This window comes from Phaseolus vulgaris, chromosome 4, assembly GCF_000499845.2.
Source record: "Phaseolus vulgaris cultivar G19833 chromosome 4, P. vulgaris v2.0, whole genome shotgun sequence".
NCBI lineage: Eukaryota > Viridiplantae > Streptophyta > Magnoliopsida > Fabales > Fabaceae > Phaseolus > Phaseolus vulgaris.
Window position 1 is genome coordinate 47,022,647 of NC_023756.2, and position 144,179 is coordinate 47,166,825.

General features: G+C 35.3%; 8 protein-coding genes across 8 annotated transcripts in view; 1 reads left to right on the top strand and 7 right to left on the bottom strand.

The window, feature by feature from the left end:
* LOC137838100 (transcription factor bHLH68-like) overlaps positions 1-139 on the bottom strand; it is a 1,266-nt gene extending 1,127 nt beyond the window's left edge. Inside the window, exon 1 of the mRNA XM_068647330.1 lies at positions 1-139. This exon is cut by the window's left edge and continues 531 nt beyond it. The gene's annotated coding sequence lies outside the window, so the exon portion shown is untranslated.
* Positions 140-24,998: 24,859 nt separating this feature from the next.
* LOC137838103 (auxin-responsive protein IAA27) lies at positions 24,999-28,348 on the top strand. The gene is made up of 5 exons (XM_068647333.1): positions 24,999-25,956; positions 26,634-26,857; positions 27,219-27,360; positions 27,529-27,590; positions 28,013-28,348. The coding sequence occupies exons 1-5, from the start codon at positions 25,499-25,501 to the stop codon at positions 28,048-28,050; spliced, it is 924 nt and encodes a 307-aa protein (XP_068503434.1). The 5' UTR covers positions 24,999-25,498; the 3' UTR covers positions 28,051-28,348.
* A 4,134-nt stretch (positions 28,349-32,482) lies between these two features.
* On the bottom strand, positions 32,483-34,309 carry LOC137838104 (uncharacterized). Its single transcript, XM_068647334.1, has 2 exons — positions 34,178-34,309; positions 32,483-33,825 (listed from the first exon to the last, which is right to left on the bottom strand). The coding sequence occupies exon 2, from the start codon at positions 33,801-33,803 to the stop codon at positions 32,868-32,870; it is 936 nt and encodes a 311-aa protein (XP_068503435.1). The 5' UTR covers positions 33,804-33,825; positions 34,178-34,309; the 3' UTR covers positions 32,483-32,867.
* A 999-nt stretch (positions 34,310-35,308) lies between these two features.
* LOC137838105 (uncharacterized) lies at positions 35,309-38,170 on the bottom strand. Its single transcript, XM_068647335.1, has 2 exons — positions 38,096-38,170; positions 35,309-36,529 (listed from the first exon to the last, which is right to left on the bottom strand). The coding sequence occupies exon 2, from the start codon at positions 36,525-36,527 to the stop codon at positions 35,634-35,636; it is 894 nt and encodes a 297-aa protein (XP_068503436.1). The 5' UTR covers positions 36,528-36,529; positions 38,096-38,170; the 3' UTR covers positions 35,309-35,633.
* Positions 38,171-40,494: 2,324 nt separating this feature from the next.
* LOC137838106 (uncharacterized) lies at positions 40,495-43,045 on the bottom strand. Its single transcript, XM_068647336.1, has 2 exons — positions 42,982-43,045; positions 40,495-41,634 (listed from the first exon to the last, which is right to left on the bottom strand). The coding sequence occupies exon 2, from the start codon at positions 41,630-41,632 to the stop codon at positions 40,739-40,741; it is 894 nt and encodes a 297-aa protein (XP_068503437.1). The 5' UTR covers positions 41,633-41,634; positions 42,982-43,045; the 3' UTR covers positions 40,495-40,738.
* A 2,040-nt stretch (positions 43,046-45,085) lies between these two features.
* LOC137838101 (uncharacterized) lies at positions 45,086-46,383 on the bottom strand. The gene has a single exon (XM_068647331.1). The coding sequence runs from the start codon at positions 46,232-46,234 to the stop codon at positions 45,260-45,262; it is 975 nt and encodes a 324-aa protein (XP_068503432.1). The 5' UTR covers positions 46,235-46,383; the 3' UTR covers positions 45,086-45,259.
* Positions 46,384-70,984: 24,601 nt separating this feature from the next.
* Positions 70,985-83,597, bottom strand: LOC137838102 (uncharacterized). Its single transcript, XM_068647332.1, has 3 exons — positions 83,428-83,597; positions 82,601-83,063; positions 70,985-71,534 (listed from the first exon to the last, which is right to left on the bottom strand). The coding sequence occupies exons 1-3, from the start codon at positions 83,440-83,442 to the stop codon at positions 71,086-71,088; spliced, it is 927 nt and encodes a 308-aa protein (XP_068503433.1). The 5' UTR covers positions 83,443-83,597; the 3' UTR covers positions 70,985-71,085.
* Positions 83,598-121,425: 37,828 nt separating this feature from the next.
* Positions 121,426-123,216, bottom strand: LOC137838914 (uncharacterized). The gene has a single exon (XM_068648122.1). It carries the CDS (start codon positions 123,214-123,216, stop codon positions 121,426-121,428), a length of 1,791 nt encoding a protein of 596 aa, XP_068504223.1.
* Positions 123,217-144,179: the final 20,963 nt, after the last annotated feature.

Genomic DNA, 144,179 nt, shown 5'->3' on the forward strand with positions numbered 1-144,179 from the left:
CTTTTCTTTCCTTTGCTTTTGCTTTATCTTAAAGTGGGACAGAAAAAGGTGGTAGGAATTCCCATAATTATAAAATTGCAAATATACTGCATAATCACTCTAGAGAACATTTTTCCCCTATCATATCTACCAACGTGGCGCACTAGAAAGGCCTAAAACAGTACTCATTAAATAAACACATTTTTACATCAACTCAAAGATTAAAGATTAATTTCTCTATAGTTCTATACATATTTCAGAGTGTATGCTTGCTCCAAAAGTTTTTTCTTTCTTTCTACTTTCCACATGCCATTCAAAACGTGATGTATCTCTCTGAGGTTGTTGACCTGCTTTTCAATTTAGTTCCATATCAAATACCTCTCGACTTTCATCAATGATATTTTCAGGCTCATCAGTTTTTTTGGTTGATGGAGGGTACAAAACATAACTACTGTTCTGCATGATTCCTTTGTTATAGGCTAGGTGATATACTCGAGAAAGGGTAATCATTCATTAATAACCCTTATTTTTTTATATAATCACATTCACAATTATATATATCTTTAAAGGTTTTCAAATTATCAATGAAATTATTATATGGTTCAAACTAAGGTTTTGGATTTATTGAAGTTTTTATCAACAAATAATAATGAATATATGTGAATCACTTTAAAGGTGATTCAACATTTATATAGAGCACACAATTTTTAACTTTTTTCTCTCGACACGTCTCTTATATCCAAAAAAATACATCATGACATCATTCTCATACAGATCAAAGGGTCAATACACCAATCAGAGAAGGAGAAAAACGCAGCTTGAGACTTGGATGTAACTCAAGACTAAGTCTTTAAGTTGAACCAAAGCAAACACTTCCAATACATCTATTACAACCCCCATTAAATATTACTCTGTTTCTATGCTTTCAAATCTCGTTGACAACTGTGATTCAAATCACTCCCCAAACCTCATTTACCCAAGCAGACACATTACACATCCTAAACTAAGAGAAATTTAGTCTGCTCTTAATTGCATAAGTTCACCTTATATAAAGTTTTTGTTGTACAAAAGTTCGTTCTAAAATATACATTATTTACTAAAATTTTAATTATAAATTTTTGAAAAATCAATCTAATTTCAGTGATTTAAAAAGAATACACCAGTAAAAGAAACCCAGAAAAATAAGTTGAATAATATGAAGATAATAGTATTTGGACAAGACAATGGTTCGAATCGATGAAAGTGTATTACATAGAGGAGGAACAGCTTGAACTGACATCACACACACCAAAGAGGTCAATGTCTAGGGCATGCCATTGCTCATGTTTGTTTCTCCAAGAATTTAGTTCCCAGTTTCCATCAATTTTAAACTGTCACCTAAAACTTTTACACATTCTTTTTGGGTATCCCAATAAATCTCCTTCCCAAATGAGCTAAAGTAAAATCCACCAAACATCATTATAACTTTATAAGATGTTTTTATATTTAATATAGTAACATTTCATTTTTTATTTATTTCAAAATTTATTTAATTATCTTCTAATTATTGTTTAAATTTCATATCTGCTATTCTTTACTTTTAAATTATTGATGTTTTATAAATTTAAAGTGTCATTCATTAACTTTGTTAGTTATACAATTACTTGAACAACCAAGATCACAATCTAAATCTGATAGTGATAGTTATTTATATATGTGTTGTATATTTTATCGTAACGTCTTAGCTACGTTCCTGGAAAGTTCAACTTAAATACAGATGAAATGAATGTGTTAAAAACTTCTTATTCTTATTTGGATATTAAAAAAAGTGAGATAGAAAGTCATGTGTATAGATTTTTCCTTCGTCATTGTTGAATATTTGGTAGAATTTTCTAGCATTGAATTTACTCGTTTTTTATTAGTAAAAATAAATGAATAAATAAGAAGTATTTTAAGAATAGTTCAATCTTTATACAAACGATTAATCTAAGTATTTTTTTCCTCAATCTTCGTTACACAGACAAAAATACCTTACACCTTACCTCTTATACAAATATTTATAAGATAAACCATTAAAATTAACCATTAAAACGTATCTATCAGCTAGACCTCTTAATAATTTTTTACAGACATCATGCAAACTAGTAACTCAAGACACAAAAAAATAGGTAAAACATATCCCGCATGCTTTGGATTTTACTTAAGACCAAACCTTCAACTGCGCAAAAGTAAAAATTTCATTATGATTTATCCTGCTATTTTTAAAAATCTTCTTATTCCTGTATTTTCACAATTCTTCTACAACTGTTTTCTACCCAACCCAAATCTAATTATCAATTTCATTGACACTACTCAATTTGAAATTTAAAAAAAAAAAAAAAAAAATTTAACTTTCAATGATCGGTCAATACCAACTTCATTCACTCGTAGTACATAGACCACACAATAAGCAAAGAAATATCCAAAAAAACACACATGCCTGCGACTTCTAGTTTCAATGAACATTCCTAATCAGATACAACAAAAAAAAAAGAGATGAATAATGAACAAAAACCAATGGTGGAATTATTCCTTTGGCATGAGAAGTGAATTACAATAGTATTATTGTGGAGTTCAATATTAATTCCACAGGCAAACATTCCCTCGTGCCGCATTTTGATGTCGCAAAGAAACAAAAAAACCCTTAATTTTCGAGCTAATTTAGAGTGTGGTGACAGAGATTATGGGGAAGAAGTTATAAATTATAGGTTTTTGTGTATTGATATTGATATTGAGAATTGAGATATAGGAAGTGTCAAAAAAGGAAGGAAGAAAAGAAAGGTAGAATAGCTGAGAAGGGTTTAATGTTCATATCTTTGTCGGAAGCTGTGTGTCTTTTGTACCCACATTTTCTTATTTTATTTTCCTTCTTTGTCTTCACCTTCTTTGTCATATATTCCTCTTCTCCTTTCATTTCCTATTCATCTTTGATTTCCACTTCAACTATGCCCAATCAATCAATTTCTTAACCTTTGTTTATGATCTAATTTTTCTAAGAATTTTCTCTCTTTATGTGAACCATGCATGCTGCCTCTCTTGTGTCTACATTTCTTAGTTAAAAATAGTGAAAAAATATACATAATTAGTTAAGATTCTATTATTTTTAGATAATTTTTTTCATAGTTACTTAGACTTCTTTAATGATTATAATACAATAAAATATAATAATTCATTGTTTGAAATACCAACAGATTCATTTTTTTTTATTTTTTTAACAGCAAAAAATAAATAAAATAATATAGAATACTTGAAGGTACTCCAACCCTATTACAAAGAGAGAGAGGGTCCAATAGAGAGGGTTTCCAACCAAACCTACAAAATCTAAGAGAACAACCTATTCTTATGTCCAAAAACTAACATCAACAAAAAAGTTTCTCCAAGACCTGCTCTAGTAATAACTTCACGAAGAATCAGATATACTTTAACTATTGCACATTCTTATACAAAATATATATATTTCATAGTACAAATAACACAAACTACAAAAAAATATGTATACAAAATACAATATATATTAAGATCATATATATGTTTAAAGTTCTAAAAAACCTATTTGTTCCACTTAATTTATACAAATGAATAATGTTTAATTTCTTTATCTTACTACTATCATCATTTTAATTAGTGTAACATTTGGTATTTATTATTATTATTGATATTGATCATTATCATTATCATTTTTGTCAATACTATTGTCACCATCTACCACAATTATTGTTATTAAAATTATTATGAACAATTATTGTTATTAAAATTATTATGCATGAATAAAGTATTGTGTAGGTTTTTAGCAAATATTGTGTAATATGTCTTCTGTAGTTTTTGTTTTTTCACGGTTGGGATGGTAAGTTTTGGTGACTCTTTTATATCAAGTTTAAAACTTTTTTTTATATACGGATTCGATTATCTCTTAAATGGTCTAATTTATTTGATTCATTATTTATCTATTGTCGATTAAAATGTAGAGTTAACCCTTGACCTTTGTTTTAAAGAAGTGAGGTTTATGATGATTTTTTTTTATTATGTGAGTGTTGTTTGAGTTTCTATCTCATGACCGAGTTTAATAAATATTGTTTCAATTATAGTAAATTCCTATAAATTGGATCACACTTTATTTCCATTTCTTCTTCTTAAATCTTACATTTTAAAATTTAGTGAGATATTTGTTAAAATTGATTTTCTACTTCTCTTTATAGTTCTAAATTTTAATGTTTATGGTTAACATACATTACAATTTAAATCAATTTGATTGGTCTGATTGTGAATAGTAACGCATTTGTAATTTGATCATTGACTCATAAAGTTATACAGTAATTTTTTAAATAAATAATATTGGAGTTGTAAGCTATGAAGGTAGGCGTTGGGTGAAGGAGTTGTGACTGAAAAACTATTTTACTTTTGTATAGCATTACATGCACGGTCTTTAAAATAAAACAATTTAAAATATAGTTGCTGTTATACATCTGTCAGAACGACGCTATTTGATTTTTATTTTTCTTATTTTCTTTTATCAAGCCAATGTTATATAATTAATCTTACGACGATAAAGTTTACACTAATAATATAGTATATATTAATAGTATTAGTTGTTGATTTTTGATTAGAATTAAGAAATATATGCAAATATTAAAAAAAATTATTAAATAAAAATTAATTAGTCATTATATTGATTAAATCAGATACTATTTTAGAAACTAAAAATTTATTGATAAGTAGTTTTTATTAATAATAAAATTTATAAATTAGTTTTTAAATTAATATTTAATTAACTATCAAGTTTTATCTATAGAATAATATCTAATTTAGTTAATATAGTAATTAATTGTTTTTTTTTATCTCTAAAATTGATTTATATTTAATGATCTTATGACTTTTTTACCGTGAAAAGTCACTTTCTAATGCTCAAATTAGAGTTTGTTACATAGTGCACTAGTGCAGAAAAGGTGAAAAATGACCGTCATTTTAACTTTAAAACAACGAATTTCTAACAGTTGTTTTTCAGTGTGTAGTCTATTCTCTTCAAGCAAAGAAGACGGCTATTTAACTTTTGTGTTACATTCAGTCTAAAACTTGGACTATGGTAAAAAATGTCATTTTATTCCCTTCAATTAATAACATTTAAAAAAATGACAGTTATTCATGTTTTGAATGAGAAAAAACACGGTGCCCTAATCTTAGTAACGGTGATGGTGAAGAGCAGCGGCAGCAAACAACAATGATGGTGAACGGCAGCAGCAGCGACGACTAGCAGCAGCAAAGAACCAATAAAGACATAGAAAACAACAAATGAAGACAGTGGTGGTGGAAGACAATGAAAACCTTCACCAACAATGGAGGAAAGAAACAAAAAAAGAAACAAATAAGCAATGGTGAGTGAGTGAAAGAAACTTACACAATGACAAAGAGCTCGAAGATGAAAAAGAAGAAGAAGCAGAGAGAGCACGAAGCAAAGAAGAAAGACAAAGAAAATACGAAAACAAAGTGACGCGCTACGAATTAGGATAATAAAATGACTGTAAAACGATGGCTTTAAGGTAAATCCATCGTTTTAAACCAAAGCGCTTGGTATACAAAAAAGACCAAACGCTTTGGTATAAAACGATGCTTTAACTCATAGTCGCCGCTTTATACTCGCTTTAATTTCGAAAATGATACCGCACTTTGATGGACAACGTTTGTCAATAGAAACGTTGTGAATATATTGTCGTAAATGAGTCTTTTTGCACTAATAATAAATACATACCTTGACATAGATTGATCAGCCTATTTATAAGAACAAATTAAACCATTATCTATTGCTTCCTCTAATATTCCTTTTACTCTTAGGTGTCGTGTAGTTCAACTAGTACTCTCGAATAATGAATACAAAGTGAGAACCTCCTTTTCCCCCAAAATTGGGAATTAAAAAATAAAACACTTCTTCATTGGATTCCTCTTATGACATGGATTAGAATGAAGTTAAAAAAAATCTCATTATTATTCCCCTTGATGTCCCAAGAAGGCTTATTTACCAACTAAACAAACATGGCTTTTCATGCCACAAAAGCTAGACATAGCCCTCTTCCTAGTTCCCTTTCATAATTTAAAGGACAACCCTAGCATCATTCCTCCCCTTTCTCAAGGGGGCACCAAAAAGAAAAGCTATAAATGGAAATCAATTTGGTTATCTTCTTAGGTAAGAAACAAAAGAAAAGCACGCCTGTGTTCCTGCTTTCACTTCATTTTTTCTTGTGATTTCCTAATATGAGATCCACTACTGATCGATATCTAGCTGCTTTAACTTTTCATGGCTCAAATTTTGAACCAGCTAAAGTTAATTAATCAGGCTTAACATAATGAACATTACATAAACTCAGGTAGTTGATATACACAGCATGCATTAGATTAGTTTAGAAATCATTATCTGAAACTTGATTAACAGTTATAAAAGTGCATAATGTTTGTTTTATCCATTTATGCCTTTGTCTGCATGCACACTTTTTCTTTTTATTTCCGAACAAAGTTCCTACGCCAGTTGCATTGATGATTAAAAGTTGACCAGTTTAAAAAGCTAAGCTTTTCTTTACTTTGGATTCAGTTTTTTGCACGCATGTTTGTTTTCTAATTTACACGTATTTTCTTACTAGCTAATTGAGTGTGACAAGAAGGATAACCCATTATTTGTTTATGAGACATGAAGCAATCAATCTTTATCTTTTCTGCTAATAGCAGTAGATGGGTTCAAAATAGTGTGGCAAGTCTCCTTTCATAGATTAGAAAATAAGAGTGTATATGTAAATGCTAGAATAGCTTGTGAAATTTTTTGAAGTGTTTCATTTTCTTTATAAGAGAAAAGTATCTCGTTTTATTTTCGTATAAGAAAATCATGAAATAAAAATCAATTTTAGAGAAAAAAATAATTAGTTGTTATAGTGATTAAATTAAAGATATTTTAGAGACTAAAAAAATAGTTTTTATAATTGATAAATAATTTTTAAATTTGTATCTAATTAACTACTAAAGTTTTGACAACCAACTTTAGAATCTAAATAATTGGTAGCTAATTATATACCAATTAAAAACTATTTATCAATAATTAAAACTAATTTAGATACCAATAATTTTGTAGTCTTCAAGATAATATGTAATTTAGTCAATATAACAACTAATTACTTTTTATATCTAAGATTGATTTTTATTTAATGATTTTCTAGTAGTAAAATGGTATGAATGTAAATAAATGATCTCCAAAACAAGAACAAAATATCTTATAATTCATATTATTTCATGTTCGATATAACACAATTAAATAAAGGAACATGTTGAAAGGAGGTGTCTAATCTTTTATACTTTTATATATATTTTTTTTTGTAATAAATAATAAATAAATATGAATCACTTAAGGGACGACACAACCCTTATACAAGAAATAAATAAAAATATAAGACCAGAAACCTCACCTCAATCATCTTAAACTCTCAACAAAAGCTATCAACTATTTTTATCCAATAGATATCCGCCCTTAACAAGAGTATAACAACATATTAAAAACCCAAAATCATAAAGGTGTAAAGTAACCACCAATCATTACCCTTTTAAAATTGAAAAACCTACTTAATTATGTTTGTATTAAATTTTTAAAAGATTATACGTGTAATTTTAATATTTTTATTGTTTCTTAAACTAACAGCTTAAGGCAGTAGATGATAAAAAAAAATGGAATTATGGTTGTTTTAAAGTCTTTGTATTATTTACTAGTGTTCTTACAAGGTTAGTAACACCTTGCAAAACCATTATTATTTTCATGTTTGTGTGGAGGTTATAAATATATATATATATATATATATATATATATATATATATATATATATTCTCTAACAAATCTCTTCATAAGTAACGAGGATTAGGTACTAAAGTTCAGGTGAAATCAAATGACATCATCCTAGAATTTTTGGTGGTGTGAAAAGGCTTAACAACATAAAAAACTTTATGGAAGGGACAATAATATCAAAGTACTTAAATATGCTTTTATCAATGCTGTTTATTACGTAAAATAATGTTTTATGGGAGGGGAAATATCAACGTCTACTTTATTTTTGTTGTGGAATTTAAGTGATGGGAAGAAAAAGATAAGAATAAGAAGAAATTTTGATGGAAGAGAAAATATAATAAAGAATGAAACACCATAACATAACAGTTGATATCTCTATCAGAAGACCAAAAATCGAACAGAAATTGTCACAGGTTGTTTAGGAAAATGATAGTTTTGCAACATGAACATGAACATGAGCTTTTGACGAAGCTATTATTATTGTTTGTTGGGTATGCGTGCACGCATTTCAAGGCTTCAATCAGTCTTATCCAGATATGGTTTTTGTTTTATTTTATGTGCCAATCATTCCCCACCTATACCAATTTGCTAGGCTACAATTTCATTAACATCAATTTGCATAATTAAGTTTCACTAACCAATATAAACATTGGGGTCAAATATGTTTCCAAAATGTACTCCAAGTATACATCATCGCTACTCCATGATATCGCCAAATTGAGTATATATATTGGGAAACAAGAAGTATTATCAAATAACAATTTTATATAATTAATGTAAGACGATAGATACAAATTAAAAGCAAAACAAAAAAAGCACACATATTTCTCGTATTTTTAGGAATTTCCTTCCATAAAAACCACCCAATAAAGTACTTACTTTTTAATTATCTTTAAATAAGTCTTAGGATCCATACACTACTGGGCATAAAAAGGTTCTTGAAAGATACTTTTAAATATTTAAATCTCGAGTTTCGATGTGGCCTTACAACACATGGTAACGACCTTAAGGCCACGACTTGTTACCGAAGTCAGCCACTAACCTAGACAAGCTATAAAGGAGGGTTGCAAAATTCATGCAGTTACAAGAGTTGTGTGGGTTTAGAAACAATGCTCGAGCTAAGATGGTCTTGGACAAGAAAGAGGCCGAGAAGTTAAGCGGACATCAAAGCGGTACAAAGAGAAAATTAGGGGACAAAAAGAGACAAATTGCAAAGGAGGAGGCTGAGAAGGTACAATGCAAAGGTAAAATCGAGAGTCTTTAATCGAGATGATCTTATTTGATGGATGCCCTATGTTGCAAGGAAAAAAATGAAGGGAAGCCCAATGAAATTTATATTTTCAGAAATCTTAGAGTCAGGTATCAATATTCGAATCAAGCATCAACTGAGATGTTCTCAACCAGTGTGGACCAACATGCTCGAAGACTTGCATCAACCAAGATGCAAAAATCAAACATCAACCTAGATATTTTCAACATGGACCTGAATGTTCTCCACATCAACCTAAATTTACATCAATCATAATATCAATACAAAAATATCAACCTAAATGTTCTCAATCGGCCTGAACATTTTCTCCATAAACCAATATACACTCGATCGACTACAAATATCAAAACAAAACATCAATCTAAATATTCTCATAAAAAAGTGAAATTATACAAGGATTTGTACATTCACTTGAACCAGTAATGTGGAATGATTGCATGAAATTTCAAAGAAGGATCATGTCAATAAATGAATTCTCAAAGTGATCTAACCACTTAACAAACAATTTCACTTAAAAAATAATTTTAATATTAAAAAGTTTGATGTGAGGCTAGAAAGTGAGAAAATGAGCCCCTTTCAATTATTTTAATCACATTAAAAAATTATATATACTTTCCGGCCTCTGGGCTTGCAATAAAAAAAGAAAAAGTTGTATTAGTTTCCAAATTATATATAAGAAGACAAAATTAACAGATATTATATTCTACCAAATATGATGATATCATATGTGAAGAATGTAGGAATTATATATAAACAAAGACGTGAAAATCAAATTTTCCCACTGAAAACGATTGTTAGGTTTTGTTTATTATTCACTTAGATATTTCCCTTTTTCTTGTCTCCCTTTCTATATTTTTAAGTGAATATTTAAATTTAGCAATCTGATTAAATATACAGGTTTAGTTATAATTTTGATCCTATATTTTACAAAATCTGTGATTTAGTTCTTTATTTTTTTAATTATCTGTTATTTTAGTGTCTAATTTTCTTTTAACCTAATTTTAATCTTTTAATTCTTAATTGTATGTGACTTTTATTTAATTTTCAATTTTAAAATTAATATGTTGAATTATTAAGTCTGTAACAGGCACACGATAATTCTTCACTCGCAATTTCACTTACATTTTTTCACACACAAAATATATAATAATCTTGTTGATTCTTACAAGTTAGCATGCACACAATTTCCTCAACTTTCACTCACACCCAAAGCCACTTTACCCTGTGCATCATTGCATAAACCAAAATCTTAGATTTTCAGTAGAGATGGCAATTTCATCCAGGTTCAATGGATACATATACAAAAGAATATCTGTAAATAAAGATGATTCTCGAAGTAAAGTTTACTAGTAAAATTTTCATCCATGTGTGGAAGGATGGATTCTTATATTATTTTATAATATACTTAATACAATAGATTCTAAATTATTTTATAATATTATTAGAAGAACTGAATTTTAGATGATAAAGTCTTGCTAAAATAGACTATAAATTATTCTAATATAAAAAGTAGACTTTAAATTTAGTTCATGTATCGGTATGGACAAAGAGGGGCTTAGATAGTACCTGAAACTGAACGTATAATTGCTGACGTGTTGATTGCCACCTCACCCCTCTTTTTAAGTCACGTCTTTTAATTGTTGATGCTCGGTCGGAGAGTGACATGAAAAAGATACTCTAACGATCAAGTAAATACTCTGTGTAAAGAGTGTATATTGATAATTGGTAAAAACATACCTTACACCTCCGTAGAGAGTTTTATTTATAGTGTTGGTTATGTATCCTTACTATTCATTGTAATTTGAGGTGTTATTTAATTCGGTCGGTTGGTCACCAAACATGAGACCGACTCGTCCGGTACTGACCGGTACAGCTCAATCTTATAAAATTGGCTCACAAGATAATGTTTGCACTCAACCTTATAAAATCGATTCACAAGATAATATTTACACTAAACCTTATAAAATTGGTTCATAAGGTGAAGTTTGTAATGGTAAATTATTATATATACTCAACGGAAGATTTTCAATAAATATTTGGTTAAATATAAAAAAATGAAAATGATAAACAAAAGTATAGAAAAATTAAATTAAATTAAAACAAATATATCTATCCTATTCTATGCTCTTGCACCAAACCTAAGTAGCTATTTTATTTGATCTTCTCTCATCCACACTATTGGTAGTTTTACTTAGAGAGGTTTGGGAGTGAAAAAAGAAGTGATTATGAGAAAGCATGGGAGGGTTTGTGGTCCCTAAAGAGGGGACTATAGTCCTTAAAAGAGTTGTATACAAACACAACTCTTTTCCATTTGAGCTTTTCATTTCTGACACTGATTTCATTCAAATGTTTCTCTCTCTCTCTCTCTCTCTCTTTCTCTCTCTTTCTCTATCTTCTTCCTATTACTAGAGTAGTGGGCCCCACCATGCCCCACTTTTCCCTCCCTTTCTATAAAGCAAAAAAGCCTCACCGACCCCTCTCCCTCTAAAATCAACAATGGACCCACTTTCTAATTATTTCACATTCTTCTTTCATTTTTTACTCATCAAACTATCTTTTCTTTTATAATAATACTATGTCATTATTATGTCATTCTTATCTCATATATCACACCACATTTTCTTACCATTTTATTTATATATTTTAATTATTAATACTATTATTATTATTATTCTCATTATTTACCATCAAGATCCATCTGAAAAACAAAAGTTGATAGCTCAAACCAAGATTATAGTTTACACACATGGATAATGAATTAATTAAGATTTATTTTCGAGTAACATGTTTAACAAAATTGTTGTTGGGAATGTCTGTATATAAGTTTTAATCAGAAACACGATTTGAAAACATATATATTACTGATTTTTTTTTATTTGTTCAATCAAATCATAGTTATCGAACTATAATCTAAACTCATTATAAGTTTATATTTTTTTTATTTGATATTAAATAAAATATGCACTAAATTAGTTTATTTGGTTGAGAGAACGAAGAGGTATCTGTTCAACATATAGCTGCAAATGAGACGTGTTAGCATTTAGAATAATAATGCAAGCAATATATATATATATATATATATATATATATATATATATATTATTTATTTAGTATAGTTCAACATATATTTATTTGTTGGTAAGTTTGGCAAAGCTCTCATTGAAAAAGACACTAATTTTGTTATCTTTTAAAATTAAGGTAAAAATATTTTCGGGCTGATAAAAAAAGTTAAATTTTAATTCAGTTAAGGTTCATCTAAAAGTTTTGAAGAATGTACAAATTCAGTTTAATTACACATTTTTATCATTAATTTATTGTTATTTTAAGAATTTTATTATTTTATTATTTCATTTTTATATTTTCTATATTTTTAAATTATCAAATGTTTTATTAATTCATCAGTATCAAAAAATTATCACGCTATTATATCTACGGGTTCCTAAAATTTATGAAAATGAAAAAAATGTAAAAAAAAAAATATAGATCACTGATGATAAAATATATGTGATATTAAATTTTCTTGCAAGTTTTCGAAACCTTTCTCTACTTCCATGTTTGATGAAATAACATGGGAAATTTGATCTTAATTAGCTTCTAGCGCTTGAACCGTGTTCTGTTTAACAGAAATTATTAACGCCATTTTTAATTAAATAGGTGTATTAATTAATTAATTAATTAATTAAAAGATAAAGTCAATAGGGTATTGACCTAATTGATCAAATTGAATAGCTTTACCAAAAGTAGTCTCAAAAAAAAAAAAAAATGTTGAAGATTGTTGCTTAACATATATTTTATAATTTTTAGTTGATATTTGCCAGATTTTAAATGAAGTAATATTCTAGTAGTAAAAACTCAATTTTCAAAATTTTTACAAACTAGTTTTCTATATTATATGTTTACAACTGGTTTTTTTTTTCTTCTTCCATGTAAAAACAACAATTATGGACATGATATAACCCATTTATTAAGAAATAAACTTCAAAATTAATTTAATCTTATAAATTAGTTAATAAGATGATGTTTACATCCACTTATATACTATGAAATCTCATTATCCCTAGTTCATGTGAGATCTTCAATACGTCGAGACTTGCCAACTTGTGTATATGGGTGATCCAATAACAGACGACTTGATAAGTCCAACTACTCTCGTAGGATAAACTCTAAATGGATATAATATTATATTAAGAAGTGAACTTTAAGTCTAACTCAACCTTACAAAATCAGGTCACAAGATAAGGTTTGACACCCACTTATATACTATAAAATGTTTTTATCTTTAGTTAATGTAAAATCCGCAACCTAGTTTGAGAATGAGTGAGATTAAAAAAAATATGGATAGAAAAATTTCCTAGATGAAGATGATAAGATTGGAAAAGTGTTGGATGTTGAATTGTAGTGTAAAGTGATGATAAGAGTGTTTACAAATGGATTGTGGTGAGTTGCTTGGTGCGTACACATCTTAATTGGGAAGTAACAAAACGTGAAATTGTTTATGCTCCCCACTTTAACATAGAAAAAGAAGATTCAGCATTGAGTGTGGTATTATTTATCTTAACCAAACACACCCTAATCATAATATCAATCATTTCTTCGTGTCACGGATTTTTGTTTTGACTTATTCCAACAATATTACGTTTGTCACGGCCACTTGAGGACTTTTCTTGACTTCAAAAGTGCTTCCCTTTCAAATTCCTTTTTATACTCTAACCCTACTTATACCATCTTATTAATAATTTTCAACTCTACTCACTAACGGTTACCAATTTTTTCTTACTTATATAAAAAAATATCACTAATGCTTCATTATTTCATATATCAAAACCAAGTTTAGTTCTTCTTCTAAAGTACCAAATTAAAAATTGAGAGTTGGTAGTGAAGTTTTTTTTTTTCTTCAATAGAGTATACCTTTTGTTATATAGTTTTATTAGGTTAAAAAGTTTATAAATAATCAATTCTCGAAAGAAAGTATTTACTTAATATTTATATTTTTTTTTAATTAATATGGAGATGGAGGAATCTTCTATAAGTGAATATCTATTTATTTTTTTAACAATAATTCAAAAATAAGGAATTTTAAAAATTAAGAACAATCTTTCACATCTTAGAAAGAAATATTTTTCGTGTTTATAGTAAAATTTATGGTTTAGGGTTTAAAAATGAAATACGAGAGAGATATGAGATAATACTGGAATATAATTGAGATTTGAGAGTTTTCTCTTTATCTACGTTGGAATCTTAAAAAAAATACTAAAATGATTTATTCCAATGAATTATAAATAAATGAGTTAAATATGTTTTTTGTTTTTATATTATAACACAAAATTGGTTTTCCTTCCTGATCCAAAATTTAGACCATCTAGATACTTGTAGTATGAAAATGATAAGAATGAACAATTGTGTATGTGAAATGATTGTAATTTTCAAAGATTGTTACTTTTTTAAAAAAAATTGTTATTGTCTTGACTATATACTCATGCTCACTTTAAATATTTCCAATGGGTTCATGAAATGTAACCTCAAATTGAACTAATTTCACATATAAAATGATCTATTACAATCATTTTCATATTACAAACACCTCAATGATTTAAAGTTTAAATTAGATACGAAAATCAATTTCGTGTTATAATACAGGAATGAAAAGAATATTTAACCCTAATTAAATTTATATTAAATATCAAAACTCATTTTTATCCCAAAATTTTGATGAGAATATAAAAGATAAAATCCTTCTACTTTAATTTTCATTCGATATAAGACTTCTAATTCATATACTTAAATATTTAATTTATTTTTTCTTAAAAAATCCAACGAAAACATAAAGTTAGGTTTAGTCGGTGATGTTAAAGTTTTGTTTAACGAATTTAAAAGTCTTAAATTTACACCAGGGTTCTTTATTGAAACTATGATTCTCATGTACTTTTATTTTTATTATTATGTAATTATGTGGAGAGAAAAAGATCAACAAAAGTTCATCACTACTATTAAACCAACAATAGTTTTAATATTGTGAATTAAATTAAAGTGTGATTTAATAGAACAAGGAAAACACATTTGGAAGAAAAAAAATTGTTCTAACTACAAAGTTATAAAAGAGTGTATTTAGGGATTAATGAAATTAAAGAAACTGTGCTTACAAAAGGTGTCATAATTAATTGAAGGAACAACATGCATGTGAGCATTTTATATCTTCTTAACACTGTGCTCAGTTGAATTAATTACTTTTCCTTTACTTATCAAAATAGCTTTTAAGATAAAAGTACTTAAATAAGAAATAGTAACAAAATTTAAAATTTACTTTTCTCCATGGTTCAACTAAAGTTCTAGTCATGAGTAACATCTAAAGTCCTTTTTATTTGTTTTTTCTTTTCTGATCGGTATCTGAATCTCTTGATTTGTATTATTCGATTAAAAGTAAGTGATTTTTTTTATGTTGGTGTGACTTTATTTGTTTTAGTAAGAAGTTAGTAACAAACTTTTGAAAGAAAAAATTATTCATTTCGAAACGATTTTGTACATGGATTGTATCACTTAAAGTGATTCTTTTTTATTTATTTTTTATTACTGATAAAAGAAAATTGCAAATGCTTGCCCTAGCTACTATACACTAAAATCATATATAATTTTACCCTTTTGCATAAGCTTAACAAATCAATGTATGTTTTATGGGGTCTTGCAAATCAATAAAATTGAAAGTTAATTTTTGTTATAAAAGAGATATGTATGAAATATTAGTAACAAGTAAACTAAAGTTGTACGGTATGAAATCTCATCAAGCCCAACTCTATTTTGGATTCTTCAGGTTTTGATATTAGGTTTTTACTTTCTGCACTCAATCAATTCGAACTTGCACCTGTCAATTTTTGAAATTTCAGAATTGTCCTTGCATGTTTCAGTGTATTCTAGAATTAGAATTCTGGTATTGAGAAATACATTATTGGAAAAGGAAATCCACAATACTTTGTTTTGTGTTCAAGAAATAAAATTACATAATAGAATTGAAAAACCAAAATCTCATTTAAAAAAAAAAATCCAAAATACAAATAATACGTGATTTCATAAACAAAGTCCAAAATATGTTTCATAAAGATTATCACAAAAAGTTGTTCTGAAAAGTCTACTCTATTCTAGATGTACCGGTTGAACCCCGGACGATCGAAGACATGAATTAATAATATAATACAATAAATATGTGGTAAAGAAGCAGTTATAATTGGCGTTAAATGGGTCAAAGACGCACTTCGAATACATTTCCGTGATATCAGGAAACCACTACACACAACCTGAGGACCACTACACACGTCTTGGTGAACTGGTTATCTGGCTCACACTAATGGAGGTCTAAGTCAACCTATAAACAAGACTTCGGAAGGGAGAAAAAGGACGTTTTTGATATCCTAAGAGAACAGAGATAACACTAGCACTAACTTGAGCGTCAGAGTGCAATCGCAGGTACCCCTCCGACCGACGGAGCACGCGCGTAAGAGAGGAAGAGCTTTGAAGAATTCAGAGACTATCAACACAACATCGAATTGTGTATCGAGTAGATCAACATTACTCAGGCTCCGACATCCACACAGGTACACTATAAAACTAAATCCAGAATACATTTAAATCTGCATTCCCTATCCCTATTTAAAAACTAAAAAGAATATTTTTGTCATTTCATAGTGCAGGTTTGAATTTGATTGGGTACAAAAAGAAAAACCCTTATATTAATGAGCCCAGGTATATTCTCTCAAAAGCCCAAGTTAAGTGGCTTAGGTTTCGGTCCATAATCGTCTCTAACAATATCCGTTTCTTTCAATAGTTGTTCGACCAGAGGTAATTAATTTATATTCTTAATATTATATACTACTTTAACCAATAATTTAATATGAAATCATGAAAAGTTAGTATTTAAAAATTGTAAACTAATATAAATGACAAAAGTATATATTCTGTAAGATAAACTGAATAATATTTGAAGAATAATTAATAATATAAAATATTTTTGAAGTAAGCACTTTTATTAAACATAAAATCGAGATCTATGGAGACATGTTTCTCTCGATAAATAACCTAATTAGTAATATGACTATTTTCTTGATATATAAACGATTTAGCCAACTTATAATAGCAATTTACATGCATACATTAGTTTGACAATTTTAAAATATAAAAAATATTTCTCTTTTAAGAGTTTTAAATGTAAAAAATGTATCATAAATCATAATTTTTTATATAAATTATCCTCATGGAAAAAAAATATTTGGTAGATCACAAGACACTTGATAATGGTTTTATTTACTGGCAGCATTGGGTTGGGCCTTAGTTGGAAATTTTGTTGCAGAACAAATTATAACTCAATTATATGATTTGAACTATTATGTTTTTAAGTAAAAAGAAAGGCAATTGCTTCCTGTACCATATCACTGCACCCAATCATAGAAGAAAAAACGAAAATACCTTTAAAAAAATGGGGTACATATAAAATTACATTCTAGACCTCTTTTTATGGAACACAATAATCTCTTACAGATAAATTTTTTCAGAATGTATTATTTTCAATTTCATATTTTTTTATCCAGAATGAGATTTTGATTTTTTTCCAGATTTTTATATCCAGAACACAAAAATCTCTTCCAGATTTATTTTTCTGGAATGCATTAGTTTCAATTCCGGATTTTCATTTCCAGAATAAAGTGTATTTTCAGAATTTTTGAAATTATGTTGGGTGCAGGTTCAAAAGTGTTGGGTGGAGGGAGCATTTGCCTAAAAGAAATTATAATTTGACTATTAATTATACATTTTTTATTATTAAGATTCTAACGTTGTTGCTCCAAATGAAGATATTTTTAAGCTATTGCTATTTGCAGCATATTTTTTATTTGTAACACTGCCTTTACCCTATTAAAAAAAATTCTTACCCTTTTTATTAACCTCCTCAGTAGGATTTCGATATGAATTAAAAATTTATATTAAGTAAAAGTAAATAAGAAAGTTCAATAATACATATAATATATATATATATATATATATATATATATATATATATATATATATATATATTAAGGCAGAATCATATCCATTAAACAAAAGATAAACATTAGTGTTTTTTGTTCTCTCTCTGCAGAATAAAAATTAATAAACTATTTCTATATTATTTTTATCAAAAATAAAATATATGAATTAAGGTACTCTAACTCTTGTATAAAAAACAAAGAACAAAATAGACAGTCTGATTATTTTTTGCACTATAACAGTACAAAACAGTAAGAAAAACAAAAGGTACACACAGTAGCTTGACCATACGTCTTACTTCAGTGCATCTTTTTGACTATTTCCTTACTTTGATCCCTAACCATCCCTAGCATTTGTATGAGAAAACTAGTTGTGACCATATTAAACACAAAGAAAATTAGGAATAATTTATGGATTCCTAGCATTTTTATGTCTGATAAGTTCAGTAAATCAGTTAAACAAAATCCTTATACACCTTGTTTCATAAGTTTTAATAAGAATGCAAGTTGTGCAAAGGTTAAGGTATTAAGATATTCTGTCTGCTTTTCTTATTCTGATTGGTGTCTTGCTCCTTTGGTTTATCTTTTCTCGATTTAACTTGTTTGTGTCAGTGTTAGTTTGGTGGAATTTGGTTTGTAGTAGTTTGGAAGGTTTTGTGTTGTTTAATTGTTTTGGTTTCTGGTATAAGAGTTAGATCATCACTCAAGTGGTTCTTATGTATATAATAAGCATATTTTCCAAGGTGGAGTGATAGACCATTAAAAAATGTTCACCTTGGCTCAATTAAAGGTTTGGTCTTGGATAACATCTAAATCTGGTTCTACTTGTTTTACTTATTCTGAGTGGTGTATTGATCCTATGGTTTATATGTTGTCAATTAAGTGAGATTATGCAAAGTTTATCTCTTTTGATTAGGGTGTTTTTTACTTTAAGGATATAAGGATTAGGTAGGCTGGAAGGGGTTTTGTGAAAATGTTGTGTCATGAATATGTATAAGGGTTGAACCACCCTTAAGTGGTTCATATTAATTTATTTTTTATTGTCGATAAAAAACATGTATATATTATTTATTGTTGATAAAAAAAAATAAAACAATTTAGGTTGAAAGTTCAAAGGAGAGAAGCAATTGTCACCTTCTCAGGGATTTAGAGTTAAGGACCACATAACGTCAAAGAACAAAACAAGGGACTCCAACCACTCACTAACTCCATAAAAACGTGTGATATTAGGTAAATGCTGAACTTGGCCTTCATTTATTTGGTAGGATGGGGCCACAAGGGATTGCCATTGGACATGATCCAACCTAAATTCAAGCACTTCTTTTAGTCACTCTTTTGTTAGCATATAATCTAGCACAACCTCAAATTTTGTTGCAATAGAAATATATATTCTTTTGCCACAACATCAATGTTGCTAAAAAAAAGTCACTTTAGAATATCTTTATTCCTGTACTGCACCAAGAAAGAGTTGGAGGATAAGCATTTGATATGATTAATAATGTGATATGATAAAAAGAAAAAGAGATGAAAGATCTGAGTATTTGTTTAGATTTTCTAAATATTATATCAGGTTACAGTTTCTTTGCATAAGATGAGATACTACAAGTCGCATTAGTTCTTACTGTAATGAAAGTTTTATTTCTAGAAAGCAAGAGCCAAAACTTATAACTATGAGTCTTCTAATAGTAGACTTTTTTTTTATTAAGATTAAAATATTTGAAGTCAGTATATATGATAATAGTAAACTATTTTGAAGTCTCCTTAGTATATGTTAAGATTTTGTTTTGAATCTCGTCAAATGTATCATCAGCGAGTTTCTTATTTTTTATGGGTGTCTTGAACTCCTAGTATGTATGTAATAAATTAATAGTTGTTGATAAGACGACGTTATATCTTTGAATTTTAAGTCGATTTTTAACGAGTTGTGATAAGGTAGTCAGTTAGAATTTTTTTTTTCTTAAAGTATATGTCTTCTTTGTTCTGTAAAAGGGTTGAACCACCCTAAAGTGGATCATATTTAATATATCTTTTCTTGGTGATAAAAAAATGAAAATCTAACAACTTTTCTATACAAAACCAAACAATACAAGGTAGGGATTCTTGTCGATTCCATGATACACACACAAGAGAAAACTAGATGTGTTACTTTGATTACAGAACCATATTCCACTTTTCCTTAACAATCATAATGACACAGTCACACATACATATGATAATCACTGTTCCTGAAAAAAAAAACATATATATGATATCATATATGGGTCCATACAGTAACGTTGCAGCAGCACCTGAAAAAAAGCATCCCTTAGATTTCAGCTGCATGCTACAATATATAGAATTGTGGTGATCCTTAAGTTCCAAGTTAAATCATAGTGCATGGAGTGAGGTGCAGTGCAGAGGCATGAGTAGTGTCAATAATTTATCTTTGATGCTAAGGGGCCCCTCAAACTCAAATGGTTGAAATTGAAATGCAAGTTGGAATGCATTAAAACCCTGCAGGCTTTTTTGCAGTATCCACTACATAGAGTGTGCTAGCTAGATGACAAGGTTCAAGGCTTGCCTTACATGAAGGATGACAAGACCCTCCTCAGAGAAAAAGGTGCATGAATAGGAGTTCCATTCAGCACAAACAAGACCTTCCTCATCAGTTAGTGCTGTTCTTCGAATATTATTGCTTTGAAAATTTGTAGTAACTTTGCATTCTTTCCCTACGCCACATGATGATGAAATTGGAAGAACACCAAGTCATGAAATGATAATTTCAGAATAGAATCAATCAAAACGTTTCTATGCATATCAGTTCAAAAATATTAATCATAAGTGATGATGGTGCCAACATATGCTTAAATTTTGAAACTCTATAGTATATTATATAATTGATATGATTGCCTCACACTACATATCAAAGTTTCTAGGTATAATCAGTAATAATACATTGAAAACTTTTAGTATACACTATTATTTATGATATGAAAAAAAATTTCATAAAAAAAAAACTGAAATTTTGGATAAATAGATGAGTAGTAAAGTGATACAAGTTGTTAATATATCACTTCTCAAGTATAATAACTATGATGAATGGTCCTTACTACAGCAATTAATTTCCAAAGCAGAAGAGATCTTAATTGATATAGTTGTTCCCTTTTGAACGTTATGCATGGTTTCATCAAGTTCTGCAACAGGGTTTGATGGCTGTTGGTAATGGTCATGTAGTTCTAGTAGTAGCTTTTATGGAGTTTTACTATAAACTCAATGTCTCTTTCACATTACTTTTGTAGGGTTAGATTTATCTCTAGATTTATGTGGTCGTACTAGACGATTTGCACACACACATATTTTTTATGAGTAGAAATTATTTTGAATTTTTATTTCTCTTCTTTCCTACCTCTTATATCTCAAAAGCAATGCACAACCACAAATTTCAGGGACTAGAATGGTTTTTGAGTAAGGAGAATCTTGTAGAAGAAACTGAAATATGTGTGTGAGATGTTGAGAGTGGGGTATTATTCATACATTACTATATTTTATGATAATCCATATAAGGCTAAGTATAAAAATATATAATTATAAAAAAGAAAGAGGTTGGGATTGGAGTGGTTGTTTAATATAATGGTAGATGGGGTCAAGGAAGTGATGCTTTAAAGATTCATGCTGTCTCCTATCCCTTACCCAAAGTCTCTCCTGCGATTATGACAATCATTTCCCTATCTTCTACTTATACATCATTTAAGTCCTTGTTTGGAACTTCATTTTTTTACTTTTCTTTCTTCCACTTTGCATTTTGTGTATGTTCATTGTTACTTTAAAAATAAAATAAAAAATACTCCACTTACAATATAAAAAGTTTGGAAATAGGTGATAAGATGATTAAGGTGAATATGCTACGTGAATTTTTAGAAGAGCAATATTGGAGGGGTGTGTGTTAAACATAGTATGATTCAATGTTTTGTGCAATTTTAAATTGTAATGCAATGAAAATTCCATTTAAATATTTGGGAATGTTAGTTGGGGTGTCACAAAAGAGGTATATTATGGGAGGCGTGTTGGAGAAAATAAGGAACATATTAGACAGATGGAAATGTGGTAAGTTTATGTTTATGACAGATAGGTTATGTTTAATTAAATCAGTTTTGTCATCTCTCTATTTTACTTGTCTTTATATAAAATGCCGAAAATGGTGACTCTCTATTCTACTTGTTTTTATATAAAATGCCAAAAATGGTGATGAAAGAGATAGTGAAATTACAAAGAAAATTCTTATGGAACTGAGGTTCAGAGGGTAGAAAAATTGTTTGGCTCTCATGGAAAAAAGTTTGTGAATCAATAAAAATAGGAAAACTTAGTATTATAGATATAAGACTATTAAATGTTGTTCTCTTAAGAAAATGGATTTGACATTTAAATACGGATAACTGTGGCCTCTGAAAAAAGATCTTAGAGTCAAATTACAGAGGTTGGAGAAGTTTAAAGGTTCAAGAAAAAAAAATTCACTTTTAGTAGAGGGACTTAAAAAAATGTTAATAATTAAATTTTTAAATAATTAAGATGCAAAATATAACCTAATCATCATTGTTATACCATCCATAATAAAGTGAAATGGAGGGAGTAACATATAATAAAAAAAAGTGAGAGTAAGTTCTTCTTATCCATTTTAAAAGGATGGTTTAACTATATAGCAAAAGTGCAATGGCAATTGGCAAAGACAACCCACCATCAAAATTTGATAGTAATAGAAGAGAAGACAAAATCACAACAAAACTTGATAATAAGTAAACGCCATTTTGAATAAGAAAGTAGAATCTAGTGGAGTGTCCATCATAATTTATGAAACTTAAGAATTTTCACAAGTGGGACCCATGTGGGTTCTACTTGGAATTCTCTTCTTTTGCATTGTCAATTTGTCATCATTCTCATCATTGGTTATTAGTTTATTGCCTCCAAAAAGATCCTTTTAAATTTCTAATTTACATAATACCCATTTCATTAAAATTCAAATATTTTTAATTATTGGTTTGGTTTTTAAATATACTTAAAAAATATTGTTTTTTAATTTTATTCTATAAATAAAATTCTTTATCTATATATACATATACATATTAAAAAGTTGTGGAACAAATGAGAAAGAATTTGATATTTTAAGAAAATGTTCATGTTGAGATTAGTTGTTGGTAAAGTTAATTTTATATTAATATGATTATAGAAATATAAAAAATACAAATAAATGAGATAAAATTATATATATATAGTTAAATAAAGACTATTTTTTAAAACGGGTATTTAAAACCAATTCAAATGAAAACGTGTTGATACATATGGTTATTTATATATTGTATCAAGACCTCGTACAAAGCAATAGAAAGAATTTGGTTTATACTTATTTTATTTCAAAGTTATTTTTATTTTGTTTTAAAAAATTATTTTTAAAAGTCTTTAGATTTGATTAATATTTTCAAATATATCTTAAAAGTTATGTGTTATGTCACCTCGTGCCTCCCCTCCATTTACTATACGAATCACACAAGTTTTTATAATAATAGCTATTTTTTTTTACAAAACTGTCATTTTAAAATTATTTTGAATGTATTTATAGTAAGTACGTATTCAACTATAAGATACCAAGAAGCGAATATTACTACAAAAATAATAAGGATTTCTTAATTTTTAAAATAATAAATATTTAAAATGAAAAAAACGTAGTGAAGCATACAATACTTTTTTTATAAGATAAAAAATTAATCAAAGTTACGTATAAAGCAAGAATTTCTCCACCATTTTTTTTATATAAAATTTAATTTTTCTTTATGGTTTATAATTTTTTGAGCCACATTGAAAATTTGGCTTTTTGGAAGACACTGTTCGTCCCATCATTTTCCTGCCATTCCTTGCCTTCCTTTTTGAAGCCTCAGATGTCTTTCGCCCAAACGATGCCTCCACTGCATCTAATCTTTTGGCCCACATTCAACAAAACATAACATTCTTTTAATATAAATTACTCTAACTTTTAATTCTTTTACTTTTTATTTCTTACAATTTCTTTATTTCTAGAACTTATTTTATTTTATAAATACAATAAAGTGAATTTTAAGCCTAACATAATCCCATAAAATCGGCTCATGAGGTACAATGAAATGTCCTAATCTATAGTGGAAGTGAGATCTCTAACACACCTCTCACGCTGAGACTGACAACTCGTTGGTGGGATAACATATTATGGATGGTCACTCGATAGTGGGTGCCCTGATAAATTCAACAAACAATCGCTAGGATAGACTCGAAATGACTCTGATACCATATTAAGAAGTGAATTTTAAGTCTAATTCAATCCCACTGACTCAAGAGATGAAATTTGCACCCACTTATATACAATGAAATGTTTTTATTTTATTTTATAAATACAATACACTTAAATTTATTTTAGATAAAAGTAACAATAGATGCTATCATGATAAATTTTGAATAATTACAACAAAACTCTTCTACTTGTTAGACATTATACAAACTCTATTCTATTTTTATATGATACTTTTAAGACAATGTTAAAATAATAGAAATAACACAAATTGAATATTAATTAATTAATTTATTTATATTTGACTCATCTTTATCATTAAAGAAATTTTCTTTATGCCTGAACTTGAACCTATAGAAAAATAAGGAGAGATATTTGTGAGAATATTTTCTAAAGTAGCATTCTTTATATAGTTTATTTATATTATTTTAAGAATAACCATGTTATTTGATGAGTGATTGAAAATTTAAAAATTGAATTCTAAGTTATTTAAATTCGAGTACTGTTTGATTATAAATATTAATTGTGTGTTAGTCTTCTTTTTTGAGTATGATAAGATAGTGATATAAATTGCTACAATTAAATAAATTATCCAAAACTAAAGAATGATGAACAGAATAATTTCTTGTAAAACCATGAGTGACAATGAAATTGATTTGCAAAAGGAATAATGAAACGAGTAAAGTATGCCAGGGACTTTCTGGGCTTTGTCGGAGTGGTCTCCCACAAAAAGATTCACACGAATTATAGAAAACAGAAAAAGCACATTCTTCAAAGGATTTTTTTTTTTCTTGCAAAATTTAATTTTTTTTGAAGAATAAAGCAAACAGCTATACACAGTTCCATATTCTCTTTTGTATAGTAAATGCAATCACAGTCTCTCATTCTCCCTGGTCCTCCAATTTTATCTTTTTCTTTTTTTGTTACACCACATACAACTCCATTACTATCAGTTTATACAGCAGAATGCATAGAGTTTTTATATAGAAAGCCTCAGAAAATCTTTTGTTTCCACTGTTAAATTCTGATTATTCAGTCTCAGTTTCTGTTTCCATCTCCCTCTCTATTGATTCTTTTCCATATTTGAGGATAACTGAAACTGTAGTAGTTGTGTGAGCTGGAGTTTGATGTCTGTGCCACTGGAACAAGGCTATGTAGGCTTATCAGAGGTTCCTGCAATGGAAGGTTCTGACAAGTTTTCCCAGAGGACTAGTGGTGGCTTGAACCTCAAGGCTACTGAGCTGAGGCTTGGTTTACCAGGTTCCGAGTCACCTGAGAGAGATGGGGGTGTGGAAGAAAGGAATGTGCACCCTTTAGGCATGGTGAAGAATTTGGTGTCTGGGGCCAAGAGGGGTTTCTCAGACACCATTGATGGGGGTTCTGGGAAGTGGCTTCTCTCTGGGAATGGTGGATCTGAGGTGGGGTTGGGAAAAGATTGTGGCTTGTTCTCACCAAGGGGTGTTGGTGCTAGTGCTGGCAAGGCTGAGTCTACCAACCAACAAACATCTGTTGTTAAAGATAAAGTTCCTCTGCCTCCAAAACCATTGAATGAGAAGAAACCTCAGATATCTGCTCCTGCTGCAAAGTAGCACCATCTTCCTTTAGCATCATCACATAATATATGTATACTTGTATTCAATATGTTTTCTTTGTCAAAATATTTGTTCACTTTGTGTGCTGTCCTGTTTATGGTTTTCTCAGTTATGTGTGTGCATATTTAGAAAATGTTGGAATCAAGAAGAAAATGGGATAATTCAAAGACAGTAAATGATTTATTTTTTTTAACTTTGAAAAAAATTATTTGGTTGAATTTTAAATTGAGAAGAAGGGAGAATAAAGTCTATCAAGGCGAGGTTTTTGAGTTCATTAACTCTTCTTGTTGCTAATTATGTGATCATGTTACTCTCTAGTGTTATAGAAGCTGTTAACTCTTTTCTATGTAATTTAGGGGGTATTCCTTGTATGTTAATCATGATCTAGGTTATTTTGGTTGTTCTGTAAATTTTCTTCTTCATCTGGGTTATCAATTGTTTGCTTTTCTGTATGACTTTCTACTGAACTCCTGGGATTATTCAGTGTCCTATAACCAATGGTTCAATTTTCATGGTGAAACTTTATTGTTTTTTTCTGCCCTGTGTTCTTATTTGTTATGCATTTCCCTTAGAAAGCTTAGTGATTGGGTTCCTTTTGTTTTGAAGTTATGATCTCTGATCTCTGCATAGATGATTATCTCAACTGGGGCTATTCTGTTTCTTGAATCAGGGAACAGGTTGTGGGATGGCCACCAATCCGATCTTTCAGGAAGAACTCAATGGCCACTCAGCTTCCAAAGAAAGATGATGATGCAGAAGCCAAATCTGGAGGCCTTTATGTGAAAGTTAGCATGGATGGTGCTCCATACTTGAGGAAAGTGGATCTCAAAATCTTTGGAACTTACATGGAACTGTCTTCAGCCCTGGAAAAGATGTTTACTTGTTTTACAATCAGTGAGTTCTGTTTTTCTTTACTAGCAATTTACAATCAAAGTTGTTGTTACCTTCTTACTATAAAATTAAGCATAGCTTTGAAATTTCAATATTCTCTGGTTATACCAATCATTCTCTTGATTTGATTTTGATGAGAGAAGTATAAAGAGTTTATCATGATCAGAACTGGCACCCTTTTAGATCTATGTGGATGACTAAATCAGGATCCTAAGTCTTCCAATGTCACAGGCTCAGGCTGGTTGGTTCCATGAGCTGGGGGAATATTTACGGGAGTGCTATGAATAGGTCAAATAATTCTTTACCAATAAAATGCTTTGTATGTTTCAGATTCTGATACTGTTTTCACCAATGACAAGTGCAGGTCAATGTGGTTCTCATGGAGTTTCTGGTCGAGATAAGCTGAGTGAAAGTAGATTGATGGATCTCCTTCATGGTTCAGAATATGTTCTCACCTATGAAGACAAGGATGGTGATTGGATGCTAGTTGGTGATGTTCCATGGGAGTGAGTGCATATTATGTCTCTGTTATGCATTATTCTGATTCCATTTCCATTTTGGTGTTAATGAGTCAAACTATGATTTTTTACAAAGACATTTATTTTATCATCTTAATAATATCAGAATCAACAAAGGAGAATAAGAGAAATGATGTTGTTGTTGTTGCTTTTTAGGATGTTCACTGACTCATGCAAGAGACTGAGGATAATGAAGAGTTCTGAAGCAATTGGACTAGGTGAGACTGACACATACATCTATGTGCTTTCTTTTATATCTTGTCGTAGCATTGATAAACTCATCACTCATGATATAACTCCATTGCATAATGCTACAAAATGATATCCACAACACTTAAAAGAGCCAACAAGTGTGTGAAGCCACTGAATTGCAAGCGAGTTTACACAAATCAGAAGATAACTCTTTTGGTATGAAAATGAGTGAGGAGTATTGATGTGTAAATCATTCTAGCTGCAAAACTTTGACTCCATTATCATCTTACCATATTTTCTTAAAATGATGGAAATGTCCATCATCCCTTGAAGGTTTTATACTTTCAATATGAATCAGAGTTCACACTTCAGCATTTTCTTTTGTTCTTAAATAAATCATCAAACCAAATTTACAGTGTACTTACCTACCTAAGTTTGATTCCTGCAGCACCAAGAGCCATGGAAAAATGCAAAAGTCGCAACTAGAAGCAATATGGTACTGATACAGAAGAGATGGAGTATTATTATTATTACCTTTAAACACATCATACAAGAGTCTAAAGGCAAGTGCAGGGCACAAGCTGAGGCTTCTCTTGCTTGAATATGTAAAATCCTACATAAGGGATCAATATATGTTTTGTTGTAGACATTTCTTAGGCTTGTTTACCCTCACTTCTCTTCAATCACTGCACTGTGGACTTCATATGACTGAAGCTGCCTTAGTAAGTAAATTTTGTAACTCAAGTCTCTAATGTTTAATATTGGTGAGCATTTTAACTTTCAAGTCATGCATGAAAAACAAAATAACACCTTAACTTCAATACATTTGAAAGGAATGTATTAAAAGATAGACAGTGATTTGGGTGATTCATGATAATGCTCCTTTAGAAGTTTTTCTTGTTAATGTTATAAAGCAGATGTAGATTAATGACAGCATTTCAAGATTCAGAAGAAATAGTTTAATACTTTTTCTAAAATGTAATATTATGGTAATAGATACTTTCAATACACACTCGTAGCTTAAATAATATCTCAAATTTGAGTGTTATAATTAAAAACTCGTGCCAAAAGCCAATGAATATTTTGTTTTTGTACTTTAAGAATGTCAGGAACATTCCTTGAAACTAATAATGAAGACATCATTTGAGTGCATTGGTGTATTGGCACAGAGCTTTTATATACTTACCTATACTTGTATTTTTTTTCTCACATTCTCACATTATATTTCATATCATGCTTCTCTTCAATACAACAACCAACAAATAAAAAAAGAAAAAAGAAAAAATATATGTATTTCCTTATGATCTTCAAATATTAACACTCAAAACCAATTGAAAATTATAATTTTTAAATTAAGAAAAATACTGGGTATTATTTAACACTAAGATATGGTTAAGGCAGTAGCATGCGAACCTTTTTACTATTGAAAAGCATTTGATTCATTGATTCCTCTTCCTTATTACACAAAACACAACCTTGAGTCAACACATTCCTAATTTTAAGGTTATCTTTTGTGGACAACATGTTCCTAAGACACCTCTAAATAGAGATAATCATCTTAAGAGGTAACTTCGTATTCAAAGTGACAGTGTGGTTCCTATCTTAATCCATGTAAGATATCATGTGTTGATGATAGTGCTAAGTGTTGTGATTAGTTGCTTTATTATACTAAAAATATATCTTTAGTATTTCATTTGGTGGACTTGCATTAGTTTTTGGATTGGGTCACATGGTTGGCTGCTGAAGGTGAAATTGATGAATTTTGGGCCTTATGTAAGATTGATTGAGAGCCAAGTATGGAATCCACATTTGGCAATTGCTTCCTGCACCCAACACAATTTCAAAAATTTCAAAAATACCATTTATTCTGGAAATGAAAATCTGGAATTGAAAATAATGCATTCCAAAAATACCATTTATTTTTCATTCTTATATTGAAACACCTTTTAACAATTTGTTTTTTTTATTCTTATCATCAAACACCTTATCACAAAGAAATATCATAAACTAAGTTTTTTTTTATCAGCAATAAACAATGAATAAATGTGAGTCACTTTAAGGGTGACCCAACCCTTATACGAAACATACGACCTTTAACCTTGTGCACAACACACACCCCGCCAACTCCTAAATACTTAAATAAATCCGAAAAGAACCGCCTACAACCCTCACTCTTATACCCAAACAAGGCATCAAAACATCATCTCCATACAGACCAAATGATCAACACACCAATCAGAGAAGGAAAAGATTGCATCCCGCGACTTGGAAGTAACCCAAGCCCATGCCTTTAGTTGCACCAACGTGAATACTTCCAATACGTCTATTACACCCCCTCTAAATATTACTTTGTTTCTATGTTTCCAGATTTCGTTGACGACCGCGATCCAAATCACTCCCCAAATCTCATTTACCGAAACAGACACGTTACTCAACCTAAACTGAGAGAAATTAAGCAGTGGAACATTATGAAACACACCTTGCACGCCCAACCAAGCCCAACAAAGGTTCCACACTCGCCACGCAAAACTACACTAAAAGAATAGACGAGTGTTAGATTCCTCCTCCACCCCGCAAAGACTACACACAGAATTTACCACCGTGATCCCACGTTTTTCCAAGTTAGCCTTAGTAGCCAACTTATTTTCCAACACCCTCCACGCCGTAACATGTGCAGAAGGTACAACCTTACACTTCCAGAACTTCATAAACTCCCCCTCTCTCTCCCCTACTCAGCCCCCCCTTAGACGGAGATATCCAGTTTTAACCGAATAGCCTACCTCCTCCCCTTCCTTCCACTCCCAGCTATCTTCCTTCTCCAAATTCAAGCTCACACCCTGAACTTCCTGAGACAGTAGACACACTAAATTCTTTTCCCACTCAAAAAGATTCCTTCTCCAACCAAACTTCCAAACCCAAACATTGTTGTTCCAAGCCCCTACCTCTGCCACCGTGGAAGCTTTTGAGACACTAAGTGAAAACAGCCTCGGGAAAACACTTTTCAACGCCCCCTACCCACCCAATTGTCTTCCCAGAACATAACTTCCTTCCCATTACCCACCTTCCAAGCCACGACATCTTCAAAATTCTGACCCCACCCTTCTAAGCTCCACACCTCCCTTAAATCTTTCCACCATAGGGAATCTGAACTTCCTCCCCTTCCCTCTCTCAAATTTCTCCAATCCCCGTACTTGGAATCAATTACCTCCTTCCACAAACCACCCTTATTCGACCTCAGACGCAAAATCCATTTACCGAGTAAAGCCGAGTTGAAAATCCTTAAGTCAATGACGCCGAGCCCTCCATCCTCCCGTGCTTCACACACCTTTTTCCAAGAAGCCCACGCTACCTTTCTTCCATCAGAGCCCTAGCCCCACATGAAATTCCTTTGAATACTCACTATCTCGTTTGCCACCCCAACAGGCATTTTGAAAAGAGATAGGTAAAACAAAGGGATAAAAGAGAGAACTGACTTGATCAGGCAAATTCGCCCTGCCATAGACAATAGCCTGCCTTTCCAACTACTCAGTCTTCTTTTCACTCTATCTATCACCCCAGCCCAAAACTCCTTTTTCTTATGACACCCTCCTATCGGCAAACCCAAATAAACTAAAGGAATTGTCATCACCTCGCAATTAAGAATTGTCACAAAACGCTGAATCGATATTTGCTTTACCCCCACACCTCCTAACTTGCTCTTCATAAAATTCACCTTAAGCCCAGATGCAAGTTCAAAACAATTCAGAGCCTCCTTAATATTGAAAATGCTTTTGACATTAGCTTCACAAAAGAAAACAGTATCATCAACATACTATAACATGTTAACCTTCACCTTCTCTCTGCCAATCTCCAGACTATCTATCATCTTCCTCTCAGTTGCCATTCTAGACACGCCTGCCAAGCCTTCTGCCGCAATAAAAAACAAAAAAGGGGCTAACGGGTCACCTTGTCGAAGTCCTTTTTTTGGGAAGAACTCCTTAGACGAACTACCATTCACTAGCACAGACACAGAAGCAGACTCCAAACACCCTTTTATCCAACGAATCCATTTACCACAAAAACCGAGTCTTTCTAACATATAATAGATGAACTCCCATCTCACTGAGTCATACGCCTTTTCAAAATCGGCTTTGAAGAAAACACAACTTTTCTTCCTTCTCTTTATCTCATCCAGAACTTCATTGGCGACTAACACACCATCCAACAAACCCCTCCCCTGAAGAAAAGCAGACTTCCTAACATCGATGACTTTACCAATCACCTTTTTTAGACGCTGCGACAGAGCCTTCGAAATAATTTTGTATAGACATCCGACCAATGAGATAGGTCTAAACTCCCTAAGCCGCAGAGGATTTTCACATTTAGGGATCAAGCATAAGAATGACGCATTTGAACCCCGAGGCCATTTTCCGAAGGATTCGAAATCCTTTACTGCAACCATAATATCTGCTTTGATGAGATCCCAACAAAACTTTATAAATCCATATTAAAGCCGTTTGGACCAGGACTCTTCGAGCTATCACAACTCCACATCGCTTCCTTAATTTCCTTTTTAGTAAAATCTCCAATCAACATCTGATTATCCTCCACGAAAATGGAATTAAAACAAGCGTTGTCCATCCTAACCGGCAACTCTTCATTTCCAACAAACCTGGCTTCGAAGAAATCTCTGACCTTAACCTTAACCTCATCCTTATCCTCACTCCACCGACCGTTTTCAAAAATCATAACGTAAGTAGGTACCAATTAATAATTAATGAAAAAAATTTAACAGAAAAATAAAGAATAGGTTAATTAAGTGGACAGATATTTGTAAGAAAAAAGGGATTAAACCATTTTGATAACTAAAACATGTAACTCTAAACCTTAAACTCCAAATCTTATATAAAAGGAATATGAGTAGGTAGGGTTTGGAACATTATGAAAACAGAAAAATCTTATGATCTTCAATAATGCTTAGTCGGTGCAGCATCCTAACACAATTTTTACCTATTATTCATATAGGTGCTTCAATAAAATCCTATGTGTAAAAATGGTGAAATAGGCCAGCTTAAAGGATTGGACACATCCTCTTCTTTCATGCTGTACATGTTAGTTACACATGCAATTATATTTTTGCATATTTGGAAGACTTCCATGGCTGAATGCTGGTTTGGAGCATGCATCAGAAGTAGTGAAGAAATGATTATATGATGTAGCAACAATGTTGGCTGCATTCTCTACTGATATAGTTTGGTGCCTTTTCTTTTCTGCATAATTAGGCAATGTTGAAAAATGAGATAGTTTCCTCTACCTTTTCTCTTTTATCTTCTTTGCAATCCAAAGAAATTCCTAATGATGTTAACAGTTTCTGCATGAATTATATTACCGTTGCCATCCCCATTGAACTCTCCTCTATTTGTTACGTTTCGTTGGGTTCCATGAGATGATGGTGTTGGAGGAGTAGCGTCGCTGTCTTCACTCTCAGATCGCAATCTACGCTGGCATTGGATATTCTTGCAATGAGGGCATGAAGAAAGCTTCCACGTCCCTGTTCGAATCACTTCTTCAATCATGAAAACTAATGCAGAAGAAGGGTGTTCCACGGGGCCTTCTACGCTGAAATCTAATCCCCCATTACGCTCTCCAATCTCCACCACAACTGAAAAACCTATATCTCCACCACAATTTCTACCACTACCACTATTCACGTAATAATGTGCTACGGTTACCATGTAGGTTTGTTCTTCATTGTTGATTCTTATTTTCTTCTTCTCAGTAACCAAAAGACCCATCCTAGTTCCAGACCCATATGCCCAATAGTACGTTTCTACCTCGCCCCTCCGTGACCGTGATTCACCATATTGTTTTTTTTTGGCTTCCCTGAAGATAGTATCAATCACCTCATATGGTTTGTGAAGAAAAGCATTCTTTTTCTTTTCTTTCCCTACGAATACGTAAAGCGTTGCACATTGAGGACGAAGAAGTGTTGAATGTTGCCCTATATTTGGGTAAAGATCGCTGACAGAGATCGATATGCTCTCACTACCTGAATTTCTATCGGTGGTTCTGGATATGGAAAGTGTACAACTCATTCCGTCTACCTTGTACTTGAGCTCCCAGTCTTGTATCTTTTCTTCATCGTTTGTTATTTCTTCATGTTTTGTGACGGTAATGGTAGCGGCATTGTCGAGTTTAACATGGTAAGAACAATACTTTCCATTCCCCAGAAGACGAAGGCCGCTAGGACTATTCCCCATTTCTACGCACCAATTTCCAGATCTATCAAAACATAATTATAAATCCATATCAATAACATTCACTTCTCTTCCAACATACCAAGTTTCTTAAAGATACCAAGTTTCTTAAACATATCAGGTTTCTTAAAGATACCAACATAATCTCCATCTTTTAGAAGATGAAAAGTTGTCAGAACTATTTCCCATGTGTATTTATATATATGTGTTTGGTGAGTAGTAGAATATGTAGTAGACCATGCAACATCCATGAGTGAAGTAGGAAACAAAATGTATGCAGATAAAGATGTAGAAAAACAAATGCTGTAAGACCAGCAAACAAAGAATCATCCCAAAACTGGAAAGATCAACCTAACAAGACATAAATCCAACCATACCTGCACGTGCAATTCGACCACCTTAATAGGTTTTTTCGATAATTCCGATGAAGGTGAAGACGAAAAATTTGGTGGTGCAGTTCATTGCTGTGTGCTTGGAAAGAATATAAATAGATAGATCATAGATTCTTACCACGGTAACATCAAGGGAAGCGTTAATCTTCCGCACAATAATTTATATGGCATCTAATTCTTGTTCCAATATATTATCATTCTTCTCTATCTTTCCAACATAATTCACATCATGCTCTTGCACTTTACTTTTGTTCGATTCTTTCAGCCATTTTTTTCTTCTATACTTGTGAGATTTACAAAGTTTTTAGTTTTATAAAGTTAAAATAGATTTAAAAATCAATTCTTAAGTAATATTATAATTATTTAAATTAATAATAAATTTTTTTATTATAAAAGAAAGAATAAATAAATGTAAACCACTTTAGAGGTGATTCAGCCCTTATATAAGAAAAAATTTTCAAAAAATCTTTCTAAGAAAAACAACCTAAGATTCCCACCAGCAGCAACGAGCAACCCACCACATAAGGAAAAAACCAACACAAAAACAATAATGAATTTTATTCATACAAACTAAATGATCAATACACCAATCAGAATAAGAAAAGCGAGCTGATGGTATTTTTGAAGCGACTCAAGACCAAATCTTTAATTGAATGAAAGTAAACATTTATGAAAAACACTATCTAACATCTCTCTACCTTTCAAAAAAATTGATTGACTTTCATTAATAATTGAGGGTAAAACCTTCTTAATTTTACAAGATAACATTTTTAAAATAATCTTGTATAATGCCCGAACTAATGATATTGGTCTATACTGGTCAAGCTTTAAATGATCATGCACCTTAGGTATTAGAGTAATGAATGACGCGTTACACCCTTTAGGAATACTTCCCGTGACTTGAAAGTACCTCACTGCTTTTACAATATCCTCTCTTAGTACTTTCCAACTACTTTTTATGAAGTTAAATTTGAACCCATCTGATTGAGGACTTTTTGAGCCATCACACTCCTATATTACATCCCTTATTTATTTCTTTGAAAAATCCGATATAAGTTAATCTTATCCTCCTGGGATATTGATTTAAACTCCACTTCTTCAAGTCTAACCCGAAAATTTGAAATACAAATTTGTATTATGAATTATACCATATGTACAAATCTTTATATCTGGATTACACAATCTAAAATGGATATATTCAAAATATATTCTATTGTATTACTATACATATTTCTGATTTATTTGAATCATTCCTCTTCGTCACACTAAACTCAATCTCCGCGAAAAGGGTGTGAAAATACGATTGTGCTTATTACATTGATGGTTTTAGTGAAGAAAAAAGCACAGAAAATTGTATATCTGCTGTCAGAAACAGCTTGCATTATCAAACCAGATGAAGAAAGTTGTTAACAAGCACAAATTGAAGTTGCTACACTGTAACTCATTTCCACCATTTATTGAAGTTAATTTTATTTGCTTGAATGATACTACCATTACCATCCCCATTGAACCGTCCCATATTTGCTGCATTTTGTGAGCCTCCGTAACGCGGTGGTGGTGGTGGTGGTGGAAGAGTGGTGTCGTTGCCTTCACTCTCAGATAACCATCTACTCTGCGATTGGATATTCTTGCAATGAGGACATGCAGAAAGCTTCCACGTCCCTGTTCGAATGACTTCTTGAATCATGTAAAGTAATGCAGAAGAAGGGTGTTCCACAGGGCCATCTACGCTAAAATCTAATACTCCATTATGCACTCCGATCTTCACCACAACTGAAAAACCTATATCTCCACCACGATTTCTACCACTACTACTATTCACGTAATAATGTGCTACGGTTGCCACGTACACTTGTTCTTCATCGCTTTTCTTCTTCTTCTTCTCAGTAACCAAAAGACCCATCCTAGTTCCACACCCATATGCCCAATACTCCGTTTCTACTTCGCCCCTCCGTGATACACCATATTGTTTGGTTTTCCCTTCCGTAGAGAAAATATCAAACACCTCCAATGGAATGCAAAGAAAACCGTCGCTTTTTCTTTCTTTCTTTACGGATACGTAAATCGTTGCACATCGAGGACTAACAAGGGTTGTATATTTCTGTATATTTAGGTAAAAATCTGTGAGAGAGATAGATATGTTCTCATCACCTGAATTTCTTTCGAGACTTCTGGATATGAAAAGTGTACAAGTCATTCCGTCTACCTCGTACTTGAGTTCGCTCTTTTGTTGATGTTTTGTGACGGTAATGGTAGCGGCATCGTCGAGTTGAATATGGTAAGAACAATAGTTTCCATTCCCCAGAAAACGAGGGCCGCTTGGACTATTCCCCATTTCTATGCACCAATTTCAAGATCTATCAAAACATAATTATAAATCCATATCTTACATACCATATCAGTAAAAGAAAATTTTCTTTAGCATCATCAACACTAAATCATCATATTAGAGTGTAAACGGTATGTTTTAGGTTTTAGGATTTATAATTTTAGGTTTTAGTATTTATAATTTAGGGTTTAGGATGAATTATCAAATGATAACATTCACTTCTCTTCAAACATATGTTAAAGATACCAAGTTTCTTGTTTTTAACTCATTAAAAACTCTCCAAGACACATCTAATATTTTTTTTAAATTTTATTAAGAAATAATAAATAAATAAAAGGGATGTTCTAATCCTTATATATTATTAATCCAAAGACAAAAAAAAGGAGTAGTTAAGCTTAGGGTTTAAGCTTCTATGCCTCTAAGACACTCCTACGACAATACTAATCTTTCATTTTTTATAACTTTTTTTTATTAGCAATGAATAAATAAAATTAAAGGGATACTTCAGGGGTATCCCAACCGATATACGGTGACTAGAAGGGACTTCCTATTTCATTCACAAAAGAAACTCTTCTTTATGGTTGGATCATAACAACCATAAAGTGAGAGAACCATACCCAAAAAAAGACCTGCAGGTTGCCTCGTAGCATCATTCAGCTTTACCAAAACACCCAGAACCGAGGCCACCTACATTCACCACGCCACACACACATGGAGATCGCCGTTTCATCGACCGGCGATCATGTTGATCTTTGCATAACTTCGGCGACCACCGACTACACATGGAGATTGCTTTTATAATCTATATTTTGTAGAAAAATATTAAGCATAGGGTTCCTAATTTTGTTTAATAATTATACTAGATAGTGCAAAATATATATTCCATTAAAATGAAAAAATCTTATATAAAAATTACAGACTCAAATTTATTAGTATCTAAATTAATTTTTATTGATAATAAATAATTTTTAAAATATATAATTAGTTATCAAATTTTTAATTAATAATCATTTAAAATTTAAAATTTGTGTTTTAGATCCTAAGAAATTATTTATTAATAATAGAAATTCATTTAAAATTCAATAACTCTTTTAGTTTTTAATATTTAATTTAGTTAATATATTAATTAATTAATTTTTATTTTTAATATTAGTTTTATTTAATATTTTTTTTATAAGATATTTATAAATCTCTTCTTACTAAAGGGGGTTTTGGACAACATGATAGTTTGTTGGTTTTTGTCAATATAAATGAAAGTACTGACTTACTTATCTATGTAAACAAATTCCTAATCCAGAAGATTCACTCTCTCTGCTATTGATTAGATTTGATTACGAAAATTGTTAAAATTCACGAGGTAAATATCATAAATGAAGAGTAAAATTACACAAATTTATGTATATTTGTGTTTGGTGAGTAGTAGAATATGTAGAGCATGCAAGATCCATGAGTGAAGTAGGAAACAAAATGGATGCAGATAAAGATGTAGAAAAACAAAGGCTGTAAGAACAGCAAACAAAGAATCATCCCAAAACTGGAAAGATCAACCTAACAAGACATAAATCCAACCATACCTGCACGTGCAATTCGACCACCTGAATAGGTTTTTTCGATAATTCCGATGAAGGTGAAGACGAAAAATTTGGTGGTGCAGTTCATTGCTGTGTGCATGGAAAGATTATAAATAGATAGATCATAGATTCTTACCACAGTAACATCAAGGGAAGCGTTAATCTTCCGCACAATAATTCACATGGCATCTAATTCTTGTTCCAATATATTATCATTCTTCTCTATCTTTGGAACACAATTCTCATTTTGCACTTTACTTTTGTTTGATTCTTTCGATTGAGTAAAGAACATCCTTAATACATTGAATTATATTGAGCATTGGAAAAACTCATATCCTTGGTAGAATGTATCTAAATAATCATATCTAAACTTTTAGCAGATATAATGAAATTGTTTTGACAAAGAGGTGTCTCTGCAGAAGAAAGTCTTGCAGCAGTTATGACAGCTAACAAAAGTGCTACATCAGTGAGGTAGGATCACGCCATTATATGAGAAAGAATCAGTGTTGTATAGAGGCTTGAGATGGGTGAAATGCTGGCAGAGTTTAATTAGGAAAGTGTTCTGTTTTGTTTTTATCTGCTGTAATATATATATATATATATATATATATCACAAGCCATATATGGTTTCTGTTTTAAGAGTAAGGAGGAGTAGCTTTGAAGTTTTTGTATATGGGTACCTGAAATATATCTTTTAATTCAATTTATTATATATACATATGGCTACTTCTCCTTACTTTAAAACAGAAACCATATATGACTTGTAATATATATATATATATATATATATATATATATATATATATATATATATATTTATCGAAAAAAATAAATTTAATTGAAAAAAATATTTCAAAATGTAACAACTCTCATATACAACCTTCATTTATTTAGCATTTACACATGAAAATAAATTTCCTGCATGTGTAACTTCAGCTTCACAGATAAACAAGATACATGGGACTTAATGTTTCAATCTGTATTAAAAACAATTTTGTATTTATAAGGATTGTAACATCTACAAAATTTCCTTAATTTAATTTATTCTTCGTTATAGAAAATGAAAAATATAATACTAAAAAATAATAGATGAAATATAATCTATACATGTAGCGTGAAGAACCTCTTGATAGTGTGTTAATTATTTGCAAACGAGGTATTTCATGATATTAGAAATAAGAAGAAGAAAAAAACTGGTAGAATGTTGGTAGTTATTTTTTTATTGTTAATTTTTGTACTCAATTCTTTTATCCTTTTTGTGGGAAGCATGTATTTGATTTTGATAGGTATTTTTTTTACAATGATTAAGTGTTTTTTTAATTTAATTTATTTTTTGTTAATAAAAATAATAATTGTGAAGTTAGATTTTGGAAAAAACATTATTCAATTAAGTAAAACTTTATATTAAATGTTGAAAATGTTAAGATTAGGAAAAAAAATGGATGAATTAGATTAAAAATTGTTTATCCTCAATAATGATATCAATTCTAGTAAATAACTCCATATACAAAATCAAACTTTCAAAGGAAAAGTAATCTCCTTTCCCTATAAATCAAACTTTCAAAGGAAAGGAAAAGTGATGTCCTTTCCCCTCTTATCCTGAAAGATAGCATTAGACAAGCAAAAAGTGTAAAGTGATTAGAAGAGATAAAAATAGGGGATAAAAATTTAGAAATAAATGTGGAATGTGTGAGTGGTTCAATAACTCTGACTTGATAAGTCTAACAATTTTTTTGTTAAAATATATTTTAAATGTCTTTAACACCATATTAAAAAATGAATTTAGGATTATATTTAAGATTGTACAATCTCAAATATGTATGTATGGATTGTATAATTAAAATACAAATTTTTACATTATAGATTTTATTATTTGAAATACAAATTTGTATTTTTTGAAACTGTGAAAATACTAGAGAAAATTGTCAAAAATAATAAGTATCAACTAGTTTTAAAATTTGTTAGAATGTTCAATTTATTTTTTCATTCTTATAACTAAAACACCTTTTATCGATTTGTTTTTTCATTCTTATAACTAAAACACCTTTTATCAATTTGTTTTTTCATTCTTATCATCAAACACCTTTTAACAACGAAAATTCATGACTTAATTGGGCACCAATTGATAATTAATGAAAACAATTAATAGAAAAAATACACAATAATGTGTTGTGGGTGGAAAAGAGAGCATCAAAGTGTTTTTTAATTAAAAAACTAAAATTATCCAATGGTTTTGGATATAAATATATAATTTTCTTTTAACATATTTTCAAAGTATTTCTTTTCTTTTTCTTATTACATTCTATTTAGGCTATTTGTAAATGTATTTCTATTTTTTTATTATATTTTTTTATAAAAGCTGATCTCATATCTTTGATATCATTATAAACTTAACATCCCAGTTAGTTCACAATTCAATATAGTTATTATACATATTTCTGATTTATTTGAATCATTCTCTTGCTCACACTAAACCCAATCTCCGAGAAAAGGGTGTGAAAATAGGATTGTGCTTGTTACATTGATGGTTTTAGGGAGGAAAAAAGCACAGAAAACTGTATATCTGCTATCAGAAACAGCTTGCATTATCAAACCAGATGAAGAAAGTTGTTAACCAGCACAAATTGAAGTTGCTACACTGTAAAGTCATTTCCACCATTTAATAAAGTTAACTTTAGTTGCTTGAATGATACTACCGATACCATCCCCATTGAACCGTCCAATATTTGCTGCGTTTTGTGAGCCTCCATAATGTGGTGGTGGTGGTGGTGGCGGAAGAGTGGTGTCACTGTCTTCAGTCTCAGATAGCCATCTACGCTGCGATTGGATATTCTTGCAATGAGGACATGAAGAAAGCTTCCACGTGCCTGTTCGAATGACTTCGTCAATCATGTAAAGTAATGCAGAAGAAGGGTGTTCCACAGGGCCATCTACGCTAAAATCTAATTCCCCATTATGCACTCCAATCTTCACCACAACTGAAAAACCTATATCTCCACCATCATTTCTACCACTACCACTATTCACGTAATAATGTGCTACGGTTGCCATGTACACTTGTTTTTCATCGCTTTTCTTCTTCTTCTTCTCAGTAACCAAAAGACCCATCCTAGTTCCACACCCATATGCCCAATACTTCGTTTCTACTTCGCCCCTCCGTGATACACCCTCTCGTGTGGTATTCGCTTCCATAGAGAAAATATCAAACATCCCGAATTGACTGCAAAGAAAACCGTCGCTTTTTTTTTCTTTCTTTACGGATACGTAAATCGATGCAGATTGAGAAGGAACAACGGTTGAATATTTCGGTATATTTAGGAAAGAATCTGTGAGAGAGATAGATATGTTCTCATCACCTGAAATTCTTTCGAGACTTCTGGATATGGAAAGTGTACAAGTCATTCCGTCTACCTCGTACTTGAGTTCGCTCTTTTGTTGGTCTTTTGTGACGGTAATGGTAGCGGCATTGTCGATTTTGACATGGTAAGAACAATACTTTCCATTCCCCAGAAAACGAGGGCCGCTAGGACTATTCCCCATTTCTATGCACCAATTTCCAGATCTATCAAAACATAATTATAAATCCATATCTTACTTACCATATCAATAAAATAAATTTTTCTTTAACAACCCTAAATCATCATATTAGAGTGTAAACGGTTTTTTTTTCATCGGCAATAAACTATTAAATTAAATCGGTTCACGGTGATCCAACCCTTTACATATAACAAAAGATAAAAGTTCCGTTTGGCCATTGTATCTAACATTCACATATTATTCCTCTACGTTAGAGTGTAAACGGTATGTTTTAGGTTTTAGGATTTATATAATTTAGGGTTTAGTCTATCAATAACATTCACTTCTCTTCAAACATATGTTAAAGATACCAAGTTTCTTGTTTTTACCTCATTAAAAACTCTCCAAGACACATCTAATATTTTTTTAATTTTTATTAACAAATAATAAATAAATAAAATGGCTGTTCTAATCCTTATATATTATTAATCCAAAGACAAAAAAAAAAAGAGTAGTTAAGCTTAGGGTTTAAGCTTCTATGCCTCTAAGACACTCCTACGAAAATACTAATCTTTCATTTTTTATAATCTATGTTTTGTAGAAAAATATTAAGCCGATAATTTTGTTTGATAATCATACTAGATAGTGCAACATATATACTCCATTAAAATGAAAAAATCTTATATAAAAATTACAGTCTCAAATTTATTAGTATCTATATTAATTTTTATTGATAATAAATAATTTCTAAAATATATCAAATTTGTTTTAATTAATAATTATTCAAATTTTAAAATTTGTACCAAAACCTTAGATACTAAGAAATTATTTATTAATAATAAAAATTAATTTAAAACTCAATAACTTTTTTATTTTTTAATATTTAATTTAGTTAATATATTAATTAGTTAATTTTTATTTTTAAAATTAGTTTTATTTAATAATTTTTTTATAAGATATTTATAAATCTCTTCTTACTACATGAAAAGGGGTTTTTGGACGTGATATTGGCTGTGTTCCAACATGATAGTTTGTTGGTTTTTGTCAATATAAATGAAAGTACTGACATACTTATCTATGTAAACAAATTCCTAATCCAGAAGATTCACTCTCTCTGCTATTGATTAGATTTGATTAAGAAAATTGTTAAAATCACGAGGCAAATATCATAAATGAAGAGTAAAATTACACAAAGTTATGTATATTTGTGTTTGGTCAGTAGTAATATAGACCATGCAACATCCATGAGTGAAGTAGGAAACAAAATATATGCAGAGAAAGATGTAGAAAAAAAAGACTGTAAGAAAAGCAAACAAAGAATCATCCCAAAACTGGAAAGATCAACCTAACAAGACATAAATCCAACACCATACCTGCACGTGCAATTCGACCACCTGAATAGGTTTTTTCGATAATTCCGATGAAGGTGAAGACGAAAAATTTGGTGGTGCAGTTCATTGGTGTGTGCATGGAAAGAATATAAATAGATAGATCATAGATTCTTCCCACAGTAACATCAAGGGAAGCGTTAATCTTCCGCACAATAATTTAGATGGGGGCATCTGATTCTTGTTCCAATATATTATTACTCTTCACTATCTTTGGAACATAATTCTCATAATGGTGTTGCACTTTACTTTTGTTTGATTCTTTCCACTGAGTAAGAACATCTAATGTATTGAATTATATGGAGCATTGGAAAAACTCATATCTTGTTAGAATGTATCTATAGAATCATATCTAAACTTTAAGTAAATATATAGTATTAGAAAATCATTAAATATTAAAAGGAAATAAGTAGGAAATTTTGGTTAAGGTTGAGAAATCTAGTAAGGTGCTCAAGGGTTGATTAGTTGAAGGCTGCAACAGTTTTTGGAAGTTCTGGTTGCATGATTATGAGTAGCAGCAGGTGGATAAGATACAACGGTGGCAGCCAACAATCTTCAAGTAAGGTGCACAAATAAGGACACATGAAAGTAATGCAGCTTTTGGAATGAGGTTATGATTCAAAGATAGACTTCATCCTTTTAAACTAAGAACTGCTGAATCTTGGTGCTTTCAGCAGGCTCTGCATCAACCCTATAACGGCAGGGCCAGAAAGACAGCAGAACTGTGGCTTCTGCACCCAATTACCAAGCACTTTTTTCTAAATTAAAACTCTTAAGTTGTTCGTTATTCATTATTTTTTATCAACCAAAAATAAAATGGATATAAGAAAGTAATGTTTCAACCCTTAAGCCAATGAATGATAACCCTATAATTTTTCCTGGCCACTTGTTTCCATTGTTTATCTTCTTAGATGCTTTGGATGCTGCTTTTGGTTTTGTTCTTATTCTTCAATTGACGTTCATTAATATTTACAATGAGACGGGGTCAATGAAATTGTAGTGATGGCAATGATGATGAAGTGTGCTGACACCAAAGGAATGACGATGTGAAGATGGTGGGTTGGCATGGCAAGTAATTCATCTTTTAGAATTCAATCATTGCAGACAAGATCATGCACTTTAAATAGTAACGATATATAAAATCATCGCTACCATTTTTTTTATCATAAAAATATAAATTAAATAAACTTATTTAAGAAATAATTCAACCCTTATATAAAATAATAGGAAAATCAAAGAATCAATCTCGTCATCTAGATAACTTTATATATATATATATATATAAATAAATAAGAGATTCAAAACACTTGTCAGGAAAAACTCACCGAAAATCACTACATTATTATATGCATATGCTTTTAACACTATAACATTGTTTATTAGTGTAAACATAATCTTTCAGAACACTTCCAAAACCTTATAATAAAACAAAAAGATATATCATTCAATAAACTCTCATATCCTTACAAACCTACCTCAATATCTTAACATAAAGTTAATAAAAGGTGATAATCAATTCTATCTAAATCCAATCCATAATCCAAACAATCAAAATATTTGATCAGCATAAAAAAGCTGTCCAGAGAATCATAACTCAACTGTCCATAAAATCACAACCGAACAAATCCTAAACCATGCATTTATGCAAAAGAAGCGTTATTGGTCAGCATATTAATAATTCAATTATACCATATCCTATTTTTATAACACTTTATTTTCTCTTTTTGACTTCTACTTGCTTTACCAGAACCATAGATTCATCCAAACCACCATATATCAATTTTATAATGTAATTCTCTATCATAGGTCCAGTGTTATATATTCTTGGACATATTATTTCAGTCACATGGCACCTAATTCTCTATCATATTTTCTACTCCACTTGTTATAATTCCATTTTTATTTCCATTGATTCTTTCAAATCATATCCAACTTTTGCAAAGCAGCTATGAAAATCTCCAAGAAACCCGTGGATATTGAGGTTCCATAACCTAATAATGTATTTGAAGCAGTTCTTCGAACTTCTTTTGTTGGACTAAGTTTGATTCATTCCATAACTAACAGATTAATTTCACTGAAACAAGTTACATATAGACATGCCAAATGCATAGGATCCTCTTTTACAATTTATTATATAGAGAAATAAACTTAAAAGTACAAGAAGCAGCATTCATTCTAGTAGGTTACACACAAACACACCTTGAACGTGTTAGGTTATTAATCATAGAAGCTGCTATATTATTGAGTGCAGAAACTACATCTCCTACATATATTTTCTTCCACCAAGCTTGTTGCTGTCACTGTGTTGAAGCTGATAAATCAGATTAAAAATATTTCTCTCATAGAAATTACCATTACCATCACCCCCAAACTTACCACCATTGGAAATCACTCTTGTATTTTTGCCGCCGCCACTAAAAGATGGCCCTTTGGGAGTATTATCACTGTCTTCACTCTCAGACAGCCACAGGGCTCCATTTTGCTTCTTTGGATTTTTAGCGCAGTGAGGGCACATTTCACGGTACCAGTATCCGTTTCTACTGACTTCATCGAACATGTACAATAATGCAGAAGAAGGGTGCTGCTCAGGACCATCCACCATTATGGTCAAATTGCCACCGATTGATCGAATCTTTGCGATTATTGAAAGGCCAAAATCTGGTTTAATCTTACGGTAATCATTAATACCTGAACCAGTAGCATGATAATGCGCAAGAGTCAATTCATAAGGTAGTTGATGGCCATTCTTTTTCTTCCTTTCGAGAACAATAAGACCTCCTTTGTGTCCTTCACCGTACAAGTACATGTCGATGTCCGTAACACTGCCGGATTTGTTTGTCTTTTTGTTTTGATTGAGCGATGTTGTTGTGTGAACGCCACAGACGGCGAACCAGCGTGGATATACCAGAAAATCGTCTTCATTTATGTTTTGCACGTCTAAATAGAAGTCGAACTCTGAAAGAGTTCTATTACTTTTGGGTATTTCGCTTCGGAGTTGTAAGATTAAACCCTTGACCTCAGCAGAAGTGTTGACGAGTCTTGTTAGTTCTAGTGCACAGACTGAAACTCCTACTTCGTATGTGATGTTCCACTTCTCCAAGAGTCCTCCGTTTTGTTGCATGGTGACCTGTTTTTCTGACAAAAAAATGACAGCATGTTTTCCCAACTGAACATGGTAAGGATCATACCCAGTGGCACCATCGCTGAGAAGACCACCTCTGCAAAGAATGTTACCCATGGCAATATATACACACAAGCAAGCACCAATGAAAAGATGTGATAGTACCTAGAGACTTGGAATGGAAAGTTGAAGGCACAATGGTAGCTTTTCTTAGCTCTGCATGTTCATAGGAAGGGAGATTTATTAACACAGAGTGTAGACTGTTTGGTCCACAATGAAAAGGCATAGAATCTTGCATATGACCAGCAAAGGAAGCGTTATTCTTCGGCAGATTATTTAATTTGCATACATAGCATCTAATTCTCTATCCAGATAGAAAAGAAATCTAATTCTCTACCATTTTCTATCAACTTTTATTGTTTTCTTCACTTGTTGGTGCTCCTTTTTTTATCTATCATTTCACTTGTTTATTCATCTACATCATTTCATCTAGCATGTTTCTTCTATTGTCAGTATTCACTCAATCGAATTTTTTTTATCAACAATGAATAAATAAAATTAAACAAGATACTTAAAAGGTGTCTCAATCCTTCTACAAACTAAACTAATTCAATCTACATTAGCTAATCAGAGACCAAACTGCAGATTTCCTACCTAATAAACAGAGGAAAGGAAGGTTAATAGTATTCTGTTTTCCTACAAAGTAACTCAGTTCTACTAAGTCCCTTCCAGCTTGAATTTAACAATCCTATTACTTTTTTATACCTCATGCAGTTTTCCAGAAATAATGCAGTATGTAGGCATCAAAAATGCATTAGCTAGTTAACAATTATGCGGCTTTAATTGTCCTGCAACTGCTGCGGCACTTTGCTTTCCCAACATCCCTCAAATTGCACCATGGCCTCAATATTTCACATACTAAAACGTCTATGTTTTGCCGTGGTGAGTTTCTTTTGTGCATCACAGTTGTTAATGCTCAGAAATTCCTTCACAGCATCTGATTCATGAATCTGCTGTGAATTGAGTCCAAGATTGTACTTCCTCCTGTGTTCACGAAAAGCTTATGCAATGTCAATCAGTTTGTGTTGATGAGTAATTTTAGTTGAAAACTTAGTTGATCCCCGAGGTTTCTTCTCCCATCTATGTTTTTTTCATACTAGCAACCTTAAAATCGAAAGGAGGTTGTGTCGTGGTGGATGAAAATGAACAAATATGCAGAGGAAAGGTTGCTGCATTTTGTAGGTCTGCAATTATGCAGGAAAGAATTTTCAGCTGCTGGTTTTTTGGTATTTTTTCTGACTTTTTTTCCTGGTTTATGTAATGTTGTATGGTAAAATAATAATTAATTATTTCATGTTTTTTTACCAATAAAAATAATTTATAAATATAGAATTACAGCAAACAGTGTTCGAATTAGTTTCAGTTATGTAAAAGGTTGAAGCATAATTTATGTATTATTTTTTTTCTGATTAAAAAAATAATTATTTGTTCACTCTCACTGAAAGGAAGAATGATTGTTGGGTATTACAATGATCCAGCATCTGGTTCTATTTCATATTTTCCAAACTACTTTTCTCTCTAGTGCCATTGTCTTTAAACATTGATCATTTGTTATTCTTTCAACTTATTTGATTCTTGATATTTTTCCACTTGTTCAAGTCTCTATTTTTTCGACTTCTTTTATTTATTAGTGAATTTCTTGCACTTTAAATAGCTGTTTTGAAAACTGGTTTCTAACCATATTATTATACTTTAGTTAAAAACACAATTAATCAGACTTTCAAATACCTCATACAACAAATAGGATCCAAACACCAGTTTGAGTAAGAGAAAGCAACCGATTTTTCTTTTACTGTGACCCAAGGCCAAGTCTTCCTTTGTGCCACGGTAAATACCTCCATTAGATCCACCCGCCCATTCTCAAACACAACCCTATTCCTGTGATTCCAAATTTCACTCACAAAACCTACCCAAATACCTCCCCAGCACCTGGTAACTGCGTGGTTCAGACCAAGAGGTTTGAACATCCTAAAGTGCATTTGTGCATCACAATGTAGCACCAAAGGGAAACCCAGCCATGTGAGACACATACCCCAAATTCTCCAAGAAATCTTATATTCAAAAAATAAATGTCTTACCGAATCTTCTTCCACACCACACAGAGGGCACCGATCACACATCAAAGATATACCGCGTCTCGAAAGATTGTCCTTAGTAGGAATATCATTACGTAACACCCTCCAAGCCAAAAAATGTGCCGAAGGTAAGGTCTTTAAAGTCCAAAAATTCGCGAACAAATCCTCCCCCACTATAGACTCCTCCCCATGAGGCATTTATATGCTACCTTCACAGAGAAATTCGTATAATCCACATCCCTCCAGAGCCATTTATCAGGTTTAACTCCACCCTCTCTTGTTAACCTTTTGGTATCCAACTTCTGCATTAGACGATCAAGCAGACTGGATTCCCACACAAAAAAGATTTCTTCTCCACCGCAGTTTCCACGACCAATCATTATTACTCCAACCCCCAACTTGTGAAAGAGTACAGCCAGTATCCAAGGAGATTGAATATAATCTAGGGAATTTATGCATTAGAGGGATGTTTTCCGACCACTTATCCTCCCATAATCTGATTTCTTTCCCATCTCCTACTTCCCATCGACCTCTATCTTCAAAATCAATTCCCCACCCCTCTAAGTGCCAAACTTTCCTGAGGTCCCTCCACCACATCGACTCCTTACAAGACTGATCTTGAGATCTTAAACCCCTCCACCCACCGTACTTAGACTCTATAATATCCTTCCATAAACCGCTCTCTTCAGACTTAAGTCTCCAGATCCATTTCCCTAGAAGAGCCAAGTTAAACTTTTCTATGTCAATGACCCCTAATCCGCCATTATCTTTCGATTGAAAAATCTTATCCCACGCCACCCAAGCAATTTTCCGGTTCTCTGACCCCCACTCCCACAAAAAGTTTTTTTGTAACCTTTTCACTTCCCTCAACACAGTTATCGGCATACAAAAAATGGAGACATAGAAAAGCGGTAGGGACGTAAGCACCGATTTGATAAGACATACTCTGCCTGCCAAAGAGAGGGTTTTCCCTTTTCACGCGCTCAGCCTATTCCGTAACTTAGTGATCACACCTTACCAAAAGACACACCTCTTATGATTCCCACCTACCAACACCCCCAAGTACCTGAAAGGTGTCTTCATAATGTCACAGTTAAGGATTGAGGTGAAAGTCATTGTCTGATTTATATTCACACCCACACCACCAACCTTACTCTTGGAGTAGTTAACCTTAAGACCAGAAGCAAGTTCAAAGCATTTCAGAATAGCCTTTAGAGTCAAAACACTTTGGGTTGAGGCTTTACAGAAGAAAAGAGTGTCGTCTGCATATTGCAACATGCACACCTTTACTCGCTTTTCCCCGACTTCAATACTTTCTACTAGCTTCTTTTCTTCCGCTTGCCTAACTACCCCTGCAAGACCTTCAGCCGCAATTAGAAAAAGGAACGGTGCTAAAGGATCCCCTTGTCTTAGGCCCTTCAAAGGTTTAAACTCAGTTGTAGGGCTTCCATTTACTAACACAAATATTGAGGATGATTCTAAACAATTTTTTATCCAATCAATCCACTTACCACAAAAACCCAATCTTCCCTTCATGTAGTAAATAAACTCCCAGCTATGAGTCGTATGCCTTTTCATAGTCCACCTTAAACACCACACATTCTTTCTTTTTCCTTTTTACCTCCTCCAGTGTCTTGTTAGCCACTAACACACTGTCCAACAAACCTCTTCCTTCCAAGAAAGCAGACTGTCTGGGATCAATAACTTTGTTTAGTACCCTTTTTAACCTTGAAGAAAGGATTTTAGAGATAATTTTATACACACAACCCACCAAAGAGGTCGGTCTAAACTCATTCAGTTGTTGTGTTGAGAGGCACTCTTGCTGCTTTAACTGCATCTTTCACGCCTATCTTCCTGCACCTTCCATTCTCCATTATTTCCTCCAACCTTCCTCAAAGAAGACAACCTGCATAAACACCCATGGACTTGTATTTCTTCATTCTAGTCAGAGCAGTCTCTGCAGTGGAAGTTAAGAACGTTGTTTGGAGTTGTGATAGTTCGAAGAACCCAAGTCCTGACGGTTTCAATTTTGATTTCATTAAGCATTGTTGGGGTTGTCTTAAAGGAAGATTTTGTCTCAGCGGTAAATGATTTTATGGTCAACGGTAAGTGGCCTAGGGGACCAAATGCTTCTTTCATCTGTTTGATTCCTAATACTAGTAATCTGCAATAGCTTAGCGATTATGGATCGATCTCCCTGGTAAGATGTGTGTTTTTTTTTGCTCAGCAAAGAATAAATAAAATAAAATGAGACACTTTAGGGATGTCCCAACCCTTATACAAACACTTTAGAGGTGTCCCAACCCTTATACATCGCATAACCAAATCCAATCTACACCTGACCAATCAGACTCTACATACCAACAATCCCAATATCAAAAGAAATGAGATGCAGACCACACCGCAAGTCAGTCCTTACTCTCCTAACCAGGTTCATATAACAAGTCTTAAATTCAAACACTACAGACAACACAAAACCTACTACAACCAAAGTACTACAACCACAATTACAAATCAAAACTAATACAATTCAAAACCTTCACCTACATCCAAACCCACAATGCCATGCCAAAAGAACCACTCTTCTGCACAGCCTAGAGAAACTTTACCTTCCTGTCGAAAAGCCCAAAATCCATAAACCCTTCAAAACACTAGAAATGAACTCACAACCTACAACCAAGAACCAAGCAAATACCAAACTCCAAAGTTGACTAAAACCAACGTTAGATACAACCAACACGAAAATGAAACACAAGAAAAAAAACATATAAAATATCAAACCTGCCATGTCCACTGGTACATGTACTCTAAAAAAAAACCCAACTTCACCCTTACTTTTTAATTGACTTCAAACAGACCACAGGGTCCAGGCACCATTGAGCATACGTAAATGAGACACCATTTACTCTACTCGAGAGCCAATACCACACCTTGAGTTAGGCCAAGGTGAAAATCTCCTGACAATCCACTCTACCATTCTTAAAGATAATGAAATTCCTTTGTTTCCACATTTCTCCAATCACAGCAACCCACACACCTCCAGTATTTGTTAATCTTCTGAGAAGTCCAACCAAGATAAAACTGGACAAAGTGAGAGCATACATCCCCATGGTAAATGAAGGTCTCCTCAATCCACTTACTACACATACACCTTACCTTCCAAGCAACCTTACACTTGAAAAAACATGACTCCTCGATTTCTCCTCATCCTCGCACAAGACACACAAACTACTTTCCAAAGCGATCCCTCTTTTCTTCAAATTCACCCTTGTCGGTAGCCTATTAGCCAAAACTCTCCACGCGGTAGTCATTGTGTATAAAATGGTTTCGAAGATTCTGGCTATCAGGTTGAAAAAAAGTGATAACTAAAGTTATCAATGTTAGACAATCTACTTTTCTTGAAGGAAGGGGGCTATTGGACAATATTTTGGTAGCCAATGAGGGTTTACGACTCAGTGAGGTGGGATTTTATTTATTATATGCTACGCAGGCTCAGATTTTGTGAAAAATAGATTTGTTGGATTAAAGTTTGCTTGGAATCAACGTCAATGTCAATTTTTGTAAATGGAAGTCCTACTAAGGAATTTATTCTGAAGAAGGGGTGAGGCAAGGTGATCCTTTAACTTCATTATTGTTTCTTATAGCGGCTGAAGGGCTAGCGGGGGATCTAGGACTGCGGTTGAGAAAGACTTGGTTGAGAGCTTGGAGATTGAGAAACGATCGGTAAAGGTAAATATGCTCCAGTGCGCTGATGACACTTTGTTTTCTTGTAAGGCAAATATCAAAAGCGTATTTAACTTAAAGGTTATGCTGAATTGTTTTGAGTTAACATCCGGTCTTAAGGTGAATTTCTTCAAGAGTAGACTTGGTGGGGTTGGGGTAGATCAGACATAGATCCTCTAATTTGTGAAAATTATAAATTGCGAGGTAATGAAAACTCCTTTCAAGTATTTGGGGATACCAGTAGGGGGTGTCATAAGAGGGGTGAGTTCTGGGATGAAATGGTAAACAGAGTAAGGACCAGGTTAGGCAGGTGGAAAGGTAGATTTATATCGATGGCGGGGAAGACATGCTTAATTAAGTTTGTTCTATCGTCAATACCTTTGTTCTATCTTTCTTTTTTCAAGATACCGTGTACGATTTTGAAGAAGATTGTGAGTCTGTAGAGGAAATTTTTGTTGGGATGGGGGTCTGAAGGAAGGAAGATGGCATGGGTTGCCTAGGATAAGGTTTGTAAATCCAAGGAAGCGGTGGGACTCGATATTATAAATGTTAGGTAGTTTAATTTGGCCTTGCTAGGAAAATAGATTTGGCGTCTGAACACGGAAACAGAGGGGTTCTGGAGGGAGGTCATAGAATCTAAGTATGGAGGATGGAAAGGCTTGAAGGAGCAGTGTACTAATAATAGTAAGGTCTCACTATGGTGGAGAGATTTAATGAAGGTTTGAAAGTCCGAGGAATGCAGAGGGAAGTTTGAGGATCGTCTGAATTGGGAGATCGAAAACGGGAGAGATGTTTTGTTTTGGTCTGAAAATTGGGTTGGGTAAACTCAGAAGACTTGAAAAGTAGGTTTCCAAGGTTATTTTCTTTGTCCGTTTTTAAGGAGGCAAATCTATGTGATTGTGGAATATGGGTGAACAGGGCCTGGGAGTGGAATTTAATATGGAGAAGGGTTTTTTTTTTCTTGGGAGGAGGAATAATCAAGTCAACTCTTAGAGTTGATTTCCAACAAGAGGTTCGAGTTGGAAGCAGTGGATAAATGAGTTTGGAAGGATAGCGAGTCAACAAAGTTTTCAGTTAAGTCTACTTACAGTTTTTTAAGGGGAGAAGGATGCGAGGAAGACTCGAGAATATATAAGTTTTTTTGGAGAATTAGAGCGCTTCCCTCAGCTCACGTCACAACTTGGAGAGTGATTGAAAACAAGGTTGCCTGTAGGGTAAATATGGAGAGACGACGCATAGGGGTAAAGAGCAATATGTGTTGCTTATGCAGGATTTTAGAGGAGACAACAAGTCATTTGTTTTTTGGATATAGAGTTGCCTGGTTAATTTGGAATCTTTACTGTGATTGGTTAGGAGTGAGTTTGGTTGACCTTATGGATCCTGCGGCTCATTTTGAACATTTAAAGATTCTGGATGTGTCTACTTTAGTTAATCTTATTATGGGTAATGTGTGGATCGCGTTGGTTAGTGAGATTTTGAGACACAGGAATAATTGTTTATTTAAAGGTGGAGTGGTTGATCATACTGAAGTATTTTTCCTGCCACACGTTAATGTTTGGTCTTGGATCTCATCAAAGATATCGTCACCTAATTTCTCATTCTCTGATTGGTGTTTAGAACTCTTGGTATGTATGCATTCGATTTAATTTTATAAGGGTTGATCCTTGATTCTTTTTCTCTGTATTTGGTAGTGTGGGGTAGTCAGTAGGAAGTCATATTTTGGTTGATATGTAGAGGGAAGGGTTCTCTTTACACTCATTTTTTCTGTATAAGGGTTGGATCATAAGTGGGCTATTTAATTTCATTGCTTATTGCCGATTAAAAAAACTCTTAAAATATCCATTTTAATTTAATTTTATTATTTGTTGATAAAAAATATAAAAAAAATGGTTCACTCTACTATAGACGTACTAGGAAGATCGTTTATATGGATTGAGATATCTCAACTACCCTTTTATTTATTTATTTATGTTTTTTTATTGATAAAAAAATATGTAGATTTTCTGACCCTTGAGAGAAGGTGTTGCAAATGTTTATGGAGATAATGCTAAAGACTTCCATTATTAGGAGCCTCTTGGGGACTTTGTCAAAGAAAGAAATGAGATGTTTGGAGAACGTGAAAATGAATTTTAAAAAGGAAAAGATTTTGTTAACACTCAAAAAGTAAAATACATATACTTATATATTTGAGAAACCATTATAATAATATAATAATATTTTAAATTAAAAAATAAATCAAATATAATTAAAATATTAATATATTTGTTTATCAACTGTATGTTTATTATTGTGCATGGTGTGAAGATATCACCATCCTTTTAAAGAAGTGAAAGACTACGACAAGCTAAATGCTACAAAGAAAAAAAAAACATAAAAGCATAAGCACTGTAGTAGGATATAAAGACACATGACAAAATCTTTGGTTCTTCATTACACTACACAAACAGCTATAAATTACTGTGAAGTAATAAACTTAAAACGAAAAAACAAAAACAAGAACAGGTAGGTTATTTATTTTCTTATATGATGGTGGCTTATTCTGCCACTACATATTCAACCACGTCACTTCATACTAAGAATATATAACAATTTGTTACATTAGTTACCACCATTTCAATTTAAGAAACGTAGTTTTTTTAATTTCAGTGTAATTACCATTACCATCGCCATTGAACCTTCCACCATTGTTAACAGTTCTTGAACTTTTCTGGCTGCCACCATGACGCCGTGCCACAGGAACACTCTCGCTGCTATCACTGTCAGACTGCCAAGTCATCATGTTGAGTTGCTTCTGGATATTGGCGCAGTGTGGGCATAAAGTAGGCTTCCAAATCTTGCTTCTCATGGCTTCCTGAAACAAGTAACGTAATCCAAAAGCAGGGTGTTGCTCAGGCCCCTCCACCGTTACATCCAAATTGCCATTGGTTGATCGAATCTTTACCATTACAGAGAGACCAACATCTGTTTTATTTCTAGAATAATCATTAATACGGCCACTGGAAGCAATATAGTGTGCCAGAGTCACTGCATAAGGTCGTTCTTCTTCCTCCTTCTTCTTCTTCCGTTCCAAAACAATAAAACACCCTACGTCTCCAGTCCCCAACAAAAAAAATGTTGTGTCCGTAACGCTGCCTCCTGCATGAATCTGCTTGCCAGAGTCATACCTTGATGATGTAAGTTGTCCATTCATATGGATCGTTAGGCTGGATTCTACCCGAGCATCTGATTCAGTTACATCCATATTAAGATCGTATTCTGAAAAATTTCCAGCTATGTCTGGTATTACGCTGTTGATTTTTATGAGTAAACCCTTGCCACCTTCTTCTTTCGTTAAAGTGAGTTCACAAGTTGAAACATCTATAGTGTAGAACATGGTCCATCCCTCACTCTTCTTGGGGGTTTCCAAAACGCTTCTTTCTGACAAGTAGATGGAAACTGTTCTTCCCAGCTGATAATGAAAAGGTTGATCCTCCCCCACCCCAACAGTACTGAGAAGACCAACTCTGCGAATACTGTTTCCCATCTAAAGGCAACAAATTAAGAACGGAATGAAGTATCTGTGGGATGATGAGTTTGGAGAGATAAGGGTATAGAAATATTTAGGGTTAGTGCATGGGATAGAGTATGGAGAACTCACTTCCCAGTTAATCTATGTGGGTACTGAGGTAGGTTTTCTCTGATATGCTTGGTTGGGATGTTAATGGGGATATTTATGAACTCTTTAGTGTGTAGAGTATAGAATCTTTCCACCTTATATGCAAACCAAGCGTTGTTCTTCCGCACAATAATTCAATTTCACAGCATCTAATTCCCTATCATGTGTTTCTATCGCACTTTCATGTTTATCAAATTGCTAAACACAAAAAAGAGAACAAAACAAACCCCTTTTTTAGAAAAAAAAAAACAGCCACAGGAACAGCGTACTAGGCATATACCTCCCAAAATCAACTACATCATGCTACACCATGCTATAGTTTCCAAAACACCCAAAAAAGGCACTATCAAGGCTTGTGCTGGATAAACCCTTGGCAGCAAACACACTGAACTGCAGAATTTCAGTGATTCGAAATGACATACATCAACAAGAACGAAATTCTTGATTTTTCCTCTGCACTGCACAAGCATCTTATGACTCTGCTCATCCTGCTAGACTACTTCCCCAGCTGTCTTAGACCATCAAGTCCAGCCACTTTGCAGCATTAAGGGAATCGCGACACGAGAATTGGTCTTCAAACTATTCCTAGCAGACCCAAACAGAAGAATTGCAAAAGGGACCAAAAATAGGTCAGCATATTAATAATTCAATTACATACCATGTTCTCTATTATATTTTTTACTCCACTCGTTAATTCCATTCTTTTCCATTGATTCTTCCAAATCATATCCAACTTTTGCAAAGCAGGCTATGAAAATCTCCAAGAAACAAGCGTTCGTATTGTCTCTGTCAATTTCCATTTAACTAATAAACCCCGTGTATATTGAGGCAGTTGTTGAACTTTTTTTTGTTGGATTAAGTTTAATTCTCTCCATAACTAATAGACTATTTTCACTAAAATAAGGTGTTTTTTATGGGTTGGGAAGATCTCAGTGCAGATATTTTCTTATAGGTGTCTTTTATATGATTTTGGTCTTCAATCTCTCTTATGTTTCAGTCTTTGATCTCTCAAGTTTTGCTCTTTAGTTTCTCTCAAGTCTCGGTCTTTGATATAAGTGGAAGTATTTGCAATAGATACTCCGACACTAATCAATAGTCAATTGATGATATGAATAACCGACACTAATCAATAGTCAATTGATGATATGAATAACAAATGTTATTAGAATAGATTCTATATGAACCATAAAGAACAACTGTACATCATAGTGGTATACGAAAGAGAACCCTAGCCATTCAAAACAAAGACCTCATATTCTCCAAAAAATCTTACACTTTAGAAAAAAATTGAATAAACGTCTTCTCTTCCTCACCATACAAACGAATTAATGCACTAATAAAGATGTACATTCACTTTTGTATAAAGTGTTTATTTATATAGTTTCTAATAAATTTTATACATTATTAATAGGTTATATATAATGTGTATCATAAGAATAAAATTAATTGATTTATCGCATATTTCCCTTTTACCTTAGTGTATTTATACTGGTCAGTCGGACAACTTCCGATACCGGAATGTTATGGATCGTCTGGCCCGATCGGTAGAACACTTATTATGAGCACCATGCATATGTGCAAAAGAAGTGTTATTCGTCACCATATTAATCATTCAATTACATACCATATTCTATATCCTGTAGCACTTTATTTTGTCTGTTTCACTTCTACGTTGCTTTTTCTTTTCTCTTACTTTATTCTTCTACATTTTACTACCAAATTAATCTTTTATTCTCACATATCACCACATATCAATTATATAATGTAATTCTCTATCATATGTTTAGTTTTATTCTTCGACATATTATTTCAATGACATGGCACCTAATTCTCTATCGTATTTTCTACTCCACTTGTTAATTCCATTTTTTTTCCATTGATTCTTCCAAATCATATCCATTGAAACCCGTGGATATTGAGGTTCCATAACCTACTAATTTAGTTGAAGGTTGTTCGAACTCTGATTCGAAAACAGCAAAGCTGCCAAGCAAAAGTATTGGCACAGTGTTTGCTGGGGCAGTCATAGTTATAAAGGAATGTCACTGAATTTCAGCTACTGGTGCAATCAATTTGGATCAGTGGTGGTTTACTCTTGCAACTGCAAGTCTATGCATCTCAACCGCTTTTTGATTCATACTTGGTGATCAAAGATTTTCCTGAAGAGCTAGTGATTTTTTTTTTTTTATCAGCAAATAGCAATGAAATTAAATAAGACCACTTCAGGGGTAGTCAAACCCTTATACAACAAAACAGATTTTCTCAAAGAGCCTTTCCATCTACATATCAACCAAAAGACCTCTTACTCTCTTTCCCATCTCAATCAATAATAAAAGAAACCCAAGAAACAACCTTTTACATAAAAACTAAACAGAATACATACATACCAAGGGTTCAAGACACCAATCAGAGAATGAGAAATTAGCTGACGATATCTTTGATGAGATCCATGACCAAACCTTAATCTGTGTTAGAGAGAAAATTTCAGTGTGATCAACCACTCCACCTTTAAATAAACAATTATTCCTGTGCCTCCATATCTCACTAACCAACGCAATCCACAGGTTTCCCATAATAAGATTAACTGAAATAGGTGCATCCAGAATCTTAAAATGTTCAAAATGAGACCCAGGATCCATACCATCCACTGATCTTATTCCTAACCAGTTATAACAGAGATTCCAAATTAGCCAAGCAACTCTGCATTCGCAAAACAAATGATTTGTTGTCTCCTCTGACCTCCTACACAAGCAACACAAATTACTCTCGATCTCGATTCCTCTTCTCTCTAGATTAACCCTACAAGCAACCTTGTTTTCAATCACTCTCTAAGCTGTGACTTGAGCTGAGGGGAGCGCCTTAATTTTCCAAAAAAATTTATACCTTCTTAAGTCTTCCTCACTACCTTCTCCCCTTAAAAACCCATAAGCGGACTTAACTGAAAACTCAGTTGAATCGCTATTCTTCCAAACCCAACTATCCACTGTTTCTGTCTCTAGTGTCTTATTAGAGATCAACTCTAAAAGTTGACTTTCTTGCTCGTCTTCCCAAGCGAACAGACCCCTTCTCCACCTTAAGTTCCACTTCCACGTCCCGTTTTCCCACAATCCACAATCACATAAAACTGCCTCCTTATTAACAGATAAAGAATATAGCCTTGGAAAAGTGCTCTTCAATTCTTCTGAGACAATCCAATTGTCTGACCAAAACATAATCTCTCTCCCGTTTCCGACCTCCAAATTCAAACGATCTTCAAACTTCCCTCCCCAATCCTCAGACCTCCAGACCTTCCTTAAATCTCTCCACCACAAAGAGACCTTACTTTTATTATCTCGCTGCTCCTTCAAACCTCTCCATCCTCCATACTTAGATTCCAATACCTCCTTCCACAACCCCCTGCTTCTGTTTTCAGGCGCCATATCCATTTTCCCATCACAGCCAAATTAAACTCTCTGACATTTATAATACCAAGCCCTCCTGCTTCCTTAGGTTTACAAACCTTATCCCATGCCGCCCAGGCAATCTTCCTTCCATCTGACCCCATCCCCACAAAAAATTCCTCTGAAGAGCTAGTGATAACAAGCAGCTGCTGAAGTGTGGTGATGATCCTAATATATTTGGCCTCAGTGATTTCCATATTAAACCCCGTTTTGAAGCCAGAAGATGATGAACGGTCATAGACGAAAAACTGTACCTTATCAGCATTGCTGTGTTGATCAACACCACATCTTGTGAAGGATACCTGACAAGTTTCCTTATCTACTGTGTATACCACCTTAAATGTCTCCTTGACAACTCCCGCATCGTCTCTCTCACTCAAATCTCTGGACAAGTCGATGGAAATGGTTGCTCCCAGCTGTAGATGGCAAGGAATTGGAGCAATTCCAATATAGTTATCGAGAACAACACGAAGACTGTTTCCCATCTTGTTATTTTATAGGAAATAGAATGGAAGGAATAGAATGGATTAGTAGTTTAAGGGTTCAGACTTCAATGGAAGGATGTTCACATGCCAATGTTATATATATAGAGATGCACACATTACATTACAGTATATATAATCTTTGCCCTAGTAAGCGTTATTCTTAAGCAGATTCATTCATTCAATCACAACCACTATCACTGTGGCATCTAATTCTCCATCATGCATTACCTTTTACTGTTATATATTCTCCAATTTTCAACCTCTTTGATTCTTCATTCTTCCACTAATTCAATTCTTTTCTCAGTGCGGCTCACAACGGGTGTTTGTTTTTTATGAATCTGTCACAGTTCCAAAACCATTTTCTAGATGACTTCAATATTTCTGCACAAAACAATAACTATATAATTGCTACAGCTAATAGATAAACATGCCTCATAATAAATACGTAGCAAGGAATGTATTTTTTTTAATAAGAATAATTATATATTTTATTACTCGACTATTATTTATGAACTTTATTGTCTATTTTTTTTAACACATTTTAATATCATGTTTTTCAATTTATTGATTTCTTTAAATAAGTAAGTGTGTTGTTGTGTGATATAAAAGGACTTCAAAATGGTTGAAATAGAAGAACTTGTGACATTTTCAATTCTTTTATCAGTGTGGGTCATAACGGGTGTTTGTTTTTTAAGAACCTGTGTGACATTTTCAAACCCATTTTCTAGATGAGTTTAATATTTGTGCAGAAAACAATAACTGTATAATTGTTATATAAAAATTGAAATAGTCAAATGGTTTTAACTTTAAATATATCATGATTCTTTAAGATGTTTATTTATTTTCAAAGTATTTTTTTTTACAGTCTATTATCTTTAAATGCATCTTTTTACCTTTCTTTTATTGTACTAGTACACCCTTTTATGGTTTATTTTTATCATTCTCTTCCTTACACTGAACTTAATCTCCATGCAAAGGGTGTGAAAACATTAATTACATTGATGGTTTTAGTGAAGAGAGGCACACACAATTGTATATCAGAAGCAATTACTTGCACCATGATAAAAAAGGACAGTACTAGAAATGCAGAAAAATGATTTTGGAACATTATAAGATAGTTCTACTATATTTATTGAAGTTAACATATTTTGCTTGAATTATACCACCGTTGGCATCCCCATTGAACTCTCCTTTATTTGTTACGTTTCGTTGGGTTCCATGAGATGATGGTGTTGGAGGAATAGCGTCGCTGTCTTCACTCTCAGATAGCCATCTACGCTGCTGCTGCTGCCATTGAATATTCTTGCAATGAGGACATGCAGAAAGCTTCCACATCCCTGTTCGACTCACTTGTTCAATCATGTAAAGTAATGCATAAGTAGGATGTTCCACAGGGCCATCTACGCTAAAACCTAATACTCCATTATGCACTCCAATCTTCACCACAACTGAAAAACCTAGATCTACACCATCACTTGCACCAGAATATCCACCACCACTAACATTATTCACGTAATAATGCGCCACGGTTAACATGTAGGGTCGTTCTTCATTGCTTCTCTTCTTCCTCTCCATAACGAGCAGACCTATCCTAGTTCCACTCCCATATGCATCACAGGTTGTTCCTGTCGTGTTCCGTTCTCTGCTACGTCTGGATCTAAAGTCCTCATCCGTCCCACTATAATGACTTGAAAATAATTTGAGAAAACCAGCTTCATCTTTTTCCACCGTTATGAAAAATGATTCAATACTCGGAGGAAAACCAGCTTCTGCACGAGTACTATAGTGCAGATTTCCTTTAGGTAGAAAATCTCTGATACTGATGCTTATTTTCTCTTCATCTGATATTTTCTTGGTGGTGGTTTTGTCTATGAAAAGTGTAGAAGTTATTCTGTTTGCTAAGTAGGAGAGTTCCCACGTTTCTTTCCTTGAAAATATATTTTCATTTACTGCTGTTTTCACGCTAATGGTAGCCGCGTTGCCCAGTTTGATAGTGTTAGAATAGTTTCCAATTCCCAGAAGACGAAGTCCGCTAGTAGGAGTATTCGCCATTTCTATGAAACACTTTCTAGATGTATCTGCACATATTTTATCAACAATAACAAATAAATTGAAGCCATAATAGGGTTTCTCCAACTTATATATAGAGAAATCCAAAAAGGAACAAAGAACAGATACAAGCGATTGTCTAGCTAGGGAATTGTAAGTTCATGGTCCTGGCCTGATGGTATACAATAAATGGGTCGTTTTCGGATCTACATACTCCAAGGGATCTCAGTTGATTAGCTTTAATTACTCAACTAAGAGAGAATCATGATCATGGACAGAAAGTATAGGGTTGATTTTCTCAATATATACCGGAGCACACACGACAGGAAATATCATCTAATACGTTGATTAAGGGTACACTTATTCTTGATCACCTTTAGCGTTGTGGACCTAAGATCGTCTAGTCCTTTTATGTGGAACAGATGAATCAAATCACCGTGTCTTATCTCATCAGAAAACATTTGAAATATGGACTAAAAGTAAGGGTAATAACCAATATAAAGTTGGCACAGCATAAAAATAAAGAAATAACCATTACAAAATTAACAGATATAGATAACCATCTTCCGGTAAAAAGAGAAAAAAAGCAGAGATTAAAAAATTTCTTTCTGGGATTAGTTAATCAAGGAAACAAAATGTATATGTAGATAAAGATGTAGAAGAACAAATGCTGTAAGAAAGCAAACAAATAATCATACCAAAACTGGAAAGATGAATCTGTAGCAAGACATAAATCCAACCATACCTGCAGGTGCAACTGGGCCACCTGAATAGATTTTTTGGATAATTCTGATGAAGGTGAAGACGAAGAATTTGGTGGTGCAGGTGATTTCTGTGTGCGCATGGAAAGAATATAAATAGATAGATCATAGATTCTTCCCACAGTAACATCAAGGGAAGCGTTAATCTTCAGCACAATAATTTAGATGGCATCTAATTCTTGTTCCAATATATTATCATTCTTCTCTATCTTTCGAACATAATTCACATCATGCTCTTGCACTTTACTTTGGTTCGATTCTTTTTCCTTTGAGTCATGATCATCCGTATCAACAATAAAAAAAACTGAGTATTTTCTGTTAATTGATTTTACAAACCAATAAATTTCCAGGCATTCAAGGAAATATGATAATCCAATTCTAGGCTCACAAACTTCAGAGCATTTAGGAATTAAAGAAATTGATGAAATTATTTTTTGATTGAGGTTAGTCAAGGTTTCTCTGTTGATATTGTTGGTGTTATTTACATGTACAACAAAGCAAGGCATATGTAAGATTTTTAGTACACTTTACAAGACAGCAAATTACTTCTCAAAATTCCTAAATTTGACAGAAAAAAACTAACTCTGTAACTGCCTATCACCACCACTGCTTCACTATTCCTTACCTTTTCTCAGCATTCCTCTTCTGCAAAACAATCACCTCTTCAACCATCTTCCTTGACCTTCTGCTAGCAGCTTATTCTTCTATTCTTTATTAAACATGCCTCTGCCTCTGTTGTGCCTAAATGGATTTATTACTGCATTAAAAAATGCCTCAATTTCCCACTTAACTAAACCATTTTCCAACACCTATAACCTAGCTGAACCTGCTTAATCTTAGCAGTGTCAGCTTTGTTACATTGTTTAGCCACATGTGAGATAAAGATAATCACATAAGGAAACAAGATACAAACACAACAACTAAATTTATTATTGAGAAAGAAAACATAAAGTGCAAGCAGTGGTAGGTTACAATTGGGTTCTGCATAATATACTCAACCAGTGGCTAAACAAAAAGTTTATTTTCTTCTTCCAATATTGTCTTGTCTTGAGTTGAATAACTCTTACCATCTTTTTTTGATAAACATAACATTGTTTTCATAAATATTACCATTACCGTTTCCCTGGAACCTTCCACCATTGGAGACCCCTCTTGCATTTTTGGGGGTGGCACGAGGTACTGGTATGGAAACACTATCACTGTCTTCACTGTCAGACTGCCAAAACATTTTACCCCTCCGTTTATGATGGCAATGAGGGCACATGGTAGGCTTCCAAATCCCAGTTCTACTGACTTCAGCAAACACGTAAAGTAATGCAGAGACAGGATGCTGCTCAGGGCCCTCCACTGTTACGTCAAATTTTCCATTGGATACTCCAATCTTAACGTGTGACAGCTGTTTCAGTTTTATAAGGTGTGGCAGCTGGCCTATTCTTGCGGCTATTTAGACCATCTTTTGGGCTTGGGGTTCCTCTATGTGGAGGACAACGTGGCCATTGTTCTAGTAGTATTCTTCTTTGTGTGCTGGAGCGTATGTTGCTGGTTTGTGTACTTAGGTGTCCTTGGCATTAATCTTTGATGAAATGATTTGGAAGGTTATGTGCAAGGCTTAAATATATTTCTGATGTTGAGGTGGACAGACAAAGAAAGCAGGAATAATCCACACATACTTCAGATTTTAGAGCCACATGTGCACAACAGTTTTGGCGGCAGCTTCCTCATCCACTCAATTCTCTGGAATCACAGAAGAAAGCCCTCGGATTACAACACAACATCAACCCTGCTGTCAGCAGAGGAATAGAAGGGTATGGATGCCAATTTCATTGGCTTTGGGGCAGCAGAATGTTGATTTGAAATACCAAGAATGTTGGAGGAATTTATGATCAAGCAGCAAGCAAATGTGCAGGGCAGGCTGAACTCTCTTTCTTTGCATACATTAGACGAGCAGCTGGAGTGCTTGTTTATTAATGGTGCAGATTTGGAGTAGCCATGTGAGGAATCAAAGTGGTGCTAATCAGGAGCTTTATATGTGCAAATCGGGTGCAAATCTGGAGCATCAGAATTTATGATGCAGTTTTAGCTGCCTTGGGTGCTTTTTCCTCTATTTTTTTCGAGGTCATTATCATCTTCAAAAGGGGAAGCAGTTTGGTAGACACCAACCCTGGTGCTGGTGTCGCAGCTCCAATACCCTGTTCAACAGAGGCAATATTCCTCTGAATTTGTATTCTGGTTTCTGTTTTATGGGTATGCAGGAAGATGCAGGGTTTCGCAGATTTGGCCTGGAGTGGATCTGCTCATTATGGTTTGCAAGGTGCTGGTATGCAAGGGTCTGAACAAGAGGTTTGCTGGATGTTTTTGAAAGGGGAGCTGGTAGGTGTTGAATTTGACAAGCTGTAGCTCTTTCAAAGAGGAATGCTATGGAAGGGGCCTGATTTATGCTGTAGAAGGCATTTTTTAACTGCATATTATATGCAGAAACGCCGCAGTTAGGGGCTGGTCTTGTAGTTTTGCTGACGGATGTTGAGCTCCTATAACAGGCATAGAAGAGGTTGGTTGAGGTGAAGTTAGGGTGCTGTTTTAGTGCAGTTTTTTCTGCATAATTATGCAGCATTCAATGTAACCAATTTACATTCCTCTGGTTTGGCTTTTCTGTCATGACTTCTTTTGTTTTTTATGTGGCTCTTATCTTGTATAAGTGCTGAGACACCCTAAAAAATCCCTCTTAATTTATTTTTATTCTTTATCGATAAGAAAAAAAATAGGCCATCAGAATTACATTAGCTTTTCCTGCATAATTAAACTCCATCCCATTCTAGAAGCTGCACCTGTGATTCAAATATATATCCTTCTCAATTGCTAACCCACACCAACAGCTCCTGCAGCACCCACCTTTCACTCCAATGCTGCTTAACTCTTGAACTAAATGCTCCACCAGCAGCCTTATTTGAAGCTAGCAATTATGCAGCAAAAAACCTCCTCTATGCTGCATAGATCACTAGCATATGGCAATAAATTGACCACCTTAGTCAGATCGTATCTAATTAGCAATCAAGTTTAGTTACTATAGCAACTAATTATTATTTTTGAATAAAATTTGTTTCTATTTCATATTTTTCTAGTAGTGTAAGTGCAAGTTAAAAAAAAAAAAAAGCTATTTTTTTTTGAAGAGGCAAAACAAAACTTTATTAATAGTGGATACTTTGTATATAGTCATGTTTAGCCACATGTGAGATAAAGATAATCACATAAGTAAACAAGATACAGAGACACAACACCAAAATTTATTATTGAGAAAGAAAACATAAAGTGCAAGCAAGGTTACAATCTGCATAATATACACCATCAGTGGCTAAACAAAAAGTTTATTTCCAAGATTGTCTTGTCATGAGCTGAATTACTGTTACCGTTTTTTTTCTGACAATTATAACATTGTTTTCATAAATATTACCATTACCGTTTCCCTTGAACCTTCCACCATTGGAGACCCCTCTTGCATTTTTGGGGGTGGCACGAGGTACTGGTATGGAAATACTATCACTGTCTTCACTATCAGACTGCCAAAACACTTTACCCCTCCGTTTATTATGGCAATGAGGGCACATGCTAGGTTTCCAAATCCCAGTTCTTTTGACTTCATCAAACATGTAAAGTAATGCAGAGACAGGATGTTGCTCAGGGCCCTCCACTGTTACGTCAAATTTTCCATTGGATACTCCACACTTTGCCACCACAGAAAGCCCAATATCTGTTCCAGTTGATCTGCCAGAACTTGTTCCGCTACTCTTAACAAAGTAGTGCGCCAGAGTCACCACCTCGGCCACTTCATCGCTTAGGTTTTTCTTTGACTCCACAACAACAAGACCCCTCATGCCTCCTTCCCCATACGAGTGAACTCTTGTATGCACAACACCACCCGATGCATCAAAACTCTTCTTTCTCGATATAATGGACGATGGCAACCAACTCCTAGGATATATCGTAATATATTTAGTCTCAGTGATTACCATATAAAACTCCGCACAATTCAGCTTAGATACAACGTCACGGATGAGAAAAAATACCGTTTCGGCATTGCTAGCTTTTATGAAGCATACCAGACACATATCCTTATCTACTTTGTATATCATATTAAATATCTCAGGGACCTCTCTCTCATCGTCTTCCTCACTCAAATCTCTGTACAAGTCGATGGAAGTGGTTTCTCCCAGCTGTAGATGGCAAGGAAATGGAGCAGTTCCAATATAATTATCCAGAACAACACCAAGACTGTTTCCCATCTTGTTATTTTATAGGAAATAGAATGGAATGGATTAGTAGTTTAAGGGTTCTGACTTCAATGGAAGGATGTTCATATTCCAATGTTATATATATATATAGAGAGAGAGAGAGAGAAATGCACACATTACATTATACTATAATCTTGCCCTAGTAAGCGTTATTCTTACGCAGATTCATTCAATCACAATCACTGTGGCATATAATTCTCTATCATATTTTTTATTTTGATTTATTTTCTATTATTTTAGTGTGTAGAATTTAGAAAATATGAATTGAGAGTGAAAGGTAAAGATAAGACGAATCTCTGCAAAGAAAAACACGAAAGAGATACTATAGAAGTTTGACAAACTATAACTGAATTGGATACCGATTGAAACTAATAATGTGTTGTGGGTAAGCAGGAAGTCAAAGTGCTTTTTAATTAAAAAATTGAAATTAATTGATTTTGGTACATTAATTATAAGATAGTTCAACCATATTTATTAAAGTGAACTTGTTTTGGTTGAATTATACTAGCGTTGCCATCCCCATTGAACTTGTTACGTTTCGTTGGCTTCCATGAGATGAAGGTGAAGACGAAGAACTTGGTGGTGCAGTTGATTGCTGTGTTCGCATGGAAAGAATATAAATAGATAGATCATAGATTCTTTCCACAATAATTTAGAAGGGGGGCATCAAAGTGTTCATATTCTTCAATTAGACGTTCATTAATATTTACAATGAGAGATGTTGCAGTGGTGGAAATAATGATGATGAAGTGTGCTGACAGCAAAAGAATGAGAATGTGAAGATGGTGGGTTGGCATGGGAAGTAATTAATCTTTTAGAGTATTCAATCATTGCATACAAGATTATGCAGCTCAAGGTAGGGTCTCTAGTCGTTTTCTAACTAACCCAAGAGACCTTCAACCACTATATAAGAAGAGAAAAGAAGCCAATGGATTTCCTTTTAATGTGAGAAGTGAAAATATATCATCAACCATGAAGAAAATAAGTACAAATATTTGTAACCAAATTATAGGAGGGGAGTCTGTCACAATCTCGTAATTTTTGTTAGAGATTAATTTTTGTGTCCAAACAATATATTAAATTTACACTATGGGAAACATTCACAAATTTAGTGCTAGTATATACAATGAGTAAATGGTTTCTTTTAGAAAATGCTTTTTTTTTCTGCAAGGCATATCATTACTATAAGATATGATATTTAGGTTGGTACCTCATCTTTTAATAGTGATAATATTTCTCATACTACTTCATTTTTAATTTTTAAATTCATTTTTAATTTTACATTCATTTTTAATTAAAATAGTTTAACTTACCTTAAATTAATATTAAATCAAATAAATTTAAAATAAAACACATTAACAATTTAATAATTTGATTTGTCTCTGTTTTGTCGATGCTAATACCACTAATTTTTTAAAAACATCTTAGAAAACTTCTTTCCATCTTCAACAAGATAAAATAGAAATAAAAAAATCAAAGAAAAAGAAAAACACTCTAGTTAACAAAGAAGAGAAAGTATTTATTTTTTTAGATGGAATGGGTAGGGAGCTAGCTAGACTTCAAGTTTTTAGATTATTAAAATTTCAGTGGCTAGATAGCCATCAAGTTTTTGGTTTGCTAGTTTTTGCAAAACGAGTTAGTTCTATTTGGATAGATCTGTTTAAATAGTTTAAGATTCGTGAGTTAAGTGGTGTGTCACTTAATCTTGATTTGCTTTGTTGATTGTTTAAGTGGTGTTCCAACCCTTATACATACTTCACTCTTAGTTTAAGTATTCAATAAACAAAATAAAACAGGTTTAAGTGACACACCATTTAACTCAAAAGACTTAAACCAGCTGAGGAAAACCAGTCCCAAAAAACTGATACTGCAGAAAAACAGCAGAAACATAAACTTGATAGCAGGGTAGCTGCTGAAAGAGAGAAGCTAACTACTAGGAATATAGAACTCCCTCCCTTCCCATTGCATTGGTTACATAAACAGAAATAGTGATGCCATAATGATGCCCAGATCCTGCTGCCAATCTAATTATTATTTAATAGTTTTTTTTACAGTACCATAAAGATCAGTCGAACCAGTGTGCTCTTGAAACATTACATATCAAGAAATCAGTTTTTCTCATTTCTTCTACCTCTTTTATGTTCAATTCTGTTTTTTAACAATAGAGATGAATGGGAAAACTTTTCCATGAACTACTCAAAGTGGGAGCATTTATCGTCTCATCATATTTATGTGAACTGCTCAAGGTTTTTCAAATAGAAGATGTTGATTCAATAAAACCTAATTGATTATTGTCAGCTTTTTCAGTAAACCTTAGTAAATAGGCTACCTATTGTAAGGATAAATGCGGGCAGCGGCGGCGATAAGTAGCGCAGGCAGCGGCGGCGAAACGGCGAGCACAAGCGGCGGAAAAACGGCGCGACAGAGACACAACTTTGTATATCCCGAAGAGCGCAACGAGAGTGAAGCAGGCGAGACGACGAAGAGCGCGACGAGAAGGTGGAGGAAGAGGGCGACGTTGACACGGCACAACGCGCCGACGAGGCCGAGCGCGGAGACGACGGAAACGAAGAGGTCGCTGAATAAGAACGGGTTTAGAAGCACCTTGTAAGGCAGGAAATGGAGGGAGCGGGAAGCAGTAGAGAGTGGGGGGCGGAAGGGAGGCAGGGTCGTCAGAGTTTGCGGAGGAAACCACCTCTCCAACCTAGTAACTATGGCAACTCCACAACATTTTTCTTTCCAAATTTGCCCAGCGGGTTGGAAGAGAAAGATATGCTCAAAATCTTCCAAAGGTGAACAAGGGTGCAAGACGTTTTTATACATCGGGAGTCGGAAACTTTTTGTGAACAGCCGGATTCTTTTAGCAAACCTTCAGTAATCAAAGAAAATTTAACCACTACACCAAGCAAATTCTTTAGTTTTATTATGATTTTTATTATACTTATTATTATTAATAATATTAACAATATTAATAATATTAATAATATTAACAATACTAACAATATTAACGATACTAACATATGAATCACATTTAATTTATCTATAATCTACTTGAATCTAAACATAATTTATTATATTATCTATTAATATGAATCACATTTAATATATGTCATACTCATAGTCATCATATTACCTATTACATTAAAATCAACTATCATATTAATTATTATTTTACGATCATATTGACTTAATTAAGTTCATTATAGGTAGTTGGTTTTACTTGTGTGTTATAATAAAGAATATTGTCAACAAACAATATTATCTTTTAACATAGAATGATGACTTTTACATTAACTATTAATTAAATCTCTAATACAGATTACTAGTTAGCATATCATTATAGTTTAAACTATATTAATTATTCCATAAATCTATGTAAAAAGTTATTACTAAATAACCTTTTCTACTAATATATAAATCATAATGACAAAGTGATTAAATAATTTATAGTTTAAAATATTTTAAAAATTATACATTATATCAATTTTAATTTATGTAAGTAAATATTTGAAAATAAAATTTTTTTTATCGACAAAGAATAAAAAAAATTAAAGGAAACATTTTAAGGATATTTCAATCCTTATACAAGAATCTCAAATCAAAAAAGAAGTGTAAGATACAAGCACCAATATAGCCATCTAACAAAAACATCACAACTACCTATAATAACCTATATTTAAAAATAAGATATCGAATAATTTTATATTAATATATATATATATAATATGAAAGTAAATTTAAATTTAACCATGAGTTTTAAAAAATTAATGATTAAATAAAAAATATATTAATCAATATATATGTATTTATAGTATTAAAGTTATATTAATATTATATAATTTCTTCCCTTTTCTCTCTATCTATCTATATCCGGATAAAAGTAATATTACTCAAGTCAAATATAAATATATATTGATAATATCTAAAATATATATTTATATCAAAATTAATATTAATAATATGAATATTAATACTAATAATATTAATAATATTAATTATAATATTAATAAATATTAATAATATGAATAATATTAATAAATATTAATAATATGAATATAATGTTAATAATAATATTATTAATAATATTAATTATAATATTAATAAATATTAATAATATGAATAATATTAATAATATAAATATACTATTATAATTTATTTTATTATTAATAGTAATTATATTAATATGTATAAATTATATTAATATGTATAAATTATATTAATATGTATAAATTATATTAATATGTATAAATTATATTAATATGTGTAAATTATATTAATATGTATAAGTATAATAAAAATGATAATATGACCAAAGAACTTGTTTGGTCTAGTGGTCAATGCTTACCCTATCCCTTTAATTTTATTCATTTATTGCTCATAAAAAATAACTCTTGAAACATAACATAAGAATTGTCATGACGCTGTGCCACAGGAACACTATGACGATGACGATACAAGTTGGCACAGTGTGGGCATAAAGTACGCTTCCAAATCTTGGTTCTCATGGCTTATAAAAAATAACTCTTGAAACATAACATAAGAATTGTCATGACGCTGTGCCACAGGAACACTATGACGATGACGATACAAGTTGGCACAGTGTGGGCATAAAGTACGCTTCCAAATCTTGGTTCTCATGGCTTCAACAATCAAGTAGCGTAATGTAGGAGCAGGGTGTTGCTCAGGCCCCTCCACCGTTATATCCAAATGGCCATTGGTTGCTCCAATCTTTACTATTACAGAAAGACTAACTTCTGTTCTATTTCTAGAAATATGATTAATACAGCTACTGTAAGCAAAGCTACTGTAAGCAAAATAGTGTGCGAGAGTCACTGCATGAGGTTCTTTTTCATTCATATTCTTCCTCTTTTTCAAAACAGTAAGACCTCTTATGTCTTCTGTTCCAAACAAATACAAATCTGCCTGCCATGCTCAAAAGCTGCTGGTGAACAACTTGCTTCGACGTGGTTCGACGAGCGGGTACGTACCAGAGCATCTGATCTAGGAACTGTTTCTACGTCCAACTCATAACCATACCGTGAAAATTTTCCATTTTGTTCTGGTATTACACTTAAGAGTTGTATGAATAAACCCGTGGCACCTTTATCTTTACCACTTCTCGTCAAACTGAGTATAGAAGTTGAAGGACCTAAAGTATATGACATGGTCCACTTCTCACTCCAACTTCCACCGCGTGTTATCTTAAACTCTCTTTCTGACAAGTGAATGAAACCATCTCTTCCCAACTGATGATGAAAAGGTTCATCCTCCCCCACCCCAACATCATTGAGAAGACCAACTGTGCGAATACTGTTTCCCATCTAAAGGCAAGAAATTAAGAATGGAATTAAAGGAGTATATCTGTGGGATGATGAAGTTGGAGAGATGATGGTATATAAATATGTAGGGTTAGTGTATGGGATAGAGTATGAGGAAGTGAGTTCCCAGTTAATGAATGTGGGTAGTGAGGTAGGTTTTCTCTGCTATGCTTGGTTGGGATGTTAATGGGGATATTTATTAACTCTTTAGTGTGTAGAGTATAGAATCTTTCCACCTTATATGCAAACCAAGCTTTGTTCTAACGCTCAATAATTCAATTTCACAGCATCTAATTCCCTATCATGTGTTTCTATCGCACTTCCATCTTTATCTTCTTCACTCATTATGCTCAATTTTACTTTGTTCGATTCTTTAACTTTATTATTTTAACATATGGGTAGATAATTTTGATTCTGGCTTTTATCTTGTACAATGTTCCAGGTACTATGTAAACGCCGCTTGGGAAGCGTTTGGGTTGTTTTTCAGCAAATAGCAATGAAATTAAATGGGACGTCCAATCCTTATACAGTAAAATGATGATGTTCACATAGTACCTTTCCAACTACATATGAGCCAACAAGACCTCCTACTAATCATTGGCGAGATTTGGAATAGTTACAATTTTTAAGGGCGGAACGAATATCATTCTGAGATATTTTCTTTAACTCGATTAAAGGTTTTGTATTAGAAGGGTATATGGATGGTAGTTGTGAGGGTTATCAGGGAACAAAGGAACTCAGTCATCTTTAAGCAAGGGAAATCGGATGCAGAAGATATTTTTCTTTTAACACAACTGACAGCTTCGTTTTGGTTGAAACACAGGGTACAGTCATTCATATACTCGTTCTCAGATTGGCATCTGAATCCGGATTAATATATTAAAAGCTATAAATAACTTAGTATGGTTGTAACATGCTGGAATTGGGCTCATGGGGGGCTGCCGGTATTGAATCCCTGTCCAGGTTCTTGGTTTAAATAGTCGTCCACACTCTCAAGATGCAGGACTTTCTGGTGCACTATTCAGGGGATTTGCTTTGGACGTCTTCCTGTACAATTCTTTGCATTTAGAAGTGCATGTAATCTGTGTTTTCTGATGCTTTTAAGCAGGTTTTCACGCCAAGTCTGTTCTGTTTTTGGAGCTTTCTTCAATGGATGCTGGTTCGTCTTTTTCCTGGTCTTTGGTGCTTTTTTCTCATAGCTGTAGCAGGCTTACATCATTCTCAGGATGCCATCTACTGTTCCTTGTGACTTTGTAATTTGCTTGTGCTGCTGGTTTTTCTTTCTGTTATAGGCTGTTTTGCATATTAATATCTCTTTTCAGCAGTACCCTGTAGCAGTTTTTGTATCCCTTCCTCTATGGGGGGTATAGGGTGTTGTCATATTGGATCTAGGCATGCCTTGGTTGTTAAAATTGAAGTTTTAAGACTCCAACAGCCTGTCTTTTGTGTTCTGATGCAGGAGGAATGTGTTTTCTGTTTTATTGGAAAACTTGGAAGACTCATTATGATGCAAAGGTTTTTGCAGCTTTGGAGGGAATGGCAAGAATTGGTCAATCTGTGTTTTGCTGTTGTTGGTGTTTTAGTTTAAAGAAGTTGTTGTTTTGAGAATATGTTCTTCTTGGCTTACCACCTAAAATAGATTGTTTTGTAAACGGATTGACATATTTCTCAAGTATTTTTTTTTAATTAATTAATTTTTTGTTGATAAAAAAAGAGTTTTTTTATTAGATTACTTCTTATTTTTTTATCTTGTTTTTTTTATTGGTATCTTGATCCGTTAACGTGTTTGATGTCGATTTAAAGTTTATGTTAGTTTTTTTTTTTTTTTTTTTTGTGTTTGAAGGTTTGGTGGTATTATGTTTAAGTGTTTTTGTTGATTTTGTGTTGGATGGTTCTTGCAAGGTTATTAGATCTTTCTTTAAAGTAGTGAATTGGTATATATCTATACCGATTGAATCATTTCTTAAATGATTATTTATTTATTTTTTCCAATAAAAATAAATATTGGAACACTTTGTAATATTGTTTGAGTTTCTTGGGCTACACAGGAGTGTGACGAAGTAAAAGTAACTATTGTGAATGTTTATAGCTCAGGTTCTTTAAAGGAAAAAAAACGAGTTGGGATGAGATTAATGCTCATAGAGCGTGTCAGTTAAACAGGATCTGGTGTGTAGTAGGGGACTTCAACTCAATCAGAACAAAGGAGGAGAGGAAAAGTTTGACTATGGGCTTGAATTATAATAGAGAAATGCGGGATTTTAATGAGTTTATTGGAAAGGCTGAATTAATGGACATTCCGATGGTTGGTCAAAAATTCACTTGGTATAAACCGAATGGTACTGCTAAAAATAGAATTGATAGAGTCCTTGTCTCTAAGGAATGGATGGAGGAGTGGCCGAACAGTAAGCAGTTCGTACTTAGTAGATCAGTTTCAGATCACTGTGCTTTGGTAATTAAAGATTCCTGTCCAGATTGGGGTCCGAAACCTTTTCGCAGTCTGGATGTCTGGCAAAAAGACAACAAGTTCAGGGAGTTTGTTCGAAGTAAATGGCTTAGTTATGAAGTTTCCAGTAGGGATTTGTTTGTGTTCAAAGAAAAATTGAAGAAGCTAAAATCCGATTTAAAAGTATGGAACAGAGACGTGTTCAGAGATGTTAATCTGAAAGGGGAGATTTTAAAAAAGAAAATTGAGGATTTTGATGCTCGAGCTAAATCCAAACAAACCAACCTATTTTGCACTAAAAAACAAATGACGACAAGATTCATCTTCCACCCCACACAAACTACACAAAAGACTTTCGATCAAAATCCATCTCCTTTTCAAATTGGCTTTAGTAGCAATCTTATTTACCAACACCCTGTAAGCTTAATAAAAAGTTAATTTGGTATTTTAGAGTGTTTAACCGTTAGATTTATCACAAATCTCTCATTTTGTATGAATCAATTTCTTTAAGTTTGTAGTACAAGTAAGAATTTACATTCCCAAAATATATGCAAATCTCTTAGAAAATATACTTTGACTTTCCTTTTTACTACTTATTATTTGGTACAATTACCAAATAGTTATAGCATCATTATAGTTTTTTTTTCTATCCGAAAAAATCAATTGGGACACTTTAAGAATGTTCCAAAGCTCAACTTTAAAGATACAAACCAAAATCAACAAAATAACATCATTAGAGTTTTTTTTTAATCAGTAAAATATTAATTAAATTAAAGAAAATCATTTTATTGGTGTCTCAATCCGTATACAAAACCTAAATCTGTACCAGATAAATGCTTCAGATAACTCCTACATTCCTAACAGCAAAGCCCAAACCAGCCTAGCCTAGCTTTGAGCAATATCAGACCAATAGCTGATCCAAATTTCCCTTACAGAAGGCAAAAACAAAAAACCAGCAACCAAACTTGTAATTGCTCCAAACTTGCAAATGATCCTGCATAAAACCAGCAATCTCCCAGACTCCAACAGAAAAAACAACATCATTAGAGTGATCACCAGGAAGTCAGTAGTGATGCGGTGTTTGGAGAGAATAAGGTGATTAGGATGGTTGAGGAAGGGAGTGAAGAATGGTGGCAGGCATGGAAATGATACTTATTGGACATAAACTATTCTTGCTTTTGTATGCCTTAAGAGAAGCTTCTACAAATCTGATGAGGTGCACAATCATGTAGCAATGAAGAGGAAGGGATGCCAAATTACTCTCAATTGCTAAATTTTCTGAGAAAGGATAGCGTGCTTGGTGATTGGAGGTGGAACAAAGTCTGAGAAAGCTACAGCATTTGACAAATGATAGTATGCAGCTTGGTGCCATAAGTTTTGCTACTGAGTGATGCAGTACAGTACAACAAACTTTGGTGCTCAAGGTTCTTTGTAGTTGATCTTTCTATTGAGGAAACCAAAGCTCGATTCGAGTAATTAGGCTTTGGTTTTGCTTTTGGTAAAAGGGTTTAAGTGTACCAATAAAAAATAATATTAGAGTGATCACCAACAATAATGAAAATAAATGTCGTAGTAAAAAATCAAGCATAATAAATATAAATATCTATAAAAAAAATATTAAATATTTAAAATTTTCAATCATGATAACTATTTAATAAATTAAAATTCGAGAAAATCAAGATTTTAAGTAAAATCTTATATTAAAATTTATTCATTTATATGACTAAGGATCTTCCACACAGTTATCTTAGATACATGATACTTGTTATATGAGAGAGCCACAGAGATAACATATTCTCTTCTCACATAAAAATTATAAACTCTCTTTAATGATAAAAAAAGATCCATACTTCAAATATCAACTCGAAGTTTTCCAGAATTGGAATCTAAAAAGGTAAAAATATAAATTTTCTATGTAATTAGCATTACAGTTGCCATGGAAAAATCCAGAATTTCTTAAATTTCTCTGGCAGCCACCGTGACGACGTGCACTGTCGCTGTCATCACTGTGAGTGCTACGTTGATTCTGGGCATTTGCGCAGTGTGGGCATAGAGTAGGCTTCCAAATCTTGGTTTTCATGGTTTCCTGAAACAAGTAACGTAATCCAAGAGCAGGGTGTTGCTCAGGCCCCTCCACCGTTACATCCAAATTTCCTTTGGTTGCTCGAATCTTTACTACTACAGAAAGACCAAAATCTGTTTCAGTTCTAGAACCATCAATAATAGCAAAATAGTGCGCCAGAGTCACTGCATAAGGTCCTTCTTCCTTATTCCTTTTCTTCATTTCCAGAACTACAAGACTCCTTGTGTCTTCAGTCCTAAACAAACAAAAACATGTCTCCGTGACGCTGCCTCCAGCACGAGTCTGCGTGCTTCGCTCAATCGTTTTTGATGTACCCCTTCCGCTGGCTTCGGCTACCCAGCGGGGATTTACCAGAACATCTGATTCAGTAACTGTTTCCACCTCCAAGTCATAACCATAATACGAGTCTGATGTTGCACTGAAGAATGGTATGTGTAAACGCGTGGCACCTTCATCTTTACCACTTCTCGTCAAACTGAGTATAGAAGTTGAAAGACCTACATTATATGACATGGTCCACTTCTCACTCCAAATTCCACTGCGTGTTACGCTAAACTCTTTTTCTGACAAGTTAATGAAACCTCTTCCCAACTGATAATGGAAAGGTTCCTTCTGGCCAGCCTCAACAGTTCTGAGAAGACCAACTGTGCGAATACTGTTTCCCATCTAAAGGCAACAAATTAAGAACACAAGAGAGTGTGTGTGGGATGATGAGTTTGGAGAGATGATGATGTAGGGTTAGGTAGGTTTTGTGTGCTATATATGCTTGGTTAAGGTGTTAATGGGGGATACTTATTAACTCTTTAGTGTTGTTGAGTAGCAGTATATAGAATCACGTTATCTGCAAAAGGTTGCGTTATTCTTCCGCATGCTAATTCAATTTCACAGCATCTAATTCTGTGTTTCTATCGCACTACGACCTGCAACTTCTTCCCTCATTATGTTGCTCTCTTTCAATTTCTTCCATTCTTTAACTCCATCTTTTCATTAATTTTGATTTATTTTCTATTATTTTAGTGTGTAGAATTCAGAAAATATGAATTGAGAGTCAAAGGTAAAAGATAAGACGAATCTGTTTTAATAATCTGACTTTTTGTGGCTTGTTGATTCTGAAGGGAGAACCAAGACTAAGTTGGATATCTCAATCACGAAAGAGACACTAGAAGTTGGAATTGGACACCAATTGAAACTAATAATGTGTTGTGGGTAAACAGGAAGTCAAAGTTCTTTTTAATTAAAAAATTTAAATTAATTGATTTTGGTACATTTTAATTATAAGATAGTTCAACCATATTTATTAAAGTTAACTTTTTTTTTCTTGAATTATAATAGCGTGTTATTGATTTTGTTTTTATCAATAAAGAATTAATAAATTAAAATATGACACTTCAGGTTCTTCCATTGAACTTATTATGTTTCGTTGGTTTCCATGAGATGAAGGTGGAAGACGAAGCATTTGGTGGTGCAGTTGATTGCTGGGTGCGCATGGAAAGAATATAAATAGATAGATCATAGATTCTTCCCACAGTTACATGAAGGGAAGCGTTAATCTTCAGCACAATAATTTAGATTTGAAATTTCATATTTTATTTTTTTTTACATTTTTTTTTCTTTGTACTATATCTTTTGGTTTAGGGTTTATTGTTTAGGCTTTGTGTTTAAGGTTTCTAAGGCTTTATTCAATTTCTAAGGATAAAAGTGCTTTGGTGTCACATTCTAGGGTTTGGATTAATGACAAGTGGTCGTGGAAGTTGGATTGGAGGCGTGCCCTATTCGAGTGGAAAGAGGGTGAACTTACTTGCCTCTTGTTTTTGCTGGAGGAAAAATCTATTTCATTAGGTTTTGTGATCAGTGGGTTTGGAAGGTTGATAAATGTCTAATTTTAGTAATATTTTATATTAAAATATACACACTTATGAGGATTTATGAGTTTATAGATTTTTACATTTTGTATGAGTTTTATTTGAACAAGAGTCTTTTATTCCAAATTTAGTGTTAATTGCAGATTTTTCAGGGAGGAAGATTGAAGATTTGGAGTAAAAGAGAATAATTTATATTGCGTCTTTTTAATGTTTTATCAGTTAGTCCATTAGTGCGACACATGAAGCGACCTAACCCTAGAAAAACAGATTATGAGGATTTATGAATTTATACATTTTGTATGAGTTTTATTTGAATAAGAGTCTTTTATTCCCAAATTTGGTGTTAATTGCAGATTTTTCAAGGAGGAGGATTGAAGATTTGGAGTAAAAGAGAATAATTTATATTGCGTCTTTTTAATGTTTTATCAGTTAGTCCATTAGTGCGACACATGAAGCGACCTAACCCTAGAAAAACAGATTGAGAGGAAAACACCATTGAGTGAATTGTAACCCAATTGGGAGAATGAAATGAGCTAGAAGTATGCATGGCTAATTCTACCATTTGAAATTGAAAGTAATTTGCTCTAACTCTTATGTATTGAAGTGATAACATATATATTAATATTCAATTATTGATTGATTATTGGTATTGTTGTTTTACTTTTAATTTTCCGTGACAAATTGAGAATCTTAAATCTGACTCAGAGGTAATTTTAGGGTTCAGACCTAAACATCAATACTTAACATGACTTGAAATGTTAATTGTCATTAACGTCATTGTAATTTGATTTCTAAGTTGTTTTTATAAATATGTGAGAGATCGATATTTAGAGAACATTCTTAAGAATTCGAGTTCGAGAGATCAATATAAATGAATTTTCTACGGGGGCATAAATTTCAATCAAAGAACTTAATATTGACATGCTAATCAAAATACATGAGAGTGAGAGAGATGAAACCTAATCCCAATTTTTCAACTTGAAGCAACTAATTCTTTATTTTGTTTTCTTATTGATCATTACCAACACACTCAATTCAACCCTCTTTTTATTGTTCTGTTCTATATTTAACGATTATTATACTTGATAATTCACTGTTCCTTGTGGGATCGATATCTGTCCTTAGGAACAATTATTACTTTTGACAAGTGCGGTACACTTATCATAGAAAGTCATTAAGTTTTTGACGCCTTACCGGAGAACAAGTAGTTTGATTCGTTGGGTATAGTTTCCTAAATATTGTGAATATTTTAATTGTTTTAATTTGTTTTTTAATTTTGTGTTTATATTTGTTAATGTTTTTATTTGTTTTAAACATATTTTGTTTTTAATTAGCTTGGAAATCAGTGAAATGAGAGGGGAAACACTTACTAGTGAGGAATTAAGAGAGAAATTCCTTAGTTTGATTCTCAGTAAAGAATAAAAATTGTTTACCTTGGAAATTGAATATATTCTTATACTGTCTTGGTTTGAATTGATAGGAAACACCATAAATTTTTGTTGATTTATCCTGTGCTCTTTTCATGAAGTTGTCCTGATATCGAACTGCAAATTTGATTTCTAAGGATTTTAGGGAGGAATGAACTCTTATTTTTTAGGATTCAATTACTTTGCTTGAGGGGAAGCAAGATTCTAGGTTGGGGGAAAATTGATAAGTGCCAATGTGTAGTATTTATAATTGAGAAAATTGAACACTTTGGAACTTATTTGTTGCTTAATTCAGAAAATTACCCTAATATGAGAATTATTGAATCCAATTATGTATTTTGAACCATGAAACAAATGAAGAAATTTAATCTCAATTTTTGTGTAAATTTCAAATGAATATGAAGCATTAAAAGAAAGAAAGCAAAGACTTAATTGGATCACAAGAACGAGTAAAGAAGGAAAATTTAAAGGAAGCATGTTGCTCAAGCTAGAAGATTTAGCTTAGTCCAGATTAAATTAATGGTGCAATTCTAATCAAGCTCAGGCTAGAATTGCTCGCCCAAGCTAAAACAACATTGAATGATCTAGCTTAAGCTAGACTGGTTCGCTTAAGCTAAATTTCATTAAATAAATTCTAGAACAGAATAAAAAGAGGGGCGAAGAATAGAGGATTTTGGAGAGAAGTTAGTGAGAGAAGAAGAAGAAAACTCTCTTCTTAGGAGAAGAATTTGCTCAGATAAGCTTTTCTTATGCAATCCAGATCAAGAATGAAGATGGAAGAAGCTATCATGAATAGTTAAGTGCTTTCAAACTTGGGATTAAATGTAATCTACTATGATCAAATGTATTCTTGTGATGTATATATATATATATATATATATATATATATAATATTTCCTTTTCTATTTGTTCTTAGTATTTTCGTTTCATGCTTATTGCTTGATTCTATCCAATCAATAGAGTCTTGATTTTGACCCTTAAATTTAAGTGGAAAGTATTTTTAGGGATATGAAATAGACGAAGATACTTGATAACTTGTAATGCTAGGAATAAATTTCAGGTTATTAATTGCATCATAATCCTGTTCATAAAGTTGGATGATTTGTTACATATATGAGGAATTAGAGTTTGAGAAATCATCTTATGAATTTCATTATTGAAAAATAAAGTTGAATGACTTTAAATTAAGCATCAAGAATAACTAGTTTTGAGTATTATATATTGTATTATTCCAAAATATAGATGACAGAGATAGACACAATTCAATCCCAAATATTTTTATCAATATTTGATAAGTTTGTTTCGTTTCTTTTTGAATCACATCTTAAACATTGAGTTATTATTGGTAAAAGTGTTAACTTGGTCATGAAAAAGTGTTCAAAGTTGTTTTCTATACTTAATGAGTTTTATTTCATAACATCTTGATTAGAATGTTCTATGTGGATTCGACATTCGTACTTTAAATAGTACTATATTACGGTTGATTCATTATACTTGTTGAGAAAAATCAACACTCATCTTTAAAACACTCTCCACATGTCCTTCTTTCCTATTCCATAGGAAAATTTGTAAAGAAAAAAATTAACACTTGACCCAAAACTTCTCTTCTTCACATAGTGCCACTCTCTCTCTATCTCCCTCTCCATGGTTACAGTTTTCAACTATTCTACATATGTATAAATAGTTGTTCTTAGAAGGGCAGATGTGAAGGGATGGGGTAAAAACAGATGGTGGGTTTCTGATATAGAATTCGTGAAAAAAAAGACATCTAATTATTAAGATATGTTTCTACATAAAATCTAAATATTGTTCAGATTACTTTTGGTGTCATGATCCTCATGCATACCTCATTACCTCCCGCACTAATCACATAAAAGGAGGACTATGGATGATATTTTGACACCATCATAAACTTTACATCAGAACCAACCATGGGAAATGAATTATCAGAACCATTGATCAAATAAACTGTAGGATATCGTGTGCGGAAGCGTGATAATTTCAACCAAAGATTATGAGAAATTAAAGTAACAAGTAAAGTGAGAATGATACCAGAATTTTTAGGTGGAAAACCCCTTTAAATAGAGGTAAAAAACCACCGGCGAGAGAGCCAAAACTTTCACTATAATGATACTGGAAGTACAATGAATTCCTCTCAGGCTAATAGATAAATAGCCCTAAAACAAATCCTCTCTATATGGGTTAAACACTTACACCCAAGAACAGAAAGAGAGAGGAAGCAAGTATGTGTTGCTTGTATGTGTTGCTTGTTTGTAGTGTGTTACATTGCTTGAAGGAAGCCACTGTATATAGTGGTTCTAGGAGACAACAATAATAAATACAATTAATGGTAATTAACCTCTCATTGATTGCAATTGATTGCGGGAATTAATCTCCAATTGATTGCAATTGATTGTGGCAATTCATCTCCCATTGATTGCAATTGATTGCGAATATTAATCTGCGATTGCAATTGTTTGGGGGTCATAACAATATGATGGGAAAAAAAAGCATTACCACTAAAGGGAAACTCATCGCAGGTTTTGTCGTTGTTGATTACGGCACAGTGTAGGCATAAATTAGGCTTCCAAATCTTGACTCTCATGACTGTTTTAAACATGAAACGTAATCCAGCAGAACTGTGTTCGTCAGGGCCCTCGACCGTTATATCCAAATTGCCATTGGTTGCTCCAATCTTTACTATTACAGAAAGACCAACTTCTCTTCTATTTCTAGAAATATGATCAATACAGCCACTGTAAGCAAAATAGTGTGCGAGAGTCACTGCATGAGGTTCCTCTTTTCCAAAACAGTAAGACCTCTTATGTCTTCTGTTCCAAACAAATACAAATCTGTCTCCGTAATTCTTCCTTCATGAATCTGCTTGCCATGCTCAAAAGTTGCTGGTGAACAACTTGCTACGACGTGGTTCGACGAGCGGGTACGTACCAGAGCATCTGAATTAGGAACTGTTTCTACGTCCAACTCATAACCATACCGTGAAAATTTTCCATTTTGTTCTGGTATTACACTTAAGAGTTTTATGAATAAACCCGTGGCACCTTTACCTTTACCACTTCTCGTAAAACTTAGTATAGAAGTTGAAGGACCTAAAGTATATGACATGGTCCACTTCTCACTCCAACTTTCACCGCGTGTTATCTTAAGCTCTCTTTCTGACAAGTGAATGAAACCATCTCTTCCCAACTGATGATGAAAAGGTACTCCGTGCCTCACCCCAGGAGCATTGAGAAGACCAACTGTGCGAATACTGTTTCCCATCTAAAGGCAAGAAATTAAGAATGGAATTAAAGGAGTATATCTGTGGGATGATGAAGTTGGAGAGATGATGGTATATAAATATGTAGGGTTAGTGTATGGGACAGAGTATGGAGAACTCAGTTTTTTTTTTTATCACCAATCAAGTAATATAGAATCACTTGATCCAACCCATTTACCTTAGACAAAGATAATCTGTTAAAAATCATCATAACTTAACCTCAAAACGTCTTTCACATAAATGCTAAAAAATTATCTTGTCATAAAACAAACACAGCACAATTAATAATAATAAAGACAAACTAAAAGATCAATACACTAGTCAGAAAAAAACAGAAGAATATTTAATAGATATACAAGAACAAACCTTCAATTGAACCATAGAGAAAATCTTGAAATAATTTATAACTCCGCCTTTAAAAAATAATCCTATTACTCGGTTTCCAGTTAGTATATGTGGGTACCGAGGTAGGTAGGTTTTCTCTGCTATGCTTGGTTGGGATGTTAATGGGGATATTTATTAACTCTTCAGTGTGTAGAGTATAGAATGTTTCCACCTTATATGCAAACCAAGCTTTGTTCTAACGCACAATAATTCAATTTCACAGCATCTAATTCCCTATCATGTGTTTCTATCGCACTTCCATCTTTATCCTATGTTGTTCATTTTAACTTTGTTTGATTCTTTAACTTTATTGTTTCTTTTTGTCTTTTTAATATGCTTGTTTGATTTCTCACAGCAGGTTTAAGAAATTGACATGGAGGGTTACAACCAATTTCCTAATGACTTCAATTTTTCTTTTCTTGTATACAAAAACACATAAATAAACGATAATGAGTAGATAAAAAAAAACATTTTCTCATTGTAAAAGAGCACTAACACTAGATGGGCAAAGAAGATTTTTTGGTCACAAAAGCACAAATCTGTTGTGGATGCAGTGGCTACTTGTCTTTTAGCGGCATCGTTTTTTTCTTATCCTGGGCTTGGTCCATTAGTTTTAGGTGCAGTGGTTTTCTAACACCTTATATTCTGCATGCTGATGAGGATGTTCATAGGAAGGGAGATTTATTAACAGAGAGTGTAGACTCTTTGGTCCACAATGTAAAGGCATAGAATCTTGCATATGGCCGGCAAAGGAAGCCTTATTCTTCAGCAGATTATTTAATTTGCATAGCATCTAATTCTCTATCCTTTTCTATCACACTTTTATTGTCTTCTTCACTTGTTTGGTGCTCTTTTTTTTTATCTATCATTACTTTGGCGCAATTGAAAGTTTGTTTTTTGCTGGTTAGAATCATAATTTATTCATTATTCTTTGTTGGACTTTGGAAGGAGGTATTAGAATCTAAGTATGGTTTGACATGGTTGTCAAACTCTTATGTACCGAAAAGAAATAGGTTCACATCTAGATGGTGGATAGATTTATTCAAAGTTAGTATTTCAGACAAAGGAGACAACTGGTTCAATCAGAATATGTTTTGGAAAGTAGGATCGGGGGAAGGTCAAATTTTGGGAAGATGAATGGCTAGCCAATGGACAACTCAAAGTAAGATATGAAAGAATATATAATAACTCTGAGCTTAAAGACAAATCCATTGATTGTTTTGGAAGTTGGAACTCAGATGGGTGGGAGTGGAAATTCAGTTGGAGAAGAGAGTGATTTGAATGGAAAAAAACTATGATAGAGGATTTTATGTCTATATTAGCACAGGTGTCATTACAACCTGATAAAGAAGATTCAAGGTTATGGAACGATCCTCCATCATATACTTTTTCGGTAAAATCTACTTATAATAAGTTAGGTAACCATGGGCCTGGGGGATTCAGTGTTTGGTTCTCTTTGGAGTTTAAAGGTCATGCCCTCAACCATGTTCTATGTGTGGAGAGCTTTCTCGAATAGGTTAGTGACAAAACAGAATTTGCACAAAAGAGGAGTGTCATTAGGAGATACTTTATGCATTTTATGTGGAAGGGAAGAGGAGACAATTGCACACACCCTCCTTTCATGTAGGGAATCATGTAAAGTTTGGAACATGTGCTTCAGCTGGATGGGAATTTGTTCTGTGAACCACAATGAGATGATTAATCATTTTGAACAATTCTCTTGTATGTGCTTTAACAAGGAAGTCAATATGTTATGGAAAAGCCTATGGGTCTTAATAGTATGGTGTATATGGAAGCATAGAAACAAAGTTATCTTTAACCAAGCAAAGATAGACGCAGAGGAGATTTTTACCATGACACAAGTACAATCATGGATATGGTTGAAACATAAAGAAAAGAGAGTTATGTTCTCCTTTTCCGATTGGATCCTATCACCTGTAACCTGTATTAACATGGTAACTAATTAAGTGAATAAAGGTGTTTTTTAATTTTTCATAACCTGCTGCATAAATATTACAGGTACCAGTACAAGCTTTAAGATTTTTTGTATTATTGGTTGGATGTTGTAATAAATATTGCCTATTTCACTCAAGGTCAAGGTTATGGGTTTTTATGTTCTTCTTGGTTCAGTTTGAGAGGTGGGAAATGTTGTTTTGTTTTTTTTACTGGTGCAGGTACAGTCGGCGGGGAGCAGCGCATTAATCCTATAAAGGGTGAATGAAGTGCGAAAAGATCTCAGAAGGTAGATGGAAGAGTAAGCGGTGGTCTGAAGATGTTATCATTCAAGGTTTTTAGACCCAAGTTTATGTAGCAAAGGATGGACAACTGGGTCAACAATTTTGGAGCAGGATTCGGCAGGATGTTATGGGGTTGTAACAGAGGTGTGGTTCTTATGGGGCTGCACCTAGTTGGAACCTTGTATTTAGTCAATGTACTGCAAGGCTTAAGGAGAGAGAGCGGAGAGAGAGTGGGAGAAGTTTGAGGGTGATGGCAGAAGCTTCTTTCTTTTTCACTAATTTTCCAAATGATTTTCAAGAAAAAGATTTATGGAGAGTTTTTCAACATTGGGGAAGGGTTGTAGACGTCTTCATTTCTAGAAAGTTAAATGCCAGGAAAAAACGTTTCGGTTTTGTCAAATTTCATGAAGTTAAGGATGAGTATGCTTTGGAAAAACAGCTTGATTCCATTTGGATTGGTACATGGAAGCTTCAGGCAAACAAACCGAAATACAGAAGGCGAGAGAAGTTATTGCACATTCCGCGGAGTCCGACTTTACATCGAAAAGTCTGGAAACAGAAGAATCAACAGTGCTCTTATGCACAAGTAGTTATGGGTGGAAAAGCTGGTCGCGTTCAGAAGGAAGAAGATGTTGTTTTGCCACATGTTAGAGTTAATGCGGAGACGTCATTTTGGTTGGAGAGATGCTTCATTGGGAAAATGTTAAGGGCAGCGGATGTGCAAAAAATCAAAGAGAATTTTATTTTGGGAGGTTTTAATTCAGTAAGGGTGAGAATCTTAGGAGGAATGTTTGTGTTACTATCAAGTGAAGAAGAGGGACAAATTAAGAGGTTGATTGCAGACAACAAAGAATGGTTTGAAGGATTTTTTGAGTCAATTGTTCCATGGGATGACTCTTTTGCGGTCTCTGAGAAGATAGTTTGGTTCCGATGCAGGGGTATACCGTTGGCTCTTTGGAGCAACCAATGTTTTGAACGCATTGGGGCTCTTTTAGGCAAGCTCGTAGAGGTTGATGAAAGAACAATTTCTAAGGAGGTGTTAGAATATGCAAGGTTGTGTATTAGAATCCCTTTGGGCATGGAGGTAAGTCAGGCGAAATCAATGAAGATAAATGATAGGTTATGTCAGGTTTTTTTCGAGGAAGAAATTTTCCCTGTTTCTTCACTTGGATTTCCATTTCACAAGTGGGGGGTGGCTTCAGAGGATGAATCGGAAGCACAATTCGACTCCAGCATAGGTGAAGTTTTATCAGAGTTTGAGTACTCAGATCATGATGGTAGACAAGGAGAGAGGAGAAGGGAGGAGACGACTGTTCAGTATCCGGCAGAAGAGGGAGAAAATTCAAAAGGCGGAACATGCATTAATGGAGGAATTATTTCTGTTGGAAAGAGTCACAATGATAGTATGTTGGAACCAAGGAAAGAGGGGATTATCAACTTGGAAAAAAGGGAGGCACAAAATAATATATTAGTAGAGAATAATAGTGGAACGGCTACAGTTGGGAATATTGTTGGGGGATGGGCAGATGACCTAATCTGCAGTGGGCCGGTTCAAGCCCAATTGAGTGCAGAAAGTTGGGTAGGGGAAACCCTAATTTCTGACCCAATTTCAGACCCAATTGCTGACGTGGCAATGCAACTAGGGTTTGGAATGGAAAGAGTGGAGAACATGGTGGAAGGCGGAGGCGGCGGCGGCGGAATCCTCGATGACTTTCGAGGGTGCGACGGAGAGGTAGGGAGAGAAGAAAGGGTGGAGACGTCGACGGAGAAGCTAGCTGCAGTGGAGAAAGTCGTCGGCATCCCTTCTCAATCACAGTCGAAGGTGGGCGACGCGGGGAAGAAATTCACGGCGTCTGGAGCGCCGACCGACGTGGGAACGGTGATGGGCGGTGGTGAAGGAGCACGGGTCGCTCCAGAAACGCAGGCGACGGCGACGGCGTACACTGGTACTGGCTTTTGCGAGCCTGGAACGCCATGGTGCGTCGCGGGGGGTGGCGCCAGTGAGAGCTCAAAGCGGGGCGGTGATACGAAGGGAATCAGCGACGTGGAGGTGAACGGTGGTCGCGAGTTCGAAGAGGCTGGACAGCTTGATGAGGAAGAAGGTGAGTTGAGAAGGTTTGATCAAGGAAGCAAAGAGACCGTCGAGTGCGAGACAGACGACGAGACAACAAAAGTTACGAAAGAGTTGAGCATGGAGGGGTCAGTACAGGGTGCAATGATTGCGGACGTCGAAGGGATCGTTGTGTGCGAGGTAGACGACGAGACAACAAAAGTTACGGAAAAGATGAGTACGATGGGGCTAGTACGGGGCGCAATGGTCACGGATGTTGATGATAGAGCTGTGGTGGAAATTACACCAAAGAATAAGATGTGTGGGATGGAGTTAATTTCTGCTAGTTGTCCGGTAGGGAGGTTGTTGGACAATATCGGAGGAGGGGTAGGCGATATATCGATTCTAAGAGATGGAAAGTCACCGTTGGTTGAAAGATTATCTAAGTCAAATTCGTTAAAGGGTTTAAGGTCAGAAATTTCTATCTCAGTTAGAGATGTTAGAAAATATAGAAAAATGTTGAGATTAAAAGATGAACAGGGTGAAATCAAGAGGGCGTGGAAATCTGGTAAGGAGATGGGTTTCACGTTGTTAAAAGAAGAAGAGGTAGTTTTAAATAGACTGAGTACCTTGGAGAGTCAGATGGAGAATAATGTTTTAGATGATGAGTCTAATTAGTATGAATATAAGGGGGATTGGTGGAAGCACGAAAAGAACATACTTAAGAGACTTGATTAGAAAAGAGGAGGTTGGAATGGTATGCCTACAGGAGACAAAGTGCTCAGAGATTAGCAAGGAGCTATGTTATTATTTGTGGGGTTCAAACGAAATTGAATGGTTAGAGAATGGGGCAGTTAATAATGCAGGAGGAATTATTACTATGTGGAGAAGAAGCAGTTTTGATATGACGGGATTTTTTAATGGAAAAGCTTATTCGGTTATTGAAGGAGTTTGGAAAGCAGGAGATGGGGTACAACTTACGATAGTGAATGTGTATAGCTCCGGTTCGTTGAAAGCACGGAATGAGGTATGGGAGGAGATTAGTGAGATCAGGAAGAGACAACAAAACAGGGTGTGGTGTGTTGTTGGGGATTTCAATTCAATTAGAAGGAAGGAGGAGAGAAAAAGCACAGTTTCAGTATCAGATTATAGTAGAGAAATCAAGGGGTTCAATGGTTTTATTGAAAGTACAGAATTGTTGGATATCCCGATGGTTGGAAGAAAGTTTACTTGGTACAAGCCGAATGGTACGATTAAGAGCAGAATTGACAGGATTCTTGTTTCAAGGGAATGGTTGGATGTATGGCCGAACAGTAAACATTTAGTACTCAATAGATCAGTTTCTGATCATTGTGCCATAGTGCTCCAAACAACATCGGTAGATTGGGGGCCGAAACCTTTCAGAAGTCTAGATGTGTGGCAAAGAGATGGAAGATTTTTAGATTTTGTTCGGAGCAAATGGCAGAATTATGAAGTGTTGGGAGGAGGGATGTTTGTACTAAAGGAGAAATTGAAGAAGTTAAAGCTTGATTTGAAGAAGTGGAATAGAGAGGTTTTTGGGAATGTCAATCAAGAAGGTATCTTATTACAAAAGAAAATTCAAGAGTTGGACTCAAGAGATGACGAAGGTTTTTTAGATGAGTTTGGGCGGGAGGAGAGGAGACTTTTGTTGGCTGAACAAAGTCAGAACTTATTTAAACAAGAAGCGATTGTGCAACAGAAAGCAAGGAAAAATTGGTTGAAACAAGGTGACTTAAATACAAAGTTTTTCCATTCATCGGTGAAATGGAGGAGAATGAGAAACGGGATTAACGGGGTAGAAGTGAACGGTCAATGGTGTGAGGAGAAGGAGGTGGTAATGAATAAGGTCAGGGAGTTTTTCGAGGCTAGATTCGTTGGGGAGCCCGAGCCAGTGGTTAGGTTGGACAATGTTCAGTTCTCCTCGTTATCAAAAGGAGATAATGAGTCTCTAGTCGGAGTTGTCTCTGAAGAAGAAGTTAAGAATGCTGTTTGGAGTTGTGATGGTTCGAAGAGCCCTGGTCCTGACGGTTTTAATTTCAGTTTCATTAAGTTTTGTTGGGATTGTCTTAAGGAAGATTTTATCTCAGCAGTAAATGATTTTATGGTCAATGGTAAGTGGCCTAGGGGTTCAAATGCTTCTTTCATCTGTTTGATTCCTAAGAATGATAATCCGCAACAGCTTAATGATTATAGACCGATTTCATTGGTAGGGTGTGTGTATAAAACAGTTTCGAAGATTTTGGCTATCAGGTTGAAAAAAGTGATCAGTAAAGTTATCGATGTTAGGCAATCTGCCTTTCTTCAAGGAAGGGGGTTATTGGATAGTATTCTAGTAGCCAATGAAACCTTAGAAGAGTTGAAAAGGAAGAAGAAAAGTTGTGTGTTTTTCAAGGTGGATTATGAGAAAGCATATGACTCTGTGAGGTGGGATTTTATATACTATATGCTAGGAAAGCTTGGTTTTTGTGAAAAGTGGATTTCCTGGATTAAAGCTTGCTTGGAATCAGCGTCGATGTCAATTCTCGTAAACGGGAGTCCTACTAAGGAGTTTATTCCGAAGAAAGGGCTGAGACAAGGTGATCCATTAGCTCCATTCTTGTTTCTTATTGCGGCCGAAGGGTTAGCTGGGGTATCTAGAACTGCAGTAGAGAAGGACTTGATTGAGAGCTTGGAGATTGGAAATAAGTCGGTAAAAGTAAATATGCTTCAGTATGCTGATGACACTTTGTTCTTTTGTAAGGCAAAGAGCAAAAGTGTTTTTAATTTAAAGGTTATGTTGAACTGTTTTGAATTGGCATCTGGTCTTAAGGTGAATTTTTCCAAGAGTAGACTTGGTGGGATTGGGGTGGAGCAGACGGAGATTCTTCACTTTGCGAAAATTCTAAATTGTGAGGTAATGAGCATTCCTTTTAAATATTTGGGGATGCCTGTAGGGGGATGTCATAAGAGGGGTGAGTTCTGGGATGAGGTGGTTAACAGGGTAAAGAAAAGGTTAGGCAGGTGGAAAGGAAGATTTATCTCGTTGGCGGGGAGGATTTGTTTAATTAAGTCAGTCTTGTCGTCAATACCACTGTTTTATCTTTCTCTTTTTAAGATTCCGTCTATTGTTTTAAAGAAGATTGTGAGTCTGCAGAGGAATTTTTTGTGGGGATGGGGGTCAGATGGAAGGAAGATTTCCTGGGCGGCATGGGATAAGGTTTGTAAACCTAAGGAAGCAGGAGGGCTTGGTATTATAAATGTCAGACAGTTTAATTTGGCTCTGATGGGAAAATGGATATGGCGCCTGAAAACAGAAGCAGGGGGGTTGTGGAAGGAGGTATTGGAATCTAAGTATGGAGGATGGAGAGGTTTGAAGGAGCAGCGAGATAATAAAAGTAAGGTCTCTTTGTGGTGGAGAGATTTAAGGAAGGTCTGGAGGTCTGAGGATTGGGGAGGGAAGTTTGAAGATCGTTTGAATTTGGAGGTCGGAAACGGGAGAGAGATTATGTTTTGGTCAGACAATTGGATTGTCTCAGAAGAATTGAAGAGCACTTTTCCAAGGCTATATTCTTTATCTGTTAATAAGGAGGCAGTTTTATGTGATTGTGGATTGTGGGAAAACGGGACGTGGAAGTGGAACTTAAGGTGAAGAAGGGGTCTGTTCGCTTGGGAAGAGGAGCAAGAAAGTCAACTTTTAGAGTTGATCTCTAATAAGACACTAGAGACAGAAACAGTGGATAGTTGGGTTTGGAAGGATAGCGATTCAACTGAGTTTTCAGTTAAGTCCGCTTATGGGTTTTTAAGGGGAGAAGGTAGTGAGGAAGACTTAAGAAGGTATAAATTTTTCTGGAAAATTAAGGCGCTTCCCTCAGCTCAAGTCACAGCTTGGAGAGTGATTGAAAACAAGGTTGCTTGTAGGGTTAATATAGAGAGAAGAGGAATTGAGATCGAGAGTAATTTGTGTTGCTTGTGTAGGAGGTCAGAGGAGACAACAAATCATTTGTTTTGCGAATGCAGAGTTGCTTGGCTAATTTGGAATCTCTGTTATAACTGGTTAGGAATAAGATCAGTGGATTGTATGGATCCTGGGTCTCATTTTGAACATTTTAAGATTCTGGATGCACCTATTTCAGTTAATCTTATTATTGGAAACCTGTGGATTGCGTTGGTTAGTGAGATATGGAGGCACAGGAATAATTGTTTATTTAAAGGTGGAGTGGTTGATCACACTGAAATTTTCTCTCTAACACAGATTAAGGTTTGGTCATGGATCTCATCAAAGATACCGTCAGCTAATTTCTCATTCTCTGATTGGTGTCTTGAACCCTTGGTATGTATGTATTCTGTTTAGTTTTTATGTAAAAGGTTGTTTCTTGGGTTTCTTTTATTATTGATTGAGATGGGAAAGAGAGTAGGAGGTCTTTTGGTTGATATGTAGATGGAAAGGCTCTTTGAGAAAATCTGTTTTGTTGTATAAGGGTTGGACCACCCCTGAAGTGGTCTTATTTAATTTCATTGCTATTTGCTGATAAAAAAAAAACCTAGTTGGAACCTTGTGTACTTCAAGTTGCTGTCTTCAAACCAGGTCCATGATCATATAGGGCCGTAGCAGCTACATTTTGTGTTTGGAGGAACAACTTTGAAGGAGTTTGTCTCGTAGCTGCAGGGACATGTTTTTTTGATCAGATATTTATGTGTGCAGATTCAAATTCCTTTGCTGAAATTTTGAAGAGTGGATGTTCTTTTAGCATTTTTAAGATTGGCGTGCTGGAGCTGTCACAATGTTATTAGGCATTGCTGGGGGAATCTTGGACTTTGGCTGGGATAATTGTAAATTTGCTTCCATCTAGTTTTGATGCCACCACATTGTTTCTTGCTGGTTGTTCTTTTGGTGTGGTTTAGTTTTTTTGGCACTTTGTTCGAAGTGTGCTTTTGTTCTTAGTAGTTATTTAGGAAATGTAAGTGCATTCTTTTTTGCAGGTGAGAACCTTGTATGTGATCTCTGGAGGTCTAGAATCAACGGTTTCTTGTATAAGAGTTGTGACACCTCTAAAGAGTATCCCTCTTTTAATTTTATTAATTCTTTGTTGAAAAAAAAAACAAAAAAAATATGTATTATTTTTTTCTGATTAAAAAAATAATAATTTGTTCACTCAAAATGAAAGGAAGAATGATTGTTGGGTATTATAATGAGGCGGCATCTGGTTCTATTTCATATTTTCCAAACTACTTTTCTCTTTAGTGCCATTGTCTTTAAACATTTCATTTGTTATTCTTTCCACTTATTTGATTCTTGATATTTTTCCACTTCTTTCATTTATTAGTGAATTTCTTGCACTTTAAATAGATGTTTTGAAAACTGGTTTCTAACCATATTATTATACTTTAATAAGTTATCAATATCTTATTTTAAAATATTTAGATACTGTAAATGAGAAAGTGTATAAAATGCTTGTTTTTTTTGTAAGAGATCATTCAGGATATCATTACTATAAGATAATCATATTTAGATTCGTACCTCATCTTTTAATAGTAATATGATTATTTCTCATGCTGATTCATTATTAGTTTTTAAATTATTTTTAATTAAAGTAGTTTAACTTAGATTAAATGAGGAAGAAAAGAGTGAAGGTGACCCAGGAGCTTGAAGCTGCTGCAAGGAGGTGTTTCTAAACCGAAGGCCTATGCTGGCACATATGGTTAGAAGGGGAGGGGAAGATGGTTGGTTTTCTCTGTATGCAGGTGCAGCGGTTTTGTAGGATGTGAAGCCATGAACAAGGGTGCTGCAGGTGCAAGGTTGGTTATTATGCAGAAATAATGCAGCTGCTGCAGAATTAATTCTGGAATGTTTGCAACCCAGTGCAGATTTTCTGTGAAGATGTTCTACGGGTTACAGCTTTTGCAACTCATTGCCTTTAGTTTGTGTGCTGCAACAGTTTCTCTGCAGAATCCCCCATCTTCATTTGCTCAGAACCTCCCATGTGTTGAGTTACTGCCGTGTCAATTTATGCAGCTAATTATTATCTATGCTTGCCAAGCTCGTGCCAAACCTGTGTGCACTTTTTTCCTGTCTCTTTGGTTATGTTGTACTTATAGCATGTTGTGAGGTAAGGAGGTGGGATGCTCATGGTTAATATTATCCGCAAGGGTGCAAGGATTGTAATACCGGTCTGTTCTGTAGTCGCATCACTGCTGCTGTGTAAAAAGAAACAATAAAGTTATAGAATCGAACAAAGTAAAAATAAGCAACATAATGAATAAAGAAGATAAACATGAAAGTGCGATAGAAACACATGATAGGGAATTAGATGCTGTGAAATTGAATTATTGTGCGTTAGAACAAAGCTTGCTTTGCATATAAGGTGGAAAGATTCCATACTCTACACACTAAAGAGTTCATAAATATCCCCATTAACATCCCAACCAAGCATAGCAGAGAAAACCTACCTCAGTACCCACATAGATTAACTGGGAAGTGAGTTCTCCATACTCTATCCCATGCACTAACCCTAAATATTTCTATACCCTTATCTCTCCAAACTCATCATCCCACAGATACTCCATTTCCGTTCTTAATTTGTTGGCTTTAGATGGGAAACAGTATTCGCAGAGTTGGTCTTCTGAATACTGTTGGGGTGGGGGAGGATCAACCTTTTCACTATCAGCTGGGAAGAAAAGTTTCCATTGACTTGTCAAAAAGAAGAGTTAGGGCAATCCTGAAAAGGAGGAGTGAGGAGTGGACCATGTCATACGGTGTAGATGTTTCAACTTGTAAACTCACTTTAAGGAAAGATGAAGATGGCAAGGGTTTACTCATAAAAATCCACAGCGTAATGCCAGGCATAACTGGAGATTTTCCAGTATACCGTTTCGATTTGGATGTAACTGAATTAGATGCTCGGGTACAATCCAACTGGTCGATCGATATCAATGGAGACGGTTCATCATCAACTCTGGACTATAGCAAGCAGATTCATGCAGGAGGCAGCGTTACGGAGACACAGTTTATTTTGTTCGGGACTGGAGACATAGGGAGTTTTGTTGTTTTGGAACAGAAGAAGAAGAAGGAGGAAGAACGAGCTCATGCAGTGACTCTGGCACACTATTTTGCTTCCAGTGGCCGTATAAATGATTATTCTATAAATAAAACAGATGTTGGTCTTTCTGTAGTGGTAAAGATTGGGGCAACCAATGGCAATTTGGATGTAATGGTGGAGGGGCCTGAGCAACACCCTGCTTTTGGATTACGTTACTTGTTTGAGGAAGCCATGAGAACCAAGATTTGGAAGCCTACTTTGTGCCCACATTGCGCCAATATCCAGAAGCAACGCAGCATGATGACTTGGCAGTCTGACAGTGATGACAGCGAGAGTGTTCCTGTGGCACGCCGTCATGGTGGCAGCCAGAATAATTTAAGAACTGTTAACAATGGTGGAAGGTTCATTGGCAATGACAATGGTAATTACACTGAAAATAAAAATAAATTTATGTTTTTTTGAAAGTGATGGTGGTATCACTGATGTACCAAATTTGCTTAGTATTTTAGTATGAAGTAACGTTATTGCATATATATGTAGTGGCCGTATTATGGCATGAATAAGCCACCATCATGTAAAGAAAATAAACCTAGAGGTGTTCTTGTTTTTGTTTTTCGTTTTAATTTTATTTACTTGGCAGTAATTTATAGCTGTTTGTGTAATGAAGAATCAAATGTTATGTGTCTTTATATGCTACTACAGTGCTTATGCTTTTATGTTCTCTTTCTCAATAATAGATTTTCAGTCCATCATATTAAGTGAAAAGAGCATGTAAACAAGAAGTTATATCCCTCATTATTGCCTTGCAGTGTTCTAGACCGAGTATGATTTTAATGCAGTAACATGTGTTGAGTTATCTTTCAAAGCATATCATTAGAAGAATCAATGGAAAAAGATGGAATGTTTTTTATCAGCAAAGATTAAATGAATTAAAAAAAATATTTTAAAGTGTCCCTATCATTAATGTCAACCCGTATCAAGTAACAAAATACCCTCAACTACCCATACACTTAGCTTTTCCACCACCCCACAAATCATTTACATCAACCAAAACTGCAAAAACAGAGTTGCCATAAACAAAACATTGCCTACCTATGGTGTCATGTGGACCAGAACAAGTGGAGTAGAACAAGTGGAGTTAACAAGAGGAGTAGGAAATATGAAAGAGATGTTAATATATTTAATTTTCTATTTTAAATTATTGGGCTTTGTTTGTTTGACCCAACTTTTCTGTTTCAGTTAGGTCTTAATCTTTTTTTTATATATACACAATGTATTTTACTCTCTAATAGACAAGTGAATAAATTTTTTTTTTATATTTATTTTTCTCTACAATTAGGGTTCATCAAAATCTCTTTTTCTTCATTACGATTACGTACGCTACATCAAAGCATCACATCAGACAAGGAATATTCATCTTAATTTACTGTAATATGGTATCAGAGCTCTTCGAATGAAGAGTTCTGTTGCGCTTCTTTCTGATTTTTATTTACCTATTTGCTGTTCTTGGTTATTTTTTTTCTGCTCTCTTTCAAAATCTTGATTGGTTTTAAAAATCTTTTTGACCATGTTTAATGAAAACCCTAGTCTTCATAGTATTAATAGTAGTCACACTATTACATGCAATTTTTGTGGTAAATATGGTCATACTGAGGTTGTTTGTTTTCGCAAAGTGGGTTTTCCTTCTGGTAATGTTAAAACCTCAAAGTTTTCTTTTACTAGAAAAGTCTGCACTTTTTGTAATCGTCTTGGCCACAGTGGACATAAGATAGAGAATATGGTTTCATGTCATTTAAATAATATGTCGAAGAATAAAACTGGACATAAGATAGAGAATTAGATTATATAATTGATATGTGGTGATATGTGAGAATAAAAGATAGATTTGGTAGTAAAATATAGAAGAATGAAGAAAGAGAACAGAACAGCAACATAGAAGTGAAACAGACAAAAATAAAGTGCTACAGAAATCACATTTCCTTACATTCTTGGAACTCAGATACACCAGTGAACTTGTTATGTTATCAGCATCAAAACTGTATAGGGTCTCTCAACCACGATAAAAAAGAAGCCATATAACTTGTTACTAGACAGCCACAGGAAACTTATCAAGATGGTCAGAGCAACGCAGTGCAGGGAAAAGCTTTCAAAGTACGTCTTCTTTATTATTACACTAACAACACACAAATATTCAATTGATAACAAGTATTCTCAGTACCCCTTATAATACTAGTGATAATAAGGAATTAGATGCTGCGACATTGAATTAGTCTGCTGAAGAATAACGCTCTTTGCAGATAAAGTGGAAATATTCTCTACTCTACACGTTAATAAATATCCCCCATTAACATCGCAAGCAAGCATGGAAGAGAAAACATAACTACCCACATCCATTAACTGGGTAATGAGAGTAACCCTACATATTTGTATGTAATCATCTCTCAAACTCATCATCCCACTCCATTCCATTCTTAATTTCTTGCCTTTAGATGGGAAACAGTATTCGCATAGTTGGTATTCTCACTACTTTTGGGGCTAAGGAGGGTGAATCTTTCAATTATAAGCAAGGAAAACTTTCCATTGACTTGTCAGAAAGACAGTTTAAGGTAGAAGACAGCGGAAGTTGGAGTGAGAAGTGGACCATGTTATACACCATAGATGATTCAAGATGCACACTCATATTAACGAGACGTGGTAAAGATGAAGGTGCCACGATTGTACTCATACAAATCGCCACCATAACACCAGAAAAAAATGGAAAACTCGAAGAGTATGGTTATGAATTGCTCGTACGAACAACTGAATCAGATGATCTGGTACGTACCACCACGGCGACGTACGTTAGTGAAAGTTGTTCATCAGCAGCGTTTGACAAAAGCAGCCAGATTCATGAAGGAGGCAGAATCACGGCGACACATTTTTATTTGTTTGGAAGTGGAGACACAGGAGGTCTTACTGTTCTGGAAAGGAAGAATCACGGGGTGTTACGATGTTATGCAGTGACTCTGGCACACTATTTTGCTACCAGTGGCGGTATTAATGATTGTTCTGGAAATAAAACAGATGTTGGTCTTTCTGTAGTGGTAAAGATTCGAGCAATCAAAAGAAATTTGGATGTAACTGTGGAGGGGCCTGAGCAACACCCTGCTCTTGGATTACGTTACTTGTTTCAGGAAACCATGAAAACCAAGATTTGAAAGCCTACTTTGTGCCCACACTGTGCCAATATCCAGAAGCAACGTAGCACAACGACTTGGCAGTCTGACAGTGATAGCAGCGAGAGTGTTCCTGTGGCACGGCGTCATGGTGGCAGCCAGAAAAGTTCAAGAACTGTTAACAATGGTGGAAGGTTCAATGGCAATGGTAATGGTAATTACACTGAAATTAAAAAAACTACGTTTCTTAAATTGAAATGGTGGTAACTAATGTAACAAATTGTTATATATTCTTAGTATGAAGTGACGTGCTTGAATATGTAGTGGCAGAATAAGCCACCATCATATAAGAAAATAAATAACCTACCTGTTCCTGTTCTTGTTTTTGTTTTTCGTTTTAGTTTTATTTACTTCACAGTAATTCATAGCTTTTTGTGTAGTGTAATTAATGAAGAACGAAAGATTTTGTTATGTGTTTTTATATTTATTTATTGTTGAGAAAAAAAAATAGTGTTTATGTATTTTTTTTCCTCAGTGTGCTTATGCTTTTATGCTTTTATAGCTGTTAGTGTAATGAAGAACCAAAGATGTAATGTGGCTTTATATCCTACTACAGTGCTTATGCTTTTATGTTCTCTTTCTCAATAGGGTGGTTATATTTTGACTTCCAGTGTAATGAGTGTCAAACCATCATTTTTATTCTCAATAATAGATGTACAATTCTGTTTTACTTCTTTTTGGTTGCAGTTTTGATGTGTAGGTTTTGCTAGAAACTTTATTTTTTTTATAAGGTTTGAATCACCTTTAAGTATTTTCTTTAATTTAGTTCTTACTGGTAAAAAAAGGTTCATAGAACCTCATATCTGAGTTTATTAGTTAAACAGAAATTGGTTCAATGCAATGTTACTGGTAATTACACTGAAAACAAATATATAGGTTCAATGGTAATGGTAATGGTGAAAGGTTCTCTGTACATCTCATTCTTTCTTCTGACAAAGTCCCCAACAAGCTCGGAACACTTTAGCATGCTCTCCATCAACATTTGCATCACCTTCGCAAGTTTTTATATAAAAGAATAAACAGAAGGTTGAAGAATAAAAATTCAAACAAAGCCAAACCAAACCATTTTAAGTGCCATCTTAAGTGCACTTTGCAGGGAACTCTTTTCCTCAAAATCATCAACGCCAAACCATAATCCGTGCATTACACAACTCAACATCAAAAAAGAGACCTTCTGATATGCTTTAAAAACCATTGGTCCCTCTTTGTGCCACCACAACTGCATCAGCTGTTCTTGATAAAGTTAAAGTTAAAACCATCTGGATCCGGACTCTTCGAACCACCACATTGCCAAACAACATCTTTCACTTCTTCCTCGGAGAAGGTAAAGACCATACTTAAACTGACCTCCACAGGTAGGGCTCTAAACTCCACCATGCCAAGACTCACACCAAGATCGTGAACCTCTGTTTGAACAGTCTCTTAGCTTCCCTACGAACTACTTCCAACTCTTCACACCATTGATTACCAACTTCAACACCATTGACTTCTGCAATTTTTGGCCCTACTTTCTGCAATTTTATTCTGGGTCCGTATAGCGCTGAAAAAATTCACACAGGTACTTTGATATGTTGTTTGCACCCAGGTGAGGAGGCACGTCCATAAACGAATCACAAAAAGAAGATACAGGGAAGAAAAGTCAGGACATTTTGTTTTCGGAAAACCAGTTTTATTCAATCTCGGTCTGGGACATGCTACGCATTACTCTTTGGGTATTTTGGTATGAAATTTTTACCAGACATTCATCACTGTGTCTGTTGATTTTTGGCTGATATTTAAGCCCCATATTCGTCCCACAAGATTGACAATAAATTTTTTATTCATCACTGCCAGGGTTGAAAGGAAGGTTTGATTGTGTGCGAAACTGTTTGATTTTTTTCGTGGGTGAATACTCATACGTTTGAACTGAAAATTGTAGTGTTTTGTCCCAAATTCATTGGAGATTCTTACGTGGAATTTCAGGAAAAAACAATTTCAGGAGAATTTTTCATAAATTTTGTGCAAACCAAGGCTATATCCTCTACAAAAACTTCTGATATTTTGGCCACACTTTCTGCAATTTTATTCTGGGTCCGTATTACGCTGATAAAATTCACACAAGTACTTTAATATGTTGTTTGCAACCAGGTAAAGAGGCACGTCCATAAACAAATCACAAAAAGAAGACACGAGGAAGAAAAGTCAGGACGTTTTGTTTTCGGAAAACCAGTTTTGTTCACTCTCTGTCTGGGACTTGCTAGGCCTTACTCCTTGGGTATTTTGGTCTGAAATTTTTACCAGACGTTCGTCAGTGTATCTGGTAATTTTTGGATGAGATTTGAGCCCCAGATTCGTCCCACAAGATTGACAATAAATTTTTTATTCATCACTGCCAAGGCTTAAAGGAAGATTCGTTTGTGTGCGAAACTGTTTGATTTTTTTCGTGGGTGAATACTCATTCGTTTGACCTGAAATTTGTCGTGTTTTGTCCCAAATTCAGTGGAGATTCTTACGTAGAATTGCAGAACAAAACTATTTCGGAAGAATATTTCAGAAGTTTTCTGCAAACCAAGGCTATCCTCTACTAAAGCTTGTGAAATTTTGGCCCTACTTTCTGCAATTTTATTCAGTCTCCGTATAGCGCTGAAAAAATCCACACAAGTACATTGATATGTTGTTTGCACCCAGGTAAGGAGGCACGTCCACAAACAAATCACAAAAAGAAGATACGGGGAAGAAAAGCCAGGACGTTTTGTGTTCGGAAAACTAGTTTTGTTCACTCTCGGTTTGGAACTTGCTACGCCTTACTCGTTGGGTATTTTGCTATGAAATTGTTACCAGACGTTCGTCAGAATGTTTTTTGATTTTTGGCTGAGATTTGAGCCCCAGATTAGTCCCACAAACTTGGAAATAAATTTTTTATTCATCACTGCCAGGGCTGAAAGGAAGGTTGGTTTGTGTACGAAACTGTTTGATTTTTTTCGTGTTTGAATACTCATCCATTTGACCTGAAATTTATCGCGTTTTGTCCCAAATTCAGTGGAGATTCTTACGTGGAATTTCAAGACAAAACTATATCCGGAGAATTTTTCAAAAATTTTGTGCAAACCAAGGCTATCCACTACAAAAACTTATGAAATTTTGGCCCTACTTTCTGCAAATTTATTCTGGGTCCGTATTGCGTTGAAAAAATTCACACAATTACTTTGATATGTTTTTTGCACCATGGCAAGGAGGCACGTCCATTAAGAAATCACAAAAAGAAGATACGGGGAAGAAAAGCCAGGACGTTTTGTTTACGGAATACCAGGTTTGTTCACTCTCGGTCTGGGACTTGCTAGGCCTTACTCCTTGGGTATTTTGCTCTGAAATTTTTACGAGACGTTCGTCACAGTGTCTGTTGGTTTTTGGCTGAGATTTGAGCCCCAGATTCGTGCCACAAGATTGGCAATAAAATTTTTATTCATCATTGCCATCGCTGAAAGGAAGTTCGTTTGTCTGCGAAACTGTTTGATTTATTTTCGTGGGTGAATATTCATCCGTTTGACCTGAAATTTGTCGCGTTTTGTCCCAAATTCAATGGAGATTCGTACGTGGAATTTCAGGAAAAAACTATTTCGGCAGAATTTTTCAGAAATTTTGTGCAAATCAAGGCTATCCTATACAAAAACTTGTGAAATTTTGGCCTTACTTTCTACAATTTTATTCTGGGTCCATATTGCGCTGAAAAAATCCACACAAGTACTTTGATATGTTGTTTGCACCCACGTAAGGAGGCACCTCCATAAACAAATCACAAAAAGAATATGCGGGGAAGAAAAGCGAGGACGTTTTGTTTTCGGAAAACCAGTTTTGTTCATTCTCGGTCTGGAATTTGCTACGCCTTACTCCTTGGGTATTGTGTTCTGAAATTTTTACCAGACGTTCATCACTGTGTTTTTTTATTTTTGGCTGAGATTTGAGCCCCAGATTAGTCCCACAAAATTGGAAATAAATTTTTATTCATCACTGCCAACCCTGAAAGGAAGATTCGTTTGTGTACGAAACTGTTTGATTTTTTTCGTGGGTGAATAGTAATCCGTTTGACCTGAAATTAGTTAAGTTTTGTCCCAAATTCAGTGGAGATTCATACGTGAAATTTTAGGACAAAACTATTTTCGGAGAATTTTTCAGAAATTTTTGGAAAACAAGGCTATCCTCTACAAAAACTTTTGAACTTTTTGGCCCTACTTTCTGCAATTTTATTTTGGGTCCGTATTGCGCAGAAAAAAAATCTCACAAGTACTTTGATATGTTGTTTGCACCGAGGTAAGAAGGCACGTCCCTAAAAATTTACAAAAAGAAGATACGGATAGAAAAGTCAGGACGTTTTGTTTTGGGAAAACTAGTTTTGTTCACTCTCGATTTGGGACTTGCTACGCCTTACTGCTTGGGTATTTTGGACATAAATTTTAATCAGACATTTGTCACTGTGTCTGTTGATTTTTGGCTGAGATTTGAGCCCCAGATTCGTCCCACAAGATTGACAATAAATTTTTGATTCATCACTGTCAGGGATTAAAGGAAGATTCGTTTGTGTGCGAAACTGTTTGATTTTTTTCGTGGCTGAATACTCATTCGTTTGACCTGAAATTTGTCGCGTTTTGTCCCAACTTCAGTTGAGATTCTTACGTGGAATTTTAGGAAAAAATTATTTCGGGAGAATTTTTCAGAGTTTTTTTGCAAACCAAGGCTATCCTCTACCAAAACTTGTGAAATTTTGGGGCTACTTTCTGCAATTTTATTCTGGGTCCGTATTGCGCTGAAAAAAAATCCACACAAGTACTTTGATATGTTTTTTGCACCCAGGTAAGGAGGCACGTCCATAAACAAATCACAAAAAAAATATACGGGGCAAGAAAGGCCAAGACGTTTTGTTTTCGGAAAACCAGTTTTGTTCACTCTCGGTCTGGGACTTGCTACGCCTTACTCCTTTGGTATTTTGGTCGGAAATTTTTACCAGACGTTCGTTATTGTGTCTGTTGATTTTTTGCAGAGATTTGAGCCCCAGATTCTTCCCACAAGATTGACAATAAATTTTTGATTCATCACTGCCAAGGCTTAAAGTAAGGTTCGTTTGTGTGCGAAACTGTTTGATTTTTTTCGTGGGTGAATACTCATTCGTTTGACATGAAATTTGTCGCGTTTTTCCAAAATTCAGTGGACATTCTTACGTGGAATTTCAAGACAGAACTATTTCGGGAGAATTTTTCAAAAATTTTGTGCAAAACAAGGCTATCCTCTACAAAAACTTCTAAAATTTTGGGCATACTTTCTGCAATTTTATTCTGGGTCTGTATTGTGCTGAAAAAAATCCACACAAGTACTTTGATATCTTTTTTGCACCCAGGTAAGGAGGAACGAGCATAAACAAATCACAAAAAGAAGATACGAGGAAGAATAGCCAGCCAGGTTTGTTTTTGGAAAACCAGTTTTGTTCACTCTTGGTCTAGGACTTGCTACGCCTTACTCCTTTGGTATTTTGGTCTGAAATTTTTACCAGATGTTCGTCACTGTGTTTGTTAATTTTTGGCTAAGATTTGAGCACCAGATTAGTCCCACAAGATTGGAAATAAATTTTTATTCATCATTGCCAGGGCTGAAAGGAAAGTTCGTTTGTGTGCGAAACCGTTTGATTTTTTTCGTGGGTGAATATTCATCCATTTGACCTGAAATTTATCGCGTTTTGTCCCAAATTCAGCGGATATTCTTACGTGGAATTTAAGGACAAAACTATTTCGGGGGAATTTTTCAGAAATTTTGTGCAAACCAAGGCTATCCTGTACAAAAACTTTTGAAATTTTGGCCCTACTTTCTGCAATTTTATTCTAGGTCTGAATAGCGCTGAAAAAATTCACACAAGTACTTTGATATGTTCTCTGCACCCATTTAAGGAGGCACGTCCATAAAAAAATAACAAAAAGAAGATACGGGGAAGAAAAACCAAGACGTTTTGTTTTCGAAAAACAAGTTTTGGTCACTGTCGGTCTTGGACATGCTACGCCTTACTCCATGGGTATTTTGGTCTGATATTTTAACCAGACATTCGTCACTGTGTCTGTTGATTTTTAGTTGAGATTTGAGTCCCAGATTCGTGCCACAGATTGAAAATAAAAAGTTTATTCATCACTGTCAGGGCTGAAAGGAAGTTTCGTTTGTGTGTGAAACTGTTTGATTTTTTTCGTGGGTGAATACTCATCGTTTGACCTGAAATTTGTCGTGTTTTGTCCCAAATTCAGTGCAGATTCTTCCGTGGAATTTTAGGTAAAAACTATTTCGGGAGAATTTTTTAGAAATTTTGTGCAAACACAAGTACTTTGATATGTTGTTTGCACCCACGTAAGGAGGCACGTCCATAAACAAATCACAAAAAGAAGATACGGGGATGAAAAGCCAGGACGTTTTCTTTTCGGAAAACCAGTTTTGTTCACTCTCGGCATGGGACTTGCTACGCCTTACTCCTTGGGTATTTTGGTCTGAAATTTTTAGCAGACCTTCGTCACTGTGTCTGTTGATTTTTGACTGAGATTTGAGTCCCAGATTCGTCCCACAAGATTGGTAATAAATTTTTTATTCATCACTGCCAGGTCTGGAAGGAAGGTTCTTTTGTGTGCGAAACTGTTTGATTTTTTTCTTGGGTGAATACTAATCCATTTGGCCTGAAATTTGTGGCGTTTTGTCCAAAATTCAGTGGAGATTGTTACGTGGAATTTCAGGACAAAACTATTTCGGGAGAATTTTTCATAAATTTAGTGCTGGCCAAGGCTATCCTCTTCCAAAACTTGTTAAATTTTGGCCCTACTTTCTGCAATTTTATTCTGGGTCCGTATTGCATTGAAAAATTTCACACAAGTACTTTGATATGTTGTTTGCACCCAGGTAAGGAGGCACATCCATAAAGAAATCAGAAAAGGAAGATACGTGGAAGGAAAGCTAGGACGTTTTGTTTTCGGAAAACCAGTTTTATTCACTCTCGGTCTGGGATTTGCTACGCCTTACTCCTTGGGTATTTTGGTATGAAATTTTTACCAGACGTTCGTCACTGTGTCTGTTGATTTTTGGCTGAGATTTGACACCCAGATTCGTCCCACAAGATTGGCAATAAATTTTTTATTCATCACTTGCAAGGCTTAAAGGAAGGTTTCTTTTGGGTGCGAAACTGTTTGATTTTTTTCGTGGGTGAATACTCATCCGTTTGAACTGAAATTTGTCGAGTTTTGTCTCAAATTCAGTGGAGATTCTTAGGTCAAATTTCGGGAAAAATTTTCAAAAATTTTGTGCAGACCAAGGCTATCCTCTTCCAAAACTTGTTTAATTTTGGCCCTACTTTCTGCAATTTTATTCTGTTTCCGTACTGCGCTGAAAAAATTCACACAAGTGCTTTGATATGTTATTTGCACTTAGGTAAGGAGGCACGTCCATAAAAAAATCACAAAAAGAAGATATGGGGAAGAAAAGCCAGGACGTTTTGTTTTCGAAAACCAGTTTGGTTCACTCTCGGTCTGGGACTTGCTACGCCTTACTCCTTGGGTATTTTGGTCTTAAATTTTTACCAGACGTTCATCACTGTGTCTGTTGGTTTTTGGCTGAGATTTGAGCCCCAGATTCGTCCCACAAGATTGGTAATAAATTTTTTATTCATCACTGCCATGGCTGAAAGGAAGGTGCGTTTGTGTGCGAAACTGTTTGATTTTTTTCGTGGGTGAATAGTCATCCGTTTGACCAGAAATTTGTCGCATTTTGTCCCAAATTCAGTGGAGATTCTTACGTGGAATTTTAGGAAAAAAATATTTCGGGAGAATTTTTTATAAATTTTGTGCATACAAAGGCTATCCTCTTCCACAACTTGTTAAATTTTGGGGCTACTTTCTGTAATTTTTTTCTGGGTCCGTATTGCGCTGAAAAAATTCACACAAGTACTTTGATATGTTTTTTGCACCCAAGTAAGTAGGCACATCCATAAACAAATCACAAAAAGAAGATACGGGAAAGAAAACCAGGACGTTTTGTTTTCGGAAAACCAGTTTTGTTCACTTTCGGTCTGGGACTTGCTACGCCTTACTCCCTGGGTATTTTGGTCCGAAATTTTTACCATACGTTCGTCACTGTATTTGTTTATTTATGGCTGAGAGTTGAGCCCCAGATTGGCCCCACAAGATTGGCAATAAATTTTTTATTCATCACTTCCAGGGCTGAAAGGAAGGTTCGTTTTTGTGCGAAACTGCTTGATTTTTTCCGTAGGTGAATACTCATCCGTTTGACCTGAAATTTTTCGCGTTTTGTCCAAAATTCAGTGGAGTTTCAGGACAAAACTATTTTGGGAGAATTTTTCATAAATTTTTTGCAGACCAAGGCTATCCTCTTTCAAAACTTGTTAAATTTTGGCCCTTCTTTCTGCAATTTTAATCTGGGTCCGTATTGCGCTGAAAAAATTCACACAAGTACTATGATATGTTGTTTTCACCGAGGAAAAGGAGGCACGTCCATAAATAAATCACAAAAAGATGATATGGGGAAGAAAAGACAGGACGTTTTGTTTTCAGAAAACCAGTTTTGTTCACTATCGGCCTGGGACTTGCTACGCCTTAAATCTTGGGTATTTTGGTTTGATATTTTTATCAGACGTTCGTCACTGTGTCTGTTGATTTTTGGCTGAGATTTGAGCCCCAGATTTGTCCCACAAGATTGGCAATAAATTTTTTATTCATCACTGCCAGGGCTGAAAGGAAGGTTCGTGTGTGTGCGAAACTGTTTGATTTTTTTCGTGGGTGAATACTCATCCGTTTGACCTGAAATTTGTCGCGTTTTGTGCCAAATTCAGTGGAGATTCTTACGTGGAATTTTAGGTCAAAACTATTTCGGGAAAATTTTTCATAAATTTTGTGCAGACCAAGGCTATCCTCTTCCCAAAGTTGTAAAATTTTGGCCCTACTTTCTGCAATTTTATTCTGGGTCCGTATTGCACTGAAAAAATTCACACAAGTACTTTGATATGTTGTATAAAAAAATCACAAAAAGAAGATACGGGGAAGAAAAGCCATGACGTTTTTTTTTCGGAAAACCAGTTTTGTTCACTCTCGGTCTGGGACTTGCTACGCCTTACTCCTTGGGTATTTTTGTCTCACATTTTTACCAGACGTTCGTCACAGTGTCTGTTGATTTTTGGCTGAGATTTGAGCCCCAGATTTGTCCCAAAAGATTGGCAATAAACTTTTTATTCATCACTGCCAGGGCTGAAAGGAAGGTTCGTGTGTGTGCGAAACTGTTTGATTTTTTTCGTGGGTTAATACTCATCCGTTTGACCTGAAGTTTGTCGCGTTTTATCCTAAATTCAGTGGAGATTCTTACCTGGAATTTTAGGTCAAAACTATTTCGGGAAAATTTTCCATAAATTTTGTGCAGACCAAGGCTATCCTCTTCCCAAACTTTTTAAATTTTGGCTCTACTTTCTGCAATTTTATTTTGTTTCCGTATTGCGCTGAAAAAATTCACACAAGTACTTTGATATGTTGTTTGCACCCAGGTAAGGAGGCACGTCCATAAACAAATCACAAAAAGAAGATACGGGGAAGAAAAGGCAGGACAGTTTTGTTTTCAGAAAACCAGTTTTGTTCACTCTCGGTCTAGGACTTCCTACGCCTTACTCCTTGGGTATTTTGGTCTGAAATTTTTACCAGTCGTTCGCCACTGTGTCTGTTGATTTTTGGCTAAGATTTGAGCCCCAGATTCGTCCCACAAGATTGGCAATAAATTTTTTATTCATCACTGCCTGGGCTGAAAGGAAGGTAAATTTGTTTACGAAACTGTTTGATTTTTTTCGTGGGTGAATACTCATCCGTTTGACCTGAAATTTGTCGTGTTTTGTCCCAAATTCAAAGCATATTCTTAAGTGGAATTTCAGGACAAAACTATTTCGGGATAATTTTTCATAAATTTTGTGCAGACAAAGGCTATCCTCTTCCAAAACTTGTTAAATTTTGGCCCTACTTTCTACAATTTTATTATGGGTCCGTATTGCGCGGAAAAAATTCACACAAGTACTTTGATATGTTGTTTGCACCCAGGTAAGGAGGCACGTCCATAAAATAATCACAAAAAGAAAATACGAGGAAGAAAAGTCAGGACGTTTTGTTTTCGGAAAACCAGTTTTGGTTCACTCTCGGTCTGGGACTTCCTACGCCTTACTCCTTGGGTATTTTGATCTGAAATTTTTACCAGACGTTCGCACTGTGTCTGTTGATTTTGGGCTGAGATTTGATCCCCAAATTCGTCCCACAAGATTGGCAATAGATTTTTTATTCATCACTGCCAGGGCTGAAAGGAAGGTTCGTTTGTTTGCGAAACTGTTTGATTTTTTTCGTGGGTGAATATACATCCGTTTGACCTGAAATTTGTCGCCTTTTTCCCAAATTCAGAGCAGATTCTTAAGTGGAATTTGAGGACAAAACTATTTTGGGAGAATTTTTCATCAATTTTGTGCAGACCAAGGCTATCCTCTTCCAAAACTTTTTAAATTTTGGCCCTACTTTCTGCAATTTTATTCTGGGTCCGTATTGCGCTGCAAAAATTTACAAAAGTACTTTGATATGTTGTTTGCTCCCAGGTAAGGAGGCACATCCATAAACAAATCATAAAAAGAAAATACGAGGAAGAAAAGCTAGGACGTTTTGTTTTCGGAAAACCAGTTTTGTTCACTCTCGGTTAGGGACTTCCTACGCCTTACTCCTAGGGTATTTTGGTCTGAAATTTTTACCAGACGTTCGTCACTGTATCTGTTGATTTTTGGCTGAGATTTGAGCCCCAAATTCGTCCCACAAAATTGGCAATAAATTTTTTATTCATCACTGTCATGGCTGAAAGGATGGTTCGTTTGTGTGCGAAACTGCTTGATTCTTTCTGTGGCTGAATACTCATCCGTTTGATCTGAAATTGTCGCGTTTTGTTCCAAATTCAGTGGAGATTCTTACGTGAAATTTCAGGACTAAACTATTTCGGGAGAATTTTTCATAAATATTGTCCAGACCAAGGCTATCCTCTTCCAAACTTTTTAAATTTTGGCCCTACTTTCTGCAATTTTATTCTGGTTCCATATTGCGCTGGAAAAATTCACACAATTACATTGATATGTTGTTTGCACCCAGGTAAGGAGGAACGTCCATAAACAAATCACAAAAAGAAGATACGAGGAAGAAAAGTCAGGACATTTTGTTTTCGGAAAACCAGTTTTGTTCACTCTCGGTCTGGGACGTCCTACGCCTTACTCCTTGGGTATTTTGGTCTGAAATTTTTACCAGACATTCGTCACTGTGTCTGTTTGTTTTTGGCTGAGATTTGAGCCCCAGATTCGTCCCACAAGATTGGCAATAAATTGTTTATTCATCACTGCCAGGGCTAGAAAAGAAGGTTCGTTTGTGTGCGGAACTGTTTGATTTTTTTCGTGGGTGAATACTCATCCGTTTGACCTAAAATTTGTCGCGTTTTGTCCCAAATTCAGTGGTGATTCTTACGTGGAATTTCAGGACAAAACTATTTTGGGAGAACTTTTCATAAATTTTATGCAGACCAAGGCTATCCTCTTCCAAAACTTGTTCAATTTTGGCCCTACTTTCTTCAATTTTATTGTGGGTCCGTATTGCACTGAAAAATTTCACACAAGTACTTTGATATGTTGCTTGCACCCAGGTAAGGAGGAACGTCCATAAACAAATCACAAAAAGAAGATATAGGGAAGAAAAGCCAAGACATTTTGTTTTTGGAAAATCAGTTTTGTTCACTCCTAGTCTGGGACTTGCTACGCCTTATTCGTTAGGTATTTTGGTCTGAAATTTTTTCCAAACTTTCGTCACTATGTCTGTTGAGTTTTGGCTGAGATTTGAGCCCCAGATTCGTCCCACAGGATTGGCAATAAATTTTTTATTCATCATTGCCAGGGTTGAAAGGAATGTTCGTTTTTGTGCGAAACTGTTTGATATTTTTCGTGGGTGAATACTCATCCGTTTGACCTGAAATTTGTCGCGTTTATTCCCAAATTCAGTGGAGATTCTTACGTGGAATTTCAGGACAAAACTATTTCGGGAGAATTTTTCATAAATTTGGTGCAGACCAAGGCTATCCTCTTCCAAAACTTATTACATTTTGGCCCTACTTTCTGCAATTTTATTCTAGGTCCGTATTGCGCTGAAAAATTTAACACAAGTACTTTGATATGTTTTTTGCACCCAGGTAAAGAGGCAACGTCCATAAACAAATCACAAAAAGAAGATACGGGGAAGAAAAGCCAGGACATGTTGTTGTCGAAAACTAGTTTTGTTCACTCTCGGTCTGAGACTTGCTACGCCGTACTCCTTGAATATTTTGGTCTGAAATCTTTACCAGACGTTCATCACTGTGTCTCTTGATTTTTGGCTGAGATTTGAGCCCTAGATTTGTCCCACAAGATTGGTAATAAACCTTTTATTCATCACTGTCAGGGTTGAAAGGAAGGTTCTTTTGTGTGCGAAACTGTTTGCTTTTTTTCGTGGGTGAATACTCATCTATTTGACCTGAAATTTGTCGTGTTTTGTCTCAAATTCAGTGGAGATTCTTACGTGGAATTTAAAGACAAAATTATTTCGGGTTGATTTTTCATAAATTTTGTGCAGACCAAGGCTATCCTCTTCCAAAACTTGTTACATTTTGGCCCTACTTTCTGCAATTTTATTCTGGGTCCGTATTGCACTGAAAAATTTCACACAAGTACTTTGATATGTTGTTTGCACCCAGGTAAGGAGGCACATCCATAAACAAATCAGAAAAGGAAGATACGTGGAAGGAAAGCTAGGACATTTTGTTTTCGGAAAACCAGTTTTGTTCACTCTCGGTCTGGGACTTGCTACTCCTTACTCATTGGGTATTTAGGTCTGAATTTTTTACCAGACGTTCTTCACTATGTCTGTTGAATTTTGGCTGCAATTTGAGCTCCAGATTCATCCCACAAGATTAGGAATAAATTTTGCATGCATCACTGCCAAGGATGAAAGCAAGGTTTGTTTGTGTGCGAAACTCTTTGATTTTTTTCGTGGGTGAATACTCATCCGTTTGACCTGAGATTTGTCGCATTTTGTCCCAAATTCAGTGGATATTCTTACATGGAATTTCATAACAAAACTATTTCGGGAGAATTTTTCAGAAATTTTGTGCAGACCAAGGCTATCCTCTTCCAAAACTTGTAACATTTTGGCCCTACTTTCTGGAATTTTATTCTGGGACCGTATTGCGCTGAAAAAATTCACACAAGTACTTTGATATGTTGTTTGCACCCAGGTAAGGAGGCACGTCCATAAACAAATCAGAAAAAGAAGATACGGGGAAGAAAAGCCAGGAGATTTTGTTTTCGGAAAACCAGTTTATTCACTCTCGGTCTAGGACTTGCTACGGCTTACTCCTTGGGTATTTTGGTCAGAAATTTTTACCAGACGTTCCTCACTTTGTCTGTTGAATTTTGGCTGAGATTTGAGCGTCAGATACATCCCACACGATTGGCAATAAATTTTTTATTCATCACTGCCGGTGATGAAAGGAAGATTCGGTTGTGTGCGAAACTATTTGATATTTTTCGTGGGTGAATACTCATCCGTTTGACCTGAAATTTGTCACGTTTTGTCCCAAATTCAGTGGAGATTCCTATGTGGAATTTCAGGAAAAAATTATTTCCGGAGAAATTTTCATAAATTTTGTGCAGACCAAGGCTATCCTCTTCCAATACTTGTTACATTTTGGCCCTACTTTCTGCAATTTTATTCTGGGTCCGTATTGCGATGAAAAATTTCACACAAGTACTTTGATATGTTGTTTGCACCTAGGTAAGGAGGCACGTCCATAAACACATCACAAAAAGAAGATACGTGGAAGAAAAGCAAGGACTTTTTGTTTTGGGAAAACTAGTTTTGTTCACTCTCGGTCTGAGAGTTGCTACGCCTTACTCCTTGGGTATTTTGCTCTGAAATCTTTACCAGACGTTCGTCACTATGTCTGTTGATTTTTGGATGAGATTTGAGCCCTAGATTCGTCCTACAAGATTGGCAATAAATTTTTTATTCATCATTGCCAGGGTTGAAAGGAATGTTCGTTTTTGTGCGAAACTGTTTGATATTTTTCGTGGGTGAATACTCATCCGTTTGACCTGAAATTTGTCGCGTTTATTCCCAAATTCAGTGGAGATTCTTACGTGGAATTTCAGGACAAAACTATTTCGGGAGAATTTTTCATAAATTTGGTGCAGACCAAGGCTATCCTCTTCCAAAACTTATTACATTTTAGCCCTACTTTCTGCAATTTTATTTAAGGTCCGTATTGCGCTGAAAAAATTCACACAAGTACTTTGATATGTTGATTGCACCCAGGTAAGGAGGCACGTCCATAAACAAATCAGAAAAAGAAGATACGGGGAAGTAAAGCCAGGACGTTTTTTTTTCAGAAAACACGTTTTGTTCACTCTCGATCTGGGACTTGCTACGCCTTACTCCTTGGGTATTTGGGTCTGAAATTTTTACCAGACGTTCGTCACTGTGTCTGTTGAATCTTGGCTGCAAATCACTGCCAAGTATGCATTTAGTGCTCAAATCACGCTAAATCATCTTAGAGACTGAGTCTTGTTACTTTCAATGAATCAATGAATGAACAATCTTGGGATGCTACTATGTAGAGCACGAACAACTACAAGATCCAAAGGAGGTCGTGGTGGATGAAAATGAACAAATATGCAGAGGAAAGGTTGTGCATTCAGTAGGTCTGCTGAATTATGCAGGAAAGAATTTTCAGATGCTGGTTTTGGTGTTTTTTCTGGTTTGTATTGTTACATATGATGCAGTGTTGTATGGCTTAATAACATTAATTTTGCCATATATTATTTGCATTTGAAAGTATGATACTTCTTGCACCATATTAAGAAATATCTCCTTTCTTATAAAAAATACTTTCATTTTAACTCAATTTTAAGTTGAGAACGCAACACCTTCAATATTAATATAATGTTATTTAGCATGCGTGTTTGCTTCTGAGATAGAGGTTTAAATCCAATTTCCTATGTCTTAATTTTAAAATAAGTCATATATATCTTATGTAATTAGTTTGCACTGTATAAAGGGATTACAGCAACCTAAAAAACTTATTCGTTTACAATATTTTATTATTTTTATCTATATAAGAAAAACAAAAATAATCTTTGAACTTTGACTGAAATGGAAGCATTATTCTTGGGTAGGTTATTTTAATGACTCAGCATCTGGTTCTATTTCATATTTTCCAAACTACTTTCCTCTCTAGTGCCATTGTCTTTAAACATTTTATTTGTTATTCTTTCCACTTATTTGATTTGATATTTTTCCACTTGTTCATGTCTAGCTTTTATATCTGCTGGGGGTGTGATTATTTTCTTTAAGAACATTATAACTTACGATAGAGTTTTAGAACCATATTCTGAAATCACTTAAACTTTTGAGTAGAAAACATGAAATATTTTCTTCTAATGATATGCTTTGAAAGATAACTCAACACATGTTACTGCATTCCACTGCCATAGATTCGTAGAGCCTCCAATCATACTCGGTCTAGAAGACTGCAAGGCCATAATGAGGGATATAACTTGCTTGCTTACATGCTCTTTTCACTTAATATGATGGACTCAAAATCTATTATTGAGAAAGAGAACATATAAGCACTGTAGTATGATAGAAAGACACATAACATTTGATTCTTCATTACACAAACAGCTCTAAATTACTGCCAAGTAAATAAAATTAAAACGAAAAACAAAAACAAGAGCACCTCTAGGTTTATTTTCTTTACATGATGGTGGCTTATTCATAGCCAAACTGCCACTACATATATATATATATATATGCAATTACGTTACTTCATACTAAGAATAACCAAATTTGGTACATCAGTTACCACCATCACTTTCAAAAATGCAAATGTATACTTTCAGTGTAATTACCATTACCATTGCCATTGAACCTTCCACCATTGTCAACCGTTCTTAAATTATTCCGGCTGCCACCATGACGCCGTGCCATAGGAACACTCTCGCTGTCATCACTGTCAGACTGCCAAGTCATCATGCTGCGTTGGTACTGGATATTGGCAGTGTGGGCACAAAGTAGGCTTCCAAATCTTGGTTCTCATAGCTTCCTGAAGCAAGTAACGTAATCCAAGAGCAGGGTGTTGCTCAGGCCCCTCCACCGTTACATCTAACTTGCCATTGGTTGCTCGAATCTTTACCACTACAGAAAGACCAACATCTGTTTTATTTCTAGAATAATCAGTCATACAGTCACTGGAAACAAAATAGTGTGCCAGAGTCACTGCATGAGCTTCTTCTTTCTCGTTCTTCTTCTTATGTTCCAAAACAGTAAAATTCCATCTGTCTCCAATCCCTGCGAAATTTAAGTGTGACACCGTAACGCTGCCTCCTGCATGAATGTGCCTGCTATAGTCAGACATTGATCGTCGATTTTTTTCAAAGAAATCGGTCGTCGTGGTTGGATATACCCGACCATCTGATTCAGTTACATTCAAATCCAAACCGTATAGTACAAAATCTCCAGTTTTGCCTCGTATTTCGCTCTGGATTTTTATGCGTAAACCCTTGCCACCATCTTCTTTTGTTAAAGAGAGTTCACAAGTTGAAACATCTACAGTGTACAACATGGTCCACTCCTCACTCTTCTTGTTGGGGGTTTCCAAAAATCTTCTTTCTGACAAGTAGATGGAAACTTTTCTTCCCAGCTGATAATAAAAAGGTTGATCCTCGCCCACCCCAACAGTACTGAGAAGACCAACTCTGCGAATACTGTTTCCCATCTAAAGGAACAAATTAAGAATGGAATGGAGAATACCTGTGGGATGATGAGCTTGAGATGATAGTTTTTTTTTATCAGCAAGAAGCAACTAAATTAAATCTGTCACTTAAGGGGTGATCAACTCTCATACAAAGTGAAAAAGGACATAGTACCTTTCCTTATACAACAAAAGATCAAGAATCAACTCTTAAAAAGACATTAAATCATACATAGCAAGGGTTCTAAACACAATTAAAGAATGAGAAGCTTGCTTAAAGAGATGATAGTATGCAAATATGTAGGGATAGTGTATGGGATAGAGTATGGGGAAGTGAGTTCCCAGTTAATGAATGTGGGTAGTGAGGTAGGTTTTCTCTGCTATGCTTGGTTGGGATGCTAATGGGGATATTTATGAACTCTTTAGTGTGTAGAGTATAGAATCTTTCCACCTTATATGCAAACCAAGCGTTGTTCTTCCGCACAATAATTCAATTTCACAGCATCCAATTCCCTATCCTGTGTTTCTATGCACTTTTATGTTTATCTTCTTCACTCATTATGTTGCTCATTTTTACTTTGTTCGATTCTTTAACTTTATTGTTTCTTTTTATCTATTTGATATGCTTGTTTATTTCTCTTAACAGTTTAAAACATTGAGATGTTAGTTTAGGACCAATTTTGGTTTTAAAAATTTTGTTGGGAGGATTTAAATGGTGATATTTTTTTTTTTATCAGCAAGAGTTAAAAGGTGATATAATAGGTGCAGTAAAATATTCTGAGGAAGGAGGGAAGTGGTCAAAGGAGATGCATGCTTCATTTATTATTTTAGTTCCGAAATGTGGCACAACAACTAAATGAGTTCAAACCTCTTTCTTTGGTTGGATGTATGTATAAGATTGTAACTAAAATTTTGTCCACTAGGCTTAAAAAGGTTCTGAAAAAAGTTATTTATCAAAGGCAACTTTTCTTGAAGGAAGGAACATTTTAGACAGTGTGTTGATGATTAATGCGTCGATTGATAACGAGAAAGAAGGAAAGTTGTGTTTATCTTGAAGTGGATTATGAAAAAGCATATGATTCAATTAGGTGAGATTTTGTTTATTATATGTTAGGAAGGTTGGGTTTTTGTAAAAAGTGGATTGGTTGGATTTAAAATATTCTTAGAAACATATTCGCTCTCAGTTTTAGTGAATGGTAGTCCAACGATTGAGTTTTTTTTAAAGAAGGTTGAGACAAGATGATCCTTTGACACTGTTTATCTTTCTTATTGTGACCTTGTTTTGTTGAATCTTCCTGAGTTCACTAATCTCATCCCAAACCTCCATTCTTTCTTTCAATGAGCCAGAACAATACACATAAACTATCGTAATTTGTACCCTACTTTCCAAACTCCTTCAGTTACATAATAAGATTTTCCATTAAAGTAGCTCGTCATGTTAAAAGTACTTCTTCTCCATATAGTAAAATTCCTCCTGCATTATTAACTGCACCGTCCTCCACCCAGTCAATTTCATTTAAACCCCACAAAAAGTAGCAGTTCTCCTTATTAAACTTTGAACACTTTGTCTCTTGTGTACAGACCATTCCAACCTCCTCTTTTCTAATAAAATCTCTTAAGTATGTTCTTTTCACGCTTCCACCTACCCTCCTTATATTCATACTAATTAGATTCATTCAAAAAACACTATTCTCCCTCTGGATGCTCTTGTAGTCTCAATTCTCCAAGCTATGAAGCATGTTTAAGACGACCTCTTCTTCTGCTAATAGTGTGAACCCATCTCCTTACCAATATGCCACTTCTTCCTAGCTTCACCGTGTTCATCTTTTAACCAAAACATAATACTGTAGTGTCTAACATCACTATCTTAGATTAACTCCCATCCCTCCTCCAATACTAGCCATCATACTTTCCACTTGACAGCTTGCAAAAAGTGACTCTGTCTGCTTGCCTTAGTGTTGGGAGTGGACAAACCATAACATTGACATCGAAAACCGCTGCCTCACCACTCCATGCAAACCCCACAAAACTCATAGTGCCATCCTACCTCTGTCCAAACTCCCAAATCCTTTATTTTCCTACCATAGTATAGAGACAGAGAGAACAACCTAGAGAACTATTAGCAGCAAAAAATTACATACGAACAAACTAATAAAAGAAACCATTCTCTCATTGTATATGCTAGCACTTCGTTAATGTTTCTCATATATAGTGTAAATTTATTATATTGTATGTACACAAAAGATAATCTCGAATAAAAATTAGTTGATTGGTGCGAAGCAAATTTGTTCTTATATATTATCTGACTTTTTGAAGTATTTTTAAAATGCTTCATAATTCTTTTTTTACTAATAAAAAAAGTTTAATTTTTTTTTGGTTTTTATAGTTTTTTGTCAATATTCAAAAATTAATTTGATCCCAAGGTTTAAAAAAAATGTATAATTTCATCATTTTTGTTAAGTTTTAATCAACCACATTAATGGTTGATTACGACGTAGCACACGAGAAATTGTGACATCATATGAAAATTTTGTTTTTTTACACTTTAGGTGTTATGAAATGGACGAAAATATGATGAACTGAAAATCTATTACTGGGAAAGAGAATATAAAAGCATAAGTACTGTAGTGGGATACAAAGACACATAACATTTTGGTTCTTCAATACAAAAACAGCAATAAACTACTGTGAAGTAAATAAAATTAAAACGAAAAACAGAAACAAGAACACCTAGGTTTGTTTTCTTTACATGATGTTGGCTTATTCATTGCCATTGCCAGTGCCTATATATATGTAAGTACGTTATTTCATACTAAAGGAGTACAACAACAAAATTTGGTACATCAGTTACCACCTTAACTTTCCGAAAAACATATATTTATTTTCAGTGTAATTACCATTACCATTGCCATTGAACCTTCCACCATTGTCAACAGCTCTTAAATTATTCTGGCGTGCCACAGGAACACTCTCGCTGTCATCACTGTCAGACTGCGAAGTCATCATGCTGCGTTGCTTCTGGATATTGGCGCAGTGTGGGCACAAAGTAGGCTTCCAAATCCTGCTTCTCATGGCTTCCTCAAACAAGTAACGTAATCCAAAACCAGGGTGTTGGTCAGGGCCCTCCACCGTTACATCCAAATTGCCATTGGTTGCTCCAATCTTTACCACTACAGAAAGACCAACATCTGTTTCATTTCTAGGATAATCATTAATACGGTCACTGGAAGCAAAATAGTGTGCCAGAGTGGCTGCATGAGGTCGTTCTTCCTCCTTCTTCTTCTTCTCTTCCAAAACAATAAAACTCCTTACGTCTCTAGTCCGGAACAAAAAAAACTGTGTCTCCGTAACGCTGCCTCCTGCATGAATCTGCTTGCCATAGCTAAACGTTGATGATGAACCGTTTCCATTGACACTGGTCGACTGGGTGGATTTTACCCTAGCATCTGATGCAGTTACATGTAATGGGGTGAAGATATATATATTAAGTAAGGTTCTCAACTAACTACACAGCTAGCGAATAAAACTCTCGGAGACAAAAATAAAAGGTATTAACAGTGCCCGTGAAAGGGTGGATAGAATGGTGGCTGTATGACTGCTATAGAGTCAACCTGCAGGCAGAAGAGGAATATTCAAGGGGATTACAGGAAGAAGGATTCAGAGGAAGAAGAAGAATATCAGAAAGAGGTCATACCCAAATCATGCATGCCCCTTAGGTCATACCCTGTGAGCCTCTTATTGGTTGTACGTATTCTGCTGCTTCTTCTGATGCCCTCAGTGTGCGTGCCCTCAGTGTGCGTGCCCTCATCCATGTGTAAACTTTTTCTAACTGTCTGGCCATTTACCAAAAACCCCTGCTCTTTAGTTCTTTTTCCTTTGCTGCCCTTTGTGCCCGTAACAATACCCTCCCCATTGGAAGCAACCTTGTCCTCAAGGTTGAATGATGGAAAGGCTTCTTCTATGTTTGAGACATCTTCCCAAGTAGCAGCATGAGTAGGAGTGTGTTGCCAATGGATTAGCACTTGAGGAATCTTCAATTGTCCTCTCAACAAGGTTCTTGATGCTAATACCTTCTGTGGTAGCAGTACTGGTCCTTGAGTCAGATTCCCGTTTTGGATAGGAATGTAAGGATCGGTATGCTGTCCTCTAAATTTTTTTAGCATAGAGGCATGGAAAACTGAGTGAATCTTAGCTTCATCAGGTAGTTGGAGCCTATAGGCGACTGCACCAACCTTAGCTAGTATTGGAAATGGCCCAAAGTATTTCAATCCCAGTTTCTGATTAAGTCTCTTAGCCACTGTTTGCTGCTTGTATGGTTGGAGCTTAACCAGGACTAAATCTCCCACTTGAAAGTCAACTGATCTTCTTTTCTTGTCAGCATATTGTTTCATATAATTCTGAGCTCTGAATAAGCTAAACTTCACTTGTTCTATTATCTTGTCTCGCTGCAATAGATTAGCTTGGACAGTAGGTGAATCATGCTCATCCAACTGGTATTTAATCAGTGTAGGTGGATTCCGTCCATAAAGTGCTTTATAAGGAGGCATGCCAATGCTGCTGTGGTGACTGGTATTATACCAATATTGAGCCCAAGGAAGCAGCTTAGACCATTGGCTAGGATTGTTGAAGGAAAAACACCTAAGGTACATTTCTAAGGTTTTGTTCAGCACCTCAGTTTGGCCATCTGTTTGGGGATGATAAGCCGAGCTCATAGCCAAAGTAGTACCCTGTAATTTCCAGAGTTGTTTCCAGAAAGAGCTTATAAAAACCTTATCTCGGTCGGACACTATGGACTTTGGAATGCCATGCAATTTCACCACATTGTTGATAAAGGCACCAGCCACTTGTTTGCTGTTAAAATCAGACCTCATTGGAATGAAGTGACCAAATTTGGATAACCTATCCACAATGACCATAATTGCAGTAAAGCCTTGTGAAGGAGGAAGACCAATGATGAAATCCATAGCTATATCATCCCATACTTGGATAGGAATAGGGAGAGGTTGTAAAAGTCCGGCAGGAAAAGCTGTTTCAGTTTTGGTTTGTTGACATATCTTACAGTTCTGTACGAACATTCGGATATCGTGATGCATATTCACCCAATAGAACTGAGAACATATTCTAGCAATTGTCTTGGCTCTACCAGCATGGCCTCCCACTAAGCTATTATGAAATTCTGTCATAATTTTCTGTTTTAATTCCGCATCATTAGGAAGAACTGTTCGCTTTTTCCAGAACAGAATGCCATTGTGAACAACAAAGTGCTTTACTGTTTCTGGTTCCGATTCGAGTTTGGCCATTATGATTTGTAACTCAGGGTCCTCCTTTATCTTTGCTTGTATGTCTTGTAGCCATTGGTTGACAGGTTCAGATATAGCCATGGACATGCATCTGGATAATGCATCAGCTACCACATTTTCTTTGCCCGGCTTATACTGAATTGTGAAATCATATCCAAGAAATTTAGGAAGCCATTGTTGTTGTTCTGGGGTGTGCAGGGATTGATCAAGGAGTTCTTTCAAGCTTTTCTGATCTGTTTTGATGGTGAACTTATGGCCTAGCAAGTAGTGCCTAAATTTGGCAATTGCTTGAGTGATGGCATATAACTCCCTAGCATAAGCAGATTGCTTCTGTTGTCGTGCAGATAATTTCTTAGAATAATAAGCCACAGGATGAGCTTGCTGCAGTAAGAAAGCTCCAATTCCTATCCCTGATGCATCTGTTTCAAGAGTGAAAGGTTGAGTAAAGTTGGGTAGTGCTAATATCGGTGACGAGGTAAGAGCTTTTTTTAGTTTCACAAAAGAGTCCTCTGCTGTCGTGGTCCACTTAAAATTATCTTTCTTGAGCATATCTGTTAGCGGGGTTGCCAAAGAGGCGTAATTCCTGATAAACCGTCTATAGTAGCCTGTGAGGCCTAAGAAGCCTCTCAATAACTTGAGAGATGTTGGTTTTGGCCAATCCTTCACAACACGGATTTTATCTTCCTCCATTGCAATACCCGCATTGGATATATTGTGACCAAGGTAGTTAATGTTGGTGGCACCAAAAGAACATTTGGACAGCTTGGCAAAGAGATGTTCCTTCTGTAAAACTTGCAAAACAGTCTCTAGATGTTGTAAGTGAGAAGACCAATCGGGACTATAAACCAATATGTCATCAAAGAATACTAACACAAATTTTCGCAGCCATCCTTGAAAAATGTGATTCATTAGACTCTGGAAAGTAGCAGGGGCATTAGTGAGGCCAAATGGCATGACTAGCCATTCATAATGGCCTTGATGAGTCTGAAATGTTGTTTTATACCGGTCTTCAGGTTTCACCAATATCTGATGATATTCGGACCTCAGGTCAAGTTTAGAGAAATGAGTGGCTCCATGTAGTTCATCAATTAACTCATCGACTGTTGGGATGGGAAAGCTATCCTTGATGGTGAGAGCATTAAGAGCCCTGTAATCCGTACAAAATCGCCATGTTCCATCCTTTTTCTTCACAAGAATGATTGGTGATGAAAATGGACTCGTGCTTGGCTGGATTAGCCCTGCATTCAACATCTCTTGAATCATTTGCTCTATTTGAGCTTTTTGGCTGTGAGGATACCGATAAGGCTAAACCTTGACAGGGTTGGATCCTTCCAATAAGGGAATAGAGTGGTCATGCAATCTGGGAGGGGGTAAACCAATGGGCACATGAAACACTTGTCTATAAGTGTGCAATAAGGTTACAAGTGCAGGCTCCATTTGGTCTGGCAGCTGCCATTTGTTGTTATCTACTGCTGTTGCAACCCGAATGGCGTAGCACTCATGAATGGCATCCATGCTATAGAGCCTTCTGATATGATGGTATTGAGCAGCTTCCAGGTTTATCTGGTTGTACTTGTCCCCCTGTAGAGTAACCTGTTGTCCTTTATAATGGAATTGGATGTTGAGATCCCTATAATCATGGATGTGAGGGCCTATAGTTGAAAGCCAATTGGTACAAATAATCAAATCAGCCCCAGAAACAGGTAGTAAAAAGACAGGAAGATCAATTTGTGCACCCTGCATATTGACAGAGATGTTTCGAATGTAGCCTTCAGTTTCCAATCTGTTTCCATTTCCCACCATTACTCTTAATTTTGGACTTTGTTCCACTTCAAGCTTCGGGAACTTAGCTAATCGTGGTTGAAGAAAGTTGTCGCTGCTACCTCCATCTATCATAACTTGAACAGCCATACCGTGCAAATCTGCTGCAAATCGGATAGTTCGGGCACGTCGAACACCTTCAAAAGCATCCAACGATAAGTGGAGGTCGTCAACAGGGAGTTCATTTGATGAATCATCAATGTCTGGGGGTTTTGGTGGTTGCAGTACTATGTCTGTTTCACTGTCTTCCTCATCAGCTTGCAAAATCATCAAATGTCGGTTGGGACATTTATGGTTGAATGAGAATTTTTCATCACATGTATAGCATTGGCCCTTTTCTCTTCTAAGTTGCATCTCTGCAGCAGTGAGTTTTTTTATTTGGTTGGGATTGTATATTGGTTTGGTAGATGGTGTTGGAAGTAATGGGGGTAGAGGACTTTTAGAGGGTGCAGGGCAAGAATGATGGGTGTTATAGTAGGTGGGTTTGGGGTTGAAAATTCTGGCGATGGTAGTAGATGAGTGAGGCTTGGTATTAGTGTTATATATGTCTTCATAAAGCTTAGCAAACGCCACAGCTCTCAATAAGGAAGGTGGAGATTGGGCAATCACATCTTTTTGTAACTCCGTATGCAAGCCACTAACAAAACAATTCAGCAATGCTTCTTGAGGTAAGTTACCGGAACGGTTAGCTAAGGACATAAATTGGAGATAATATTCAGAAACCGATCCTTTTTGTTGGAGTTTAAACAAAGCTGCTTGTGGACAATCAAAAGGTGAAGGGCCAAATTCAGTTTCCAAGGCTGTGGTGAGAGCAGTCCATGACATAAATGGGCTGGTTCTTTGAATCATTTGGAACCAGGGGACGACATCTTCTTCCATATGAATTGCAGCAATAGTTAATCTATCCTCATCAGCAATTCCATAATAGTCAAAAAATTGTTCAGCCTTGAAAATCCAAGCCATCACATCCGAGCCATTAAATTTCGGAAAATCTAATTTCACATTCCTAATCTGAAATGCTTGCCTAGGCTGAACTGTGTGGGTTTGCGTAGAGTTCATGCTAGATCCACCATGAAGTTGGGCTTGGTTTTGAAGCAGTGATTCCACCATTGATTGAATACGCTCCATGTGCGCGTTCGCTGCCGCCTCTACTTGTGCAGTGTGCGCACGTTGTTCTTGGTCACGTAACTCCAAGAGATCCATTACACGTTTTAGTTCAGCGTCATGAGCTCGTATCTCCGCTGCCATGGTGGCCATTCTTGTGTTATCAGCCATGGTGGCTCAATGAAAGCACCTATGTAATGGGGTGAAGATATATATATTAAGTAAGGTTCTCAACTAACTACACAGCTAGCGAATAAAACTCTCGGAATTAGACAAAAATAAAAGGTATTAACAGTGCCCGTGAAAGGGTGGATAGAATGGTGGCTGTATGACTGCTATAGAGTCAACCTGCAGGCAGAAGAGGAATATTCAAGGGGATTACAGGAAGAAGGATTCAGAGGAAGAAGAAGAATATCAGAAAGAGGTCATACCCAAATCATGCATGCCCCTTAGGTCATACCCTGTGAGCCTCTTATTGGTTGTACGTATTCTGCTGCTTCTTCTGATGCCCTCAGTGTGCGTGCCCTCATCCATGTGTAAACTTTTTCTAACTGTCTGGCCATTTACCAAAAACCCCTGCTCTTTAGTTCTTTTTCCTTTGCTGCCCTTTGTGCCCGTAACATTACATCCAAACCAAAATGGTATACTTGAAAATCTCCAGTTATGCCTGGTTTTAAGACTTGGATTTTTATGAGTAAAAACCCTTGCCACCATATTCTTTCGTTAAAGTGAGTTGACAAGTTGAACCATCTACAGTGTATGACATGGTCCACTCCACACTCATCTTTTTGAGGATTTCCCTATCTCTTCTTTCTGAAAAGTCAATGGAAACTTTGCTTCCCAGATGATAATGAAAAGGATGATCCTCCCCCGCCCCAACAGCATTGAGAAGACCAACTGTGCGAATACTGTTTCCCATCTAAAGGCAACAAATTAAGAACGAAATTAATGGAGTATATCTGTGGGATGATGAAGTTGGAGAGATGATGGTATAGAAATATGTAGGGTTAGTGTATGGGATAGAGTGTGAGGAAGTGAGTTCCCAGTTAATGAATGTGAGTACTGAGGTAGGTTTTCTCTACTATGCTTGGTTGGGATGTTAATGGGGATATTTATTAACTCTTTAGTGTGTAGAGTATAGAATCTTTCCACCTTATATGCAAACCAAGCGTTGTTCTTCCGCACAATAATTCAATTTCACAGCATCTAATTCCATATCATGTGTTTCTATCGCACTTTCATGTTTATCTTCTTCACTCATTATGTTGCTCATTCTTACTTTCTTGGATTCTTTAACTTTATTGTTTCTTTTTATCTGTTTGATTTCTCTTAACAGTTGAATACATCGAGACGTTGGTTTAAGAACAATTTCCTGAATTTTTTTATCAGCACAAAAAATGGATTTGCCAACATCATCTCATAGACTGCAGAGCCAAGTCTTCCATACACCTCACTCCAGCACACTCACTCAATCTTCCTTCATCTTCCTTCCTCCACAACACCTCTCCATAACAGTACTACGCTTGCTTGCTGCATAAAGATTCATAAATATTCTTTTAACTATGCAATACTGTTTCCCATCTAAAGGCAACAAATTAAGAACCCAAGAGAATATCTGTGTCCTGTGTTTCTATCGCACTACGATGTGCAACTTCTACATTCATTATGTTGCTCTTTTTTAATTTCTTCCATTCTTTAACTTCATCTTTTCTTTTTCTCTATTTCATATGCTTGTTTCATTTCTCTCAATAGTTTAAAACATTGATGATATATTTCTCCAGAACCAGATAAAATACTTATATTACAATAAACTATTATTCAATTAAAAAATAATCAATGAACTTTTTGCTGAACAAAGTAATTTTTCTCATGCTCATGGTAGTGACTCCTTTATTTATGAATATATTTTTCTTGAGAAAATAACAAAAATTCAAAAGCAATAATTAAGTGCAAGTTAAAAAAGACAAAGCTATTTTTCTTTTAAGACAAAACAAAACTTTATTAATAGTGGATACTTTGTATATAGTCATGTTTAGCCACATGTGAGATAACGATAATTACATAAGGAAACAAGATATAGACACAACAACAAAATTTATTATTGAGAAAGAAAACATAAAGTGCAAGCAGTGGTAGGTTACAATTGGGTTCTTCCAAGATTGGCTTGTCTGGAGTTGAATTACTGTCATCGTTTTTTTTTGGAAATGAAGACATTGTTTTCAAAAATATTACCATTACCGTTTCCCTGAAACCTTCCACAATTGGAGACCCCTCTTGCATTTTTGGGGGTGGCACGAGGTACTGGTATGGAAACACTATCACTGTCTTCACTGTCAGACTGCCAAAACCCTTTACCCCTCCGTTTATTATGGCAATGAGGGCACATGGTAGGCTTCCAAGTCCCAGTTTTATAGACTTCATCAAACATGTAAAGTAATGCAGAGACAGGATGCTTCTCAAGGCCCTCCACTGTTATGTCAAATTTCCCATTGGATACTCCAATCTTTGCCACCACAGAAAGCCCAATATCTGTTCCTCTTGACATGTGTAAACTTGTTCCGCTACTCTTAACAAAGTAGTGTGCCACAGTCACCACCGCGGCCTCTTTCTCCCTTCTGTTTTTCTTTGACTCCACAACAATAAGACCCCATCTGCTTCCACTCCCATACAATTTAACTGTTGTATCCACAACATCACCCCATGCAACACACTTGTTTTTCTTTGTCGATATATCGCACCCAGAGAACGAAAACATCAAAGTTTCTATCCTCATATAATTGGTATCAGTGATTTCCATATCAATCTCCGAACAAGTGAACATAGATACACGGTCTTGGACGAAAAACTGTACTTTTCGGGATTGCTATGTTGATCAACACCATATCTTGTGAAGGATACCTGACAAGTTTCCTTATCTACTGTGTATACCACCTTAAATGTCTCATTGACCACTCCCGCATCGTCTTTCTCACTCAAATCTCTTGACAAGTCGATGGAAGTGGAGGCTCCGAGCTGTAGATGGCAAGGAATTGGAGCAGTTCCAATATAAGTATCGAGAACAACACTAAGACTGTTTCCCATCTTGTTATTTTATAGGAAATAGAATGGAAGGAATAGAATGGATTAGTAGTTTAAGGGTTCAGACTTCAATGGAAGGATGTTCACATGCCAATGTTATTTATAGAGAGATGCACACATTACAATACAGTATAATCTTTGCCCTAGTAAGCGTTATTCTTACGCACATTCATTCATTCCATCACAATCACTGTGGCATCTAATTCTATTGCTTCTCGAATGCTTTTCAATGTGTTCCCTCATTCCCTATATTCACCATCTTTTTTTATTTCACTCTCCCTTCTAACTAAACTCCTCAAATGTGCTAATGTTGGATTCTTTTGCCTTATACCTCGTTCATATTGCTGTGGTTGTTAATGGGTATTTTTTATCGTGTGCTTGTCTGGGGAATTTGGCCACTTTAGTATATGCAATGCAATGCAACCTGTGTTGGTCATACTTGCTTCTATGATGATGTGATTGGGAAAATTTAGTTATGATTCTTTTTGGTCATGACAATTCTGATTGGCTTTTGGGTTTTGAGACCATCTTTGGAGCATTTACTTGCTGTCTGTGGCATGGATTAGGAAAAGATGGGGAGGGTATTTTAGGAAATCAATTCAATTGTGTGCAAGTGTGTGTGGATTTGCAAATTATTTAGGGAATGTTTTTTTCCATGTAAAATAGCTATAGTAATTTCCACTTTGTTAAACTTTATTTTGTCTGCGTTCACTTCTACGTTGCTTTTCTTTTCTCTTACTTTATTCTTCTGTATTTTACTACCAAATCAGTCTTTTATTCTCACATATCAATTATATAATATAATTCTGATACAGACCAACACAGAAAATAAGAGAAAGGAGGTAAACGTGGTATATTATTGATACTGAAAAAGGGAAAATACAATAGGAGGCTACTGTCCAGAGCTATGCTCCTATAGAGAATTAGCATTCTCCATTCTGCAAAACTGCAATATTCTTTTCTCCCCCCATTCTCATTCTAGGCTGTGCCTATAAGGGTACACGCCTCACACACCCACAAAACCCGTAACTAACTATCACCCAACCTTTTCTTTCTCTCTCTCTCTGCCACCTCATCATGCTCTGTTAGCCTTTTCAATTCTGTTTCTCCTAGTGTACACACGCCATATTCTAGGCCTATGTAAACCTGGATCAGCTTGAACATTCTTTTGGGCCCATGAATCATTTTGGGTTCTATCAATTCCACCTTCTTGAGATACAATCTTGTCCTCAAGGTTAAAAGCGGGAAATTGATTGAGAATTGTGAGTTCATCTTCCCATGTTGCTTCATCTTTTGATTTGCCTTGCCACTTGATCAAACACTGCTTCACCTCGTCGTCCTGTCGAGACTCTGTTCTGCTAGCTAACACCAATTCTGGTTCTGCTGTCTCAACAATTTCACCAGACTGACTCTCAGGAAGGTCTTTCTCCACCTGGCAAGTTCCCACTGCTTTCTTCAGTAAGGACACATGAAATACTGGATGAATACGTGAGCTGTCAGGTAGTTGAAGCTTGTAAGCAACTGAACCAATGCATTCCAACACTTGGAAAGGTCCATAAAATCTAGCAGACAATTTAGGATTGATTCGATGAGCTACGGATTGCTGTCTATGTGGACGTAATTTCACAAAAACCCAATCCCCCACTTCAAATTTCTGGTCATGTCGCTTCTTATCAGCTTGAGCTTTCATCCTAACTTGTGCTCTGAGTAAGTGGCCTTTTAATTGTCGTAACGCTTCATCCCGGTCCAACAACTCCTGCTGAACAGCCTCTACCTTAGTTTCTCCGACAGCAAATCGAAGTAAAGTTGGGGGTTTGCGTCCATAAACGATCTCAAATGGGGTGACCCCAATGGACTCATGAAAGGTAGTATTATACCAATACTCCGCCCAATGCACCCACTGGATCCATGTTCGTGGCTGGTCAGCAATAAAACACCGTAAGTACGTCTCTAAGCAACGGTTAACGACCTCTGTTTGCCCATCCGTTTCGGGATGATAAGCTGTACTCATGGTAAGGTGAGTTCCCTGCAACTTGAACAACTCCTTCCAAAAGTTGCTGACAAAGATAGGATCGCGGTCACTTACAATAGACTTCGGTGTTCCATGTAAACGAACCACTTCCTTGGTAAAGTGTTCTGCTACCACTCTAGCTGTGTACGGATGCTTGAGGGGAATAAAATGAGCATACTTGGATAGGCGGTCCACGACCACAAACACCGAGTCAATTCCCTTCACCTTTGGTAATCCATTGATAAAATCCATGGATAAGTCATCCCAAATTTTTTCTGGAATAGGTAGAGGCTGTAATAATCCACCGGGAGTGGTTGCCAAGTACTTCTGCCTCTGACAAACATCACAACTCCTGACGTATTCTTGAACAGCTCGTTTCATCCCTATCCAATAGATGTTGGCAGCCAACTTCCTGTAGGTACGGTAAAAACCCGAATGCCCTCCTTGAGGGGTGGCATGGAATTAGTGAAACAGCTTTGGGATCCACATGGACTGAGCTGAAATTACTAAGCGCCCTTCATAGTATAAAACCCCTTCTCTATATGAGAAACCAGGTTTACATGTGGTATTAGCTTTGAGTGCTGCAATGATAGTAGCCAAAGCCTCATCTTGATGAACCTCCTCCATTAACTGCCCTTCGTCACTCCACACAGGGTAAGAAATTAAAGAATGCAACTCCCCTGTCTCGTACATTCTGGACAAAGCATCTGCCCCTCCGTTCGTGGCCCCTGGTTTATAAACAATGTCAAACTGGTACCCCAAAAGCTTGGCAGCCCAATTCTGTTGGTCCATGGTGGAAATCCGCTGATGCAATAGCTGCCGCAGACTCTTTTGATCAGTATATACAATAAATTGCCTACCTAACAAATAAGGGCGCCAGTGCTGCACAGCCAAGACAATTGCCATCAATTCCTTTTCATATGCTGACTTTGTCTGATTTCTTTCACTCAAAGCCTTGCTAAAAAAAGCCACAGGTCTGGAATTCTGCATAAGAATTGCCCCTACTCCACAGCCCGAAGCATCACTTTCAATGATGAAAGGTTGTGAAAAATCAGGTAGAGCAAGAACTGGGGCTGTTGTCATCTTTATCTTCAAAGTGTCAAATGCTAGTTGAGATCTAGGATTCCAGGTGAATCCATCTTTCTTGGTCAGCTCCGTCAGGGGACGTGCTATCCTCCCGTAGTCCTTGACAAATTTCCGGTAATATCCGGTAAGTCCCAGAAAGCCTCGCACACCTTTCACATTTTTGGGAGTTGGCCAATTGATGATACTAGCAATCTTGGCAAGATCCATAGTCACCCCTTGTTGAGAAACCACATGACCCAAATACTCTATTGAACACTGAGCAAAAGCGCACTTCTTCCTGTTGGCAACCAACTTCTGGTCACGTAAGATCCTCAACACTGTGGAAAGATGCTGAAGATGGGATGGCCAATCGTGACTGTATACCAGTATATCATCGAAGAAAACCAACACAAATCTTCTAAGCATGGCTCGAAACACCTCATTCATTAGGGACTGAAACGTAGACGGAGCATTCATCAGGCCAAAAGGCATTACCAAATACTCGTAGTGCCCCTCATGTGTGCGGAACGCCGTCTTGTGGACATCTTCACCTCGCACCAACACTTGGTGATACCCGGATCTGAGGTCAAGCTTGGAAAAATACATAGCTCCGTGCAACTCATCAATCACGGGAATTGGAAACTTATCCGGCACGGTTGCTTTATTCAAAGCCCTATAATCCACACACATTCGCCACGATCCATCCTTCTTCTTCACCAAAATAACAGGGCTAGAAAAAGCACTCTGACTGTGGCGTACTAACCCTGCTTGCAGTAATTCTTTGGTCTGTTTTTCTATTTCATCTTTGTGATGATGGGAATAGCGATAGGGTCGAACATTTACCGGACCTTGTCCTTCCAATAGGTTGATTCTGTGTTCTATTTGTCGCCTTGGTGGTAGTCCAACGGGCGTTGTAAAAATTTCTGCAAACTGCTCCAATAAATAGTCGAGCTGCTGTTTCTGAATTGGAGTCAAACTCGTCATCTCAGTGGTCTGTGCCACTCTGTTCTGGGGCACCACTTCAGAGGCAAAAAACCATTCCTCAACCCACTTACGTGTGTTTCCCACAAAGCTTTGTAAAGCTATTTGTGCAGTATGTTTTGTGCTCTGTCCCTGTACCATGACCCACTCTTTGTTGTGTTGGAATCTCATGGTCTGCTTTCCCCAATCCACCACCATTTCTCCTAAGGTAGCCAGCCACGACATGCCCAAAACCACATCAATGCCTTCTAAATCAAACAGCAAGGTATCCATAAATAATTTAATTCCCTCTAATTCAATTTCCACCTGCTTACATTCTCCTCTGGCTACAACCTTATGACCATCTCCCAAGCGAATTCTCATTTCCTTAGTGAGTTCCACTTCCCATCCCATGGTTTGAACCAACCTCTTAGAAATGAAGTTGTGTGTTGCCCCACTGTCAACTAAAATCACAATGGGTACTCCCTTAATTGCACCTTCCAATTTCATTGTCTGGGGTTGAACAGTACATGTCTGCATGCTCAATACAGTGCATTCACCATCAATTTCCAGGTTCTCTTCTTCCATCTCCGTTGAAATCAAAGCCTGCGCTTCACCTTCTTCCTCAGATTCTTCTAACACCATTACCCTCAATTGTTTATCCGGACATTGGTGAAGGGGGTGAAATTTCCCCCCACATTTATAGCATAACCCTTTCTGCCTTCTTTCCAAAAGTTCCTGGTAAGGAAGATGGCGGATTCCACGATCCTTCTGTGTTGCACGTGATTTTTCTGTCGCTGGTAGCCGCCCCTGTTTTTCATCGTTGTTTTGGATCATTACCCAGCCTTGACCCTGTTCACGGCCCACAGAAACTGGCCCATTCATAGTGGGGTGGGTCGACTTATTGTATTGACCAGACCCATACCCGAATCGGGGACCCATACCTTTCGACCCAGTGGCAACCCGATTGCGACCCTGCAACTCGTTCTCTACTGCCTTCGCCAATGTAATGAGGAGTGAACGTGGCAACGGCCCCATCGCACGCATACTCCTCACTCTCGCACGAATATCATCGCGCAACCCATGGATGAAATACCCAAAATATTGTTCATCTGGTAATTTTGGGATCTGGGCTATTAAACGTTCAAATTCCAGAACGTAGGTGTCCACTGAACCATTCTGCTGGAGTGAAGACAATTGTTCAAAGACGTCTCAGTCCCTAATGAATGAGGTGTTTCGAGCCATGCTTAGAAGATTTGTGTTGAGTGTTGCACGTAGGTTAGCAACTTCATTTTCCAGAGCAGATACTTTGGCTTCCATCTTCTTCGGTGGCATTCGTCAGAATTGTCACACCTCCTAGCACTGGTTTCTTCCTCGCAGATCCGGCAGGTCGGACTAGTTTGATACAGACCAACACAGAAAATAAGAGAAAGGAGGTAAACGTGGTATATTATTGATACTGAAAAAGGGAAAATACAGTAGGAGGCTACTGTCCAGAGCTATGCTCCTATAGAGAATTAGCATTCTCCATTCTGCAAAACTGCAATATTCTTTTCTCCCCCCATTCTCATGCTAGGCTGTGCCTATAAGGGTACACGCCTCACACACCCACAAACCCGTAACTAACTATCACCCAACCTTTTCTTTCTCTCTCTCTCTGCCACCTCATCATGCTCTGTTAGCCTTTTCAATTCTATTTCTCCTAGTGTACACACGCCATATTCTAGGCCTATGTAAACCTGGATCAGCTTGAACATTCTTTTGGGCCCATGAATCATTTTGGGTTCTATCAAATTCTCTATCATATGCAAACAGAATGAGGTTTGGAGAGGTATGTGGGCATCTAAAATAAGGTGTATTTGGGAACAAAGAAACTGTGTTGTCTTTAAGCAAGGTGTAGCTGATTCAGAGAAAATCTTTCATTTGGCACAACTTATAATGTGGTTATGGGTGAAACATAGCGTGCAATCATTCAACTATTCTTTTTTGGATTGGGTGTTAAATCCTATTCTTTGTATCAAACGGTGTGGATGTGGACGTCTGGAAGCTAGGGGTCTAATGCTAGGTGCACAAAGTTCATTTGGATGGAGCATACCATTTGCATCTGGTAGTGCAATTTGTGCAGCATCCTGTGGCAATGAGCTGCTGGTAGTGTTACTAGTTTTTGATAATGGTTGTTTCCAAGGTAGTGGTACTAGTTTTTGGGAAGATCTTCATAGCTATGGTTTTTTACAATTTAAAATACACCTGGTGAAGTAATAGAAGTGGTGTAAGGAGGCAGCTTGTATAGGAATTGAATTGGTATGTACAAGGACTAGTGCTCTTGAAGTTGTAGGAGGTAAAACAAAATTGGGAATGCTGGTTTGGTGTGGATGACGGTTTGGGATGGTATGCAGGAGATAAACCAGCATCGTATGATATGATGACTAGGTGAGATTGTTGGTTTGATGTGGAAGCTGGTGTTGAATGCTGGATGCTGGTTTGTAGGTTAAAGGTGCTCTAAGGCCAAAAACTTCGTTTTACAAGCAATGCTTAAGCCAATGCAGGGGAATTTAACAACTCCTATGAAGCCCAACTATACCAGAAGCATACAAAGTAGATGCAAGTGCAACCTAACTTTTTTGTTTGCTGAATTTTAGCAAGAAGAAGATGATCATGTTGGCAGTTATGGCAGCAGTTTTTGAAGTCTAAATTGTGTAACTATACAGGTGATTAATGGCCAAAGGAACTGTTAGGAAAGAGAGATGCAGATTCGCTAGAATATGTGGCATAAATTATATGGGAACATCAAATATGTTTTCAGCACTCACAATCACATATTGATGAGTCTAGTTTTCAGTCACCTTCATGTTTCATAAGTTGATCATCATCATCACATGCCATTACAACTTTAATATGTTTTCATCGCAACCACAACATCTTTTAGACACATCAAATAATTTTGCGACATATACCACAACCATCCACATACAATCCACTATTTTGTTGGAATCACGACTTAAGTACCCTTTTTTTTTAACTCATTTTGATAAATCTAAAATAAAATCATACCATTTACTTCAAAAAAAAACGATCCAACATTGTATACTAACAAAAAGGAAACACAACTTTATTTTCCTTCTTCCAAGATTTACATGTCTTGAGTTGAATAACTCTTACCATCTTTTTTTAATCAACATAACATTGTTTTCATAAATATTACCATTACCGTTTCCCCGGAACCATCCACCATTGGATACCCCTCTTGCATATTTGGGGGTGGCACGAGGTACTGGTATGGAAACACTATCACTGTCTTCACTGTCAGACTGCCAAAACACTTTACCCTTCCGTTTATGATCGCAATGAGGGCACATGGTAGGCTTTCAAGTCCCAGTTTTATAGACTTGATCAAACATATAAAGTAATGCAGAGACAGGATACTGCTCAGGGCCCTCCACTGTTGTATCAATTTTTCCATTGAATAATCTACACTTTGCCACCAGAGAAAGCCCAATATCTGTTCCAGTTGATCTGTCAAAACTTGTTCCGCTGCTCTTGACAAAGTAGTGCGCCACAGTCACCACCGAGGACCCCACCTCCCTCTCTTTTTCTTTGACTCCTTAACAAGAAGACCGCTTCTGCCTCCACTCCCATACAACTGAACTTCTGTATCCACAACACCACCCCATGCATCAAAACTCTCGTTATTCTTTGCCCATGTTTTGAAATCAGGTATCAACAACCTGAAACTCTTCATCCAAATATAATTGGTCTCATCGAACCCAATAGAATACCACGAATAGAAATCAAAAGATATACGGTCTTGGACGAAAAATCGTATTTCTTTGGCCTTGCTATGTTGATCAACACCATATCTTGTGAAGGATACCTCACAAGTTTCCTTATCTACTGTGTATACCACCTTAAAGGTCTCCTTCACCGCATCGTCTTTCTCAAAATCTTTGGACAAGTCGATGGAAGTGGATGGTCCCAGCTGTAGATGGCAGGGAATTGGAGCAGATCCAATATAATTATCGAGAACAACATCAAGACTGCTTCCCATCTTGTTATTTTATAGGAAATAGAATGGAAGGAATGGAATGGATTAGTAGTTTAAGGGTTGATACTTGAATGGAAGGATGTTCACATGCCAATGTTATATATAGAGATGCACACATTACATTACAGTATAATCTTTGCCCTAGTAAGCGTTATTCTTACGCACATTCATTCTTTCAATCACAGTCACTGTGGCATCTAATTCTCCATCATGCATTACCTTTTACTGTTAAATATTCTCCAATCTTCAACCTCTTTGATTCTTCATTCTTCCACTAATTCAATTCTTTTCTCAGTGCGGCTCACAACGGGTGTTTGTTTTTTATGAACCTGTTACAGTTTCAAAACCATTTTGTAGATCACTTCAATATTTCTGCACAAAACAATAACTATGTAAATGCTACAGCTAATAGATAAACATGCCTCATAATTACAGTAAGGGATGAACTTTTTTAATAACCATGATTATATATTTTATTACTAGACTATTATTTATGAACTTTATTGTCTTTTTTTGTGGCTTGTGGCGTGCAGGTGGAGCTTGAACAGTACCCAACGGCACCCCGTATTGCTTCTCGAATGCTTTTCACCGTGTTCCCTCATTCCCTATATTCACCATCTTTTTTTATTTCACTCTTACTCCTCAAATGTGCTAAAGTTGGATTCTTTTGACTTATACCACGTTCATATTGCTGTGGTTGTTAATGGGTATTTTTTATCGTGTGCTTGTCTGGGGAATTTGGCCACTTTAGTATATGCAATGCAATGCAACCTGTGTTGGTCATACTTGCTTCTATGATGATGTGATTGGGAACATCTAGTTATGATTATTTTTGGTCATGACAATTCTGATTGGCTTTTGGGTTTTGAGACCATCTTTGGAGCATTTACTTGCTGTTCTGTGGCATGGATTAGGAAAAGATGGGGAGGGTATTTTAGGAAATCAATTCAATTGTGTGCAAGTGTGTGTGGATTTGCAAATTATTTAGGGAATGTTTTTTTCCATTTAAAATAGCTATAGTAATTTCCACTTTGCTAAAGTTTATTTTGTCTGTGTTCACTTCTACGTTGCTTTTCTTTTCTCTTACTTTATTCTTCTATATTTTACTACCAAATCAATCTTTTATTCTCACATATCAGTTATATAATATAATTCTCTATCATATGCCCAGTGTTATTCTTGGTCAGATTATTTCAATTACATGGCACCTAATTCTCTATCATATTTTCTACTCCACTTTCATATTTCTCTTCTCCACTTGTTAATTCCTTATTTTTCCATTGATTCGTCTAAATGCATATCCAACTTTTGCGAAGCAGACTATGAAAATCATGAGAAACAAGCGTTGGTATTCTCTACACTAATTTCCATTTAACTATAAACTCATAGATATGAGGTTCTATGAACTTTTTTTTACCAGTAAGAACTAAATTAAAGAAAACACTAAAAGGTGATTCATGAAAAAAAAAACAGACACTTACTCACACTTGAATTTCTCTAAAAGAAACACTCTTCTTTGAAATTCTTCTTTGTTGTATTTCTTTTCTGTGGTGTATCTTACAATTGAGAGAGCATCCTTTTTATAGGCTTTAGGAAGCTCTTCTAGAAAAGTCTTCATTATGGCCTTAAAACCCCACTAACAACACAATTAAAATCCCACTCACAACTTTTGACCTTTTACATATCCAAACTCCCATTCTACTCTTTTCTAGTAACTTCTAACTTTAAAACCCACAAATTACATTAAAGTTTATTCAACAAAACTCCCCCATAAACTTAAATGTTTCTACCATCCATCATGCCAATCATCTTTTTGAATTTGTCGAAAAAGACTTTCGGTAGCGGTTTTGTGAAGATATCAGCAACTTGATCTTGACTTGCCACATGCACCAATTCCACACTTCCTTTCTTCACATGATCACGAATAAAGTGAAAACGAACGTCAATATGTTTGCTTCTTTCATGGTTCATTGGGTTCTTTGCCAACTCAATTGCTGATTTGTTGTCAACTTGAATCACAGTTGCATCTAGTTGCTTTAGCTCCATCTTCCTAACAAGTTTCTTAGCCATATCGCATGACATACACACCAAGATGCTGCCACATATTCAGCTTCACACGTCGATAGCGTCACGATCGGTTGCTTCTTTGAAAGCCAAGAAAATGTTGTGTTGCCCATAAAGAATACATATCCCGATGTACTTTTTCGATCATCTATGTCTCCTCACCAATCGCTGTCAGAGTAACCCACCAACTTGTAATCTTCTGCTTTTGAGTAGAACAATCCGAGTGATACAGTACCTTGGATGTACCGTAGGACTCGCTTTAACGCCTTCCAATGTGAGTAAACCGGTTCCTCCATGAATCGACTTATGATGCCGACACTTAATGAAAGATCCGGCCTTGTGCATGTGAGATAACGAAGGCTTCCTACCAAACTCCGGTATCTACTTGCATCGACACGTTCTCCTCCATCGAACTTTGAGAGTTTTGCACCTGGTTCTATTGGTATTGATACTGGGTTGCAATTTTCCATCTTGTACTTCTTCAAAATCTCCTTTGCATATTTCTCCTGTGATACAAAAATACCTGTCTCTTTTTGTCTAACTTCCAAGCCAAGGAAAAACTTCATCAATCCCAAATCTGTCATCTCGAATTCTCGTCTCATTGTGTCCTTAAACTCTTCTATCATCTCATTATTGTTACCCATAAAAATGAGATCATCAACATAAAGAGCAACAAATATCATGTTACCTCCACTGTTCTTTGCGTAAAGAGCATGCTCGTAAGGACTTTGCTTGAACCCGTTCTCCTTGAAGTATGTATCGATACGAGTATTCCATGCCCGCGGTGCTTGCTTCAACCCGTAAAGGGCCTTCTTCAATTTTAGCACCTTCTTCTCCTCTCCGATTTTCATGTACCCAGGTGGTTGTTCGATGTAGACTTCTTCTTCAAGCACACCATTCAAGAATGCCGACTTGACATCCATTTGAAATATCGGCCATTTAAATTGAGCCGTTTGGGAAATGAGCAATCGAATTGTCTCCATTCTTACAACGGGAGCAAACACCTCATCGTAGTCAATTCCCTCCTTTTGTTTGTATCCCTTCGCAACGAGTCGCGCCTTGTACCTCTCTATCTCGCCTTGAGCATTCATCTTTTTCTTGAATATCCACTTCACACCAATGGGCTGACTTCCCTCTGGCAATTCTGTTAGCTCCCATGTGTTGTTGCGGTCAATCGCTTTAATCTCCTCATCCATGGCAGTTTGCCACTTCTTGTCTCGCACCGCCTCTTCAAAGCTGATATTTTCAGCATCTGCCAAAAGACATACTAGGTGTACCTCATTTGTCGAATCGTACAAATCATGCAAACTTCGAATTTTAGGTTGTCGTGGTTCATCTTCATCATCGGTTGTTTCGGAATTTATACTTGTCGGTGATGATTCTCCAACTTCAATCATAACCTCTGAAGAATTGTTCCAATCCCACTCGCTTGCTTCATTTATTTGCACATCACGACTCACCATCACCTTCTTGCTTATCGGGTCAAGGAGCTTGTATCCTTTTGTCTTCTCATCATACCCAATAAAAACATACCTTTTGCTTTTGTCTTCGAGCTTCGTTCTTCGTTGATCTGGTACGTGTGCATAAGCCACACTACCAAACACTTTGAGATGAGAAACTGTTGGCTTTTGTCCGCTCCATGCCTCTTGTGGTGTTTGATCATCTAACTTCACATGTGGACATCGATTTTGCACATAGATGGCGCATTGCACAGCTTCCGCCCAAAATTCCTTTGGCATCTTTTTGCTCTTAAGCATTGATCGAACCATGTCGAGAATGGTCTGATTCTTCCTCTCGGCCACACCATTTTGTTGAGGAGTGTATGGTGCAGTTAGAAATCACCTTATGCCTTGCTCCTCGCAATACTCCATGAAAGTCGTTGAAGTATACTCGCCACCTCTATCAGATCGTACAGCTTTGATCTGTTTATCAGTTGTCCTCTCCACCATCACCTTGAACTTTTTGAACACCTCAAATGCCTCGGATTTTTCTTTCAGAAAGTAAACCCAAGTTTTTCGTGAGAAATCATCAATGAAGGTAATGAAATACCTTTTACCGCTGAAGGAAACTGGAGTAATTGGTCCACATATGTCGGTATGAATCAATTCGAGAGGTTGCTTAGCCCAATATTGAGCCTTCTTTGGAAACGAGGTTCTCACATGCTTGCTGAGCACACATTCTTCACAAAATTTTCCCTCGTAGTCCATGTTGGGTAGCCCGTGCACCATATTCTTCTTCTCTAACTTTTTTAGTCCACCATGATGTAGGTGACCAAAACGGAGATGCCACAACGATGCCTTATCTTCTATGTTGACTTGCAAACATTTTTCTCGTATGCTTCTCAAATTTAGCTTGTACATCCGATTTCTTGCCATCTCAATTCGAGCAACCAAACGCCCTTGCTTGTTCTTCAAGTGTAGGAGTCGATCTTTCAAAAATATCGAGTAACCTTTCTCCGTGAGTTGCCCCATACTCAAAATGTTGGTCTTGAGGTCTGGTACGTAATAAACATCTTGGAGTGACCCAATTAAGCCATCCTTTTGTAAGTAGCAAACCGTACCTCGCCCTTTGACCTCCACCTTTGATGCATCTCCAAATGAAACATGACCATCTTCAATCTTTTGCATATCTTTGAATAGGTACTCGTGACCGCACATATGGTTGCTTGCTCCAGAGTCGAGGTACCACAGAGTGTCATTGTTAATGTTGACTTCATCTTGAGCCATCAAGAGAACACCTTCATTCGTTTCGACTTCCAAGGCTAGGTTGGTTGTTTCTTCTATCTTTGTATCAGCACGACAATCTTTTGCAAAATGCCCCACTTTACCACAATTGTAACATTTGTCAAAGTTACAATCCTTCGCATAGTGACCATATTTGTGACATTTGTAGCACTCGATGTTGGGATAATTCGATCGGCCGCCTCTTCCTCTACCACGTCCTCTTCCACGCCAATTTGGTTGGCTCGACTGTTCCTTCTCCTTATAGTACCCTTCATGGTTGCTGCCTTTTCCACCACGACCGTTTCCACGACTTCCACGACCACGCCCTCTATATTGAGAATTTTGATGATAGAGTACCTTTTCGTCTTTGATTAATGCCTTGGTTTGAAGTGCTTGCTCGAGTGTTTCCTCCTTCTTCTTCTTCTTTTGATGCTCGTGTGCCTCGAGAGAACCGGCGAGCTCGTCGACTGTGAGCGTCGCAAGGTCCTTTGACTCTTCTATCGCGCACACAATACTCTCAAAATTGTCTGTTAATGTTCTCAAAATCTTCTCCACAACTCGTGCATCGGTTAGAGTTTCACCGTTTCGGTTGAGTTGATTCACCACAGCCTGTACACGCGTGATGTAGTCAGATACACTTTCTGACTCCATCATCTTCATGTTCTCCAACTCGCCACGCAGAGTTTGTAGACGCACTTGCTTAACTCGGTCAGCTCCTTTGAACACCTTCTCCAATATGTCCCATGCTTCCTTTGAAGTGGATGCACCAGCAATCTTCTCAAAAATTGCCTCATCAACAGCTCTATACAACATGTACAAAGCTGCCTTATCTTTCGATCGCATCTCTTTCAATGCCTTGGTTTGAGCTGCCGTATAACCCGTGGTATTGGTAGGTTCTTCAAAACCTTCTTCGACCACCTCCCATGAATCCTGAGAACCGAGAAGAGCTTTCATTTGAATGCTTCAGTTGTCATATCTGGTCGCCTTCGTTAACCGTGGTAGCGGTATTTGACCCGTCACATTCGCCATTGGCTCTTGATACCAAATTGAAAAAAAACAGACACTCACTCACACTTGAATTTCTCTAAAAGAAACACTCTTCTTTGAAATTCTTCTTTGTTGTATTTCTTTTCTGTGGTGTTGTGAGAGCATCCTTTTTATAGGCTTTAGGAAGCTCTTCTAGAAAAGTCTTCATTATGGCCTTAAAACCCCACTAACAACACAATTAAAATCCCACTCACAACTTTTGACCTTTTACATATCCAAACTCTCATTCTACTCTTTTCTAGTAACTTCTAACTTTAAAACCCACAAATTACATTAAAGTTTATTCAACAATTCAAACCTTATAAAAAAAAAGTTTCTAGCAAAACCTACACATCAAAACTGCAACCAAAAAGGAGTAAAACAGAATGGTACATCTGTTATTGAGAAAGAGAACATAAAAGCATAAGCACTGTAGTAGGATATAAAGCCACATTACATCTTTGGTTCTTCATTACACAAACAGCTATAAATTACTGTGAAGTAAATAAAATTAAAACGAAAAACAAAAACAAGAACAACTCTAGGAATTAAGCTGGGAAGAAAAGTTTCCATTGACTTGTCAAAAAGAAGATTTAGGGAATTCCTCAATGGATTGCGGAGTGAGGAGTGGACCATGTGGTACGCTGTAGATGTTTGAAGTTGTAAACTCACTTTAAGGAAAGATGAAGGTGGCAACGGTTTACTCATAAAAATCCACAGCATAATCCCAGGCATAACTGGAGATTTTTCAGTATACCGTTTTGATATGGATCTAACTGAATCAGATTCTCGGGTACAATCCACCTGGTCGATCGATATCAATGGAGCCGAGGCATCGTCAGCGTTTGATTATGGCAAGCAGATTCATGCAGGAGGCAGCGTTACGAACACACAGTTTATTTTGTGCGGGACTGGAGACATAGGAAGTTTTATTGTTCTGGAACAGAAGAAGAAGAAGGAGGAAGAAGAACGACCTTATGCAGTGACTCTGGCACACTATTTTGCTTCCAGTGGCCGTATTAATGATTATTCTAGAAAGAAAATAGATGTTGGTCTTTCTGTAGTGGTAAAGATTCGAGCAATCAATGGCAGTTTGGATGTAACGGTGGAAGGCACTGACAAACACCCTGCTTTTGGATTACGTTACTTGTTTGAGGAAGCCATGAGAAGCAAGATTTGGAAGCCTACTTTATGCCCACACTGTGCCAATATCCAGAAGCAAAGCAGCATGATGACTTCGCAGTCTGACAGTGATGACAGGGAGAGTGTTCCTGTGGCACGCCGTCATGGTGAAAACCAGCTTAATTTAAAAGCTGTTGCCAATAGTAATTACACTGAAAATAAAAATAAATATATGTTCTTTTGAAAGTGATGGTGGTAACTGATGTACCAAATTTGCTTAGTTTTAGTATGAAGTAACGTAATTGGCACTATGGCATGAATAAGCCACCATCATGTGAAGAAAATAAGCCTAGAGGTGTTCTTGTAAAAAAGAAGATTTAGGGAAGAAAAGATTCCCTGTTAATTCAATTAATTCTTTGCTGATAAAAAAGAAATATCTAATCATGAGCAAACCTGTTATTCCCTAATTTCCCTCATTTCTTTTGAACTCACCCAAAAGTTTTTACCCTTGCACCTTTAACTACTTTTGTTTTTAATAGATCTCATACACACCATTGGTTCCATGCACCAATCAGAGTAAGAAAAACATGCTATGCGTATCTTTGATGTGACCCATGACCAAATTTTCAACTACGCCATCGTGAAGATTTCTATGTGGTTTATGCATCCGTTTTTAAACATCTTCTTGTTTCTTTGTTTTCACACTTCGCCTATTACTTCTATACACACACATTCAAATTTGATTGACAGTTTCGCTTTCCTTAAACAACTTGAACAGAAGTGCATTTTTGGATCTTGGTGAACCGTCAACGCCATACCCACCCACTCGTAGCACTTAGACCAGACAAGTCAAGTTATCTGACATGTGCAGAATAGATGTGACGTTGTTTCCGCCGCCCCCTCTCCACACATAACACAACTGATATTTTCCACGTCTATCTCCCTTTTCACCAAATTGGCCTTAAACGACTATGCCTTAAGTCTCCAAAAACCCCTCATACATTGTGGCGTCTTGAACCTGATCTTCACCTTTTAAAACTCTGTAAGCGGTTTGTAGTGTAAACTTTGTAGTGTCGCAATCTTTCCAAACCTACATATCTTCCTTTTCTTCGGTTAAACTCTTCCTATCCAACAACGTTATCATTTGTTGCTCCTGCTGCTTTTATGATCTATGCATAACCGCACATCATATATCATATATAAGAACCAATTTGCTTTGCACCAATCTAGTAATTTTTATTCGAGATTATTTTTTTTGGGTACATACAATATAATAAATTTACACTATGAGAAACATTGACCAAGTGCTAGTATATACAATGAGAAAATGGTTTCTTTTAATAGTTTATGTGTTTTTTTCTGCAACTAAATATTTGATATTTTTAGAAAAAAAGTTAGAATCGTTAGGAAATTGGTCGTAAACCAACGTCTCAATGTTTTAAACTGTTAAGAGAAACCAAACAAGAATATCAAATAGATAAAAAGAAACAATAAAGTTAAAGAATCGAAGAAAGTAAGAATGAGCAACATAATGAGTGAAGAAGATAAACATGAAAGTGCGCAATAGAAACACATGATAGGGAATTAGATGCTGTGAAATTGAATTATTGTGCGGAAGAACAACGCTTGGTTTGCATATAAGGTGGAAAGATTCTATACTCTACACACTAAAGAGTTCATAAATATCCCCATTAACATCCCAACCAAGCATATCAGAGAAAACCTACCTCAGTACCCACATAGATTAACTGGGAAGTGAGTTCTCCATACTCTATCCCATGCACTAACCCTAAATATTTCTATACCCTTATCTCTCCAAACTCATCATCCCACAGATACTCCATTTCCGTTCTTAATTTGTTGGCTTTAGATGGGAAACAGTATTCGCAGAGTTGGTCTTCTGAATACTGTTGGGGTGGGGGAGGATCAACCTTTTCACTATCAGCTGGGAAGAAAAGTTTCCATTGACTTGTAAAAAGAAGAAATTAGGGAATAGCAGGTTTGCTCATGATTAGATATTTCTTTTTTATCAGCAAAGAATTAATTGAATTAACAGGGGACCACTTTAGGGGTATCCCAACCCGTATACAAAAACCAAGATCTTGAGCATATAAGTGCTTCCTGATCATTCCTACATTCCTAGCAGAAAAGACCAGACTAGCCTAGCTCAATGATTAGAGATTTGTTTTAGTAAGGTGTATGTTCTCTTGTATAATAGTTGATGTATCACTGAAATATCTCCCATTTGTATATTCTTTTCTTATCGATAAAAAAAAATAGATAATAACCTATCTTATTTAATACTAGATTTATATGCTAAAATAAAGATCAATTATATATTTTTTCTTGGAATAACATTTATTATAAAGTTTTAGAAAATATATGTCGGTCAAGTAGTACTGCTTCACAAATGTTAATAATATATAGTTTAGAAAAACTTTACAAATAACCAATTCTTCTTCAACACATTCAAATATTATAAGGTACCCAAAAAAAAATTAAAATTGCCAAATCCAATTTTTAATTATCCAAATCTATATTACTTTTAATCCATCTAAATTCATATTTTTGGATTTTAAGTCCAATCCATTTAATTGGATATGAATTAGATATATATTGGATATATTTTTGGATTATTCAAAATGGATTTTAGGTTGGATTTTGACTTAGACCGGACCTAGGATGAGTCGAGTCAATCCGAGCCTAGGACGAGCAAAGTCGGTCCGAGTTGATCAGGGCCCAAGTCGATCCCAATCGATCCGAGCCAAAGACGAGCCCAATCGATTTGTGCCCAAGTCAAGCCTAGTCGGCCAAGGCCGAATTCGAGCCAACCAAAAGTTGAGTCGAATCAACCCGGGCTAAAGTCAAGCTGAGTGGGTTAGAGCCTAAGTCGATTTGGCACCAAGCCCATGTCGAGCCAAGTTGACCCAAGCCCATGTTGAGCCAAATCGACCCAGGCCCATGTCGAGTCAAGTTGACATGGGCCCATGTCAATCTGAGTCGGCATGGGCCCATGTCAACCCGAGTCAACCAAGGCCCATGT

What these genes read in the sequence shown, in the direction of transcription:
- LOC137838101 (XM_068647331.1), bottom strand. Translation starts at nt 46,234, where the DNA reads ATGGGTAACATTCTTTGCAGAGGTGGTCTTCTCAGCGATGGTGCCACT.
- LOC137838103 (XM_068647333.1), top strand. Translation starts at nt 25,499, where the DNA reads ATGTCTGTGCCACTGGAACAAGGCTATGTAGGCTTATCAGAGGTTCCT. An exon ending in GTTTACTTGTTTTACAATCA is followed by an intron (nt 26,858 to 27,218) that starts GTGAGTTCTGTT and finishes TGACAAGTGCAG; the next exon opens with GTCAATGTGGTTCTCATGGA. An exon ending in GTTGGTGATGTTCCATGGGA is followed by an intron (nt 27,361 to 27,528) that starts GTGAGTGCATAT and finishes GTTGCTTTTTAG; the next exon opens with GATGTTCACTGACTCATGCA.
- LOC137838914 (XM_068648122.1), bottom strand. Translation starts at nt 123,216, where the DNA reads ATGGCTGATAACACAAGAATGGCCACCATGGCAGCGGAGATACGAGCT.
- LOC137838105 (XM_068647335.1), bottom strand. Translation starts at nt 36,527, where the DNA reads ATGGGGAATAGTCCAAGCGGCCCTCGTTTTCTGGGGAATGGAAACTAT.
- LOC137838104 (XM_068647334.1), bottom strand. Translation starts at nt 33,803, where the DNA reads ATGGGGAATAGTCCTAGCGGCCTTCGTCTTCTGGGGAATGGAAAGTAT.
- LOC137838102 (XM_068647332.1), bottom strand. An exon ending in TGGAACAGAAGACATAAGAG is followed by an intron (nt 71,535 to 82,600) that starts GTCTTACTGTTT and finishes AAGACATAAGAG; the next exon opens with GTCTTACTGTTTTGAAAAAG.
- LOC137838106 (XM_068647336.1), bottom strand. Translation starts at nt 41,632, where the DNA reads ATGGGGAATAGTCCTAGCGGCCCTCGTTTTCTGGGGAATGGAAAGTAT.